General features: G+C 38.2%; 5 protein-coding genes and 1 long non-coding RNA gene across 12 annotated transcripts; 4 read left to right on the plus strand and 2 right to left on the minus strand.

The window, feature by feature from the left end:
- Positions 1 to 30,622: 30,622 nt before the first annotated feature.
- Positions 30,623 to 39,639, plus strand: utp25 (UTP25 small subunit processor component). The gene is made up of 13 exons (XM_079472590.1): positions 30,623 to 30,792; positions 30,903 to 30,942; positions 31,208 to 31,367; positions 31,466 to 31,747; positions 33,791 to 33,879; positions 34,007 to 34,205; positions 34,337 to 34,530; positions 36,116 to 36,332; positions 36,455 to 36,657; positions 36,814 to 36,996; positions 37,198 to 37,307; positions 38,704 to 38,949; positions 39,077 to 39,639. Exons 1-13 carry the CDS (start codon positions 30,692 to 30,694, stop codon positions 39,333 to 39,335), a joined length of 2,283 nt encoding a protein of 760 aa, XP_079328716.1. The 5' UTR covers positions 30,623 to 30,691; the 3' UTR covers positions 39,336 to 39,639.
- Positions 39,640 to 42,414: 2,775 nt separating this feature from the next.
- On the plus strand, positions 42,415 to 67,762 carry syt14a (synaptotagmin XIVa; the record flags this gene model as incomplete). The annotated part of the gene is made up of 10 exons (XM_079473431.1): positions 42,415 to 42,429; positions 43,115 to 43,250; positions 51,727 to 51,774; positions 56,466 to 56,618; positions 59,402 to 59,626; positions 62,672 to 62,943; positions 64,117 to 64,566; positions 64,711 to 64,900; positions 65,736 to 65,816; positions 67,449 to 67,762. The coding sequence occupies 10 exons, from the start codon at positions 42,415 to 42,417 to the stop codon at positions 67,760 to 67,762; spliced, it is 1,884 nt and encodes a 627-aa protein (XP_079329557.1).
- Positions 67,763 to 72,815: 5,053 nt separating this feature from the next.
- sertad4 (SERTA domain containing 4) lies at positions 72,816 to 81,215 on the plus strand. 6 transcript variants are annotated; one of them, XM_079472570.1, is made up of 5 exons: positions 73,012 to 73,336; positions 75,679 to 75,792; positions 78,625 to 78,795; positions 78,905 to 79,032; positions 79,303 to 80,828. In XM_079472570.1, exons 3-5 carry the CDS (start codon positions 78,642 to 78,644, stop codon positions 80,038 to 80,040), a joined length of 1,020 nt encoding a protein of 339 aa, XP_079328696.1. In that variant the 5' UTR covers positions 73,012 to 73,336; positions 75,679 to 75,792; positions 78,625 to 78,641; the 3' UTR covers positions 80,041 to 80,828. The 6 variants fall into 6 exon arrangements, with proteins under 6 accessions (XP_079328695.1, XP_079328694.1, XP_079328697.1 ...); XM_079472573.1 differs by having other exon boundaries at positions 73,159 to 73,336; positions 79,306 to 80,828; XM_079472569.1 differs by lacking the exon at positions 75,679 to 75,792 and having other exon boundaries at positions 72,816 to 73,017; positions 79,303 to 81,215.
- A 1,344-nt stretch (positions 81,216 to 82,559) lies between these two features.
- LOC306903331 lies at positions 82,560 to 84,463 on the plus strand. The gene is made up of 3 exons (XR_013787544.1): positions 82,560 to 82,718; positions 83,040 to 83,099; positions 83,201 to 84,463. It is a non-coding gene; the product is annotated as an uncharacterized lncRNA (long non-coding RNA).
- Positions 84,464 to 87,892: 3,429 nt separating this feature from the next.
- On the minus strand, positions 87,893 to 99,937 carry hif1aa (hypoxia inducible factor 1 subunit alpha a). Of its 2 annotated transcripts, XM_079472537.1 has the most exons (14): positions 99,704 to 99,937; positions 93,360 to 93,550; positions 93,063 to 93,208; positions 92,431 to 92,515; positions 92,249 to 92,361; positions 91,932 to 92,128; positions 91,472 to 91,578; positions 91,214 to 91,361; positions 90,871 to 91,121; positions 90,496 to 90,758; positions 89,545 to 89,768; positions 89,321 to 89,420; positions 89,000 to 89,187; positions 87,900 to 88,748 (listed from the first exon to the last, which is right to left on the minus strand). In XM_079472537.1, exons 1-13 carry the CDS (start codon positions 99,730 to 99,732, stop codon positions 89,029 to 89,031), a joined length of 2,013 nt encoding a protein of 670 aa, XP_079328663.1. In that variant the 5' UTR covers positions 99,733 to 99,937; the 3' UTR covers positions 87,900 to 88,748; positions 89,000 to 89,028. The 2 variants fall into 2 exon arrangements, with proteins under 2 accessions (XP_079328662.1, XP_079328663.1); XM_079472536.1 differs by having other exon boundaries at positions 87,893 to 89,187; positions 99,704 to 99,923.
- A 2,835-nt stretch (positions 99,938 to 102,772) lies between these two features.
- On the minus strand, positions 102,773 to 121,101 carry prkcha (protein kinase C, eta, a). The gene is made up of 15 exons (XM_079473247.1): positions 120,942 to 121,101; positions 120,013 to 120,389; positions 113,567 to 113,630; positions 112,763 to 112,916; positions 112,220 to 112,254; positions 112,029 to 112,111; positions 110,902 to 111,031; positions 110,678 to 110,811; positions 110,262 to 110,396; positions 109,771 to 109,944; positions 107,515 to 107,669; positions 105,898 to 106,036; positions 105,444 to 105,632; positions 104,061 to 104,207; positions 102,773 to 103,974 (listed from the first exon to the last, which is right to left on the minus strand). Exons 2-15 carry the CDS (start codon positions 120,358 to 120,360, stop codon positions 103,726 to 103,728), a joined length of 2,136 nt encoding a protein of 711 aa, XP_079329373.1. The 5' UTR covers positions 120,361 to 120,389; positions 120,942 to 121,101; the 3' UTR covers positions 102,773 to 103,725.
- Positions 121,102 to 121,896: the final 795 nt, after the last annotated feature.

Genomic DNA, 121,896 nt, shown 5'->3' on the forward strand with positions numbered 1-121,896 from the left:
CAGCCCGACGGTTAACCATCCACCTGATTTGTACAGCAGCCAAGTGTTGCCCTAAAATGCTACACAGGGGTCAACTCGGGGTGCGTGTTTTACTGTAGATCATGCAAAACAGAAAATACATGTCAAATCTTATCACAAAAACAAACTCTATATATTGTAGCTTCAACACAATGACGTTGTTTCTTTTTGATATTGTGCCTTTTGTGCACGTAGCTCTTTTAACTTCCATTATTCACTATAGCTGGATCCCAATACGGTATTGCTTTTCTCCTGTGGGGAAATCGTTCATAATGGCTCATTACAACTTTTCAGGGTCCGAGAAAAATAGTAAATCTCAAGGAAAACACATTTAATGTGACTGTTTTTCATTTTTCATGTTATCTGATAAGCTAGCGTTAGTAATTCATCAGCCATGACTGGCAGAGGGAAGGTGTTGAAATGTGTATTAATGTAGTTCAGTTATGAGGAAATGAGCTGGAGTTATAGCCAGCTCTGTGGTGGCGCACCGTGGCCTGCCAAGGGTGGAACGGACCTCTCACACGAGCTCCCCACGCTCGGCCTGTCCGCTCCAAACCTACACCGCTGACTTCAGGTCGCTTGATGACTCACTTTGACCAACAAATGATGCTGATACTTCGCGGTAAAAGCGTCGTTATTTTGGATTCAGGCCTAGTGAAAAAATAGTTTGCTCTTAACCTGCTGTTCGGAGACAAAACTGACACGCAGATAGATGCTCATCAGAGAGAAAAAATGACAGATGAGATCTCTTGATATCTGCATTACTTCTCCAAGTAGAACAAACAGGAACTTTTGCTTATGTGTCCTGCATGTTTTGCATCATCCCTGTAGTTTCAGAAAAGTAAAACAAAATCACAATCTGAGCTCACTTATGCCAACCTCAAACAAAACAAAATTTTTATCCTAGAGCAGATTAATTTAGCTATAAAATGTATGCTTCATTCTCTTGTATTGTCTATATACAGTGTATTTTAATATTTGTCAATTTTTTTGCTGTTTGTATTGCCAAACATGACAGCCTGAGGCGATGGCTACCAGCAAGTGTCAATATCTGTAGATGGAAAGATTTGTTACATGCATTGACACGAACCATCTATGTTTTGATCTCTTTTACCGTGTCTACACCGGACGTGATCGGCGCGACAAAGGACATTAGAAACCCATCAGAACCCATTATTATTAAAAATGTTGTCTACACTGGATGGGCCGCGACAATGTTGGTAACCATATGTGGGCCTAACCGAACAACACTTGCCACAAGTCTCATTATGAACAAGGGACACAATTTGATGAACTTGTGGCCTCATTTTGTCGTGCATAGCAAGAGTTAATCGAAGACATTTGTCTCCTGGCTGACCCAATCCACCCATGGTGGCTGTTTCTGCACAAATCACAAGCCAATCATACTGGTAATACCACTGCTGTTGGATAATTATTCCCCGGGGGAACGGGAGAAACGTATGCTATGTACTTTCCTTTCCCCAGCTCCTCTCTCAGGCCGGGCCGTGCGTACGGAATGGAGTTTGCTTTCTGAGGGCAAACAAACATCTTGAGTCTGCGCCCAAATGCCCTAGAAGGCTTATTTTGATAAGTGCCATTTAGATAAGTTTTCCCCGTTTCTATCTGGAAAGAAGAACATGTCAAGCGGAACTTTACAAGTAAAGTAATGACACATCGGGGATATCCCGAAAGACAAATAGACGAATAAAAGTTTATACTTTCGACGTAGAGCTAATCTAGGCTGGAAAGCTGTGTCCGTGCATTTGAATGCAGTCTGTTGCTCTGCTGCCAAGCCAGATGTCAAGGCCCGCGTGAAGGATGTTGGACGTACAGATTACGGAGAATTATTTGGATTGCCCGTCAGGCCACGGAGCAGAGGCACATCTGTTTTTATTCAGGGATCTTGAACAATCTGTGCACCGCGCTGGCTCTGCAGGCGTGGAGCTGCATCCCTCTGAGGGATTCACCTACCATGAGAACAATACTCTGGCTCTTTCATTTAATTCATTAGATTCTATTGTATCCTGTGTTTCATTTAAGTACCAACTGAAGGTGTTTTGGTGAGGTGATTTTCAAAATATTTTTCAGGTAAGAATCTTTCAAATGTATGTAGTTTGTATAGCAAAGATCTTTCCTAAAGTTCTGGATCAATTTGACAATCCATTTCTCCAGAGAGAAAATTTCCCCCAAAAAAGCTGAGTTTTCATTTATTCAATAGAGCTGTGTTCTCAAACCGGGGGCCAAGATGGACGCAGAGGGGGCCACAGATTTTGTGGCATTTTATGAAATATAGCCATTTTTCATAGATTTTATGCTATCAAAGATCAGAAGAATAAGACCACTGACCAAAGGAATTGATGGTCCAGCATTTTATAAATGTATGTGAGAATCTAAGTTTCACAAAAAGGTTTGAGAGTTTTTTTTTGTTGAGAAACAATGTAATGACCTTTATAATGAAAATAAATAATCTAAAATAAATATTGTCAATTTCTTGTTCTTGTTCTAGAATTTTAAGCATTAGTAGTCGGTGCAGATTCAAAAAATCTGATGTAACTGGTCACTACAAATTAATTTCAGCTAAACAACAGCAATGCTTTAAAAATGGCCATTGCATAGCCAAACCAACCTGTGTGACATTTGTTTACTTTTACAATACATTTACATGCTCAGGAGATGCTTTCTCACCAAAGCAACTCCTAATACACCGCAAAATCGCTCTCAGCCTGCGGAAACATGATTAAAGTCCCAATCAAACTTTTGTTACACCACAATCACTCTGCAGTGAACCAGAGCTGAGCAACGCAACCCAAATCTCCTGATAACATCCTGCACAATGTTTTGACCAAACAGAGTTCCCCACGCCTTTCACTACATCTGTAGGGCAAAGTGTGGAGTCGTTCGAAACTAATCTGCATTCAAGGAAAGCCGAAAGCAGGAAGTGGAGTGAGGGGATGTGATTAATTCATTAGATATGAATGCTATTAAAATGGCTTGATTATTTCTGACTGAAGTGGTGTGGGGCCTGAGACTACCGCTCCAACTGCACTAAAGATCCACATGTGCTGGCAAAGACAACGTTTAGGGTCTAGGACTTACCGCCAAGTCGTGCTGACAGAGAAACTGTGCCTGAAACTAACCGGGTTCTTAAAAGCACAACGAATCATAACGGTTTTGCAAACAATTGAGTAGATTATGATGCAACAATTTGTATTCGGCCAATCTTACTCTTTGCCATATCTTTGATCACAGTGATGAAAGTGGTTGTGAAGTTAGATGTTTTGCACGATTGTTTGATAGACCAATGAAGTATTTAATTGTAAATGGAAGTGATACATTCTTCCGTCATAACTCTACAACACTTGTTGGTATGGTTCACTTCGTTGGTATGCGTATTTACATATTCCACCTGTATTCCTGTAGCGTTTCACTCTGAATGACCAAATAATCCTTTCTGAGTATAAAGACACTGCTTGTGTGTATGCATCAGTGGCATGCTGTGTATGTGTGTGTTTTTCTGTGGATGATTGTATTGCATTACACAGGATCCATTCTTATCACCACTGTAACACTCTGGTTTCATCTGATCTGATATCAGTGCCAGATGCCTGGTTGTGGTTAAAACCTCATAACAGCACTCTGGAGGGTCGTCCTTCTGAGTGTGTGTGTAACCATGGTGATGAACTCTGATCCTCTGCTGGGAATTTTGAGTGAAGAAACCTTGAGCTGTTATTCCTTAGTGCTCACACACAGAAGGTGTGTGCGTCTGTGTGTATGTGTGTGTGTGTGTGAGGTGTTATTCTTTCACCCTTTGGGGGAGTTCCTAAAGTTTGGTTTTGAACCCTGGTTTAAATCTCTGTAATGTTCAGTAATCACACAAGTATGTACACACTGTCTTAGCCAGAGATGAGTGTTACTAATCTGCCTTAACTGAACTTGCAGTCACCATGGGGACAGATATAGTAGGGTGGAGTGTGATGACAAGATGTATTTAAACCCATCACATGATGTCATTTTGGAGTGTCACCGCAGTGATACACATCAGAAGTGCAGAACACATGGGCCACTGGTCTGTATGTGCACATGGTAAAACGTCTGCGTGGACATAAGGCATCAATGACATCTGCTGATGGATGAACTCTGTTATCACAAAATAGATTTGTGACTTCATCTGGTTGAGAACAGTACAGATCAACATTTTGAAGTTTGAGTGGCGTTCTGTGTAATTTATTGGAGAATTAAAATGTCATTGGGTATACCCCACAGGACGTGGAACTGTAATGACAAGATGAGCAATTATCTGAATTTATATGTTTTATTTTTGGCGTTATTGCCTCTATTTGTACAGAACAGTGAGAGAAAGCAATGTGGGAGGGATCAGGAAAGGACCCTGAGACGAGAATTGAACCCTGTTCCCCCGAAGTGAAACCGCGCCACATGACGGAGCACTGCCCAGGAGGCTATCAGTTCCGACAATTATCTGAATTTATTAAGACAATTATCAAGACATTTGTCACACAAGAGTTTCTTTTTTAATTATTTATTTTTATTGTACATTTTTGTCAACTGACTAAACACATTTCAAGTTCAATCAACACAGTCATTAAATCATTTATGTTTTATTTTTATTTGATAAAATAATATTTTATCGAATCAATTTAAGGCTGTAATTTGATTGAAAATCTTATGAAAAATTATGATCACCAGATGTCCATTACAGGTATAGTAAATAACTATTAAAAATCAGCCTCATTCATTACAACTCAAGTATTTTGCCAGATTTTTTTATTTTACATTTTATTTCACAGTCTGGTACTTAACACAGACCCAACTGCGGAATTCTCTCTTCTTGATTTTTTTTCTCCTCTTTTCTTCTGCCTTTATTAATATCATCACAGCAGCTCTGATGCACATAACTTTTACATTCTGCTCTTTTAATAGCTGCCATCTCTTTCATGTTTTTGTTTTGCCGTTATTTTCCAGAAACTGCAAAAACATGTAATAAAAAATTCTGCTGGGACACCAGGCAATTGTTTTCATGTGACACAACAGAGGGCCCTGGGTGAGCCATAAGCTACTCTTAAGTGTTTTCATTTCGAATTAGAAATCCTGCAAGGAGACATCAGGGCAAAGTGAACTGTGAATGGGCGGAGAACTGCGAGCGCTCCAGCTCTGACCTGAGGGGAAAAACGCAGCCCTGCCAAGAGCACAAAAGTATGAAATGACAGCGGCTAAGCTGAGCATTCCCACATTAAAAGCGTCAGCTCGTTTGCATGGAGGCGAAATGGATTGCCTCTGTGAGATCAAAACTGCAATGTGCGATTGTACTCTGTGATGTATTTGCTTGCTGTGAGCGTTTAGGGCCTCGTAAGACCCCAGGCAGATGCGTAGAAGTGAAACGTGGGGGTTGATGCTTAAATGTGCATCACTCATGCCTATAAAATGCGGCGCAATGTTTTAGAACTGATGCACTTGACTCGGGCTTAGCGACACCCTTCATAACGTTTCCTTTCCTCTTGTTTAAATCCGTCTCACTCCTCCACCTGGTATAATGATTGTGGTATTAAGTGTCTAAATTGCAGTGTAATGAGAAGGCTTGAGGTGCAGTAGATTTCTGCATTCATTTTGGTGGAATTATTCGGGCAGAGCCTCAAAGAAGCGTTCACTTTTACGAGAGTTTCTGGCACGGGCCTCTGGGGTCTAACATAAGAACACTGTTGTTGTTTTGTATCAGTGTGAATGTGACTTCTCAGAGCAATTTAACTTGGAGAGAGAGAGAGAGAGAGAGAGAGAGAGAGAGAGAGAGAGAGAGAGAGATTAAAAATGTTAAGAAAGTAATGTAAACCATGTAGAATAATGATTATTAGTGCGATTCAAGCTTAGACAAATTAGCCTAATCATTCATTTTAAGAAGGCAGGAAATCTTTAACATGACATCATTACGCGCTGTTGTCATAAACCCTTAGGCTCAATGGTCATCTGTTTTTACTGTGCATTAGAATAGTGAGACATCTTTAAAGTTTACAACTGCTGTGTTGTGGGGGGGGGGGGGGGGGGGTTGTGTGTGAGTTAAAGTGTTTGTGTGTCTATGATTACTGTGTTTTGGAAGAATTTGTAGCCTTTAAACAACAACTAATGGTCAAAACAAGAGGCATCATACAAGCGAGTGTCATTCACAAACTCTCTATCACACACGGTACCGACTGACAGTAGGTGTTGGTGATTTATGATTTATTTATTTCACAAATATTTAATGTCTCTGACATTTTTCAGCAGAAAACAAATAGTTCCCAGAAAGCCACAATCCTATAAGGTCATGCAAGATTCTAACCTTCTGTTAAACTTCTCATGTAAAACGATAACATCATATACGTTATATATCATTTGAACGCTTTGCCGTTCAAAATATTTAAAAGATCAATTCGCCAAATCCACAAGCAGTAGATCCAGGCCGTTTACTTCACTTCCCGAAACCGCAGGAACAAGCAGGTCCCTGGACTGCTCTGCATCTCCTGTCCTGACATCTCTATCCCATCCAGGCCTCTTACCAGAACCCAAATGGTTATGGCCGCCCTGTGTTCTCCGCTGTTTGTGGAGTGAGTGAAATAACAGTTTGGAATCGCCCACAAATCTCCAAGGAGCGACCGAATTTGCAGATACCCGGATCCTGAACCAGGAATCTGGGTAAATAGGCTGTGAAATGCCTCAGTAGGGTTGTTCTAAGTTGTAGGAAAATTCTGATAATCTTTTTCCTCACCTTGTAAAACCAGGCTTGGCTCTTCAGTGCTAATAAGGACTGACGTTTGTGTTGTGTCAGGTTGCGTATAGGAGAGAAAAGAGTTTATACCAAGATTAGAGCTGATCCTTTAAGTGCAGCTGTCTGAACGAACTGGGTCCATTGGTGCTTCATCAGTACTGAAGCTGTCTTAAAAGTGTATCGGTACAAAGACTATAGGTATATCTGACATTAACCTGACCAGGTTTCCTAACACACATGAGCATTTTTCTCTAGAGCTATACCGGATGGACTTTTTAAAACCATTCTAATCTTCAGATTTAGTATTCTGAGAAAAGTGAAAGAAAAATATATAATGAAAAGAAAAAGATGGCATGAATGAAATTTAGGGGCATCTAGTGGTGAGGTTGCAAACTGCAGCCAACGGCTCACTCCATCCCCTCCCTTTCAATGCACTACGAAGGCTGACACAGGACTAAGATGTCATCACGTTTACACTTCTTTCCCGAAGGAGATAACGTATTTACCAAACGCGCTATGTAGAGCAGTTTGTCCTTTTAGGACTACTGTAGAAACAACATGTCGTAACCCTTATAAAAACGTAACCCTTCATTACGTAATGTCTTCACCTCTAAAGACAGTTATTTATATTTTATTGCATTTCTGTCAATAGATCGTCTAAAAAGCCCCAGCGCTGGCAGAGTAGCTACAAACTCTGAGAACTGAGATACCATACAGGTAACATTTAACTTCTTTACCCGATGTTTTGACAGAGTATCACACATTCAAACATGCAGTAAACATGTAAGCAAAACGTAGTAAAACTCAAAGCCCCAAACAACGACTGCATGCGTGCAGCTGAAGAATCTGTTGTGCATTAGAGATTCAAAGCTTTTGGTCGGCGTATAAACTCTAACAATAGTTTCCACAAGACACATGTAGCAGGGACTAGAAAGCGTATTTTTGAGACGAGTCGTAATCACACACATACACATACACACACAAAGACTGTTGGAGTACTTTCACACATGCTGACAGGTGTAAATAAACAGTTTGTCATGTTACTGTATGGAGAAGACTGAGCTCATGAAAATATATTTTGTTGTGCTGATGTTTCTAGATATTATTTTATCGAATTAATTAAATAAATCTTCTTCAGGCCACCTCTTCATGTTTATACTCTTTTTAAATTGCTTACTCTCATGTGTGAAATGTCTGTGATTTTCCTGTGAAATACGATTATGCATGACGTAATTTCAAGCCCTTGTAATCTATTTGAAATAATGTAAATTGTATGAGAAATATGGATTTGATAAGTGCCAGCAAAGGTACATATTTTAATATGAACCCACTGAGTTGGTTTTGTCATACCAACCGGATACTTTAAAAAGGTTTTTATAGCCTGCTGTATTACACAGACACACACTGTGACACCTTTATAAAACAAACATGATCTCATTCTCCTCTGTAGTCAAGTGGATAGCAGCACAGTGCTGTCACGGAGACAGAAATCACTGCAGGGGAACTGCAGGGGACATCGATGAGTCAGTGTGTTATCACCCACAACAGAGACCCTGAACCGCACGCTGCCATGATCTCACCTCCAGTTAAAGACCGATATCAGAAGAGGTGAAGCTCGTGTTATTGGGTTTTATGGTAGGCAAATAACCATGTACTTGAAGGAATGGTTAACCCAAAATGAAAATTCTTCCATTATGCATAAACCCCTTTCGGAACTTTTTTTGCCGTTCTAGCCATAGGATGTTCAGTACAGTTCACAGTAACCAAGGGTTGACAGAAAGTACAACAGCATAAAAAGTCCAAACTACTTATCGTGTATATTTAGTCCTATAGAGCGATATGGTTACTTTATGCGAAGAATAGGCATTACAATACAATAGGTGTGAGCTTCAGTAGAGGTTTATCTTGTTTGGAAGTTTTTTAATAAACAGTAGAATAACACAAACTGTAAGGACTTTTATTATTCTATATTGTATTATGTGGAACAGCCCTTCACTATAGTCATTTTCTATCGCAGTAAAGTTCTGCGTCCATGATAATAGAGTAAACAATGAAATAATAGTTATTTTTGAGTAAATTATTCTTTCAAAAGAACAACATTTTATTTATTATTTAAAACGAGTCTCTGTGAGCGCTGCATAATGGCTGCAGATGCAAATAGACATAAAAACGTTTGGTGTCACACACACGTCCTTACACAGATCAAATGCCATCGTATGTGCTTAGCATGTGTGAACGATCATTTTACAAACATACGAAAATCAAAAGCAAGCTAGATGTTTTGCTCGACAATGTCGGCCGTCATGTGTCCACTTTCTTTAAAATCCTTTTGGGAAGTCGCTCACCCGAGACAGCACTGCAGAACGAGCGGATCGCCGAACGAGTGTGGTACTTCCCCATCTCTCCTTTTTTCTCACTCTCTAGAACTGTAAATATGTGCAGCTGTGCTTGGATGGGAAACAGCAGTATTCCGAGGAATGGAGAGATGAAGGAAAGACACATGTTAGAATAATCTCGTCGTCTCTCTCTGTGAGTTATGAGCTTTCTCTCTTTCTTGCATTGAAGTCACTAACAATGGGAGGGTTTCTTGAGGTGAGACAGAAGAAATATGAATTCAACATCCTTCAGAACCTTTTGGACGGGATCAAATTTATTTATGCTTGTTACTTCCAAATAGCATGTGATTATTATTACTATCCTTCAGCTGGAGCAGGTTTGAGAGCTACTTTTAAACAATTCTGGCATGTAACTCCCATCCCATGGGAAACGGATTACAGTATAAACTGAAAGAAAGAGGGAGAGTGATGCTCATTCATGACATCACAAAAGACATATAAATAACCTGCTCGCTGCAAAAGTATTTCTGCCGGTTTAATGTTTTTGGACACCCCTCATTGCTGCTCTTGTATAAAGAGAGAGAGGTTTGGGGGGGATTCGCTCGCCCTCTTATATCTAACAGTTAGCTCATAGTGCTCTGCCATGTTTGATCACATCCTGGCAGTTCACAGCGCTAAGCATGTTGCTCGCAGGTGTTTTGCATTTTTGCGCGCAGCGTTGCGTTTATGGCTTTCTGAGACATCTTGCTCACTCCCTCAGTCTGCTGCGCTCACTCAGTCTACAGCAGTTTTGTGAAAATGGATGTGTTGTATGTAGTGATGGGCATACAGATGTTCTGAGGCCTCTGTAATATAATAGCGCCCCCCAGTGGCTTGAATAAATCTTTTAATCCAGTAGGATTAAATCAGGATTACATTTTGAGCTGTGACATGTATGTGTGTTGAAGCACCTACTTGGATTGAGGACACGCGTTAACACGGTTTGGAGTGTTTTTTGAAAGTCCTGAATGTTCACAGGTGAAAAACATCTCTGGCACATCTCCTTTTTTGCCTCGCCATCTCATCTCAAACTGGCAGTACCTACACACTATAATTTCATATAATATTGAATCAGGAGAGAGGAGCAGGCTAGGTGCTCTTGCTCAAGTTGCCCGGAGATCGATATTAGTTTTGGTGTTAAATGACTTGATTCAAAACACGTGTCCAAATCAGATAAAGATCCTGTGGTAAATCACTCATGCCAGCTAGTCAGTTAGTATCTGCTCGGAGTTAGTCAAATGACAGTCTATAATTTATCTCATATTGTGTGGCAGAATTTCATATTTTCCAAAACATACTTGGAACATCCGAATGGCTCGGATTTAATGACAGCTGATTTGTGGTCTTGCCAGAGCTCTGCTTTTTACTGTTATGTTTTGGACTGTTCTGTAAATGATCCAGTGTTGTAAATGAAAGATCTTGAACCATTTAAAAAAGGTCTCAGTGTTTGGTCTCAGATTTAGAGGACTTTTATTTCAAGACTGGTTGCAACTGATGTCACTGACGGGAATATCACTTTTTGGTGCCGTTGAATTATTTGATTTATTTGCTAACAACTTTTGTGTAAAACTTTCTGCTTAAAAGCAATTAATAATGTATTCCTTATTTGATTTCAAAATCAAAACAGATGCACACAAAACGTATTTGTATAAGATCTTGTTAACATCTGTTTTAATTAAATAATATCACAACAGCAAGAGAGCTGTTTTCATGAATGTAACCCCCCTTAATTTTATACAAACTTTAGATTAAACATTTATTAATATTAAGTAATTTAGCAATCATCATTAGTTCATAGAATCATGATCATATAAGCCAATGGAAAAATAAATTTATAGAATTGACTTCTGCAATGCCTTTTAATTATTATTACTTTTTAGGGTTATGTGGACAACAACACACTACACTACAACACTGCAGCATGTTGCAAAATGTACATGGTATACAATTATGTTCTTGTCTTTGTGTACCGATAATAAAAATGCTTTGAATTAAGTTTTTCAAAATTAGTTTTTTATATTTAATAATAATTCGCATTTGGAAGAAATCTATTTATTTTTAGATGTTTTCCCCTGTCCCTGCACAATTTTCTGCTTTCACATTTTCCAGTCTCTAAAAGTCAGTCAATCTCCAGAATTTAAGAAAGGCATGAAGAAATCCATACACCCAGGGGGTGCAGCCAATGTTCAACATGTCCAAGAGATTTCATCCAACAGTAGCAACAAGAGGGAAAATGCCCTATTATTTCCAAATGCAGCAATGAGCATGACGAATGGTCCATTTTCCACAAGCAGAGCTGCAGGGAGAGAGAGAGAGAGAGAGAGAGAGAGAGTCGGGTTGAGGGTCCTCCTGGCTTCCTCGGCTCTCAGCGGGTGGTGACACAGGTAAACCCCTTGTCATCGTTTCACAGAAAATGGCTTCACTTCTTATTGTATTTTCAGCAAAGGCATTTTCCTGCTGCTTCTGCAGAACCATCTGTTGGGGTTATTGAGATTTCACATTCGTAACAGATCTTTTTTGTAAAAATCAATTGTAAACGGAGATTGAATTCTTTAAGGACAGGATTTAGAATTATTGTTGATTGACTAGTGAGGATAGTTTTACATGTTGAAATATTTGTTAAGACCATGTGTTTGAGTTGAAGTGTATGACCCTGTAAAAAACACCTTCAGCTTCTCTGAGGACTTTTACAGTGCAATGGAAAGCAAACGCATTCAACATTTAATTCATAAACATTTTTATTATATTCGTGAATAGACTACAGAAGAAGAAAGTGACAGATGAGGCCTAAAACATCCACAACTTTAAAATGGTACAACACTGACCATGTGGAATAAAAGCATATTGTCTATATCACATACCGGTATGTTTACTGTTTTATGCAGACAATTTCATACATCGATTTATATGTAATGTAGTCAAACATCACACTCCATACTATTAGAAAAAGTAAGAAAAAGTTCATTTTTAAAAGTTAAAGTTTACTACTGATTGGAATGGACTTGTTATAAACATACTGTAAAAAAGAAATCCTAAAGTAGGCCCTAGGTTTCATTTCACGTGTTTGAATTGAGTATAAATGTAGAATTAGTTTTACATTTGAAGTCATGCGTGAACTAATGTAGGAAGTCCAAAACGTGTTGCTCTATTTATTAACCCCGAAATATTTATTTTTCCCCTGTGTATCTGAAGCTGGGACATATTCAGCAGATGATCAACTATAAAAATCATTTTACAAGGGCAACAGCACATTTCACTTTAACTTTCACGTGCACCTGTTCATTAAAGTTGTTGTCTTTCTTTCCTTAACAAATAACTCTTCCACTCGACTCTTTTTTTTCTTGAGACAGAGACTCCCGTGGCTTTAACACCTTCTGTAGGTCTTCAAGAAAACCAGGTGCATCTGTACGTATGTTGATCTGTTCTCTTAGCGGGAGGTGAGTTGGCACCAGGGCCGATGGGGCCCGTACTGGGCGTGCGATTGGGAGCCAGGCAGCACTAAACAGCTTGTGAGTCACATCATGTTGTGTGGAATTTAATATGATTTGCATCTGCGATTGATTAAAGGCGGATTCCATTAGGTAGAGGTGTGTGTGATAGTGTGCGTGTCCAATAAGGAGAGATTTGCAGTAAATAACAGTCAGTTACGATGGAAACTTAAGTCTCACTGCCGTTGTTTAACAGGAGGGATTTTGTACTCCTGCACCTGCTGGCTGAAAGGTAAACATAACATTTTCCATAGTGTATTTTTTATGTAGGGATCTAAATCACTGCCTGCTAAGCCAGCAGCCGGTCTACACAGGGTACCAGTCTATAAGCGAATGACTTGATTTTCCAATCATTTACAAGGACGACAGAGATCCAGATGGCTTACAGCTGAGATGGAGATTTTGAATGTTTTAAGTTGTTTTATTCGTACGTTTGCTTTAACATCTAACAAATAAAAATATTTGTAGCTGTTTAACATGACACTTTAAAACACACCTACTTTTCTAAGAATGGATCTCATCCAGAATTTTTTGAAAAGAAAACAATCCTTCTGTGTGGTGATTCATAGTGAGTCATCTTCTAAGATGTCTCTGTTTGTTTACGGTGAGTATCAAGGAAATCATTTGTTTCGGACCCCATTTTAGTGTCCAGAGAATCCAGTATGGGGTAAACACCTGCAGTTAAAAACAATCTGGTGAATTGTTAAGGCGGATTCTCTTTAGCTCTGCATAATCCCAAATGTAAATGCATTTTGCTTTTCAAGTTACTCTCTTGAATTCAAAACACGTTATCAAGTTTGGTTGTCAACTATTTAAATGCCTAAACTTTTTTAAATTAAAGGCTCATGAAAGCCCCCCTTTTCGGCTACAGTCTACCTCACTGTCATTTTGAAAAAAGCAACTAAAACGGGCACAGTTTGCTACTCTTCCGGCCTTACTCGCATCCATGACGAGTTTGCTTCAAACCAGCAATCGGTCCGGCATGGAAGACGGACTTTAACGAGGCGACTAACATTCCGCTGGTCGGGAAACCCCCTTTCGTCAGTGTCGGAAGTCCCCTTGCTCCGTCTGTTTGAGTTCCGAACTTGACACATTGAGCTGTACTGGTCCACATGAGCTACGGCCCACCAAGAGCTCCATACCGACGCGTCATCAATGTAATATAGTTCATCACAATCCTTTTACGTTGGCCAGAAGAGGATTTTAAACCTGGAAGGCAAAAATAGCCCAAAAAAGCTAAAAGTTAACTAGTTTTCTCTACTGTAATAACTTACAGTTGCTAACATTGTTTTCTATGATGTGCAACACAACCAACTCAGTTAACATAAAAATTGTTTTTAGGTTTGCTTAATGCTTTAACAGCAATGCAAAAACAGCATAAAGCATAAAATGCATTTGGATATGATAGTTCAGATCAATGATTTTGGATAAATGGAGAAATGTTCATTATGTTTCAATAGTGTTCATTATCATAATGTTCATATAAAATCATCTGTCTTGGCAAATTTGAGCACAGTTTGAGATTTCAGTAGAAACAGGTGACTCAAGCAAACGTCCAGTTGCTCCCGATTTAATCTCATTGCTGTCTAGGAGACACAAACAAGACGGTAAAGATATATAATTCGTCAACTTTATACCCTATTGGATGCCCTTTTATAAATCCTTAGTTTTGTTTATCTATAAAAAAACAACATCTGGGGAATGCAAACAAAAAGTGGTATACGACAGTTGGTTGATGTCAAAAGAAATTAATTAAGGCAAGGCTGTTACATTCACTCTGATGCAGAACACACATGCCACATTTTAAAAGGAGGAGATTATGTGTTTGGAGAAGTGCTGACCCATTTTCTGACCAACAGAAAGTACATCGTGTTTGATTGTTCGGCTTTGTTTGCGTTCCTTTATGTGAGAGAGAAACTTACAAACATCTGTCGGCCAAATGAGCTGGTGTTTCATCAGTAGAGTATGCTCTGTTCTGTGCTCACTTTAAATGAGATACTACACAACAACTGCTTGGGTACACATGTACATTTGCCTAAAACACAGTTTATTATCAGTGTGAATAAGATTTACTGCCCATATGTAGATAGAGCAATGCAGTTTGCCGGTTTTAAGCTACAAGCACTGTTGGGGAATGTGACTTGAAAGTTGTGCATAATGATTTTGTGCTACGCAGCATCTGAATTTTCTTTCAGCAGTCGTAGATTTGCTTAATCTATAGCAAATGCAGAAATGCTCGAAGAAAATAACCAGATTAGGCTATGTGTCCAGAGTGAGAATATTTAGAATGAGCTATTTCTATCTACATACACCAGGGTTTCCCTTGCATGGAATTAACCATGTTGTTTCTACAGTAGCCCTAAATGGACAAACCTGTCTACAGAATGCACTTCCTTTGGCAAAGTTGCAATAATGTGACGACATCTTAGTTTTGTGTCAGCCACCAAAGTGCTTCGAAAGGGAGGGGTGATGTGAGCCGTTGGTCGAAATTTGCAACCTCACTGCTAGCTGTCGCTAAATTTCGCACTGAACCTTTAAATAAAGCAGGAAATTATACATTGTCCGAAAAAAACGTTTTACCATGCTGGGGCGGCACATACAATTTGGGTACATAAGTGTACCCTAAGAACTATTGTGTGCCTTTAAAAGTTTAGATAAATGTTTTGTACTCCTAACATAGATACAATAATGTATGCAAAAGGTACAACATTTTATGTTTTGTATACTTGAAGAGGTACAAAAAGGCAACAGGAAAATGTTACATTTTCCAACTAAAAAGCTATAAAACATGTAACATAACGCAGAGACATCAATCTGTTTACATAATGTAAATTTCGCAACCTCTAACACTGAATAGAGGTCTTGGAAACAGAGATATCAGTGATGTTCCTCAAAAACCGTGGGGTTCACCTGTAGTTCGAACCATGTAAAGTTTTTATGTCAAACCAAAGTACCTCCAAATAGCTCTTAGCAGCCCTTGGCCTACCTGTGCAGCCCAAATATTATCCCACCTGGCCAATACTCCCCACTATTCTGTTTCTCCTTAGCTTATCTTATTGTGCCAGGCCTCTTCTGTGGTTAGGCTCTGGGCAGCAGTGTGTTCCCCAGCAGGGCCCAGTCTAATTTATTAGCCCATAAAAGCCTGAGCAGCCTCCAGTAGGGCTTTGATATATTCATCACAATGTGCTGGCTCGTAAAAATACTCAACCCCCCGAGAGATTTCAGCACTTTGTTTACAAGGACCTGTTGCAGGAGGAGGGAGAAAAGAGCAAAATATTTAAGAGAAGGACTGGAGAACAGGTGTTCCGGGAACAGGTAATTAATTTTCACCTTGTGGCTTTGAAAGATATGTTTTGGTAATTATTATTATTTTACATCTTCGAGGCTTTAAGAGATGTGTTCCCAGAGTTTTGATGCTTCCCGTGTAATTTTTATGGTCAGGTGTTGAGAATCACATGCTGGTTTCTCAAGGAACGCTTATTCTGGACCCAGGCTTAGACAAGTGTTGACGCTGATATGAGCAGCTCGACTGTGTAAAGTCCACTCTCTGTAGACCGCATTAATAAATTCCAACATTATTGACCCAGTCAGAAGACATAAAATTCCCTGCCTCAAGACAAGAAAGCTGATGTTGGGCAGTAAATGTTCTTTCTGTCCGTTACTTTTTTACTTAGGCGAGTGTGCCAAACAGATGTACTAAATCTCCATGTTTGGATCTGCAGTGCGGTCCGTAGCATATAAGTAGAGTAGCTCAACACCACCGCAAATGATTGCAGATGAAAGTAGCCTACAGTGCTTGTACTGCCTGATTCTTAGACGCTTGACTTGAGGTTAGAGGAGGTGACGCTATAGCTGAAAACACTACAAATGTACCACCACAAATTAGACTTGACATCACCAAGTCACCTTCAGCCTTTAGGATAAAGGTTGCCCTGTGACTCTGACTGTACTTAGATGATGAGTTTGGCTTAACGTAAGTTAAATTGTTTCCCCGTCCCTCCCGTTGGCTTTTTAGGATTAGAGGCTATGCAGATGTTAAGTGCCTTTACAGAACTCTACTTGCACTGTACGTACGAGACCTAAATTTGGCCCGACATAACACAGGCGCTGGTGTGTATGTGGAATCATAGGCAATGTACTGAACCTCATGTGATTTTGATGTACTTTACCTTCCACCCACGCCGTCCTGACGAAGTCTCGCCTTTGCCGACGGTAGCTGAGCGTAATGGCAGCTTTTGGCAGGGAAAGGCTCTTGATTTCGCCAGACAGCATTTCTGCTGTGGTTTGGCTTATGGCATCTGGGGGATTTGAGACATTGGAAAGGCATTTCCCTGTGTGACCACATGGATCTGCCCTCCCGTGTAAGTCTGAGGCAGGTTTTGGCACCCAGGCACCACTAATGAAAGATTTCATTTCAGTTAAAGGCTAGCTATAGGAGGGTCGTTCGCTTTTCGTATGACATAATGCTGATCCCCAATGTCGTGTTGTTTTATTTGGTTACCTAGCTGTGTTGTCCAGGCCACACGGGGACGGATGACAAAGCCAGAATCTTCCTACGCTTGTAATTTCCTTTGTGGATAATCATCTCCACATCCAACATAAGGCCTGAATTATCAAAGCTCCGAACCAGCTGCTTTCTGCCACTTGTGATTTTTTCTTTTTAGCTGTTTGTTGCTATCGTTTTGAATTCTCACAAATGGTAATATTTGCAGTTTTGTACCCGTGAGTGAATTTCCCCAACACTCCCATTTCAGTCATATTTGAGATAGACACGTAATATTTGATGCTCTCACAAATATTTTTAGGTTACATTTAAATAAAATGTATATGCTTAAAAGGTTCTTCACAGCGATGCCATATAAGAACCATTCTTGTTTCCACTAAAGGACATTCAATCAAAGGTACCTTAAAAAGACCTTTTCTCAAAAAACATTGAGTAGAGTGCATTGCTTTGTGACCCCCAAATAAAGAGTTATAATCTTTGTATAACATTTCGTGATGGTCTTCATCGTGGTCTTATTTTTCTGATGTTTGATTGCATAAATTCTATAATAAAGTTATATATTTCATATAATGCCACAAAACCCTTGCATATTTTGAAGGCAATCTATTGAGTAAGAAGAAATTAAGGTACTATGAAGTTTGTCAAACATAATTTGGATAATTGATTAAAAATGACAAATGTCAAAACCTGACGCCGTCAGGCTAAATCGGCTAAAAAGCTGTGGTCTTTTATGTGTGTGTGACATGTTCTAAAGCAGTTTGTTCCTGAGCTTTAATAGATTTAGTCTGTGGGTATAGGGTCACTGGTTCCCCTGAGGGAGGTTATTGCCTTGTAAACTGTGTTAACATGTATGTTAATGTTACTGTATTTCACTTCAGGATATGAGGTCCCAAATGTCCTTTAGCAACTATGTAAGATTTACAAAGAATACATGTCAAATTTACAGGCCTTTGTGATTTGTTTGGCAGCACAAAGAAACACAGTTGACTTAACTAGCAAACATTTTAAAAGAGTGACATCACAATTTGTTGCAATAAGATATGTGCCTTTTAAATTGAATGTAAAATTACGTCCCAATCTTGGTTTAATTCATTGACTATAGCTATGGAACAAACACACAACGTATCAAATTACTGTATGCCTTGATAATTGACTGGCTGTTTAGACATGAGATAAGAAACATGCTAGCCAATAACGTGCAATTAGCAAATGGGCACATGAGGTCAGTTGGGGGAGGAGCCACAAGCACCAAGACTGGCGTAAACTTTAAACTTTGTGTAAGGGTGCACCTCAGAGCTCCAGACGGCCTGATCATTCTGGCTGATAAAAGACCACAGATTGCAGCTGCTAGCAGTAGCTCTGGATTGATTTGCTGCTTGGTTAAGGGGCAAAGAAAAACACCAGCCCCGGTCTCAAGTATGCTGGCGGTCAAATCTGGAGCATGTTTGCTTTACTGGTGCGAGCTCGGACACTGGTCCGCATTCCACTGACCCCCACTTCGCTCTGTTTTTACAGGAAATAAACAGAGGCTTGTTGCGACGGTGTTATCACTCCTCGCCTCTTTGGAGCGCAACCAAGAGCTACAAGCTGCCCAGTGACGGGTGAGGGAGGAATTCTCATCAGGTAAACGCACAGGGTCCTTGTTCAAGAGGACGGGTGACTGAGTTTAGGTGGCCGTGTTAAGTATAAAACAAATCAGTACCAAACGCTCCAATTACTCTCTGATTGGACTAATCAGATTTTTTCCTTCACACATGGGGGGGGGGCATTCTGCATTTCTAAAGCAACATGTAATTTACCAAAACAGGAAAACTGCCTTTAATATTGCTAAATCTAACACGTATGACAGAATGGTGTATACTTTACACAGTAAGGTAATAGCTACCGTGATGATCCGTTGTTTTTGATCTTTTAATAATACACCTTATACATTATTTCATCATTTACTCACTCTCTTGCTTTTTCAAAACTGTATGATTTACTTCTGCAAAAGCTCAAAGACGGCATTGTGAAGAATGTTGGTAACCGAACAACGGTGGTACCCATTCACTTCTATTGTATGGACACAAAACCTATGCAAGTCAACGGGAACAACACTGTTTTTCTGTTACCAACGTGCTTCAAAATATCGAACATATAGTTTTTTACCTTATTTTTATGATCTTCTGTATGCACACATCAGTATTGGGAAAGCTGAGGATCAAACCCATGTCCTCTGCACTGATAATACTCTTGCTACAGGATCACTCCTTTAAAGAAAGATCCCTACAAGTCATCTCTTACCTTACTGTCAAGTTTTCATGTGGTTTTTCGTAGCATTTCTGCGGTCAATCAAGTCAAGGAGAATTTTGCAGTTGTTTGTTTGGAAGAGTTTTCGAGGTGTATACCGAGTTGCTCGCCAAGCCTCAGTCAAATCAGTGTCGGTGGCCACATCACACACGCACACACTCGGTGGATCATTACAGTCCACAGCTCGCAGGAACGGGCCTGCTGATCTGTGTGTACACAAAGTTAATGGGTCAGATTAGAGGAGAGCTGTACAGTAATAGCTGCCGCCTCGGTTGTAACACTGTGGTTAACCCAGCGAAGCTCATTAGCTCTGTCCCTGAAAGGCAAACCATTTGCATTTCTGTCTCAATGTGGGAACAATTTAGCCGTCTAATTGGACAGATCAACGAGAGTGCCGTCACCACATTTCTATCTTTCTTACATTTTGCCTTTCGTTAGACTGCCTTAGACTATGCTCTCTCTCACGCGCTGGATCGTTTTAGCTGCCGCTTTGAAATATGTTAACTTAAGCAGCACGAGTGTCTAAACATTTTCTTGATTACCGTACAATGGACAAAGAGATACGTGCACGCCAACTGCTATCAGTGCAGCGACGTTTCAGAAAGATAAGTTCTTGTATCTTGTTACCTTTCTAAATCATAAAGTAAACTATTTTCTGTTTGTATTTATGTAGACGGGCTAGAGATATCTTCTCAGCGGGGTGGTTTGGCAACGCAGACGATCCCTTGTGAGACAGAAAGAAAAATGACAGGCAACATAGAGAGGAATGAGGTCTCGTTTGGCCAGAGACTCACACCCACCCACCCACAAACACAGAAGAGCGAAGACCCAGTTGGCTGAGGTTTGGGATAATGCGCTGCAGTGTGGGAAACCTCATCACTTATCTTCATATGGTTATCAGTAGAAAATTAAACAGTGCACACTGAAAAAGTTTAGTAGACACAGAGAAATGTATACTCATACACGCATGCCTTATATAGATAAGAGCGCTTTATCATGTCTAGGTGTAATAACCCTTTTTTAATAGACTGTTAGTTTATGGACTGCTGTATAGACCGTTTCAACTTCCGGTTTGTTTTTTCGATAGTGCCTCATGATGTAACTATTTATATTTTATTTTATTGATTGTTATATTAATTAATATTAATTTGTATTCTTATTTTACTGTCTAATAACAGTATTAAATAAATGATTTGTTGAATTTTGTTGTATTTTCCTTTAAATAATTTGTTTTTGAATGGGTCCTGCATTTTTTACGCATTTAAAGAACCCGTATGGTACGCTTGGTATCACAGTCTAAATTCAAAATATTGGAGAGACAAGATTAGCCAAGAAACGGTTCTTCTCGGTTTCTTTTGATTGTTATAAGAAATAATCTACAGGCACTCTATTGTTGGGGAATGTGTCCCGGAAGTTCAGTTGGGGTCACAAAAGTACGCATGCGCAGTAACAATTGTTTATGTTGTTAAGATGAAACCGTATATAAGAACAAACAGTAAAATAGTTACTGTAACTAAGCTGTCTAGATACTGTTTACCAAGATTTCTTTCACCAAGGGAGTTTTTCCTTGCTGTTGTATTTGGACTGATCTTTGGGTTTTTAGGCTTCGAACCTTGCGAAACTGTCTAAGACAATGATTTTGATCAAAAAGCTGACTTGAATTTAAACAGATTGGCATTCACAGATGAACCGGAGACCTCCATCTACTTGGCGTCCTTTCGTGAAAGCTAATGAGAAGAAACCGAACATGTTACCGATCCCGCTTTCAGTTTCGCAGCTGAACCTTTAATGACGCTGTAATCTTGTTAAAATTTTCCTCTTCTCATTATCATGATCTCCGCTGACTATTCTGTGCCTCAAGAGAAAGTTCAGTCATGGCTTGTTTTCCTGAGAGGCTGGGAAATATGATTTTCAGAGGATTTAAACATTCAGATTGCCATATTAATCAGACTCATTTGAGAGATTAGCAGAATCCCTCGGAGAAACAAATGACTGACTTCAGCCGAATCCAAACTCTCTCATTGTTTTCTCTCAGACAACAGGGAGGAAGCTTGCGACCTCTGCTCCTCTTTCTCCATCTTTTCTCTATCTATCTCTCTATCGCTGACATCACAGTGGAAGCCTTTGACTTCCTGTTCCCTGGGCGCCCTCAACTTCTGGAAATCTTGCGCTGAACTTTTGATGTCTTCCGCAGTTTTGGCATAGCTGAAGGGTGTAGGTGATTGAGCAATCTCATCTCTGGTCACAAGAGACGCAGACATCATGAGGCATAAGTTGTTTTTGTTGATAGGATCATGGAAAATGTGAACATGAAGTTTCAGATGGAGCTCTAATCAGAAGCCTCGGAGTCATCTCAAGCTTAGCCTGCTGTGCAATACTAATTTCATTGAGATTTGTTTTGATTTGTTTTGATTTTTGTTTTGAGATTTTATCCGCAAAAAAATGCGATATGTTCTTTGCGCGTACGTGGGAGGGAAAGCCAGAGAGAGAGAAAGATCCATATGGATGCTATTTTTGATTTATGAGAAAACATTTCTGTTTTATACCTTCCTACAAAGAACCAGATTACAACTGAACAGGCCCCAAGTACTCAGATAAAATCGCGAAGTAATCCCAATCTGGCAGGAGAAGCAAACAAAGGAAAGATGGAAAGACAGACATAAAGAAAGAACGAGCCGAGAGGGCGAGTGGCATGGCAGAAAATAGAAAACAAGGCTAAAGGGAGAGATAGGGAAAGAGAAGTTTAAAAGGAAAAAGATGACCTACTGAAAAGATGTAATGTTGTAGGTATGCCTGTCATCACGGTCACTCTTCTAAAGTTAGTATGGATACGAGGACATCTGGTGGAATGAGCAAGTAATTTACAATACATTTGTCTTGTTATATGACCACTACCACTAGTGACAAAGGTTGCATTTTCTTAAATAAAACAATATCAATATTCCACATTTCACACCAGAATGTTGTTTATTCTATCATATTCCCAGGTCTATAATAAATTCGATTTTGAATCCCATATTTTCAATGTTATCTTTTTGGACTGTAAATTTGGATTGGTTGCTTAACAAAATAATCAATAATTATTTAAAGCTGTTGATATTTTTGCCATTATTCAGGCCAGAGAAACGGTGAGTGTTGTCAGATCAGCTCAGGATTTGATGGACAGCGTGGCAGAGGAGCAGGTTTCACTCCGGTACAGTAGAGCCTTTGTTTCAGATCTTATTATTGTTTTTACTGAAGCTCTACCACAGGGAGCTGAAACGCACCCAGTGATCACACACACACAGTGCAGTGGCGATGAGTGTAAACGTGAGAACTTTCAATATTGCTTTTGCAAAGCAGACATTGATTTGTCAAGAGTTTGACAAAAACGTAATGGTGGATTCCAACTTATTCTGCGTTTGTACATGCACATATCAGAGTTCACAGCTAAGAGTTCACATGCAATGCCAAAGGGAATAACACGCACATTGTTTTTCTGTGTCAATTCCAATTAATGTAGATCCTGGATTAGAAAGCCTTTCAACAATTACTCTGTTTGTGTGTGGTTGGAGGGTATTAGAAACTTTACAGTGATTTGATCAAAAACAATGACAAGGCGTTATAATAATAATGCATCAGTGTTCCTCATAAGAAATTATACAGTATATTAGGAACTCCACAAACTTATAAACTGGCTCAGACCTGAAACTGTCTGCATGTCACTCATTCACTGAGCTTTATGCAAGATAACCAAATTTAATCTAAACCTTTTTACAGAGAAGTCCTATGAGTTTAAATACATTTAGAATGATTACATTTATTTTTTAAAGGGATAGTTCACCCAAAAAAAAATTGTTATCATTTACTCACGTTTAAGTTGATCCAAATCTGTATACAGTTCTTTGTTCTGATGAACACAGAGAGAGAAATTTGGAAGATTGCTTGTAACCAAACAGTTCTTGGACCTCATTGACTACCATAGTAGGAAAAATTGCTTTATAACTTTTTTTGTTCTGTTGAACACAAAAGAAGATATTTTGAAATATGTAGGACAGCAAACAGTTCTGTGGCACTTTTGACCACCATTGAAATTTTTCCTACTATAGTCAATGGCGTCCACGAACTGTTTGGTTACAAGCATTCGTCCATATATCATTCTCTTTGTTCAACCAAATAAAAACATTTATACAGGTTTGGAACAACTAGAGAGTGAGTAATTCATGACAGAATTTTCATTTTTGGGTGAACTGTCCCATTAACTCTTTCCAGTCTTACATAAAAGTGTCATTTAGTTTTTTTCCTTTAAGTGTCAAATCAAACACACAAGATTGTGCGACATCATATGCAGTAAAGGATTCATCTACACAGCCATGAAAAATCAACCAATCATCTTAGTAAAAAGAATGTTGGATTAAGATGTAGCTTTACGCTATATACATCTTGCAAACATTTTAAAGCTTTTGGGGAAGGAGTGGACTGCGGTTAGCCTGTCTTGAGCTTCATAATCAGAGATCATCACCGTCGATGATGTGCACTGAAACTTGCCCATGCACCCATGTTCAGGGTTAAAAGGCCAAAATTAAGGTCGGCCTTCTGGGTATTAATTTACCAAATGGCTGTCCTGCCTCTTTTCCCTATATACTGTGAGGATAGTTTGATGCTGCTCTCACTGATTACACCAGTGACAATAAGTGGAGATGACAGCCCATGCAAGGCAGGAGCTTCCTGCTGACCTCTCCTTACCCCCTGGGCCCTGACGGAGTGTGTCTCTCTGCTTCTAGAGACCCTACTTATCTCCCCTGTAAAGAAAAGTGCTGGCCCTTCTTTCTCAGCTCTAATCAGTTGTTTCAGTCCTGTGGCTGAGATCCTCTGGTAACGAACCAAAACTAATTGGACAGATCCAATCGCCGTGACAATCGGGTGGTCATGGATACCAGGTTACCAGGGTCTGATATTTGATAAATAGGTGGGAATGAAACACAGACAGCAGCAGAGATATGTCAGACACATAATCATGTATGTGCGATTGGAAACATATGAACGCTTTGGACATGCATGTGGACATTTGCACACTCGTGCCTGAATGCAACAAGAATAGCAGTCAAACTTTCCAGAATGTGGTATGATGTTACAGAGAAAATTAACATAAGACTATACCGGTCTTTTTTGTAGCGTGTAGTAAACACTTTAAACAACATATTCGTTTAAACACAGATTTGATGTCTGTTTTTTTTTCATTTTGAGTTCTACTTCAGGGGTTGTGCCAAATGCTGCTATGAATTTAGCTGGGAATGAAAATTGATTATGTTGGTTTTTTCAGAGCGTGTTCTGCATTTAATGAAGAAGAAATGAAATAATTATGTGCAGTGAATATATTCTTCATGCTACATCCTCCATTTTGGCATTTGACTTATTAATCCACATTTTCTTTGACCTACAGCAAGCAATCACAATAATTATCTTTCAGTCTTTAGAATCTGATGCAGACTTTGTTTTCTAAATACCTGCTTAAAGGTGTTGTTTTAAAAATATATTATTCCTACACTCAATGGAGACATCAGATGTGCTTTGGTACTTTGCATCCTCAAAAAGAATGAACGATTTTACATTAGCATGTCCTTCCATCTGTTCCCTCAGGCCAGCTTTCCCAGAGAAAAACGATCAAGGGATAAAGGGAATGAAAATATATATAGAAGTAAAAAAAACATATGAATAAAAGAACTACAGCCGAAGGGCTCAATGCAAACTGTTCCTACTGTGCTGCTACACAGTCTACTGTTCTACCACCTCGGAGACACAGCGAGAGCGAGAAAAGGGAATGGAAGAGACCCCAACGAGGACACGCGGGGTCCACCCAAAAGAAAAAATGGCCACAGAAAGAAAAGCGAGTGAGAGATTGGATGACTGAGCTCCTGCAGGGAAAATAAATGAAGAATTTAGGTAGAGTGTAGACTTTTTACTCAACAAGAGAGAAACATTGATATAGAAATAAAGAGGCGATGAAGAAAGAAAAGGAGGGAGAGACCAGAAGCAGAGCTCATATTGATGTAGTGAAATGATACTGTGTGTATGTGTACAGGTTAGGTTGTAGGCCTACTTGTGAGGGCTGAAATTCTTCATAATAGTAAAACATGTCAAAAAACAACTTGTGACTGCTGAAGTGGCTCCTACTAAAATATGGGTTAACTCTTTAAAGGCCAGTGTGTAATGCAATATAATATACTACTCAATAAAACAGTTGGGTTAAAATTGACCCAACGGATAACCCCTTCTGGGTTACTACAGCACTTACCCATTGTTGGGTTATTTTAACCAAATATATTGTTTAACCCAACTGTTGAGTTATGAAATAACTAATTTGTTGGGTTATTTTTGCAAACATGTTATTTATTATTTTATTATTATTGTTATATTTGAAGAGTTTGTTTCCAGAATGAGATAACTTGGAATTGGAATGCACAATAAAAAAACATATATTTTTTAAAACATCTTGTTTCATTACATATTTGTTTAAATGTAAAAAATGAAACAAGTAAGGTCCTTTTTCACATGACTGTACTGACAGGAAGTTTTCAGACATTAACCTCTTCCCTGCAAATTTGTCAGTTAAGGCTTCGGGCTCAAAATTTTCTGAAGATTTCCTTCTCATATAATATCTCTAAAAGATAGATACATTACCTTATATTGAAAGCTTGTCACTGAGGGTAATTTCTACAATCCTGTAATTACTAGAAAACGAAACTGCGTTTGAAGCAAGCCCCCACTTCTTTGGTAAATAAAAGCCCAAAAGATTATTTGCTGCTATCTGCTTTAAAATACGATAAAAGTTGTAAATGTAACGAAATAAAATGAACACACTTGTCATTTGATTGACGGAACTTTTGACCGAGTGGCGCTGCAGCGGTCGGGAGCCCTGACGCTTCGATGCGCTGGGTCCTAAATCCCGAACTAAAATGTCTACAAATAGCTAATGTTTTACGTTCACTTACCTATACGTTTCGGACAAAGAAAATCCATGCGAGGGCGCATCTCAAACAATAATTTTTACCTTCGTTTGAAATAGGTTGCTTATAAGTCGAGAGTCAGCCGTGCAGTTTATAAAAACAGTCGACAGAAATGTAAAGTTACGCTTGTGTCTATATGAAAAAACACGGCATACAGACATGCACATTTAATAAGTATTAGTAATAATATAATACCTCTCGTCTGTCAGCATTGAAGTCGTCCGTTTAAATTTAAAATATAGCTATACCCAACTGGCTGGGTTGTTACAGAAAGGACCCAATGAACATCAGAAATATCCCAAGAGAACGAACCAATATATCTAACCAAACTATTGGTTTACAAAATAACCCAACGATTTTAGAGTGATACAAAACTTTGTTTTCAAAGCTGTATGAAGACCTAACATAATGAAGTGTTATGTTACCTTAGAATGAGCTATTTCTATCTACATACACCACTGGTCTCCTTACGTGGAATTAACCATGTTGATTCCATGGTAACCATAAACGGACAAACTGCTCTAGAGCGCATTTCGTAAATACGTTACTTCCTTTGGCAAAGAAGTGAAAACGTGATGACATCTTAGTTCTGTGTCAGCCACCATAGTGCTTCTTAAGGGAGGGGGAGCAGTGGAGTGAGCCGTTGGTTGCACTTTTCAACCTCACCGCTAGATGCCGCTAAATTTCATACACTTGACCTTAGTCAATGACAGTTTTCTTCACATCGACTGTGTTAATTAATGTAAGTTCAGTCTAAAGAGAGTTTCTAACATTAAGAAATACCTGTTCTGTATTAACCTTTCACCTCAACTTTTATTTGCTTGTCTTTTAAACAGGTGTATTCAGGTGACATTACAGATAAGCATTTGTGTAATTAGGTGTGGTGTATCAGGAAGCTACAAGCAAAATTGCAAAGAGTGCTGGAAACAAACACCATCAGACACCACTATGTTCCAAAAACCAGACAATACTCTTTTCATCAACAAACAATGTGTGTATGTTATATGTGCACATATTTGCTGACAGGCGGGCACGCCTCTGCAGGTATTTTTTCAATCCCATTGGCACCTTCTCTCATTCAGTTACCTGTCTGTTATTGCAACACTTGGCACTGTTCAAATGAAACATTATACCAAGGATTATTTTCTGTTGGAAAGCTATATCTGTTTATGTTCTTAATACCTGCTTTCTTGTATGAGATTTTGTTCAGACAATGTAACGACATGGTTTTAATTCTCATTATGCCTCACTAAAGCAAGCATTAGTTCAGTTTATCTTTTTGGACTCCAGAGACAGTTTACATTTACTCAGATTAACTCTCTAAAGACCATTCTCATGCCTTTGAGAATCATTTCATTAAAGTCTTAGCACATTTCTATGAAGTCACAACACAAAGGAGTGAATTAGTTCTAATCATAAAGTTGTCATCGGCAGCGCTGGAATGTTCCGAGTTGCTGTGGGCAATGAGTGTGAACCTTCACTCTTTTAGACAGATTACATTCCATCCGTGGTTTAACAGCCTATCTAAACAAATACTACCAGGTGAAGTGTTTTAATCAAATACACACACTCTCTCTCACACTTCAGGAAGGGACGTACTGTATAAAGGGTTTTAAGGATTCATAGATCTTGATTGACTGAAGTCGTGGATTAGTTTTGGCCCAGGGTTCAGGGATTCAGTCACTGTTTACTGAAACCCCAGGTGTGAGAACTCAATCTACCGGACATATAGGCACAGTCCCAAACAAGGCTTTCTTGAGCACATGTAGGCCTATAGGCCCACTTTTGCACAAGCACCAACGTCCAACAAAAACACTTTATATTTTGTATATCACTCTGTGCATATGTTTCAATCTAGTGCCTCTTTGTGGCTGCCTGGCCCAAATCTACCTAAAATCATACTTATGAGTTACTATCTGCCCCTTTGCTTTATACATACCCCACTATCAGCCTCAGGCTAAATGTTTCTGTAAGACTAACTCTGCTGCCAATTATTGGAGAGGCTGTTTCATTTTGATGTGGGTAATTTAACAAGAGTCCCATAAACGTCTGCATTTTTCTTTCAGAGTGCTGTAGTTTTGTCTCTCATTTCTTTAACAAGCTGGAAAACACTTCAAGAGGCATCTGACTCCGACACATGCAAACCAGCTGCAACAGGTCAACACAAATGATCAACAACAGGAATGGAGCATGTTGGATCTCTTACTAAACAGAATAAAGATTTTTCTGTTTCAAACATGGGTGCCCCAGTAAAGCAACGCCATTGAGTTGAAAATTGGATAAATATTTGGTCAATTAAATGCAATTTGGTTCAGTAAATGCAATTGATAGGTGCATAATTATCGTCATCTGAGAAGGTTCCAACAATTGCTCACTTTATTTGATGCCAATTTTGACACAGGCAGAGAATATTCAGAACACTGCTCTAGCACCTCAAATGAAAATTAATGCTGGTTTATTATCCTGTCCCGCCATCAAAACCATTAAGCTGATGTGTGTTTTTTTTATTAAGAGGTTAAACAGATGCACATCTGATTGACATGTAAGAGAAACAGTGTGCCCTCTAGTGTTACGGAGAGTTACTCTTTAAACAGTATCACATACATGGTAAAAAATGACTTGCACATTAAGTTAACACATTTTCCATTACATTTAACCATTTTAACCAACTTCAACATTACTTTATAAGCTGCAGAATACGAAATGCAACTTGTTTTTTTAAGGCAGCATAGTATTAAAAAACACTATTCAAAATAATAGTGAGGCTGCATTTAAACTAAAGTTTTCAAGTTGAAATAGGTGGATTTTTCACTAATAGACACTGCAATGGTGAAACAAACCACTTTTCAACCTGTTTTAAATACGGAACATGAGATGCATTTACGGCAACAATGGCATATAAAATATGTTTCTCTCCAGCAGAGGTGGGAAGATCAAACCGTACAGCTTAGGATAAAATGCCAGCGCAACACAACAGAGGGAAATGAGAAAAGGACATAAACTCTGTCAAGTGGATGAATTTGCCTCTTATTTACACACACACACAGAGAGAGAATGCTTTATCACAATAAGTGGGCAACAGACCACAGGCGGCGTTCAATCCATCATTTCCACTTCGGCTCCTTGGGATGGCGTTCAGTGGCGTTCAGGGACACTTACCTTGTCTTCACGCTGGCACCCAACCGTGTTTTTCTAACCTTTGGTGTGTTTATGACTCACCCCTGAGCTGAGATGTGTGTGGTTCATTTGTTTCAGCTTCCCTTGTTTTCTCTGGCCTCCAGCCCTGCTGTTATTCATAGGCACCCTAATCACCAGTGGGGAATATGCTTTATAATCATAGACCACATGTTCTCAGAGGCTGGGGTGGTGGGGGGTGCTCTCTGGGAGAATTAAATGAATAAATATATAAATAACTTTTAAAAAATGCCGTATTTGGTAACCACACATCTGTTTTCATTGAACGTTATGGAACAATTTTCAATGATCAAATCAATTACATACATTCTTACACTGCGCTCCAGCCAAGATATTTTCGACTACAGTCGAGTAAGTGCACATCAAACACCGGTTCTTCTGTGATTTTGATGAACATCCGATACATCCGCTGCACCTGAAGGGCCAGTGAGATCCATTCCTACACGCCTGCGGTGTATGTAATCACTTAAAGCTGACTCTTTGACTCACAGGGGAATGATAGTGCATGTCAAAGTCCCTGCTCATTTACTATGGCAGGGAATCTACTAATGGAACACTATGAACACCTCTAAATGAGGTCCATTGAAAGATAAACTGATGACATGACTCTTTTTGCTTTGACAGGTGCTGAAACATCATATCCCAGGTGCACTCGGTGTATATATTTGCCAGTATTTTCCCAACACACCGTAATAATTTATAGAATAGCTCAAAACTAAGAAAAAAGATGTGACTACGGGAACATGCTTTTTTAGGAGAATTAAAGGAGCTATTCTGGGCTAATTCCTCTATAATTCCTCTATTCATGCTGGCTTTTTCTTTTATATTTGGTCCAAGTCATCTACATAACATTTTTAATATATGCAAAAATCAGATTATTTTGAACTACAGCCGTGTATATGTCTTAAAAAGTTGCATCTTTTTTACATAACCAATTCTGACAGTTTTTACGAATAAAATTGCTGTTTCCCTGTGCCTCCACTACAGTTACCCCCAGGCCGATAGGTGGCGCAAGAGTGTTAGCCGGCGTGGATTATTATCCGCAAAGAAAAGTTTAACGGAGTACACACGTGTGTACAAACATGGGCAGAAGAAAGAGAGGAAACCAAGAGGTTAGCAATTTAAATAAAAAACAGAAGAAACATTTAAAGGAGTATGGAGAACAGCATCCTTTTCATGATAAGTAAGTATTACGAACCGTTGTTTAGAACAGCAGAGAGTAGCAGTTAGCATAACGTGTGAGCTTCTAACATAACAGCTAACGTTTAATGAATATTCTTCTGTCGTTTATAGTGTTGTGGACAGGCCCGAGGAAACTCAGATTTTGCGCTTGGTAAGTAGTAACAGTAGAAGTGATGTGCAGATCACATAGCGGTTCAAGCAACCTCCTGCACGATTTTTACTTCTAGGCACTAGTCCAGTGTGAATGAGCTTCATTTGACAGCTGATGTATGTAGAGCTGTTAAATTTGTGGAGTCTACAGCACAGATGCCCCTGCATCCATTTGAATAGCTTGTTTTTAAATTGCTGTTTTTAGTTTTGCCATCTTGGCACATGGAAGCCTCCATGTGTTCAATAATTTTCTTTACTGTGACCAGCCCAACAGTCATCCACAACGCCGGCAACCCGAGTATGAGGAAGGCAGTGATGAAGAACAGCAGTCTGCATATCAGAAACTGCTGTCCACGATGATCCAGGGTGCTGATGTCAACAGTGAAGAAAGTGAAGTGGATGAGGAAGTTCTAGAAGTTGTTGAACGTAGGACTACAGTCTAATTACTAACACAATAATTATTCTCCCAAAAAAGTGAAGTTACAAAACTGATTTTAAATGCCCCTGTTTGGTTCTACCTGAAGGAGAGGGGCAAGAAGACGAGATCGATGATGATGATGATGATGATGATGGTGGTGATGATGAAGAAGATGTAGAGGAAGAGGATGATGACGGAGAAGATTTGGGAGAAGAGGATAAAGACTTGCCCGATGACTCAGAAAATAAAGCACAACCTGAAAAAAAGGAAGAAGAAGACACAGAGGAAATTATAGAGGGAGAGTTTACAGATAAGAAGAACGAAGCTGCATTCTGTTTAGAGAAAAACTTGCCTGCAGAGGGAGAGAACTCTGAAGAGCTGAAAGAGGGTGAGACATTATTTATGTCACAGTGTGAGAAATAATTTACCAGTAAGCTTTAATACTTACCTGAAATTATTCATGAATGTGTACTGTCTATTTAAATGGTGTTCTCTATCTTATTACAAACCCCTTTTCATTAATACACATTTTATACATCAGCAAATCAGACTCATTATTTATATAAGCGATGTGTTGTGTTAGCACTGTCTCAAATTCTAGCACCCTCAACACTATTCTGAGTTGACTCTGTCGCATGAACTGTTAGGTAATAGTCCATTGCAGAGTGAGCTTGGCACTAGGGCACATAAAGAGGACGTAACAGCCACAAAGGGGAGCAACCTTCCCAAACCAAAAGCTGATGTGACTAGGGATGCACCGATACCAGTTTTTCTCTGCCGATCCGATTCCGATACTGAACTTACAAATATCGGCCGATACCGATCCAAATCCGATATCAGTTATTGTTGACCTTTTAAGGTTTAGAATGTCTGTAACTCACAAAGTTATTAAATTTATCTGCTTAAAGTCAAGCTTTGCATATTCATGAAATACATCAAAACTTAGATAAATAATATACACAGTATGACGGACATCTTTATTAAGAACACGGTGCTAAACTTATAATTGAAATAAATTACATTTAATCAAGCTATGGAGTCATCCAAATGACAATCTGTATTTTCCAACCATCCAGCATTTCTTTGATTGAAGCTGAAATCACGCTGCTTCTGTGTGATCCTCGCAACTCTATAGCATGTAGCACAGCACTCTGCAATGCGTAACCAGAATCCATCCCATGCGCGGTTAAACTCAAAAGGGAATGGGACACACGTCGGAGCTCCAAATATTAGCAGTGAAGCTCAAAGATTTTACATCTTTTAACTGATCCGCAACATGCGACGACACTATAAAATAACTTGGGCAAAGCTGTTTCAGAAATGTATTTACGCGATGGTAAACTAACGCGGTTCAGGCGACGGAAGCCTACATTTTCCACAACAGAGAGAGGCTGATTATCTAGTACAATAAATTTCACAACTTTTTCTGTGATTTTTACAGATTTTTTTTGTTGTCTTTGTGAAGTTTTTCTTGCCTTTGAAATAATTCCTGCACGGTTTGGTGCTTTAATTCGTCCTTTTTGCGTTTCGCTTGTACAAACTCTTCGTGATCTTTTCCGTGATGCTTCTGAAGATGTTTGATTAAATGTGTCGTGTTGTAACGCGCAACAGTACTTACACACTGGCAGCTGTGCTGCTTTCTGTTGTTTCAAGCGTGAAATATTTCCACATCTGCGACATCTTCAACGCGCTGAAATTTCCATATAGGCATAAAGTTGGGTCCTGAAAGGTCTCCCCACTAAACTCGCCTGTCGGGCCATTACGCAAAATAAATTTCAAAATTATTATTTTTAAGTAAATGCATTTTTCTCAAAATAAACGAACGTTTTCTATTTACTTAAATACAGCTCCCCGTTCAACAATTGCTGGTAATTTGGTATCGGATTTGGATCGGTTGTGCTGACTCGCGCATGATCGATACCCGATCCATTCAAAAAGGTATGGATCGGAGCCAAATCCGATCCTGAGTATCGGATCGGTACATCCCTAGATGTGACACACTGTGGACCGCATAGACATGCTTGAGGGGATACTTTACCCAGATCATTTACACACCTTCGAGTTGTTCCAAATCGGTATACATTTATTTGTTTTGATGAACACAGAGAAAAATATCTGAAAGAATGCTTATAACCAAACAGATTTTGCCCCCCATTGACTACCATAGTAGGAAAAAATACAATGGTAGTCAAAAGTGCCCCAGAACTGTTTGCTGTCCTACATTCTTCAAAATGTCTTCAATTGTGTTCAACAGAACAAAAAAAATTGTATATATTTTTTTCCTACAACAGGAAAACTCGAAGGTGAGTAAATGATGATGGTGAAGTATCCCTTAAATTGTTCCATTTGGGAGAAAGTCTGAGACTGTTAATTGACTCAACTGATGTATAATAAATGTTTCTTCTCCTTTCGGACTCATTGGTTCTTGCAGACATGTTTGTGGAGCACCAGGAGAAAGAACTCAGTGAAGAAGAAGTGAGTCAAATCTCAGGGGGGTCAAAGTTCAAGACTCAAGTTAAGGTATGTTGTCAAATTTAAGACGCATTGTTTTCTTTTGATTTTGCCAGTTATGACATATACTTGTTAAAATCTTATATAATAGTTCAAATTTAACAAGAGACAAACTCTAACTTCCTGTTTTCTAAAGTGGCCAAAACTGGGCACTCTGCAGTGTGTACGTCAGCTGGAACGTTTCCCTGCTTTGGGACAGCCGTCATCTGCTCCTGTCCCACCTATTCACAAAACCATCCAGGCCAATTGGCACCAGCTAAACCAGTCCTCCCAGTCTGGAAGTGGGGCTGTGCCGGATGTCACAGAGTTACAGAAGGAACTGCTTGGGCTCATGGGTATGTCAACCACTTTCATTGTCATGTGAGCCTACATTTTATTAACTTATTTTAAAAGGACATTTAGCTGTAGTTTTTGTGTTTTGTCTGTGATAGTGTCTTTCATGATTTTGCATAATTTGTTTTTGCAGGTACTTACAAGGATGTGTATTTTGCAAATAGCTCCCCTTTGAGGGAGACTAAGGAAGTGCGGAGTGCCTACTGTTTTCATGTCCTGAACCATGTGTTAAAGGCCAACTCTCGTGTGCTCAGAAATAATGCCAAGTTGAAGGAAAATAAAGATGCTGAAGAAGATTTTCGTGACCAGGGCATTACCAGACCAAAGGTACAAGTGGCTTTAATTATGATTCTTTTTTTTGTTGATAGAAAGTAATCATAAATGAAACCTGACTTTGACACCCAGTGTATAATGTTGAATGTATTGATTTTAAATGCTGAATGGGTTAATCCTTGTTTGTCTTGGCCTTGATGACTGTAACGTGAAGATGTTATCCAATCAAACTATATGTAAATCGCAATTATGTATAGTTTGGAAATGGACAACAATTCACTTTTTTGTTAGGAATAGCCACATACACCTGGGATTACAGTTACATTTTAGTCATTTAGCAGATGCTTTTATCCAAAGTGATTTACAGGGTTCCTGCGCGTTTTGGAAAAGTGTGGATTTTTATTTCAATGTTTTCTTGGTCTGGATTAGTATGGAGAAAGTAACATTTTGTATGGAGAAAATTATGAATTTCCAGACTATTGCCCTATTCGGTTTTCTAATATATTAAATAAGAATTTCTAATAATAAATGTATTTTTATGAAGTTTGGACAATATCTTGACCAAATCTGCTGGAGGACTGTTTGGTGGGATTGGATGTTGGCAGCAGTAACCTTGACAGTCGGGCTCCCCCGACTAAACATGTTAAACGCACGCCCGTACCCCGCAATTTAGCTCCCAGACGTCCGGTCAGTTTTTACATGGTATGCAATAAAAGTCGTCCAATAGTACGAAACTGTGTTTTATTCTGCCAATATTATTTTAACTTTTTATGCTTGTATTTTTATACAAGTGACTGCATGTTTTGTAATTTGAGTTTATGGCTGTAGCTACACAAAATCTCCAGGGAATAGCACTTACATTTGTCATTCCAAACCCAAATGCTCTTGAAAGGTTGATTGTTTTTAAATCCGGTAATTTGTATAAAAATATAAATTGACCATGTGTTTACTCATCACTGATAAACATAAAAAGACAGACATTGTTTTAGCTAATGTTATCTAATTGTGCATTTTAGAACAATTGCAATGTAGATCAATAAAATCTTTTGTTTGGGACAAATTCGGTTTTTGGATCCTGCATACCCTGTATTGGAACTTGGTCAAATTTGGAAAGAAGCCAAGTTATTGGACTTTAGTTATCATTATAGAATTATATTTCGCCAATCCTTCTATTGCTGTAGGTTGAAGGTATACATTTATTTAATTTGACAAATTATTAACATTGCACAAAATTTCAATAAGATGTTGTGCATTGAACATCTTGTATGAGTTCTAGCTTTAACAGTCCGCTGATTATTTGGCAAAATATAATAATAATATACATGTGAACAGTAAACTTCAGGGAAGTCTTTATGTTTGAGTCTGGAAAAGTATAGAATTTTGAAATGGAAAATGTGTAGGAACCCTGGACTTACAAGACGATATGTCATATAGGAGCAATAAAACAATTAGTTAGTATCCACAAAATGCAGAACAATACCTGTTGAGAGAAAGAGAGAGGGTTAGTTTTTTTATTCACAGTAGAGATAGTTTATTTTTATTGTTGTGAGGGATGTGGTTGACTGGACTGGGAAGAACGTTCCACCGGGATGGAGGATTGAATTGTCTGCAAAAGTTAAATTTGTCCATCCTCCTCAAGGTGTTGATTCTAGTGCCAATCAGAGATGGAGCATTGCGTGTGGTCCAGACCTTCATTACTCTAATGGAACCCAAAGGGAAGAAAATTGACGTCAGTAACAAGAAGAGATTCAAGGAAGAGTTTGGGGAAGAGTCAGACAACACACCATCCAACCTGCAGAGACCTGATGATTATCATGCTATCTTCTCTGGAAATGTGGACGACCACTTTAGGATAGGTACGATGAAACCAGAGCACTCCTTTCTGCTGGAGTTGTTGGCCAAACTTTGGTCAAATAGTACTATCAAATCCTTTGGTTTGACAATAACATTGGATTTCTTTCTCTCTTTGTGTCGTCAGGTGTGTCTGTTATGAAACACAGCATGTGTCTCTATTCTCCATTCTACTCCTCTGACATCATTATTGCATCTCCACTGGGTCTTCGAACCGTTCTGGGTGCCGATGGTGAGAGCAAGAGAGATTTCGACTTTCTCTCCTCCATCGAGCTGCTTATTGTGGATCAGGCGGATGTGTTCCTTATGCAGAACTGGGAACATGTGCTGGTGAGTCTCTCTCAGACCAGTTTCTATTAGTCATTGAAACAAATGGCCAGAGTTAAAGCCATGGTAATAATTTGATATTTTAAATTGACATTTTATAATGAAAGAATACCAATGCTCAGTTTCCCATTATCTTTTTCTATATTATGTTTGTGGCAGCATGTGTTGAACCATGTGAATCTGCAGCCGTTGGACTCGCATGGAGTTGATTTCTCCCGTGTGCGCATGTGGAACCTAAACAACTGGGCAGCACACTACAGACAGACACTGGTGTTCAGTGCCATACAAGAACCCCAGATCACCAACATCCTTACCAAACACTGCCACAACTACAGGGGTCAGGTACACAGCAGATTGACTTAACCCCAGTGTTGCCCATTTTATTTCGATCGAGCATTATTTTGGAATTTTTCTGGAAATTCAGTGTAGGATTGATAAGGTTTCTCTGTTTTACATTGTATAATGACTCTTCATAAACAGATGGACATCATATTTACATATATATACATCTAGTATGTGTTCTAATATTCTCTTTTTTTTCAGGTGCATTGTAAGACCACTCCAAAGGTGGGCTCAATCTGTCAGGTACTGGTGCAGTTACCACATGTGTTCCAGATGTTTCACACGGACAGCTTCAGGGATCAGGATGCCAGGTCAGACTTCTGCTGTTTTCATGATTTGACACTAGAGGGCAACATTCATCAGTCACAGTAAATTTCAGCCAGTGGATGTTGGAGTTCCAGTTCATGTAGAGAATTCGAAAAAGAAATTATCAGACATTACATAGCCACCAAATGACATGTAAAGTACATTTTATAGTTAAATGTGGTGTGATTTAAAGGAGTCATATGACATGGCTAAAACAAATATTATCGTTTGTTTTAGATGTATTGCAATCTGTATACACAATTTAAGGTTAAAAAAACCGAAGTATTTTCCACATACCGTGAATGTTTGTATCTACTCTTTGCCCCGCCTCTCTGAAACACGCAGATTTTTAACAAAGCTCATCGCTCTGAAAAGCAAGGTGTGCTATTATTGGCCACCTAACCAGAGCCTAGTGTTGGTCGAATACTGCAAGCGTGTGACAGAAATGTAACGCCTCTTATAGGGTTGGGCCGATAAGTAATTCCAACAAATGTTTCACTTTCGTCACGTGACTCTCACTGCTCTGTGCTGGAAATCACTTCGTGAACATATGAACAAGGCTAAGAGGCATTAAGCTTGCGCTGTACAGACTGGCCTGACTTTTTAACTGTGGAGCTCCCGCTGTATAAAGAGGGCGCACATTTTGCGCAGACCTTACTGACTTTATAACTGTAAGACGCCTGTCTGCGCATCCCGAAATGTATAAAGAAGACAGGTGTCTGACTCGTGTCTGCGCATCCCGTGTTGTATAAAGAAGACGCGAGTCTGCGCATCCCGAATTGTATAAAGAAGATATACGTGGGTCTGCGCAGCTCGCATTGTGTAATGACGGGCCTCACTTTATAACGCCGATAATCACTTTATAATGGCAATGTCATCGTCCAACCCAATTTTGAACAAACCTTATTTTCATTGTTTCTGGGTAAAAAACAACATGCAGGTTTGATCGTGTGTTAGGGTAATACATAGGCTTTATTATTATTTAGGTTCATATATAGCATTTTTTATATATATATATATATATATATATATATATATATATAGCATAATAATAATTCAATACTTGAGTTTACATTTGGGCGGTCTTCGTCAAGTCATACCACAAACTGATGCAGATTTGTGGGGGTGAGGTTACACGAGGCGTTTCAGGCAGGTCTGGATGAGCATTCGATTTTAGATAGAATGCATCTTTTGTTCCGATACTTAAAGTTTTGCAATTTTACTTGTCTCATACATGCATGGGCAACTTGTAACACACCAAAGACAGAAAAACAGGATTTGCGCCATATGACCCCTTTAAAAATTCTAAATATGTCCCAACAGGGACCCTTTCCACTACTGCATTTTGTAAAACCTATCCCAAATATTGAAGATGCATTTCAACTATCCATGATCCTTTAGGTTCCAGTTCTTTGTGGATAAGATTCTGCCACAGTACAAAGACTCTGTAATGTCCCACACTCTCATCTATGTGCCTTCATACTTCGATTTTGTTCGTCTGCGGAACTATCTGAAGAAGAGGGACGTCAGTTTTGCGAGTATCAGCGAGTACTCACAGAGATCAGAGGTTTCTCGTGCACGCCATTACTTTCAGAAAGGAGAAAAACAGTTTCTGCTTTTCTCAGAAAGATTCCACTTTTACAAAAGGTATGCATTTGTGTTCTTAAAATGGCACAGTCATAATTATTAATAATTATTAGATGATTGTTTATGTGTGTGCTTTAAAATGGGTTTAATTTACATTTGTGCATTTGTTTTTTACTTATTTCCTCAGGTACACTATTAAGGGAATCTTTAACTTGATCTTCTATGGGTTGCCTACATATCCTAATTTCTACAGTGAGGTGTGTAATATGCTTCAGGCTGATGTTAGAGAGAGTGGCAGTTCGCCCAGCTTCACCTGCACGGCCCTGTACTCTCGATACGACACACATCGGCTGGCTGCCATCACAGGAGCTGATCGTGCTGCTCAGATGCTGCACTCCAAGAAGCCAGTCCACCTTTTCATCACAGGCGAGGAGAACAACACCTAAAAATGCCTAAAATCTGATCAAATGTGACACTTTACCTCTATGAATTCAATCTTTTATTGGACAGGAATTATTGGAACGTGAAATCTTTTGACATTCAATTAAAATGCCGTTTGGCTGAATGTAAGACCAAATAGTTATTTACAAATTTTTTTTATATTGTATATCCTGTGTGTTGTTCCAAACTCATATGCTGTTAACACAAAAGATTTATGTACATTGATAAAACATCATATAAATATTAAAGGCATATTACTTGTTTTCTGAAGCCACACTGGAGCTTTATGTAATAAACAGCTCAAAGATTAAGTCAGTGTCCAGTGATAATATTTCTCTATACAATCTTAACCACCTTTTTGGGTGAACTTCCCCTTTAACATTTCTCTCAAATTTGGTTTTGATGGTGGGTTTTTTTTTGGTTAATGTATGATAAATGCCAGTTTACAGAAGACAATTTAAATCCTGCTGCCTAATGTTTACAGTATTTATTTTCAAAGCTAGACATGGAATCAATTTGTGTGTTCCCTGGAAATAGAACCCACATCCTTTGCACTGCTAATCCAGTGTTGTAAAGGAATTGGATTCATTTGATTTAATACTTCAACAATCACTTGTTTAATTACAAGTGCGTATTAGATCCCTTCTAATAATACCACTGCTTCCTTGTAAATAGGAAAACACAGGCTGTAATTGACCTAATCTGTATGAAAATTCAGTTTACAGCATTTAAAGAATGTATCTTTTATGTCCCAAGTGATGAGTCGTAATCTTGTTCTTTGCTTTCCCGCTCCGTTTTTCCGTCAGCTGGAAAATGGAGCACACACACACAGATGTGCACTCTCTCTGTCTCTTATCACACACTGCATTCAGAAGGAAATGAAGCTGTATGTGTGTATGGTTAGACCAAGATCGTCTGACTTGATCAAAACCCTTAATCTAATAGATCTCTTCTGCGTATTCCCAAATCTGTAAATCTGGGCCATGCAAGAGAAGTCTGCATATCCTTGTGTTAGTTTGATTTATATGTACACACCTCCCTCTCCGCATCCGAGCCCCATAGGACCATCTGGTTTGGTCTGGATTTTAGTGCCTTTAGGTTTTTGTTTGTTTTATGACCCTTATTGCAGATATTTCATGAAATGCAACAATGCCACTATGTTGTGGCAGAAAAAGTCGGTTGTACGTTTTTTTGTCCCTTGTCACATTTGACATCAGTCATGATTTCTAATCCATTCCGTTGTGATCAATTTTAATATTTTTGCATTTTATTTCAATTAAAGACTTTTAATGAGTAAATTTATGATCCGTTACTAAAGGCCACATATGCAAATACAGTGATCGGACAAGTAAGGTGACCTCTCTTGCTCGCGTTCTCTCACATCCTACTCTGTGTCCAACACTTGTGTTTATTGGAGTGTGGGTAGTCTGTTGCCTTGGAAACCCCTCTGTGCTCTCATCCTGACTCCATTGTGTGTGTGTGTGTGTCTGGAGAGGAATAGAGAGTGTGAGAGCTCTGACTGATTTTATAACTCTGCCCGTCAGGTTGTATGTCTAGAGTACCTTTTTGTTTTTATCTTTACTTTGACTGAAGTGTTTTTTGGCAAGCATGTCTACATTTTTAGGCCAAACAGTAGATACAGTGAAAAGGAAAATATATTTGTCATGTCTTGGTATTTCGACGTGTCAGATCAGATGTGCTCTATTTCACACATTCATCCAACAAGCCTTATGTTTTTTGCCCAGAAAGTAAAAACTAGATTTTTCCTTTATTCTAATGTACATGCAGTATATGGTTGTGCACACGCATTCAAATTTATTTTAGTATGTGATGTTTCAATTTTTACATTATCTCATCATCTGTATATCTTGAAAAACAGTGTCTGAAATCCAAACCTTTTTCCTCTTCCTCCAGACACTGTAGAATGGAAAGGGTTAATTGATGTCTGAGTGTTTCTATGACAACACGGATAAGACTGATGAGCACAACAGTTAGGAAGAGCTTCTCAAATCAGAATCCCAAAATAACCACACACAAACTAAACCCAAAGAGATGGTGGGGGGAAAAGAAAAGGTCAATTATTGATAGAGTGAAATCTAAGATGGCACAGTCAGATAACCTCTCACTGAAGTGCTAGATTCTGACTAAAATAGATCTAAACAGTAATCTTTTCTAAAGGAGCAAAGAAAAAAGCATTAAATATTTTTACATTAGAAATTTTATTTTTTGGCGGAAGCAATTCCTGTTTCAGGGTTTTTAACACTACACGTTACATTACAACATTATGAAATACAACCAACATCCCATTTAGTACTCAATCACAATGTGAAGGAACCATTCAACACTTTATGTGTGAAAGAAAAAGTGAAACAGGAAGTGCTTCTGGATCAGTGTTGTTTATATAATAATAATTTTAGACTGTTGTTAAATGCCATAGAAAGGATAAAGGGCTCCATTTAGCAGATGCAGAACAGGAAATTACATATCCATAGAGGAAGCTTGATATAGGAACCGTTATTTGTAGTATAATGCCATGTGTTTCTATCCAGCTCAATTGATGCATGGCAACAGCTGTAACCATAGCTCTTCAAGATAATGGTAACATTGCTAATAACAGTCAGATAATAGCTTCCATAATGTCTGATAATATACTTGTTTTTTGTTTCAAACATGCTGTTTAAATTTGACACTGCAAGGTCACATGATTTCCCAAATGTTTCACACTCTCTCTCGCCTGTGCACTATATGGCTTCCGGTACTTACTCGTGAACTAATGACAAATCCCAATTGACAGGAAGAACACAGGCAATCCACGCAGAATAGTGGGAGGCTGAGTGTTGCACATTGTGCAATTATCAGTTTTGAAATTGCATCGGGTGGTAATATGATAATATTTTAAAACTAAGCTCAATATTGTATCTGAAGTGTATGTGGTGAAATAAAATCTACAATTTGCAGAACTCCATAAAACTTGCTCAGTGTATGTGGGTAAGCCACTATTGAATTCCTTTTGAATGTGGGCTCACTAAAGGTTACTCTCATTAGCTGTGATACCTGCCGTTTAGTTATTAATTTTTTATAGCCATGGTAGATCTGTTAGTAAAATGATTTGAACTATTGATATTAATATGATATTTGTTGCAAATTCTAGCTATTTGATCCATGCCCAACGCAAAATTGTATTGTAGTTCTAAATTTAGAGTATGTTCTGTCCAAATGAAACCCACTTTTAAGACTGTTCAAAAATTATTGTCTATAAGGTTTGTGACATGTACTTAGACTTCCCAGTTGTTATTCTTTTCATATTGAAAATAAGAAATGTAATGTTGTTAATAAGATGATCGAAATCTTTTAATTTGATCAAAACTATTTACATAGATGTAGAAATTGTAAATTAACTAAGGAGAACTAACAATAAGCAATAGCTTTGAGCATTTATTAATCCTTTTTAATGTCAATAGTTCTTCAAGTTAGTTCATGGTCGATTATAGTGTAAACGTTACTTTAATATTCATGTAATAGTAAATTATTATATTTATATGAAATTGATCAATCATGTGGAAGTTTTCTTCGCTTTTAGTTCATGTTAGCAAATGCATTAGCTAATTGTTAACAATTACAACATTATTGTGCAGCATTACCCTGATTAATTATATTGACTTGTTCATTTGCACAAGTTATAATGCTCCTTTGACAGCTGTCTTATATTTTGCCCATAGCCCTCGTTATTATTGATAAAAGTTCATCAGCATCCTGCTAAGCAAACAGCAGGAATCCGCCATAGAGGTTTCTTGAATGCTGGATCGTACCATCTGATGGCCGGCCCCTCTCATCCCCCTGCGCGGCGGAGCGGTCGAGCCCACCCCGTCTTAAGCGCTCGGCATGGTTCAGTCCAGACCAGAACATCATGGCGATAGATGGTGAGTAGGCCAATAACGCTCTCCTGCTTTCGCAAACTCACTTCACTTTTCAGAACCTCGTCGCTTAGATGTACGTGCTTAAATGTGTGTGTTATTTCGCTGTCTGTGGCGTGGAGTGTTGTTGTGATGATGACACACAGTGGAGGTAAAGTTTGTGTGGTGTGTAGTGTAGTGTATGGAGAGAAGTGATTGTGGTGCTGAAAGAACAGCTCCCGTACTGACGTTTGCCTAAGAACTGATTTCAGAATGACTTCAACTTGCGTGTCAATCACAGTAACTGAATGCGAAGCACATCCAGGAAAAAATGAATTTCTTCTCCCAGTGAATCACTGCATCTGTTGCAAGTGTTATGTTAAGTGAACTGGGCTGTGGCATGGTGAGGTGGTTTGAGGTGTATATGTTGGGTTCACGGAGTATTTTACGCGAGTGAGCGGGTTCCCGTCGCTTCATTGAGAAAATCCGGTAGCTTGACTTTTCCATTAGACTGTTCCACCGGCTACTCTATTGAAGAAAAATATGTTTTTTGCTGGTGTGTTATTTTGGGATACCCTACTCATACAGGTGCTTGAAGTACCACTGGCGTTGTATTTAGCATAATCGCCTCTTCTTGGAAGACAATTTCTCTCTAATTCTTGCTATAAGCAGTAGCTTATTGTGCTTTTTTTGTCGGTATTTATATTTGTTGTTCTTCCTTTCCATTGGTTAATTTGCCTTTTTCTCCTTCTGAAATAAAATACTATTATTTTCCTTTCGAATATGTGAATGAGTGAGTTTGTCTATGTGTGATATAGTTGGTAAATGTATTTTTTTGGACTTTGTTTTGTAAGACTTTGTTTTTTGTTGTGTTTATATTATCACTGATCTGGAGAACAGTTCTGTTTTTTAAACCATCACTGTAGGCCAGCTCCAACACAGCCACCCACACACACCCTCCACGCATAAAGAACTAGAACTAAAAACTGACAGTATCTTAGTTTAGTTATTTTGCAATGTACAGCTTAGGAGAGAGGATATTTGTTTTTATAACATAATGAGGTTCGTTTGTATGTTTGTAAACCTGTCACAAATCTAGCTATTTAAACGGTGAAAACAACCAACAAGGCAAAGCAAGCATCTTTAATATAAAATATAAAACAATTATATTTGATAATTGGGATGTGAATTGCAGATAAGATGGAATGATGAAAAAGAACTGTTTGTGTTTGTTTATCTGCTGTCACTTCAGTGTAGTCTATTTGTCCTAAAATGTCTCACCCTTTCTGTTTGGTTCCTGTGAAACTCTTTAAAGAACAACCGAGCTGTATGTTTTTTTACTCTTGTACGGTCGAGATATATGTGTTTAGTGTTTGGCAGTCTGTGAGGCTGTGTGTGCTGAGTAAGTGCTTGTCAAATTATTTACTGAATAAATGTTGTATAAGGAAAAGAACTTGGTGGACAGGGTGATGGATTTTGAATGCATGGTGGATTATGTTAAAACACCACCTTGGGCCATGAAATAAAGAATGAGTTTAAAATAATCACTGAAGAATAAATCGGCCATACAAACCCATGTAAGATGCTTTATCAGTGCTGTCAGGGAAATGACAAATCTGGATTTTGCTAATGGATTTTTAACGTCACATGGAACTTATTTGTTGTCTTTTTGTATCTAGAAAAGGACAGCGTAGAAAAGAATGGGAGGAGTGGTTATCTGTTGTTTCCAAGTATTTGGCTCGACATTTTGTGTTTTGCCTTATTTTACCTGTAAATGAAAAAACAAGGATGTTTACAAGAGATGTTATTTTAGAGCACTGGCAACAGCCTGAGACTCTTTAGCTCAATGGATAATCACATTAAACGGCTGCCATTTCCTTCCCTAACACCAGAGTAAGTACGCCAACCCAAACGCAATTTATTTATTAAAAGATGCTTACATAAATATCCTCAATATTTTCTAGTATCTTCTCTTCTGCAGGGGCTTTCTCCTATGTTGCTGTTGTATCTGCTTTCGAATGTTCAGTGATGCTGTAAGTGATGCTGGGCAGATTTGTTTCAGGTCCCATAAGTAACTGAATCATCAATAATAGAGTTACTTCCATTCACTTGTTTCCATTTTCTTTCGGGGTTACTGGCTTCTCACAGGGGAGCGGATTCACTGGATGGTTGATCTCTGAACTTTAAAGTCAGTAGATCCAGTCAGGAGAAGGAATGATGTCTTTAGATCAAAGGTCTGTTAAATTAGTCATTGCAAGGATTTCTGATCTAAGATCACCAGGTGTCAATACCCTGTGACTAAAAGTAATGAGGATGGATTGGTAGATCAGCGTTGCATGTGATGGAAATAGCATAAGCATTAACAGCACTTTACCGGATACAACATACTTTACCAGATACAACATACTTTTCAGCTTTCACAGGATATGATGTCACAAGGAATTATAGATTTATAGTCAAATTAGAGGAATCTCAAAGAAATGACAACTAAGAAACTGTTATTACAAAAAAGACTCGCCATGGCCTACTGGGTTGTTCATCTTCAACTTTTGACTGTTGACAAACATTTGTCTTCAACCCACATGCAGTTATGCAGAATATATTCATGACTCGAACGGTTTAGTTTTCATGACTCAGTTTAGACTGCAAAAAAAACAGCAACAGCCACCCCAATCGCCTGGATACAAGGTAGAAGAAGTCCCAACAGAGTTCAGTCACCAAAACACACCCACAGAGCCCACTCTCTCCCAGAGGCTGTGGACGACACCAGAGAGTAGAGGTACAGGGTCGTAAATGCTGTGCATAGCACAAAAACAAACAAAAAAGGTATTTTAAAAGTATTACAGCTTTATTCTTCTGCTCTATCCAGATTGGCTAGTGCTGGGGCCACAGCAAAATATATTTTTTAAATCTTTTAAACGGTGAGAGACATGAGAAGAAAAAATCCTAGATTTAATCTTTTTGCTCCTATAATGTTTGTCCTGACTGTGAACAAATGCAGGAAATCTCGCAAAAACTCTCGTGACTTCAGAATGAGTTATTTATCATTGCACTTTGTTTATTATATATGTGTACATATAACCTTTTATGTAATTTTCCAAATGTTATTTGCTCAAGCAATGTCGTCTAAAGCATTTAAGGAGGCACAGCACTAGATATAATTTGATTGCAACTAAAATATTGTGGTATTTATGTCTTCACAGTAATTAAAAAATTATATTAATACAGTGTTGTAAAAAAATAGCTCCTGACATTATCACCTGAAGTGTCTACTGGCTCTACTAGAGCTCCACTGGACCTATTAAGTCTCTTCCATCTTAAAGCATCCACACACTCGGACTCCAACCACTACCGGCACTTGCAAAAAGCCCGGTTTTTATTTAAATCTTTCTTAATTGCGATGATAGCGTTTGTAATGCTTTTGACCGAAAACTGACAGAATAAAGACAAGGGTTTGTTGAAGTGATAACTACGGTTGTTATACTTCTGTCAGCTGGCTTTCTGATTGGGTATTGTTTTGTTCCACGTGAGTTCTTGTGCGTTTGTCCTCTGGGTTTCCCCCACACATCAGGATTTCTGATTGTAAATATTCAACATGTTGAATATTTAAGATTCGCAATCATGGCGGCTCCGATGTTCATTCGATCAGGTTCATTCACTCTTAACACACATCACACCACAGCGAAATCTGATAAGATTATGTTTAGAGCCGTTTAAGATCATCGGGACTTTATCTAGGACTGTCGGAAGGGAGAAATCAGCCCGATTATCTTTTGGTGTGACCCCAGCATAAGTATACTGTTTACAGATTACAAAATTAGTTGTTATTCAAGCTAGCTGTGCATGATTTTAAAAGCTCCTTAAGAACCTAGCAGCCTAGGGGAGCCGTTGAAAGGAAGCATATGCCAGCAATCAGAATCTTCTCTGTAACTGCCTTGGGACTTGTGATCTAGTGCAGATTTTGAAACTTGTTTGCAAATGCCCATTAGCTTTTATGTGCCTTGACTTAAATTGCTTTCTTCACTCTCCCCCCACCCCGTCCCTACAGTAAGTGAGTGAGTTGGCAGAGTAAAAGAGAGAAATGTAGTGTGAACAGGATCCCCCTTAGAGGACCAGACTGTTAATTGCAGCATTGTGTGTCAGACCGGTAATGTGTGTGCGGGAGAGAGAGAACAAATCTCTCTTGGGTAAAGTTGTCCCCTCTCTGTCTGGTATCAGTCTGGGTCACAGTTAGTTAAGACAGTTAACATTTAACTGATACAAATCAGACTGGTCGCAGAACCTACTCTAGAACCCTAAGCTCAACACCCAGAGATGTGTCTGGGCAAATGTGTTCAATGTATGGATTTACATGGCTGCTTTTGTTTTAAGTGTGCTGAAAGATGTTCTGAAAAAGCCTACTTGTTCAATTTATTCCATCAAGAAATGAATAATAATCAAACTTCCCCTTTAGATGTTATTAAGGCTGCTGGACAACAAGACTTGACCCATGTACATCTTTGGTTCCTCATTCTCTGAATGCTGTGATCACTCTGAAAAATGGGATCTGGAAGAATGGTAATTGTCCTTATGAATCAGCCCTAATGATTATTTAATGGAGTTGGCTGAGATTTTAACTGTTGGCTGATGAAGTTCATATTAAAATACACTATGCCAAACCCTCAGCCTTAGTCTTTTCCAATGTGTGTGTATGTTTAGTATTTTACAAAAATGGCTTGTTTAGTAATGATTAATAGCATTTTAATGCCCTAAAATGAATCTTTAATGACTGCAAAATAAATTGTTGCATGTTCTTTTCTGTCTCGAGGTGTTACAGTTATGTCACACAGTTTTCTGTGGGTAATAATGGCTCGGCTTGTTCACCACACATGCAACACTTTGTAAACCCTATACATAATGTGTGGATTGAAGTCTAGCATTGAACTCTGCATCACATTCCCTGAGATCATAGATTTTGTCTTTTTCTATGACACGTACACACGCACACACTTCTATATTTACATGTGATAATCAGCTCAGACCTTTAAATGAGGTCAGCACGTGTTTGTGAAGATTTGCAAAGGCTGGAATACTTGTGCTCAGATTTTGCCCCGGATTTTCAGTCTGGACTTATTGCAGAAAGTTTACGCTAGTCTGCAGATTTTGTCGCGAAGTGTGTGATGCCCTATTTTTTACTGCGATTTAAAAAAATGTCTGTAAGTGTGTGGTGTCTCTTCAGATTTTAAAAGGCATGTAGTTTATTCAATCCTTAAATGTTATTTACGATTTAGAGATTCAGTTTGTCCTGTTTTTCTTACATTTGACTTTTTTTGCCTTTACATTTTGCCATCTTTGACCTTTTTCTTCTCCTTGTTTCTTTTGATATTAAATCATTTTGGTGGTAGACATTTCCAGAAACAATTGCCAGTTTTGGTTTCACATTTCTGCAGTTGCTCAGGTATTGCATAATCCATCTCGGCCTAACCCTGTCAGGATAACAGTGATATACAGTACACTACAGTATGTGGATGTCCCATACTAATTGACCGGCTTGCCTATTTTAGTTATATCTGTTAATAACCTGAAATCATATTCTAAATATGAAATTAGCTTTATAAATTCCTGAGAATATTTTGTGGAGAGAGGGAAAATGTATAAAAACTAGGACAGCTTAATAAATACAATCCAGCCTGAGAGGTGGTGCTGAGTGAACGAAAGACAGGGAAGGGAGGAAAAACCAAAGGCTTTGGCCCTGAATCCTCACCTTGACTTAGTTTCCTTACTTTATTTACAGACTCCCCATCAGTCACACGGGTCCCTCATGACTGAATCAGAACGATCCGCTGGAGCAAAACTTATATAAACAGATACAGACATCAACAAATGCACATTAGAAGGTTATTAATTATGGCATTAATATGTAAAAACTGCATATAAATTAATCAGGTCAGATTGAAGTTTACAATTTTTAAGCCTCTCTTGCTATACTTTGTGCTAAACGGAGTATAAACATATTTTATTTATGATATCTTAAATTGTGTGTGGGAGAGACTTGAGAGCTGTTAGATCCTAGAAATGTCATTTAATTCTACTTCATACACAATGCTGCTTCAACTTTTACTCTCTGACTCATTCTCTGTAGGCTGCCTTTTACAAGACTTTTTTAAATATCAACAGGCTGGTAATTGTATCATTCTTGTGTCTAGAATATTAAATTACTTTATATTTAAGGTACAGGTGAATGTTTACTGTAACTTACTGTGATTGAAATCAGTTATCGGCACTCTGTCTGACCTCAGAAGTTCTCAGCTATGCAGTGAGCAGTCATCTAGATGCTGATTACTGTTAGAATCCTTTTAATGGATTACTTTACACTTTTTCATTACCATAAAGAGATCCACATCCTGAAATTTGGTTTTAGATATAATTTCGTCATGATAAGTCTCCACATCACCGATGGCTAGGGTTTCTCTGGGGTTGCAGGTTGACAGCACACATTAAGAATGCAAAAATGTGACATTCTTTGGTTGCTCAAGTCTCTCTCCTTCAGAATGACCTTTATTCACCATCTTCCCAAACAACCTCAGCAGGACATATAAACCCCCACATGGGCTAAAGGTCAAAGGTTTTTGATTAATCAAAGATTCACATTTTCCACCCTAATCAGATTTAATGCACCTTTATTCATTATTATTACTTTATATTTACCACGGGATGCATGATACATGCCCACCATACACATTGAATGCTTTGTTTTACATTGTTTGCATTGAAAAAACATGTTAGCTGATAAGTGCCATGATGTTCAGTCAAGACTCTTGAACTGAAGGACCCCGTAATCTGCTGTATGTTTGTTTGTTTGTTTGTTTGTTTGTTTGTTTGTTGGAGAAGCACCGACTTGAGTTATACTGGGGTCGAAGGGGACAATTTAGTTTGAGGAGGTCAAAAACTCCTAACCGGTCACAGACAATATCTTCCAACAGTATTCATAATATGAACCTCTTACAAAGCACCACTATTTTGAGCATTTTATTGATTGCAAGAAACAAGTTCATAACATAAATGTTAAGTGTTTTCGTTTTCAAATGGTGCGTAGCTTATGATAGTTGATAAACAATTAATAATAATGTAAAACAAAGGTAATAACAACGCAGAAACAATAAAAAACGTATTTTCCATGGGCCTGCTTTATTAAATATTAGCAATAGAAAAATAACACGATCAAACATAATGTTTTGATGTTGTTATATTGTATGTATATTATTTATGTAAATATATGTAATTTTATTAAATATTTAGGGATGTAACCAGGAAGCCTTAAGGCGGTTATGGTTAGGACAGTTAGGGCACATGCGCTTTTAAGGGGGACCCCACAATCGACGTTTGACTGACCAACGGGCCCTGCTGCTCAAAACGTGTTGCGATTCATTTAACATCTCAACCGACTTAAATCTTCACATATTGAAATAGATTTTCAACCAGCTCACATTGAATCATTACATCCCTATAAATATTGTATAACATGTTTAAGCTTAATGCACTTGTTTAATTTGAGTCAGTCCAAGGTTCGAATCTAACCAATGAAATCTTCTACATCGAACAATATGGAAACTTCTTTTTACTGCTTTCTAATGCAGTGTGTGTTTCAGCTTTGACAATATTTCTAACCTGAATGACACTAGCACACACCTGAGCACTTCACATCAGCTATGACGTGTAAAGTGAGCCTTTGCATTGAGGCGATCTCTGAGTTTCGACTGTTGAGTTCAGATTAACCTTTGAAATGTGATTTAGCAGAGCACAGGAGAAGTAAGATGGTAGGTTTCCAGTGGGGTTATGTAAATTGGATACTGGAGTAGACATTGAAGGTTTGATTACGGAAAGACGATGCCAGAGTCTGAAACAATTACAGGTGCACGGCCCGCAATGTAGCACATCATTAAACAGAATTTTCAGCGTAACTAATTCTTACAATAATGTACCTCAACAGTACATATTTGTAGGTAAAGGGGAACAATATGCAAAGTTTGGAGAAAAAAGTATTTACACTGTAAGTGCAGGGTGCTACATTAAAACCTTAACATTATACCGTAAATTTCAATGTATTTTAATTATGTATATTTTAGTTTCAAGTTGTGGCACAGCTCTGCAGGAGGCATTGGTGAATAGAAACATATTTTAGCATTCATATCTGTTTTTTGTATATATTATTTGGATAGCCAAGTGTATTTTTTGTTTTTTGTGCAAGGTATGTTTATATAAAGCACTGTGGCCGAAATATCCTAATCGCACATCACAGAATAATACAACATCTCTTATACTTCTCTACAATGCTGTTTCAATGTTACATCATTCATCTTTTAAATCATTTGCTTGATTTATAAAATCCTGCTGCTGTCTTGATAAAGTCTCCATCTGGTGTGTCCATGTCAGGTGCATCAGCGCATTTGCGTCTCTGTGTTTAATGTCTTGTTTTGTGTGACTACTGTATTGTTTGTCATTAAAGGTTGCTTTGTTTCTGCAGGTGGAGAGCGGAATTGTGGAGTACATGAGCTTATCTGCATCAGAAAAGGTAAGCGGCCAGTTTAAAGTAAAATGGCTGCCACCTGTCTGATACTGATGCTTTGACATTCTGGCTTTTTTTGCCTTCCCTTCTGAAAGATATTATTTTGATAGTCGTTCGGCATGTTCGTGATTGTTCAGGTCTATTAGTCTTCTGTTAAGTGTGTTTGTGTGTTGTCTTGTTTGTACTCATCTGTTAGTTTAACTTTCACTCATCATTTTGCCATATGTTGGCAACACGTTTTTTGTCTAAATGTATTTGTTATGTTTGTATCACAGTGGAACTCTCACAGTCTCCTTTTGGCTGAAATTGTGTGTTGGATATGTGATTTCAAAAAGACAAAAGGTATTTGTTTAACTAGACGTTTCAAAGGCCTGAAAGAGTGCAATTCCTTACTGCACTGTGAAAAGCCCTGTGAACAGTATAGGATATAGCTTGTGAGTTTGTTGAGTAAGCAAATATTTGAGTGAAGTGATTCAGGTAAGATTGAGTAAGTGAAGCTCATAAGTCTCTCTGAGCTAGCCACTGCCTATGTGCTTGCGTGTGTGTGCACTTTATTTCACTTTCTTCAGGCGCCATCTGTCAGTCAAACACATACACATTTGCTGACAGAACGTTTCTTGCTATAGCTCAATGTCTGTGACAGAATACCGCTGCACTGTCTCAAAACAGAACAGAGATAAAGGCGTGAAATGAAATCACATTTCAGATTCACATTGTTTAACATTATTTAAAGGTTCAGTGTGTGCTTATTTGAAGGATCTGTTGACAGAAATGCAAAATAATATACATAGACTAACTACGTCTTTTGAGGAGTATAAAGTCTTATTATAAAGACACATTTGAAGCATTATATTTTTCTTACCTTAGAATGAGCTACTTCTATCTACATACGTTGTGGGTCCCCTTGCATGGAATTCACCATGTCATTTCTACAGTAGCCCTAAACGGACAAACTGCTCTACAGAGCGCGTTTTGTACATACGTTACTTCCTTTGGCAAAGAAGCCAAACGTGACAACATCTTAGTTCTGCATCAGCCACCGTAGTGCTTCGAAAGGGAGGGTGGAGTGAACCGTTGGTTGCAGTTTGCAACCTCAACCCTAGATGTCGCTAAATTTCATACACTCGACCTTTCAAAGTGTAGTCTTTCATAGATTGATTAGCATTTTATCATAGTTTTACAACAGATATCATAGTTAACCTATGTTGTTGTAAAACAACGGCTACTGTGGTTTTACTACAAATAGAAATACTGGAGTTACTATAAATAAACCATGTTCAAGTAATACAACAAGTCATGTTTTTCATTTTATATAGAAGTACATGACACCATAAGTTGCTGTGTGTCCGAGAGTTTTGTTTAGAGAGGCTGCCAATGCTGCCCTTTCAAAACTGTTCCCTATGCCAGGACCCATGAGCATGTCGAAATTGATCCCCCTTTAAATCTTTATACTGTATATTTGCTTGGAATACTTGTATTGGTTTTATCAGCTAGCCTGGTAGTTGCCAGCCCACCTGGAAAAGTCTCTGTGCTATACTGTATGTTTGTGTTTTAAGATGATATTTAAGCATTTATGTGTGAGAGCATTATGACTGTGGGCATGTGCATTGGCCCACGAAAGGACTTCTGATCTGTTGTTAAGTAGGAGTTTACAACGGCGTGCAGTGTGTTTTGTGAGAGTGTTTGTGTCTGTAGTATTTTGTAATTCAGAGGTGGCTGAGCATTCCGACATGCTTTTTACCTGTTTCTATGACAACAGAACCAACCAACAGTTTCCAAGGAGCCAAAAGGCAATTTCAGTGATTAATAGCGCGATAACGGTTTACCATAAAAGAGATGATTATTTTTATCACCTCAGAAGCTACCACAGGGACTTCACATTAAAGTTGAAATTATGCAATTATGCCTTTTTGTATGCATAACCTTTTATGGTTGGGAGATTTTTGACTGCTCCTCGTTGGCCCATATTTATGAGACGATTTCTGTTTCATCTCAGAACCTGGAGTTACATCAGAGATGCAGTTCTATCTTATCAAAGACATCATGGACTGCAAAAAAACTCCCATTTGTTTCCATTCATCCTTGCAGTCTGTTCTTTTTCTTTCCTAAAAGTTTTATAGGCTGTTTCATTGAGTTCCACTTTCATCTCTCTGGTTTAACAGAGAATGGGATTATAGATGATGGCATGATTGCATAATCATCTTTAAGAATCTAAAGAATCTTAAATTGAGCTATTCTCAATAAAAAAATGCAGTTTGGAAAGTCTGATGAAAGCTGTTTTTGCAGTAACAATTGTCAATTGTACATTACTTTGTCTAGTTACTGACAGCTAGAACACCGGGTCTGTTTGACTAAATTGGCATCTGGCTGTTGAATTAGAGAATGTCTTGTCAGCGATAGATTTTTGTTTTCTTCTCCTGTATGGCTAATGTACAGCTAACAATGGCTAAATAGATTTCAAATAGAACATGACAGAGGATGATCAGGAAATACACAGGACGTAAATCAATTAGTGACACTAAAAATAGCAGATGGTGGGAGGGCCGTTTCATAAGTGTGTGTGACGGTGGTCATAACACAAAACTGGCAACATTAAAGGGACAGTTACCGCAGGAATAGTTCAATGACATTGACTTCCATTGTATGGACACAGCACCAGTGAGACATTTCTCAATATATCTTCTTTTGTGTTTGTTAATAAACTTTGCATAATAGTGTTAGATTCAACAATAGTTTAGATGCTGTCAAAGCTACAATTTGTGTAAAATTAAAAAATAGAATGAGAATGACCTGTCATGCTAAATAAAAGTTGTAAAATGATACGTACATAATTTATCATATTTATGGAATACATATATAATCTATTTAACTGATGGCAAAAATAATCGTTTACTCATAGTTCCATGAGGGGTTTTCAGCAAAGCCCCATCAGTGATATGTTCTCAATGAGTGAACATCATTTTGTGCTCTATGTCATCAATTATTTTCTTATTAGTCTGTTGTAGCTTGGCAACAGTAGGGATGTAAATGTCTTTATAATCATTGTATCATTAGTGGTATTTTTTATCAGTCACACAAGCACTTCAGCAAACATTGAGGAATTACAATCCTATCATTTTATTTGTTTTAAACTGTTTGGTTAAAGGTTTTTTTATAGAGCTAAATAAAAGTAAATCATATCTTGCTTAACTCAACCACAATTGAAGAATCCTCAGGAAAAACCTCTTAGGGTCATCATTTGATTGGCCGATTGCTTTGTTTGCCCTGTGTTGTGACGCCCTCCCATGTGCTCGTAGCCTGTTATAGTCTGAGTGCTAAAAACAGCAATAGCAAGCTGGTGTCAGAGCGAGATCACACAGTTAGCAGCTAACAGGATCACTGACGGTCATGTACAGGAGCATTGGTTATGTAATACAATCATTATATGGAACATTCTTTTTTTCCACACTCTGTAATGGAACGTTATGGATTCTGTGAACTCTGGCATAACAGTGTCATTAAATGACTTTTGACCCCTTCTTACTACTGTTTACAAATGTAAATAAGGAAATCATGACCCCTGTTGATATTTCAATAATAAAATGTATTGGATTGTTGATATTCCAGCATGGTTAATATTACAATGGAAAGATCAATAATTTATTCATCATTCTATGTAAATGCATTTTTACCTGCCTTGTGTGGTTAGAGTAAGACAGAGGATGTGCATGGGCACAATTTGAAGGTTCTTGTCTGTCTCTGTTTAATTGCTGTGAAAGGTGGACCTTTGACTGTTTTATTCCTGTGCTCTCAGACAGTCATTTCTATTTTATATAGAGCAGCTGTGACGGTGTCTCAGATATATTCACAGTCCTTTTTAGACTTAATCAGGCATTTTCTCACTGTGGGATCATGCGAGAACTCTGAGGAGTTTGCACAGTTCAAATCACTTATACAGTAGTTACATTAAGCTGGGATGGGGGAGGTATTTTACATTAAATGATTAAACGTGTCACCTTGAACCCAAAACTTTGAACGTATTGCAATAAATATGAGATAACTAATAAAACAGCACAAGTGTAGTTGAATTGTTGAGTGGTTTATGAGAGTTAAAAACAAATGAAAATGGCCAAAAGGGGTGATGTTTCCTTTTTTATATTTATCCCTGTGCATCCTTGGCAGCAGCACCTAAACGGCCATCCGGGAGCAGAGGGGCTGGTCAGATGATCAGGATCACAGTGCATACATTCTTACAGTATTCATGGAAAATGGCTATATAGAAGCATCGAGCCATATCCACATTCACACTCACATGGGGCTTGTCTGTAAAGAAGCAGTTTAATGTCCTGCAGAAATCACTAATGGAGGATTTTTCTCTTGTATGAGAGACCAGCCATTTGGATTCAAGTAATGTTACTCTGTCATTGTGATCATTTTGGCCACACAGAGGAAAACATGAGCAGATGTACAATAGTATTGCAGTTGCATTATTTTTCCTTCTTGAGTAGTGTTTTTGACCACCCAAAGTAAATAACTAAAGAGGACTATTTCAAATGCTTGATATTTGCTCTTCCTCTCTTTTTCTCTCTTTCTCAGTGCTGTCTGATGAAAAATGCATTCCTCTCCATTTTTGACTGCAAGTTGTAGACTGTTATTTTGTAAGGATTCTTTTTTCTTTCAATTGTTTAATAGATAAACCTCTCTCTTCTCTTCCACAGTGTCTCCTGAGGCTCTGGGGTTCTTGTCTGGAATTGGTGTCTTCATCCTTCTTGTGATTGTACTCTTTCTTTACCTCAATAACAAATTATCTCTTGAGAGTGCCAACCAACTGCCCAGCCTTGACCAGTTCAGAAAGAGCACAGAGCCAACAGGTTTGTGTTTGTTTACATTGGTCACAAAAGTTTTAGCTTTTTTTATTGTCTTTTTTATATTGTGTTTTGTATCAACATGATGCTTATTTCTATAGGTAAAGAGTTATTACATTTTTGCTGCCGGGGGGGGGGTGTGTGGGGTTATAATTTCATTTAGAAAAATAACTTGACAATAAAGCACTAAAGCTTGACACTAATAAGGTTCCGTAATGAATTAGAGCAAATTGCAGTGTTTTTTACGGAGCTGAGGAGCTCAACATCACTAAACACTGACTAACACCCTAATTATCTGCTAAGCTTCTGATCAGAGTCTCTGAGAATTAGGGTTTAATTCGTAGCGCTTAGGCCTTAAAGTGATATTCAGTGATATAAAGTGATCACTCAGCCTCATGTTATTTCATACCTGTATTAATTACTTTGTTCTCATGAACACAGAGAAATATATTTGGATGAATGTTAGCAATTTTCAATTCTTTCTTTTCAATCATTGACTGCCATTGTAGGAACAATTTTATGGTAAAGGTGCCCCAGAATTGTTTGCTTTCCTAAATCCTTCAAATATCTCACTTTGTGTTCACCATAACAAAAAGGATATAATAATTTTTTCCTACTATGGTAGTGGATGATGTAACTGAACTGAAAACATTCTTACAAATATATTTATTTGAGTTTAACAGAACAAAGAAATGCATGTAGGTTTGAAACAACCTGAGGGTGAGTAAATGAGGAGAGAATTTTAAATAAGCTATAAAAACATGACCCTGTAAAGATTAAGAAGTCGTCATTTTCAAGGGACAAAAAGATTGGGCCACGCCCCTTTCTTATGTGTCGTTTAGCTTATGTGATTGGCTTCTGATGCTCACAACGCGTTATGGGACAGATGCTATTGGTCAATCAGTTCCGATCGATGGTTTATTTGGGGTAGGGGTGCGTCCAAAAAAATAAAGGGGATCACGTTAGAGTCATGGATCAATCAGACTCAAACAACCAATAAACACAGAGACTACTATAAAACTGGCTTGAATGGACTTATTGAACCGTACACATTTGTACACACAGCTAACTTTTGTCTAAACCATGAAGCACTCAATCACACCTACACAGTGCTGTTGACAGGGGCACTTTGTGCCCACACACACATCCTACAGACAGGTTCTGGATCCAGGCATCAGTGGGTTGCCCACACACAGTGCTTTACATAATTCTGCAGATTATCAAAATCAGTGCAATAATTGAAATGACATTTACTGGACGAGTTTGCACTGTTATGAACTGATGTGGTGATGTGACTGCGTAGTAAATGTGACTTTGTAATAAACAAGAAATTATATTAACTACTTACTTGGTAATATTTTATATGTTATATTGTGTAGTGCATTGGTTCAATGTAACCTTAAAATCTTATTTTCTTGCAAAAATGACCAATACGCTGATCTGTTAAGTATGCTTGATACATACAATTCTCATCCTGGTGTTTGACCCCTAGTTTGATGAACTAGAATAATCATTTCACTTCAATAAAATGAATCATGGTTACACAAATCTGATTGTGGCCTAAAGTAAATTCCTCATTCTGTTCATTCTTGGTTTAGATGCTTTATGGGTCATGGATCTACAGGAATAGAAGCTGTATATTTGTAAGGTTATTTGTTTCCTTTTTTTAGGTGATCCAATAATCTTATATTATAATTTCGTTCATTTGAATAATTCCAAGGCAGCGTATCAGATTTTTTGAAGAAAACATAATTTAATACATTTTCCATAGACTGAACACTGGAAAATTTTGGAGAATAAATTGACCGATCAAATCTCCTTCTCATTGTTTCTGGCATTTTTAAAGAGCTTGCAACAAAGTCTCCCCTCCATGTCTGCCTTATTGGATTCAGTGACAGAGAAAGTTGATGATTTGGCTTATGCAGTGAGCGACGTCACTTACGTGGTAAATCGAGCAGGTCAACATCGTCTTTCAGAAAGTCCAGGCAGAGGAGCTAAAGAGGATTTGTAAGAAAGAGGCAGCAAAGATGGAGGAAGCTGCACTGCAGACCCAGGAGAGAGATACTATTCTGAGTGAAAACACTGAAATCCAGACCAAGGCTGTGTCTGGACTAGAGAGAGCCCTGAGCATCAAACTACAGGCAATAATACTGGTTCATTGCTGTCCACTGAGACCTTTTCTACTGAAAGTGACCTCTCACAAATCTCTGACAAGGAGAGAAAACAAGTACAAGGGGCAACAAGATGCTGATTCACTCTCAGGCGATGGCAAATCTGTACTAAAACTAAACCACATTGGTTAAGAAAGAATTAGGCTAAAAATGTTGAATAAGGATCCAGAAAGTGGAGGTGAGAGGAAAAAATCTTCCAGCAGGAGAGAGAAACAAACTGAAGGTGAGAAGATGAGGTTGATGGCTCCATCTTTACCCACTTTTTCTGAACCTCAGTGGATGAGCAAGTTTCATTGTCTCCCTATCTTCTCTATTATTTAAATGCACAGGGACTGTATGAAACCGATCTGATCTGTCTAATATCCGTGAAATGCCGTGAAAATTATACATATTGGGTCTCAATGTTTCTATATTTTCACTCTGTGTACACGATTGTGGTGATTCTTCTGCAGCATGAAATAATAATGCACGTCACAGTCTTTGTGGTTTCTGCAGGTGTTAAATCATATTGATTAAAATCTCCTCTCTGTGTGTGAATGTTTTGTTGTTATACTACATCGCCCTCTGTTGGTTATGCTACGGATGTTCTTTAATTTTCACTTTCTCTCTGTCTCTCAGATAAAAATTGCGTTAATTCAGACTATCACCACTCGTCGTCAGACAGTGAGGATGAGGTGATCGGACAGTACCAGGAGGCAGTGTCTCGATCACATGGACTCCGGGGGGGCTCAGCGGGGACTATCTCGCCCCACCAGAAGGCCTATGGCTGGGACACAAGACAGAAATACTGCCCCCTGGCAGCTGAGTATGATGGCTACAGTAGTGAGGCCTCAGCAGATGATGGTAAGTCATGCCAGACCGTTTATATCTGATTAACAGGGTTTGTCAAATTTGGTGCACATTAAATAAAAAAGTGCTTCCAACCTCAGAACATCATTTTTTATTTGACATGATGCTTTTCATTCCAACCACCTGGCCGGTTCCTAATTGATCAAATCTATTATTGAGTATCTTTTTTATATAAAAGTCAAATCTTCTCCTCTCTGTGCTTTTTTATGCCACAATAACTAACAGTGTGTCTTTTGTCTCCTATTTCCCAAATTACTTAAAGCAGTGCAAAGCAACAATGTTCTTGTAATGTAACACTAGATGGCGAAATACAACTAAGGATTTATTTCAGCTAGGAGATGTTTGTATGTTTTCATTGGAATTTTGGCAAGACTCTGACCTGAAAGTTTTTTATTATTATTAAAGAACAGCCAGTAACAGACACAGCAGAGAAATCTGAATGAAACCTTTTTTCAATCAAACTGGCTGGGAATCGCTGATTCACTGGCGAGAGAGAATCGCTTTTTACTTGTGTACAAACGAGACTTCTGACAAATGTCACAAATTTGCTTAGTGACTTAAAAAAAGTAATATGTTATGCATTGTACATGTTTCTTTCTTTAAAAAAATTATTCTGGTTTTCTAGATACTTTTTTATGTTGTTTATATTAGATGTTATATTCAAATTTTTCAACATACTCTCAAATTTTCGGACGCCACTTGGATCAGATAAATCAGGATGACCCATTTTTGCATAAAAACCTAGAACAGGCTTTTTCATTCTCACACAAAAAAAAACACTTGGAATGTTCTCACTCACAACACTAACACACACACACAGCTGTAAAGGAAGGTGAGAGAGTTCTTGGCTTTGCTCCTACATGGTGTAGAAGTTTTCGCTGCTCCTTACGGAAAAGCAGATGGTTTTGTTGTCTGTTTTACACAGAGGAGCGCATGACTGCATGATCATCAATAATCATCAGTATTTGACGAAGTCTCCTGTACAGAAGTAGTAAGGAGGATTAGGGTGTTCTTTTCCGTTTGTTTTTCCATTTCTGGGAAAAAACATGCAATATGTGTTGGAATCACTGCAGGAGTCATTGCAGATGCTCAGAGAACATATCAGGAAGAAAACAGACCACAGAGAGACAAAAAAGAAGGAAGCTTTTAGACATATCGCTCTGATTTTCCACCCTCAGAATTGCTGCCATGAGAAAGAAACAGAGTGAGATGCTTTTCTCATGAGCTGTTTTCCTAGAGGTATTAGAGACTGTAGCCTCAGGCCATTTTTATAATACATGTAGAGCAAAAACACACACAGGCACACACATTTACATATACACACATTATATTGCTTGGGTACTCACAAACACACTAAAACACAAACATATCAGTTATTGACAGGTTTGTCTGAAAGATGCTCTCAGCGTGTGTGTGAGAGAGCTGTAGGTATGGCACAAATGCATGAATGTTTTATAACGCACTTCAATACTTCATGAAGACACAATGAGACCGGCTGTTTTACGCAGCAGGATTTAGCTTCATGTTTTTGGACATGAAATACTCATTTCGCTGTCTTATTATTCTCCATTGTAGAATCATTACTGCAGTCACATAAAATCTGCTCACACACACACATATATATTATCTTCAGCTTGTGTTTATAGCCTGGGGTAAAAATGGTGTGTTTATGATCGAAGACATCATTCAGCATTGACCAGAGAGAAGTGCTTTTTCTTCATCACAACAGCGTATATTTCCTTCACCCTCACTGACAATGAATTTTGATGCTTGAAGTAAATGTTCTGTATTGCCATTCCTTTCTCCGTCGTTTTAAATTATTCTACATTTTAATGGTTACAACATGGATTAGAATAAAATATCATCTGTTTCTGATGACCTCAAATGATAGAGAAATTACTGCCTGTGAGGAACAAACACCATTAAAAATCTGATTTTTTTTGTGTGTTAAATTAAGGATTTGGAATAATGATGTGTTGATTTGATACATTGGTAGTAAAATGTCTTGTAGAAAAAATAATTTAACAATTATGTTGTTAAGGAGTTTATTAACAACATTTACAACATCAGCACACGTTAGTTGCTTGCTATCTTTCCCTGGCCAAAAGCAGATGCGTGTGTGTGTGTGTGTTTGTTTACGAACAAGTAAATGTTGTATTTATGAGTTCACTAAATCTTCCTGTCCTGACCAGCACTATGTTTCCATGGCAACAGCCACTAGGTAAATTATCTTTACATCGCCGTTTACTGTCATATACAGGTTGAAATCCTGTAAATATGGCCATTTTCTTGCCATTCATGACGTTATCCTTTCCCTCATGATACTTTGATTTATTCAGTTCCTCAGAGCAGCTATCAGTCATTGTTTCCTCAGACCTCCACATCTAATATATTCTGATTTAATTTGTCATCCGACACACACTCTCTCCTGATCTTTAATTGATTTTTAGCCCCAGAAGATGTTGAAGGACAACTGAATGATTTATGAAGATGTTGGTGTAAGGGATATGCCTTAGTAAAAGCTCAGATAGTGTCTTGATGATTTATGTAAGCGGCGTAAGCAGACTAGATGTAGCAGCTTCTGGAAGTCAAAGCGCAAACATAAAAATGCGTTTTGGAGGACTTCTCAAATTTTTCTCTTGATCTAATCTGAGCTATAACTTGTCTCTGTATTTACTGTCTTGGCTATCAGTTCCAAGATGATAGATTTGATTCCATGGAACAGCAAACTTATATAATGTAGTTTACGTATCTTGCATTGCAATGCACTCTATGTATGCTAAATGCATAAAAAATAAACGTAACATGTAAAGTTTCATGTGAGGATGATACTCAAATTAAAGTCACTGAGCTCACAATCCTGCTCTCTTTTGCTCTTGACTGAGATGCTTAACTCCTATTAACGGACCCTCAAAGCCACAGTCATCTAAATAGCAGGCTATTAAATTTGACATGATTTTTCCTGAAATATTCCACAGTTGCTTCAGAACTATGAGATAAAAAGAACTAAATGCTAAATTCCATTTTGCCCCACTTCAGTGAACTGTATTCAGCGGATGAGGCGAACGCCGCCATTGGATGAGCTGCAGCCTCCACCCTATCAGGATGAGGATGGGTCGCCACGTATGTCCTTCACGCCCTCCGACATGGGTGATGCCAAATGTGACCTTTCCCATGGGAGCGAGAGCCCCAGACACAGTTATGGGAAATGTCCGAGTGAGCTCAGCGGAACGCAGGAAACAGAAATCTTTCTCAATAAAGGCTATGAAGAAGATGTACCCAGCGATAGCACTGCTGTACTCAGCCCAGAGGTGTGTTGCATGCATCAGAAATGCATGCAATGAAGAAATTGACTAGATAGATAAAGATCTTTGATTTGATAGGTTTCCGTTTTAAGAGCACTGCTATCACATGCAAGCAAATGGGAATGCAGGCACAAAGGCCTTCGTTATTCATCATGCATGTGCTGAAGTGTAATACAACAGTAATGTGGGTCATACTGTACCTAAACCGTAATTTATTGAAGTATCTTCATTAATCTTAAAGAAGCTGTAAAGAATTTCTGTTTGTCACTTACTCTTATGACAATAAAGTTGCATCTAATCTAATCTACTCAACCCTTGAGTTAATATGTATAAATGTCTTTGTTCTGCTGAACACAGAGACCGATATTTTGAGGAATGCTTTTAACCAAACAGTTCTTGCCCACCTTTGACTACCGTAGGAAAATAAAATTTGTTCTGTTGAACAGAAGAACATAATTTGATGAATGTAGGAAAGCAAACAGTTCTGTGGCACTTTTGTCTACCATTGTATTTTTTTCTACTATTCATCTTAACAGCCTTTGTGACCCCTCCTTAACTTCCGGTACTTCCGGTAATGACAATCAAAAGAAACCGAGAAGAACCGTTACTTGGCTAAACTTGTCTCTCAAATATTTTGAATTTAGACTGTAATACCATGCTGAACCACTAGATGTCAATGTGCCATACGGTTTGTTTAAATGTGACCAAACTGCAGGTACCACTCAACAACTTAATTTAATAAAATGAACATACAACAAAAAAATGATTTTATGTAATACAATTATTATACAATAAAATAATTAAATAACTGAATATTAACATTAATTAAATGATATATAAATAGTTAAATTATAAGACACTAGCCAAACACAAACCGGAAGTTAACTGGGTGAACTCTGATGAAACGGTCGTATTGTCAATGATAACCAAGAAGTGTTTGGTTAAAGCATTCTTCCAAATATCTTTCTCTGTGCTCACCAGAACTGAAGGGTGAGAAAATGATGACAGAATTATTAAGTTTGGCTGAACTGTTCCTTTATGTTATAAAACAGTTCTATGAATCGTTTAAAATTCGATATAAAATACTATTTTCTGCACAGGTACAGAGTTAGTTAAAAGTTATAACTGATACTCTATGACCTTCTCTAAATCTCTTGCCATCTCTATCGCTCTCTGTAGGATCTTTCTGCTCGTGGTTCGGCGGCTCAGCTTCCTAAAGGTTATGACCCCGAGCCTCTTGCTCAGTATGGAACTCTCGATGTCATCCTTGACTACGATTCATCTGACCAGCGGCTGTCTGTCACGATTACAGCACTGACGGACATTCCCCCTCTCAAACGCACGGGTAACATCTCCTGGCAGGTGCATCTGGTGCTGCTGCCCACCAAGAAACAAAGGGCCAAAACCATTATTCAGCGAGGCCCCTGCCCCATATTTACAGAGACTTTTCACTTTAGCCATATCGAGTCGGAGATGATCGGGAACTTTGCCGTCCGGTTCCGTTTGTACAGCGTGCGCAGGATGAAGAAGGAGAAGGCTCTTGGAGAGAAGGTGTTCTACCTCACCAAACTCAACCTGCAGGGCAAGATGTCTGTCCCCATCATTCTGGACCCCTGCTGCAATATACCTGTGAGGTTTAAATTCATGAATGTATCTTGAATGTAAATTTAGAATTTACTATAATTGTATTTTCGCAAAACGATTATCAGGGCCTAAAGAAATTATGGTAACAATATTATTGCAGTTACTAATATCACTGTTGTTATGTCTCAGGGCAGTGACTCACAAGCCAGCTTATCAGACGTGTCGTGCAGTGAGACGGCCTCATCGTTCCCATCTGCAGTTCAGGGGTCACCTCCGGAGATCCTGCTTGGGCTTGTGTACAATGCCACTACAGGACGCCTCTCTGTAGAGGTCATCAAAGGCAGTCACTTTAAAAACCTGTCTGCGAATAAACCTCCAAGTGAGTGATTATTTTACATACTTAAGAAGACCACAACATGAGCCCACACAACCACTCTCAGAGTTTTTTCAGAGCATTTCGTCATATCAGTCCTGTATCATCTTATTTTTCTAAATCATATCTTAACAAATGTGACCTCTCACCTTTGACCCCAAAGGTGCTGTCAACATTGTGCTTCTCTCTCTCTCTCTCTCTCTCTCTTTCTCTCTCTATTTCTGTCTCTCTATCTCTTTCTGCCTCACCCTTCTAACACATAGCCTTTACTCCTTTACGTTCCCAGAGCTTTTGTCACACTTAAGTCAAAGAGCACAATGTAAGATCCGTATAAGCCTTCAGAAAACACTCACAGCTTCCAGTATCACTAAAAATGTATTAATGTTAAAATGTGCTTGTACAAAACTGCACAAGTACAGTTTTTTTAATCTTTCGATATATCAAGGTCATCATAGAAAGTTGCAAGTGGTATGAAGTGCAAGGGGCATTATCAGTCTAGACATTATTTGATTGGACATAACATCAATATTGTTGGTCGATTTTCCCAGAAATTAACGTGTCAGTTTTAATACAAGGAATACAAATGTTAATTTGTCAAATAATTAAAATCAATTTGTGAAGCCTTTAAACAATTTTTAGCCTGTTTTCAACTTCAGATAATGTTTTGAAATGGTGATGAAGGCTGTATGTCACTCTTAATCATTGGCCCTTAAACTGAAGTGCTGCATTGCGCTTTAACATGATGTCTCTGAACCTTCAACCTGTTGACCTGCTCTTTTTTCTCCCGCTGTTGTTTGTATATCTATTTCTCCCCGATGCCCGATGATCCCCTCTGCTCTTGCTGTCAATCCTCTCCCGTTGTCAGACGGTTTGTTCTGTTGTCTAAAGCACTTGATAGGTGGGCAGGTGTACATTATTCGAGGTGAGTTTTCTGTGGATGCCTTTATCAGCGCTGGATGCTGTTCATCCAGTTTTCCGTTTTTACACATCCGTCTTCGTAGTTCCATCGCTGAATGTTGGTGATTAGACTGGAGAACATTTCTACATGGATGCTGAATGTTTGATCAATCAATAGAGAAAGAATATGAAGAAAGCCTACAGCCTACTTATTTGTTGTTCATCCATGGAGAAGGTTCAAATTTTGTTGCATTGTGCTTTTTCATGTTTTCCAACCTTTGTAGTGATGTTTGCATGCCCCTTATAACCCTGTATTTTTATACTATGGGTTTTCTTTGATACACATACATTAGATCATTTGCTTGGATCGTGTGACTCCTTCCTGTTATGTTATAGACCAAGTTGGCTGTCTTGTGCAAAGAATGTCTCATGATACGTTGAGGTCTGTAGATTAGTAGCCATGTGAGTGTTTCAATGCAGAAGTGTTTGTGGAAAACGTATTTACTCAGCTGGAAGGTAAAGCATTATACAATGAACCTACTCAAGACTCATGTGTTGCGCATTGGGTCCAAAATGAACACTCAGAAAGTGTCTTTGGCAAGTCAGTAAAAGCTGTCTGGGAACCACAACATGGTTTAAACGTAAAATAGTCACACACTAAACAACTGCAAAAATAAAAACCGGGTGGACCGACACAGCAATGCATCTGACCAAAAATCAGATACAAGAGGTTGATTTCTGTAGCTCCAGCAGGGTGTGTTTGATTTCCTGTATCACAAACAGCCAATCAGCACTCGTGACTGCTATTGAAATAATTTCACATTCAGCTTGAGTAGCTGGAGATGATTTCCGCAGCGGCAGGTACGCCACTGTATTTCCATATCTGAAATCAGCACTCCTTTAGCTTGGGCCTGTACTATTACTCTATAGAGAAATGAGAAACATTTTCTATGAAACGCAGCGGGAAGACTCTGCAGGAAGCCCGCACTCAATGGCTCGAGGAACACAAGAGTGGCGCTGGCACGAAGACACAGAGAGAATACTAACGTCTGTTGTATTCTAGCGTAAGCTGGCGGGCAGGGCAGTAGAAAGCACGCTTGAAGGTCTACAACTGCGCTCTGAATTAAATCTGTTGAAAGAGCGCTGCTTAGTCTGTTCGTAATGCATCTGTAGAATCGCAGCTCAAAAGATCCAGAAAGGAAGAAACAGAGGAGTAATGCGAAACTGGGTTATTAATCAGTGTGCATTGACTCGTGCTGAGCAGTAGTACTGAATGGCCCATTTTCAGCCACTGAATTTCATCTTAATGAATGAAATGATCAATTGCTTTTCAGTGAAATGGAGAGATTTGACGTGTTACAAGGCGGGAGACGTAGTGTTGAAAACCTCTGTGATGGCAGAGGAACTGCTCAAGAACAATATTCTGTCATTTAATTTAACAACTTCCGCAGCACAATTCGCTTTTGATGCTGCATTGATGTTTGCCTCTCTGTCGCCATCTTTGTTTGAAACATGAAATTGCAAGTTACTTTACCTACTTTTTTTATGCTGGATGAAAAATAACAGCTCACATATTGCATATTTATAAATGTAGATTTAGTCTTTAGTTAATATGCATGATTAGTATGCTCTAACTAAATGCTTCGTTCTGTTTCAGACACATATGTAAAGCTCACTCTGCTAAACTCAATGGGTCATGAGATGTCCAAATGTAAGACGTCCATTAGACGCGGCCAACCCAACCCCACCTACAAGGAGACATTTGTGTTCCAGGTAGCCTTGTTCCAGCTATCTGACGTCACGCTCATCCTGTCGGTCTACAACAAACGCAGCATGAAACGGAAGGAGATGATTGGCTGGATCTCTCTAGGGCTGAACAGCTCTGGGGAGGAGGAGCTAACGCACTGGACTCAGATGAAGGAATCAAAGGGACAACAGGTGTGTCGATGGCACAGTCTTTTGGAGTCCTAGAACGTTATTAGGCAACAGGGATGATGTGTGTAATATGAAGATGGGGTGGGGACGGAGAGCATGTCAAGCTCTCAAAGGGCCCCAAAACGACAGAGCTGGCCCCCACTGCAGTGAAATGTGACTAGTTCTTGGAATTTAATGTCCCTCCATGTACATTCTGGGGAATAGGTCATATAGCGAGAACCGTGTTACAAATATTAAACTGTTAATGGAAGAAACATTAATGAGATTTTAGTTGTATATTTTCTTTCTTAAACTTTTGGTTTTCTTTGAGATGGTTTATAATGGGTAATGGAATTTTTTGAATGAGAGAGAAAGAGAGAGAGATAATGTTCTGTATGTGTGGATCAGTAAGCAGGCCAGAAGTTAAGGCATAAATGATCTCCAGGGACAAGATAATACAAGTTAAAATGTCTTGGCTCAGATTATAACTCATGTTCAAAGATTACATTTTACTCTGGGACAGGACAGGGATTAACTGTCATTAAAATGTCTAAGAATAACTTGTGAAGGCTAAAGTAAAGTTTGACAGATGCATCTACAGTATATGGCCTTAATAAGTGGCCTCAACATGTGAACAGATTATATGTAATCTTTCTAGGGTTTATTCAGTAATATTTTGGAAAGAATGCAAATAGATTTTTTTTTATTTCTATTGCCGATATTGACCAATGAGGATAGACCTTTTCATATTTTAACTATACTTACTATAGAAACTAACAATAGAAGAAACCCCTAATAAAAAACGACATACAGTATACAGTAATATAAAATGTACTGTAATGTGTCGATGGATATTTCGTGACGTTGATGCATTTATTATATCCAATGTATATCTTTGTATAATAAAATAATAATAATATAATACTTGTAATGTATATACTGTAGAGGACATCTACCAGACAGAACAGGACATTGCCGTTAATTCCATATACTGTGAAAAGCACTAACATGATGATTTTATGAGTTAAACAGAATTATAAAATAGAACTATACAGTAGAACATGAACACATTGACTGTTGTCACCTTGGTCTCGCTTCAAATAGCTTACTATACCATGGTATCTCTTCAAATATTATTTAAAAAACCCCACTTTGGTGTGTCTAGAACAATGTTACCATTCCAGTCCCGACAATGAGGTATGACTTTCGCCTCAAGTAAAAATGTGTCATCAGCTCATCCTTGAACTCGTGGAATCATGGGACTGTTCTAAATAATGACCTTTATATAAACCCTTCTTTGAAATTTCTGATAATCGGTGAAGTCACTATTTTTTAAGATGTGTATTAGCCATAATTATATAACAGCTGACTGTTTGCATAAGGCTTTTCTTGCATATTGCATTCTTTGATCCTGAATGCTCAAGTTTAGTGGCTGGGACTCACAACTCATTGCTGTGACACTGGAGATTCATGCCAGTGTTCTGTCTGAATGTCCGGTGGAGGGCTAGCGATGTAGATTCTGTAAAACTGTGAGGATGTTTTGAGTATGTGATGGCAACGAGGCTTCTCAATGCTTTTGCTCTGTGTTCAAAGTGTCTTTGATCTCTGTGCGGTCAACCTGTAAAATCTGCCCGATAGTTTCTTTTCTTTCTTGAGTGATGGTCGATCTCACTCAGTGATTGTTATGTACTGTAAACAGCACATAGATTTTGCTGATCTATTTTTGTATCTATATCTGAGAATCTGGACTCAAAAACACTTTCTTGGTAAATGTATGAAGCTCTGTGAGCAGTATGGAGTTGTAGACTTTGTTCTACTTTCAGTTCTGTTTAATTTTTTTTGTGAATATGTCTCAGTCAGTGTGCGGTTTCAAAGTATAAATGTTAAAACCCCCATGTTCGCTTTCCTGAGGTAAAAAAGATTGTAAGTGAAGGGGGTATATTGTTACATAATGATATCTGTATTCTTGGCTCTGCTGATGTCATAATTTCAGGTGATGTGTGTTGTTTTGTTTACTCTGTTAGTTAAAAAGAAAAAAAATCGCAGGTGCTCATATGTTTAAGGTGGTTTGTTTTGTAAGAACGAAATTAAGCACATTTAAGGGAACATAATAGAATTATGAAACACATCTTGTGAAAGAGTCTCAGGCTTTGATTGTATTACGAAAGTTGCCACTGGACAATATCTCCCCGAAAAAGACTGAATCACAATCACTCTTCTCCAACAAAACTTCTCGCTGTGTTGAGTTATGTTGGAAGATGTTCTCGGTTTCATCTTGGCAAACACCGTTAAACAGTATAGAAATCTTATTCTACCATCCTGTCAGCATTCAGGCATTAAATAAGGCCACAGCTGTCATAATAACAGTGACAAAATACAGCACAATGTTGAAATCTAGGATGTTTTATGTTTGTATTATGACCAGAAAACAGCTGTGTCACAAAATTACATCGAAGTGCTGTTATGTCTCACATCTGACAGATTTATGAGAGGCTTGGTGTACTGTTGACCGATATTGCTTCCAAATATTTTCCCACTATAAAAGAGAATCTGACTCTAGCTAATTCGGTTATATATGCTGGTTATATAACCCCGCTAGTCTATAATCCCCAAAGTCTAGCACATTTTACCATCCATCTGTATGTGATGAGGATTTTGAGGCTCTGAAAGTTCACCCAAAAAATGAAAATCATCTATATTCACCAGCATGTATTTCTGACTCGAGATGAAAGCAAGATGAAATTGGCAGGAGAACTGTGGTGAATAACAGCTTCAGGAATGACATGAAGTTGAGACTTCATTTTGATGGAACTATTCTTTAAACCCACTGAAAGTTCTTGAGCTCTTAGCAAATAGGCACAAATCACATATGTTTGTTCCCAGTATGCCATGCAAATAAATGTAGATTAACAAATGAAAATGCATTTTGTGTTTGAATGATCCCTACAGAACCAGTGCCTGAAAAGAACCCCTCAGAGCTCTCAAAGATCTTCTCACGTAAGGTTTTTCTACTGCTTTGTGTCAGTGAAGATGTGAATATTTTGACAGTGGACCAGTGATGGTCAACTGGTCATATTCTGAACTGATGGGTGATAGAGATTCTGTTCAGTGTACAAATGAACACCAGCATTTAGGATTCATTGCAGAAGAGGCATAGCACACCCTACCTGTGCTCTCTCTGTGTCCCATCATGATTCAGGTCTAGCATGCCATTGAACCCTCAACTTTCACAAGGTGTGTTCCAACTTTAACCAATTTTAAACCTTTTATACATGTTCTGAACAATGCGTGTGCATATATTTTCAGTCATTTCTGCTCTTTAATTTGATTCTGAAAATGCTTAAAATGTCTTGCCTATACCCACCGATTCAGTCGGTGTTTTTATGGCGTTTTTAAAATGTTGTGTCACCTTGTGTATTCATATTTCTGTACATCGCTGTCATTTGATTTGTAAATGAAGTCTTACACAAAGATGCATTTGTATGTGATTCTGTTTTGAAAAGAAACATTTCTGCTATTCTAAAATTGCCTTTGTCTTTCTTGACATTTGATGAACGTGTACTTTGGCTCTTGAATTAGAGTGTCTTATGAATTATGATGGTAGTGTACATTCATCATAATTCAACATCCAAACATTTGATTTTGAAGTGAAAGTCTCGAGAACAAACTTAATAATCAGCTAGTGCGTTGAAGGAAAAAGGGGACAAACGACACCAACATACATGAGTAAAACATGCAATACTGTAACTGTTCACTAGAAATTGACTATTTAGTACACCTGTGTGTGAGCTTTTGAAATGTGAGTTTTGAGCAGAGAAGTTTTCATAGGGAAACTTGTATAGCTCTATCTCACAGATCTTGACGCATACTTAAGCATAGCACTCTATTGCGCACATCTCTCATACAATTTGGTTTCTTATCAATACCTAAATTCTACTTTCCTTCATCCCACCTAAGTGTGTGTCTGTATTTGATTGAGAGAAGTATAAACGGTTTGTACCAGAAGGCTCATTAAACGTTCAACTTCCAGAGGGAATAAGCTTTCTTTAAAGTGCTAGACGCAGCACCACCCAAGTCTTTTTTCCTGATTTCTGGAAGAAATTAAGTTAGGTATAGGATTGTACTCTGCAACCCTGCTACCATAGTAGAGAATGCAGTCAGATCAAACGTAAAAATGACATGGCAGTCAAAATTAGGTTGTCTATGCAAAGATCTTTGCACAATGTTTCCTCCATACAAGGTCCATAGATGGCGCAATTGTTAATGGTCAATATAAACTGTAGTGTAATGTTTGATTTGTCGAATGCACAACACATTTTACAGCAGCAATAAATGACCACATGCAAAATGGTTCACGGTATTAATATTGAACAAACAAATAACAACAAATGTGGGTGTTTAGTATTCTCTAAAAACTGTACAAACATTTGATAAGATGCCAACGTGATTTTTCGTTCGAAATTCTTCTCTCCAAGGGTTCAAGGCGAGAGTTTCACCATGCAACCACAGTGGTTCCCATTTATTTAAGTCATTCTTTGGCTTTTAAGTCCAAGTCACCTGGAAAAGTACTTCGGCACAGGGTTGCTTTTCACACAGGAAAATAAATTACGGACTCTGGCACAGAAGTGAGTGTCTGCTTTTAACTAGAGGCAGGGTGTGTTTTTTGGAACCTGCAGGCAGTTAGAGAAGGAAAAAAAGAATGTGTGTGCGTGCTTCGTTATAGGGACACATTTATTAAAACCTTTTCAATACTTGTCTTGTGGTGATTGTCCTTAAGCGTAAGTAGGTCAACTAAATACAGATGATAAAAAATCGTTAATCAAAATAAAATCATGTCAAAATAGTCATGCATGCCCTTGTACTCTGTACGGTTGAAATTATGCATTGGTTTAAGGCTTTTCAAGTATAGTAAGCGTGCGTGGAAGGAAACGATGTCCCGATCGCAGGCTAATGTAAAAATCACCAGGCTCGGCGATAACGCCGAAGAAAAGCGCTCAGGAGCGCGGCTGGCAAACGCAACCCGCCGCTCCTGAAAAGGGAAATGTCTAACAGATGATTGGCATCGTCCCCGCCCCGCTCCACTTCTGCCGCTCGCTCCCGGGCGCAAGTTAAATGCAGCTCCTCTGACCAAAACCAGACACACTCACTCCCACACACAAACCACAGGGGAAACACTGCTGCTGGGACGGGACGAGACCGACCCTGAGCTGAAAGCTGTTGCTGTTCGTTCCGAGGAATGGGGCGATTCTGGTGGTGTCTGCAGACGTTGACACCAGTTCAAAGCAAACGCCGCAACGTCGCACCGTCTGCCGGTGAGGTCACTGTGGCACAAAGCGAAGGGACCTGCGCGGACCTACAGCGGCTTTGTTCGCGCGGTGATTGATGTGAAGGCGCGCTGCCCTGAGTTGGATGATTGTATTATCGTTAAACCCGATCGATTATATCAAGTCGATACGCGCAGGTGCTAGCAACGTTTATCGGGGGACTTGCGCTGATGGATCGAGGATAAGTTGTTATTGACGAACCCAACGGGGTCAAAGCAGAGATAACGAGAGCAGGTTCACGACGACAGATCCGAGTACGCATTATATTTAAAACAATACGTCAAGTCCAGTCATCATTAAGTGTAAGGTAAGACTGCACGGTTATCAGAGGCAGACAGACCAGTGGGGCATGGCACAGTGCCCAGACAGGGAAACTACTCAAAATCTTTGAAGTTTGTTACAACTAATGTGGTTTAAACACACACAGACTACTGTGTGATTAGTAACCAGTTATTTATTTACAAAGCGAATATTTATCCACTTATACCTGTCGAATCGTGATGTAGTTCTGCAATGTTATATAATACTTGTATTTATCTGATTTATATAATTGGTATTTTTCTGTCATATTAGTGAGAGATAAAACAACTAAATAAACTCTGATCAAATGTAGTCTTATATTTGTTTTTATTATGTTATATTTTGGATAATTAAATGCATGCATATGGTTTTCAGATATGTCAAACAAAAGGGGGTTTTGTTGTGGTTGGTAAAATATTTATTGTGCTTTGAATCTTAAAAAAAGCTTATGACACAGTGAGGTCACACAAACACAAACACAAACACAATGTTCCTTTCACACATTAAAAGACTTCAGCTCTGTGTGTGTTTTAAGGGCAGGGCTCCAGAATTCTGTTACTGCTTGATTTCCTTACAAGGAAAAGATGTGTTATGAAAGCATGATAACTTTAGAGATGAATGCAGTTTGTGTGTGTGTGTTTGTGTTCATGAATGTGCAATGTCTGTTCACAGGAAAAGATGTATGCAATCTCACACACCAGGATTTTTTATTTGGGTGAGACTGTAGTTATTGTTGTGTTAGAGAGAGACGCTATTGTGCATAGCTGAGATGATGTGCATGTGAGGGAGAGAGAGTGAGAGATTATTTCTTGCTTCATTATCAGCAAGGGGTTCACTGCTGTGGCATCTGTTCCTGGTGCCGCTGGGCAAAAGTGTGTGTGTGAGTTTGTGGGTATTCCCCTGAGATCACTGTGCCAGTTCAAGAGTGTCTGGCATTCCGCCACACATTGATCCCTCGATCTACAGCGGGCACAAAGGAAAGCCCACATCATTTACTGGCTATGGTTCTCATCAGTCTGTTCCAATGAGTTACGCCTGGGCACTGTGAATGTCTTCAATAGATTAGAGAGTCTGCGAGCAGTGAGGGAGTGCTCATAATTGTTCTGAAATCTGGAAATGTTACCCACTCTGATCTACAGTCAGGGCTGTTTTCTATAAAACTGCGGTTTGGCAGTGATGGACATGTTTCTGAATCTTTTTCTTGTTAGGGACCCCCTGAAATTCATTTGTAAGTCTCAAACAAGAATCAAGAGCTTGTTTGACAGTTCTAGCGACAAATAGACATCATTTTTTTAGATCAGTAAAACATGAATGTAGAGAAATCTGTCTTCCACTGTGGGTGTCTTTCACAAACATTTCCAAACCCAAACATTTTTAAATCTTATGTTTTAATAAATGCAAGTGGATATACAACAAATCACAAGATTTGTCTCTAAACAAATAGGTAATTTATTAATTATAATAGGTTTGTTATAGAAATATATTTATGAGGATGTAGGTTTATGAAGTCAGAATTTCATCAACTCCTTTCAATCACATTTAGGACGGATTCATTTTAAACTCTCCATCTCGCTTCATGCAATCGGCCATAACATAAACCGTAGTCCTCATAAGCTATACTGTGTATGTTGTCTTGTAATCAAACTTTGTGCAAATACACACTACGCAATCTGTACATCATCGAAAACATTTTGAGTCAACGTTCACTTGCCATCTGAACGTGGGTAATTCATCACAGCTGTATTGCTTGGGAGACCGTGGTGTAAAAATCACAGTCATCTGAACAATAGCACGAATGATGTGATTACACTTCTCCTTTGAGTATACACAGAGCACGTGCTGCACTCCCTCTGTCTCAAACACACGCACACACAGCGCCTCGGGCGCTGACTCCTAACAGCAGGGATGCATGGGTAGCCAGAACATTCCTTCAGCACTGATGTGGCGTTGTGTCAACACGATCGCATTACGGCTCGAACCTCTCTCGCACACACATTGTGTATTTTCCGATCTGTGTGTGATTTCTTCGTAGACACTGTGCAACTTCTTATTTTCCTGTATTTTATTTCTCCCCTCCACCGAGCAGCCGCAAAGTCTTTGGCAGGCGGAAAAGGGTGTTCCTTTTATTTTTCCTTTAGTTTTTATACCTTTGTGTGTGTGTTGGACATGTTTGGATAAATGTTTTACCTCCTTGACTGGGTGTTGCCTACATGTGTGTATGTGTGTTAGAGAAAGAGAGAGAGAAAATAAAAGACTACTAAATGACCTAGATTACTGTCTGCAGGATGTGTTGAGATCCCCAGTGCAACATTTCGATTCTTAAATAAACCTCCTCTGTCTCGCTGATAGATTCAGGTCATGGAAGCGGTTGTATGGACGTCCCGAACCTTGAGGACACACATGGTTTAAATGCTTCCAGCACCCAGGCAGAAACAGCTCTTTAGCAGATGGATGATATGTGAGGTGTGTAAGCGTGTGTGTAATAGCCTCACGCTTTCTACAAAGGCTCTTTTTACCTTATGTTTCACACATGTTGCTGTGTTAGCACTCTTTGTAGTCTTTGTGGGTTCTGTCTGTATGTGTGTGTTTTGAATTCTGTTATTATTTACTCTCCCTTGTGTACTTCAAAACCCATATGACTTACTTTCTTCCATGAATAAAAAAATACTACTAATATATATATATATATGTGTGTGTGTAAAAGGTTTTTTAAGACGCCTCACATCATATGTGATTATACATATTGCATTTTTTTGTTGGTCATCAGAAGGTTGTCATCTGGTATTGTTGCCCCACTGTAAACAGTGTACACGTCACATACCTATTTCCATTAAACAATAACATTGTCGTTTATATCAGTTTCCAATGTTACTCAAAAATCATGGAGCTGTTTCTGGGTCAGGGCGTGCGGGCAGACTGTGGCACTAATGATGATTCTTATGCTCTGTGCATGTGCCAGTGTGCTTCTGCCACTCAAGCTAAGAACAAATCTGTGGTTTTACAAAACGTATGCTGAAATTTTGGAATGGTGTTTCATTTGGAGCTGATGCCCGAAGCTCTTCTTGTAACCATAACCACAACGTAATTGTGCAGTCTGTCTGCATTTTTGTATTTTCTGACTCTTTTTTTTCTGCCTTAAAGGAACACTTCACCCAAAAAGGAAAATTCTCTTAACTCACCCTAAAGTTGTTTTGTTCTGATTAACACAGAGAAAGATATTTGAACATTTAGAACAACCAAATGAAGACATTCCATAAAAGGGAGGGTTACCAATGAACGCATCCCCAAGTCATCAGCAGTTGTCCCCATTCACTTTTATTGTATGGAAGAGAGCAGCTTTTTTAAACAACTTCTTTAAGGAACAAAGTTGTATGGGTTTCAACAGAAATGACGGGAAGTAAATAAATTTTTTTATACTTGGACTGTACTTGGATGGACTATTGTTTCATTTTTTATTCTTAGAGCAAATCATTTTGGAGGTTGTTCAAAAAAACGATTTCCTGGCCATCTAAGCGATAATATCATTTTAATAAGACACAAATGAAATGTGTGTGAGCTTGTTTTACCATCTTTTATGATCCAGTGAGGAGCACCAGGAGCTTTGGATGTTTTGATTACAGTAAGCTAAGCCAAAACCTACATTACCCCAATGGAAACCTGCAATTGGGGTTTTCGCATAGGAAAAACCACAACTGCACAAATGAAACCTTATCCCTAACATGATTCCATGGTACGTGTCTTTCCCTCGCTCTGGTTTTAGCATCATCTGTGTTTTATAATTTGTAGTTTTAGCATCTACGGGGCTGCCCTATGATATTTGTGTATGTGCGTGTGACTGATGAGTTGCAAATCCAACAGATCCAGCACCTTTTTATGTTTTCTTCTCACGAAGAGTAGAGAGATGCAGAGAGAGAGAGTGCATAAAAGCACGAAATGTGCAAAGAGACAAAGACAGACAGCTTGTGTGTGTCTGTGGGTGTGTAAGCTCTGTCTTCTAAAGCATAAATTCAAAGCAGAGTTGTGGGCGGAATAATAAACAGGTAATGACAGTACGAGGAAAAGGAGGAGAGCGGAATCAGCTCTGATTAAATATGTCTCGCTCAGTGTGATCCAAACCCTGCGGACACAGACTGTACTGAGGGCAGATTATTACGCTCGCGTTATTTGTGTCTCCGTGTGCGAATGTGCATCTGGGATGTTTTTACAGTTCTATGTGATTATTTTCGTTGCCTTATTTATAGTTCCTAATAAACATTACAATGTGAGACTTGATTCAGGACAGGCAGGCACAACAACGGTTCAATATGTGCTTGGCGAACACGACATCAGAGCGATGGTGTGCACAATTGTCAGTGAAGATTAATGACCTTTGTAGAGGCAATCATCCAGAACTTCTTTCTCTCCTGTCACCGTGTGTGTGGCAGAACAGAGAACGAAATGATTAAAGAGCGATCACACAAACAGATATGCTCCCTTTCTTGGTAGCTTCTGTTGGATTGTATGATGCGTGTATCTTTGTATCTGACTACTGTATGTGTGCTCTATTAGCTGTTTTAAATGGGTTTGATATAAATGTCTTGTTAGTGTACACTTCACGGCAATAAGGAATAATTATACGACAGAATACGCCACTCAAGTCCAGTGTCTGATGAATATCAACAAAATCAAACCTCAGGAGTGACATAAAATCATCCAACAGCAATGTGAAAGACTAACAGCATGACAACAGTGTCAAACAGTGGTGTGTTATCACATCAAACAATATTCCAAAATTCTTGTAAGGATATTACTGTTGCATTGCAGTATTTGAGGTCTGAAAAAATACAGAGCATCTTTTCTGTTATTTTGACCTGTTTCTCCAGTTTCCATTTTCTGCTATTAAATGCGAATATAAAAAATATGTTACATTGAAATTTGCAAGAAATGTTGTAAGTAGTTCGCAGAATGAAACAAAATATTAAAAACACATACAAATAAATGTATTTTAGAGGCTGTGTTTTGATCTTTTATCACACAAAAGTTTGTTCTAAAACATTATGTAAATAAGAGTGCAATAAGAGTGGTTATGGTGTTCAAAGCACTAAATTATAAAAATATAAGATATGAACCTGCGTTTTTATTCCTTCTTCGTTGCTCTAAACAGTGGTTGCTTGTGACGACGCTGTTTAAGAAAATGGTATCGGATCGGTACATGGATTCAAGTACTCCCCAATACCAATGCCAGTACTAGCATCAGTACAACCCTGATGTTATGTACATTGTTTTTTATTTTAAATATGTGTTTTTTTTCTTTAGAACTGTGAGGTAAAACAATGGCTTTGGTCCTCTCTATGAGCCCTTTTTGTGAACCTGACGCCGAAGCCCCACCAACGATCTACCAGCCGATCTGGGAGTCTGAGCGATGCAGCAAAAGCTGCATCTCCACCCCCTCACCACCAGGAACCGACACCCAAGGGCTTATAGAAGGTTTGACTATAATCTCAGTGTTGGCTAATGTTGAAAATATGCTCAGAATCTATTTTTGAAAGTCTTTGTTCTAAAAGATGCTGCCTAATAAATAAATTTGTTTTCCCAGAGCACCTTTGTAGACGAAGCCCCGATCATGTAAAAGATCATGTGGCCATGTCACGGATCTCTTATTTTAAAAGGAAGTTTGTGGAAGATGAAGAACCTATAGTTAACTTCAGAGGTTACTGTCACACTGTGAGTCTACTTACACATCTTTGGTATTTCCGGTGCATCATAATAAATGATTATTATTATTCACACTGTATGTTTGTCACTGGGTTTTGCAAATATACATTTCTTGAAAAAAAGCTAATTTGGACTCGTGAGGTTTCAAAAGAACAGCGACTATATAGAAAATATATGTTGAATGCACTGTAATTTACTCTGGATAAAAGCTTGTGTATGCCATTTCACCCACAACATTTTAGAGTATTTAATGACTTGTGATATTTTTCTCTGGTCCAGCAGGTGTCACCAGTGCTAGAGGAACGTGCTCACGTTCTCCGTCTCTCTCTTGAGAAGCTGCGTTACATGGATGACCCCGAGTCCTTCTTGCGGCGTTCCGTGCTCATCAACAACCTACTCCGACGTCTCCGAACTGAAATTCTCCTTCAAAGCGACTGGTGTTTCCCATCAGGCCCTGCGGCCACAGCCTGCCCCCTGCAAACCCCAGCCCCCAACACACCTCTTCCCACCCTACAGCCCTGCGTGGCACCGGCCGGGCCGTACCGCAAACGGCTGCGACTGTTGAGGAGGGACAGTCCTGAATGCGTCCCCGCATGCTGCTGCTTGTATGCAGCCGGGCGTTACCTCCAGCTCCCCTTGCCTGTGTATGAACGGAATGTATACTCCAACTCTCATTTGTCTTCAACTTCATCCACATCATCATCATCATCAGTAGTTCGATTTCCACAGCTGTTAGAGGAGGAAGAGGACAGCGATGAGGAAGAGGAGCTGGACTCTGTCTGTCCCGTGTTGGGTCTGTGTCAAGATGAAACCAGGGAGCAGAACAGATTGTGTGAGGGTCTCAGGGAACAAAGCCACAGGAATCTGGAGAAAGAGCGAGAGAAAGGAAAAGAAAGAGGTAGAGAGAGGGTTAGAGGAGGGGAGCTTAGAGTAGGCGTATCACAGAGATGGCTTTCAGACACAGTGGGTACCGGACATCAGGAGGCCCTGACGAGAGCTCACTTGAGAGGGAAATAACCACAGAACTTCTGCTGTGGAAAAACTGCTTTCCAACAGCTTTTTAGATCTGTTTTTAAAAGCTGAACATCAGTGTAATATGATGTTTTCAATGTTTAGTTACTTTTGTATTTCTGGATTACTCAACAAATAACAAGGGACAGCAAGTTTATAAATTGCCTCTTGAGAAAACCACCATATTGTGCCTTAAATGTTTTCTTGTTCAATATGTTTGCTGTGTTTGTGGATATTCGTACATAAAGCTGGTTTTATCCACAGAGATGGTACCAAGTCGAAACACTTTCAGACAAAAAATGGTTTGAAAGTGAATTGCTAACACACACAAAAAAAGCATGACATGGCTTCCTGTCCTTGACAATTGTCATACATTGTCCGAAAATGCACAAAGGAAATAATGTTTAAAACAATAACTGAACTTTCACTAGACTGAACCTCGGAGCATTTAAACATTCAGACAGCAAAACATCTAAACATCAACTCCATACAAATAATTCAAACTACAGACAGGCATAAGTCCAGTTTAGTTGGTTGTATAGAGGTCCTTTCTAATGCAAGTGATTTTTGGCATGATATGAATCTGAGGTTTCATGCACTTTTATGGTGTTTATGTATTTTCTCTATTTCTTTCAAGACAAGATATGAGGCCCTCAGACATGAGTGGAACATACAAACAACAGTGTTGGAATAGAAATTAAACAAAGACGGGTTGCTTCACAATCTTAACTGTTCTGTTTGTGTGTGTGTGTTCGTGAAATGTGTTGAGAATAAAATAATGATCCTGAGCTCACAATGTTCCTCCTTGTGATGTGATTATAGCTGGCACACAGATTATTTCTTTTTCGACACCCCCACCTCCATCACACATATTCTCTTTCTCTTATTACTCCTGCTGTCACCTTTTCGCTTCCTTCCTCTCCTTTATTGTCACTATGGAAACAATGTTTACTGGAAGAACCGTCTGGAATCCCCTGAGGCAAAAAGAGGTTCATGACAAACACACATGCCACACGATTAAACACACATATATCCTTTGGTTATTTTGAAGGCACGCTCTGAGAGGAGATGCTTTTAGATGAAGAACACGGTTCCATTTATAGTTGTATTAAATGTGGAGATGGAAATCTGTGATGCCATGTCACTGTTTATTGGAGTTGTCATAAAATATAAGTAATTTGTGTCTTTGTTGTCTTAATCTTTCTGTAGACAATAACAACTAATACGACATTAAACATTTATGTTGATGGCATATTCCAGATCATTTGGTGATGGGCAAAATTAGGTGAAAAATGTGTGCGTTCACACTGAAATCAGTTTGAGACCTTCACAATCTTTTTTCATATCTCTCTCACGACAGGTTTTAAGATGAATAATTCGAGAGAAAATGTTCCCTGAATTGGTGAGCAATATGGCATGTGGTTATTTTTGGAAATCTTTAGCATTGTCTGACTGCAGCATTCACGCAATTAAATAAACTAGAAGACAAAATTCTTTATTCAGCCTAATGCACTAATGTCACATGGGTTGAATTTGAACCATAACAGTCTGTCTCGTTGTTCATCTCACCTTTCCTGCAGGGCATCAGCATTTGGGGGAATTGTGTGTGGGGGTTTTGTGATGTACTGTATGACAAGCATCATGTCATTGTCAGCTCTAATTGACATGCAGAGAAGCATGATGCCTCTCTCTCTCTGTTCTTCCAGCCATGGAATCTGTCTAGTGCTACTGGCTCACTGTCATCCATCAACCTATAACTTTGGCAACTCGTCGTTACCATGGCAACTGCCCTTCACCACTCAGAGGTTTTAGATCAAAAGGCATTCAACACTACCTTTCATTTCTTTTTTTTCCATTTCTTCTGTTTCTTTCATGTCATCTACCTTTTATCAATTACACTGAGCCTGAGGTAATTTATCAATTACCACTGAGAACCAATTTGAAGAATTCAGTCAGTTCAGTAGGAAACACCCAAATTTTCTTCAAAAATGGAGATATGTTGAACCAAATAAAAAAATTAGCATTTCAACCACAATGATGCCCAGAACAACATTTACCTATAATTGTGTGTTTGTGTATCTTACAACATGTATAATCACACCGTTGATCCTATTCTGCTGTTGATGTCACATGTCTTAAGTCCTAATGCTTGGATATCAAAAGCAAACAATAAACAATACTAATATTCACTCATGGTATGCTGTAAAACAATCAAACAATCATAATCTAACAAAATTACTATCTTTATAAAAATAATCCAGGTGATTAATCTTTTGTGAGGCCTTAAAAATGTTTTCTTTTACTAATGGTGTTGGGGACACAGTGAGTCTGAGAATTGAAATAAAAATCCAAATTAAAAACTGAATAAAGAAGTAAAATTAACAATATTACTCATGTCACACATATTGTACCAAACGAAAACAGGCGCCCTACTCTTTTACAGACGCACAGAAGTCCTTGTGCCTCCTTCTGTTTCCTGGAAAATGAAACTTAAGTTTGTAAGTGAAATTGAAACTTAACTGGACAGATCTACTGCATTCATCCATACAGAACAGCCTCAGAACTGAAGCATCAACGAAACATGCAGTGTAGCATTTTTGTATAACCATATTGACTTATCACTATACCATAGTCATCAGACTATTCTACTACGTCTACTACCTTACCACTGAACAAGGATCAAGGTATGACTTTTCCTTCTTGTAAACAAAATGCATGAGCTAAAATGAAATTGACAGAATTTATATATGATTTGTAATGTCAAATTATAGCTTTTTCTTTCATAACAACAAGATCCAAATTAAATACTGAATTTTTATTTTATAATTTTCTTTATTCACTTTACATGTGTTAAACTTGAATTATTTTACGATACTACAATATAACATTTAGAATTGAAATGATATAAATGATAATATATTCTTAATAACTTTCTCACATCAAAATAAATCTTCTTTTCAGTTATTTTTAAAGATGACAAACTAATGACAATGTCGCTCATACAGGTGGAAATATATGAAATCCGTGAACAACTTCTCAATGGACACCTCAATCAAGACCTCAATGTAAGTACATGCTAAAAATTACAATGAAGTTTCCTTGAATAACAAATGCATTGTTTTCTTTTAGCTGAAACTTTCTTCTTATAACTAAAACCTATTTCTAGATGTTACAAAGATTTAGTTCCTGACACAGAAAAAAAATATGTACGTGATGCATGAGCTAAATGAGAAGAAAAGTACGGACAGCACCCTTCTTTCCAACCTGGAATTTGCTGAATGTTTCCTGAGAGAACATCCTCTACAAAGAACTTCAAAGTTATTGGCTTAGGGCAATGGTTTATGTCTTGAAATTGGCAACAGCCAATTCAACGTTTTCACAGTGGGATCAGACAGTGAATACAACACCTATGTCATCCTCTGTATCTACACCGATCAAAGAGTAAAAAAGGAGAGCATTTTGGAAAGTCACTTTTTTGGCCACTCTTGCCAGGATGAGATCCAATCCTGCTTTATGCAAGCTAGAGAAGCAGTTCCTCACGATGGTTTGGAAAGACTAACAATCAAATGTAACAGGTTTACAATCATTTATACCAATAACTCCATAATTCTACTTAAGACTGTCGAAACTAAGTGTCAGTTTAAGCTTGAGACCATCACTGTTGAAGGTTTGCTGGAGAAGAAAATCTGGCTGCAGAAAGAGAAGGCCTCTAGTCGTTTTTTGATCAGATGTGTAGATCATCTCATTAAGCTATACCTCACTACATCTGATGCTCCAAAGAACAACTGTAGATTCATCATGCATACAGACAATGAAATAGTCCGAATTGTGTCTTCAGGTGAACATGAGAAAGAGTATGTGTTGCTAAGTGAATTAAACAAGGTCTCAATGTTTCCTCCAGCATGGCAGTAGATCAAGAATGCTGTATACTATAATTCTGTTGTTAGACTGTATAAGCCAATGATGGTTTAGATTTTACATAATTTAGTATAGTGCTGAAGTTTTATAATGTCTAATAAAGAGGAAAACACGATTAAGAGATGTCAAAATATATTCTATTCTATTTTAGGCATGGCTGATTTGAATTAATATTTCATACCAAACAATTGTTTTGTTATGTTCTGCCTAACAATAAAGTTGAGATGTTAACCAGACATTATTGTGTACTGTAAACTATCAAACTATATAGACGGTTTCATCCGACGCACTTGTTTGTGGCTATAATATGACCTTTATGTTAATAAATTTATATGAATGTTATTTTATATTAACATTTTATATTAATATGTTTCTCCAACACATAATGAACACTGCACATTGTACAGTTACATGAAGCATGCAGTGAGGTCTGCTTAAACTCTCCAGTGATAGCAGTATACCTGTAAAAACATAGACTGTAAAAAAGATAAACGCTTACTCTTCTGTTCCCAACTTCCCGCCTCTTTTTTCTTCTTTAATCCTGATACAAGATAACACAGTGACATGGCGCTCCCTGCAGTTCTGGGGGAATACTGCAAAAGCCATAATAAAATGAATTACAGGAAAACCAACACTTAACAGGTACTTAACAGGATAATTCTTATAAAATAAAAATAATGTATTCTCCGTCATGTTGTTCAAAACATATATATATGTACATTGTCTTGTGTGGAATACAAAAGTAGATATTTTGATAATTGTTTTAGCTGCTTTGTGTCTATACGATAGTTGTAATTTGGGGCTAATGTTGTTCCAAAGTTCTTCTAAAAGATTGTTACTCTTTGTGTGTTTTCTTTGTAGGACAAATAGCAATGAAAAATCAGTAAGGAAATCAGTTTTCATATTTCTGTTTCATCTCCTACAGTAGGAAGACAAACTGAAGAGTTGTGTGTCCAGTGTATGTAGCCTACAGACAACTGTGACGTTTTTACATGCCAAGTGAACTTAACAGGTCCTCTGAGGACAAATAGTTGTGTGCATGAGTGAATACAAACGAGTGTGTGAATTTGTGCGTGCATGTGCTCATGGAGAAAGAATGATGTGTTGGTAAATGTGTTTAACAGGCATAAGTGAAAACAGGCCTGCTGGCTATGTGTTGGGAGTTCTGAGAAAGCTGTGGAGTATATATATGGCCATATTCAGTCCATAACACATGCTTTCGCTTAGCGTTTGATCGATATACCATGTGCACTCTGATCAACTGCAGGAAACGCATTTGTGTGGGTGCGTATGTGTGTTTATCATCTGAGTGCTTTTGCTTTGGTGTTCCAAAGTAATAACGGAATACAAATAAATATATACACTACAGCTTACTAAAGACAATATCTACACTAAACCATTACAACTCTGAAACTGATACAACATAAAAGATTTCAAAAGCATCACCAGCGCATATGCAGGGTCACCTGAACAACCACCTGCAAACTGATGCTCCCGATTACAGAGGTAAACTACAGAAGTTTGCTATTGAATGATGAGAACAAACAATTCAACGGTTAAAACAAAACCTTCCAGTTCCTAAAGTGTCTGCCTTCAGAAAACGTGTCTGTGTTTGATTGAGGTGCAGTGGTGCATGGAGACTGAGAACAGCCCTCACCATAGCAACAAAACCAAGAATCATGGGATTTTCCCACTAATTCAATGAGGGCCATTCACTCAATGGATGACAAAGATACAAAATAGTGTGTATAAAGTTACCAATGAATAAAGCCATTTGCCATGAGTAAGTATTTTCCCACAGAAATGAGAAGAGGACCTCCTGAGGTTTTCTGTGATTGTGTGTGCGTGTGTGTGTGTGTGTGTGTGTCTCACACGGCACATAAAGAGCTCAGGGTCCTCAGCGATGAAGTAACTGTTTTGGCAAAGCCACCAGTAATTGAATACAGGGCTTGTTCTGTGGTGTGGCTGATGAACACACACACTTATACAGTATGAACATGAGTTTTGACTCTGTCTGTAGATGAACGTTACTATATTTATCATCAAAATATTGAAGTTATATATAGAGAATTAGATCAATTTAAATGTTAAATTAAGTGTAAGACTAAACATAAGATGCAAGACTTTAGGGAGTAAGATTGAAGCGATGGTTCACCCAAAAAGGGAAATTCTCAATGGTAGTCAAAAGTGCCCCAGTTTGCTGTACTACATTCTTCCAAAAAATATCTATAAAGTAATTTTTCGTACTATGGTAGTTTGGAACAACTCGAAGGTGAGTACTAGGGGTGAGTATAGTCTGGTATTCCCAATCCTCGTGCCGTCTGTATGATGTTATTTTCGTTATCAGGAGGGTCCACAGTCGCAGGGGCGCAGATGGGATTTCTTAACTGGGGGGACCGAGCTGTCAGCAAATGATTTATTCTCAGTTAGTTAATTAGCATAATTTGGACATTAACTAGTGCTCAAGTTGTCATTTTTGCGTAATATGGGCTAATGATTTGCACTAAAATGAACTGTATTAATTCGCTATATGCCTCTTTCCACTCACCTAATAGTCAACAGGCATATAGGATACTTAAATTGTTTGGTTTTGTAAAAAAATAGACGATGGCATTAGATCACTATGGTTACTGCTACTACAGGTACAACTGAGGCAGCTAACAGCTTGCCATAAGACCCGGGGCAGGGTCAGGAGTCGTAGCAGGCTAGCAGCAGAGTGATGGCAAGGCTCTTTTTGCTCTTTTTTAGTATAACCTTCTATTTTAGCCCATTTTAGTAATTGTGAATGCTTTGTGCATTTTCAAGCATTTTTTATAATGTTTTATAAAATACTTATTTTTTGTCGTTTTTTGTTACAAAAAACACACAATTCCTAATATTTAACATTTTTGATAAAACTTTAAATGAACAATTGAACACAGAACCACAGCAAACAAATCAAATAAAGGCAAAAGTCTAAACAATAAAGTGACATTTCACCCAAAAATGAGGTTTCTGTCATCATTTGCTTACCCTCATGTTATTTCCATGAACACATGTTAGCAATTTTCAATTCTGTGACATCTTTGACCACCATAGTAGGAAAAATGTATAATAGTGTGCACCAGAACCCTTTGTGACTCTAAATTCTTCGAAATATCGTCTCTGGTTACTTTCGTAACCTCGGTTAACTGAGAAGCGGGAAGGAGATATTGCGGAGACCGCATATGAAACTCCTCCTCTTTTTCACTTTTCCTGAAGTCCTATAGGATAACGCCAGTAAAAAAACTGGCCAATTGTCGCAAGACATGCACAGTATGCAATACTGACGAATCTAGACAGTATAAATACAGTGCCTGTGACGACAATCCTCAGAATCTACGAGAGAAACGCCCGCCCGGTGATAAGCGGCGAACACGGCGATCTACGCAATGTCTCGGAGAAACGTGTACAACAGCGCATGCGTGAAACATGTTTTTTTTTACAATTAACAAAAATAATTATTTACAAACATTCGTGTATATAATGAAATACAACACATATATGATTTGCACATTAGGGGGCTATTGCTAATTTAAATGAAGATATTAAAGCATTTACAAATTTTCAATGTTTTAATGGCTGTTTGCTTCATAGAAAATCGGAGTGAATCAATATAAAGCTCAGTGTCTTACCTGAATGAAGTAAAAGCATGCGTGAAAAATGTTGAATCTCCCGAGTCCACTCGATGACGTACTTCACAAGTGACGAACCCGTCTATCCGCGCTCATCTGCAATTGGGTATGCAATAGAAGTTGTGCGGACGCGTTTGTGCGCGAGACAGACACTCTCAAGTGTACAGGTTTGCTTTAAAACTGTTGAAACGGTGATAGAGTACTACAGCACTACCAAAATGCTACACAATTTTACAGATGTAACACACAAGTAAGAAACTTTCTTACAAGTAGGAAAGACCCAATTTGCACTTTAATTTAGAATTTCCGTTTATTTTCCACAGACATGACAAATTCCTGAAGACAATGTGACACTGCACTGAAAAAAAGTGAGAAATCGAGAAAAGTAACAAAGCTCATACACTAACAGGCTGCACTATATCTTGTTTCTCTGAAGCACTATAAACACAGAAAACCGATAGTATAAGGAAAAATAACATTTTACATATAATGCCCTAGATATTTTTATAGATTTAACTTCATAGATCCTCTTGTAACAATAATAATAATGAGTAATAGTTTCAACATCAAGGTAGTTGTCATATGATTGTGTACTATAAATTACTCTATTTAAATGCAGATTACTGTCACACACATTTTTAAAACTCTGTATATTTAATACAACAAATTTGACTAAATGCCACTTTAGACAACGCACAACACTTACACACAAATACATGTGTTTTATAAGGGACACATAGAGCTCTGGACAAAGAAACAAGACACATTTAGACATTCCTGAAATGAATTATCCAAACAGCAGCGCTAATAAAATAACATTTTCTGAAGAAGCTGCTGGTAATCCATGTCATTTGTGCGCAAAGATGTGTGACAACACAACATACCTTATACAGCATAAAATACATTCTCTTTGTGTGTTTAGCTCTAACCTATAAGAGCACAGCTCATATTTGCTTTAGAAATGTTTCCTTATTCCTCAATTATTAATATGCATCAATATGTCTCTTATTGAAGTCCAGCATGTTTTTTGATCTACCCAGCAGCAAAATCATCCCAGTGCATTAGATTGCTCATCACTGTCTTGATAACGGATACAATCCTCAATGCCACTGATTTCCCCCGCATCATAGGAAAGCACTTGGTCTATGAGAAACATAAACTTGCTTTAAAATATATCATGTATAGAAGTATGGCTATTTATATAACTAGGTCAAAGGCACACAATAGCTCCTCCCCCTGTAAGCAGGTGTTGCCGTCACAGGTACATTAACCTCACAGTCATAACAGGTACACTGTGGGAGGGGCATAGATATGGCCCTACCCTCTGATGATCTGCTCATTATCCTACAAGTAACATCTGAGGAAAAAAGCAATTACTCTGTGTAGCAACAAACCCTGCTTTGACAACATTCACAAGGATTCTTCACAGTGACAAAAAGCCGAAGTTGAAGTGTGGTATCCATGGTGACACACCAGATGGCAGCAGCAGTATTGTGGTGTGATGGAGTCCTTCTGATGGTGGAACGTCTGATAGTTTAATCTTTTTCTCAGGTATTTCAGCCATAACCTGCATCACAGACCCCTGAGAGAAAACACACACACACAGCACTCATAAACTCTTCTAACTGTACAGACCTTCTTATCTGTACTGTCAGAATATCTTGATTCCAAAAACGGGAAAAAAGGACTAAAACACAAACCTACGCAATACATACCAGTCTTATTGCTTCAGAGAGAGTTATTGCCTCAAGATTCCTCTTGAGCTTTGGGCTGGTTTGACATTTAGAAGAAATATCACTGTCTTGAATAATCACTCTAGGGAGATAGAGAAAGCGATGGGAAGGAAGAGAGAACAGGGAAGGGAAAAGACAAATTATTTTTCTTCAACAGCCTTTTAATTGTAGAAGGATTGATTGGCAGCACAGATCGAGTCCCTCGCCTGCTGCTGTCCTGCTTGGTGGTTTCAGTGTTCTGCTGAGATGTGTCTGAGCACACTGGCTCTGCATGGGCTTCTGGAACAGAAGGGCCAGTTTGTGTGCTGCTGGAGGTGGGCAGTTCGAACCCTAAACTTTGGCTGGAACACAGTGACTTTGGAGTCCGCAGCTGGAAGTCATCATCCATGGGAATGTATGGTGCCAACATGTCCAGATCCAAACCCACTGGCTGTAAAATCATCATTAGTTCTAATGTATCATCAGGTCATTGCTTTGACAAAAAAAACGTACGTAAGCACAGCACACAATTAGTTAACAAACTAAACCGTCATGATTTTTTCTTATGTTTGGGGTTCCCAATGATAAACATAGAAACTGATGGCCAAGTTTCTTGACCCTAATATAAACACATTAGAAAGATCTTACTGAAACATTAACCCAATAATGTAATTATTTTAATGTAAATTAAAATAATGTTAAGCAACCGTGCACATTTCAGAAATATGACTGGTATCCATTCTGTTAACAATGTTTTGGTCTGAGGTGTGACCTAATCAAAACATTGTTAAAAGCTGTGTACATGTGCAAAAATGTATTATTGTCTCATTTTTTAAATCTGATTTCTACAGCAAACATAATACTTCAATATGAAGTATACATTTAATTCTACATGTAAAAAGACCAAAAGAAAAACAGAACATGAGAGGAGTGCATGGTTTTCATAGGCACAAATGTTCATCTTAACCTTGTTAATACTAAATGTGACCCAGTCTCTGAAAACCCAGCTCAAGTCATTTTTTGTGACTTAATATTTTCGACATAAACATTATCCCACAGAATTGATTTTGAGACCTTAGCCTGGTTTTCACAGAGAGGGTCACAAGTGTTTAGGCCAATCTCTGAACCCCTCAAGCAGATCAATAGCAATGGCTGCTCTTTGAATGTCACTGCTCTACCTGTATATTAAAGGTTGTCTTGGGATCCAAATCCATGGAAAAGAGTCTCTCCACTTGATCCGGTTTGAACTGGTCACTTAATTCTGAATCAAAGAGGAGATCAGATGACTGTGGGACAAGGAAACAGTCAGGCTGTAGATGGGCTGTTGAGGAGTCTGAATCATCAAGGGTGGAACACAGTGCCTCAGTGGACGGAGACAGAGGTGAGAGGGGCAGCAGGACACTGGATGAGGGTAACATGACATCATTGTAGAGTGAAATGTCTGAAAGAAACATAATCTTTCAAAATGACATCAATATTTAAGTATAAGTATACACGTGCGTAACAGGCTTGAAAGATCTGGTGGTTTGGATGTGCTTATGTAGTGTACAGACCTGTGCTATTGATATCTAGCGTGAGCACACCGCATGCTGTCAGTCTCTCTTGCTCCCCCTTCAGGTTCTCATGTAGAAATGCAGGCTGCAGATCAATATTGTCCAAACACTTTTTTTCCTCATCTCCCTTTTTACTCTCCATTTTCTGTACCACCAGGGTCACTTCTGCATTGACTTCCTCATCTTCCTGTTTTACTTTTGTGGTGTTGATCTGTTGGAGGGACAGAATTTCTTTGGGCTGTTCAATGCCACTGCAAAATAAGAAAGGATGAACAGATGAACACAAGCTATTTGGGGCACAAAAGCTTATATAATATATAAACACACCCGTATGAGGTCTTACCTGAGGATGTAGTTGACACAGACCACACACTGTGGCTGGTTGTTTTTATTGTTATAAATCACAGTGGCCTGAGTTTCTGCCCAGGCGAAGCCTCCCGCTTTAGCCAACAGACGGTATTGCCCAGTACATACCTGTCCCTTCACAAACACTGCAAAGAGACATAAACTATTAAATAATGCATACCTTTATTTACATTTTGTATTTAAAATCCTTTAAGAGGAGCCAGATGCGTCTGTGTGGGTGTTTATACAATCTTACGGTTATGGTGCGTTTTGGTCATGTGATCGGAATCCAGGGCGTGATAGTATTCGTACACAGAATGCTCCAACAGATCCCCTGGATCAAAACCCAACAAATCTGTGATCCTGAAATCACAAACACACAGATCTGTGACCCTGAAGCCCTCAGATGTCACCCCTAGATGGCGAAATAACCCAAGGCATTAAACTAGACCTGGACTCAGTTTACCGTTTTGTCCCAGTGATTTAGATATTTTGGATCTGTATAAAGGTTGCATGAATGTCCTCAAAAATGTCCTGCCAAAACAAACCAATGTCCTTTGCACTGCTACATAAACATTCTTACAATTTCACAACTGCAGTGGCCTCAGGCATTATACGCCTTGGTGTAGATTAAGTATTAAGAGTCAAATTATGCAGCAGCCAGCACAATATCATTGAATCTGTGCTTAGCAGGTGAAATCGTGCAGGCCCTTTACCTATCATCGCAGTAGGTGAAGCGCATATCCAAAGTGTGACGGCTGAGGAACGTTCTAGAATCCAGTGGTGCCTCAATGTTGCCTGGGTGAGGAATAGCCTCACAGATCACCACCAGGTACGTCGAACACAGACTTATTTCCTCACACACAGGGTCGAGTGTGTCAGCTATGTGCACGAGGCCCGAGCAGCACAGAACCTAGAGAGAAGAGAGGCTAAAGGGGATAAATATTGATCCAGATTCACAATAGTTGGTATTAGAGTGATATGCTCTGGGTGTCTTTTTTGACACAGTGACTGCATGAATGAGGGGTGGTACCTTCCAGGAGGCAGATTTGACATTGACGGTATGCCCTCTGTTAGTCAGTGTACATTTCATCCTCAGTAGAAAATTTCGATCTGTTTGATGCTCTTTCCCTTTCTTAGATAAACCTGAAAAGAGAGAGTGATTAGTGTGTTTTGTGTGAGCGAGTGATTGAGAGAGAAAGAGAGAGACATTACCTATCCTGTGAGCTAGCATTTCTCTGAGCTCCTCATGATCACATGGATGAGTAAACTCAAACACACTGTGTCCAGTTAGGTCAACCTACACGAGAAACAAGTGGTTTCATTTCAACACTCACAAAATTCATGTTATTGTTTATATACAGCAGCTAAACATTCAGGAACACTGAATCTGAAAATAAATACCCAATGCATAGACTTTATTGATACCCAGTGTATAACAAGTTTGTTTCTTACTGGATGCTTGAGTAAACTTGACGATTATTTTATATATTTCACTACACTGTAAATTGCAATCGTAAGTATGTAATAAAGAACGCCATTGTGATGTCACAATAAACATTATGATTCATAAAAATAATCACATCACAATGCTCTTTAAGATGACATAATGGATGCCATTTTTATGTCATGGAGAGAAGTTATGATGTCCAAAAGATGACCGTTTTGATGTCATATTGGATTGCCATTGTGATGTCATACAGAGCATTATGATGTAATAATTACATATTCTTCATGTTCATAAATATAATTATTTGGATATTTGAGCATGTTTAGCATCTTTAAGCATTCCATTTATTTTTGACTCTTTTGCATTATTCATTCAAGTTTTTGTAAGCTTGCCTCACCTGAGGAAGGCCAAGACACTTGGTCACATTCTCTGACATGTAGACCATGTCACCATCAACAGACAGAACCATGAGAAACCCATCCAGAGCTTTTAGAACCGAACTGTTCCATTGAGAGTCCAATTCAGTTTCAACACCTAATACACCTACAGAGAGAAACAGAGAAATGACTGCAAAAAACCACATACAGCTCTGAATGAAACTTACACACACAGCTCAAATACACTGTACATTTCGCAAATGCATTAATTCATAATTTCTCTTCACACGTCGGCTATTTGTGCTAGATTTGCCTACCTGTGCCCAGTAGTTTACGCAGGCGCAGGTAACTGAGCGCGAGTCTCATGACTGAAGCTTTGTCCAGGTTGGAGGTCACACTATGGGGGAGGGGCAGTTCTTTGGCCAGCTCGTAAAACACCTCAGACTCCTTTCCTCTCCGACAACGTGCCGCATCCCGAGATTTCTCTTTTCTTCGCTCTGAACTCACCCTGCGACCAACACACACATCAGAGGCCTATGCTGTCAATGGCTTAAAAAACACACACCCGTGTGCTGCATCTGAAATTTCTGAAACACTATATACTGTATGCAACACGTTTGACCAATAATGCAGCACATCCTGATCAGTATTCAGGTTAGTTGTGTGAATACATTCCAGACACGCTACATCCCCCATTTTCCATTCTGTGAATTCCTGCGTGCCAATCCTGTGGCCTCATGGGATACTAACGTATCAAATGGATGTGTCCTTCAGAATCTCAGCGGACACAGTAGGTCATCTGCTTATTTTCTGCCCACTGTTCTATGAATTTTGTGTATTCAAACACAGGTTTTGTGTGTTACACACACAGGTGCATGAATGCAAACATTAATTTTAAGACAAAAGAATAGTTAGGAATTTCATCTGTGACATAATCTGAACATTAGAAAGTCCATACTTCATCTCCACACATCTGTTTGAATTAACATTCTGTTGAGTTTAGACGGTTTGACAGTTTCACTTAGGCCAAAAATGTTATATTTTTTAAACAACACAGAAAATCAGTGCCATATGAGAAGTTATGTAACAGTGATGAAAGTAACACAGACAGACTGTTATGAATCAAACATAATGACAGATGAATGGAGTTTTAATTATCACCTTTTTCCCACCAGCACTGGTTCATTTCATAGCAGCGTGTTTGCCTATATGAGCAGATGGGGTGTAATATTGCACTCAGTAACGCTGATCACAGATCAGCCCACGATAAAGTGTGATGTATAGGGGTGTATAATTTAGTGTTTTTTGGAGCTGTATTGTGTGGGGTTGTATAATGGTCTGTTGTCTGGGGTCATAGAGAGCATTTTGGCTCCAGCTGAATCACTAAGCTCATCCTGACAGTCATCTTATTAACACAGAGTCACTGGAGACACACAAGGTAAAGCCACTTTCACACACAAAGATCCCACTGTACAGTTCCTGACATCATTATGTTTGCTGTGATCTGTCCACGGGCAAAGATGGAAAACCATGTACTCATAAAACATCCGTAGACACGACTAAGTAAAGCTCTGCCAGAGACGTCAACAGAATTGAATGAACTCTTGTTGATTTATATTCCCTCTCACTCTGCCTCAGCATGCATGATGTGAATTAAGGTTAACCTGCATTTACTGTACATTGCATAATGCATGAAGTATCACTTTAATAGTTAAGTTAATATATTTTCTGTATTGAATAATGTAAATACATATGTGCAGGTATGACTGTACTTGGGGGTAGTTGACAAATAAATGTGTAATTGTGTCCTATTGCAGGGGTTCTCAACCTACCACTGTATTCAACAATATTCAAAGGCTCCCCTCTCAACTCACAAAACCCAAAATGTCTGCCCAATAAAATATTTTCAGAGCCTGACATTAACTGGAAAAGTACTTATTAAATATGGACAAATAATAATAAATATTTCGTTTTTTAGTATTTTGAAAATGTATTTCAATACTCATTTTGTCTCATTTGTCATACTGAGGCCCCTTTCGAATTCAGCTGGGGTCCCCATTGGCCCACAGCCCCCCCTGCCGAGAACCACTGTCCTATGGTGCGACAGCAAATAATTTTTGGGGAAAAAATTACTTATATTATAAATATAATATAACAAATGTATACTATAATATACAATAATACTATAATATACAAATTTAAAATGTCACACCAAAGGACACGGTATATTTGTGAACAACCCACTTGCTGGTAATGCGTTACATCTAATTATCTTTCTTGGTTGGATTAGTCAGGCTCTATACGTGATGCAGCAGATTTGGTTTTAGAAAATAACCTGTTCTGTATGCATGTGCGCCTGTGATTTTTCTGTCTCCCTCATTAGATATGATATGGTAACGCTAGAGAGGATAAAACGCTATACAGACAAAACTGCCGCACACACCTGAACACTTAGGAGGTGCATTGAGAGGTCTCCACAATTTACTGATATGTGCATTTGGAGTGTTTGGATCCAGGCCAGCCAATCACACTAATAGCAAAGTGCTACACAAATCACCAGCCGCCAAAACCCTACCTGTCTGAACTTGATCTGAATACTTCTTGACACTCAATACAACAGTGCTCCTAGTAATGGAAGTAAAGGACATTGTTATATATCATCAGAACTCCCATACATACACATGCTTCCTGCCACATCCATCTGACATATTCATCAAAATGAAGACAAATTTTAATTCATAGACCCCATCTTCATTTAAAACAAGGTATGACTTGATTAAAGGCATTCATTACAAAACGTTTACTGTCTGACAGTTTCAAAACAATAAAAAAGTCATTTTCAAAAAAGGCCTTAAAAATTCGAATTACCGTAACCATTTAAAACAATGTGTCAATCTCATAGCATGTTTTGCTAAAAACAAGCGAAGTCATGATGCCTAAGCAAGTTTTTATTAATCATACATAATAAGAAATTAATTAAATTCTATTCGAATATTATACATGTAAAATTTCTTAAAATGTGGAAAATGATCTGTGTAGGTAATGAGAATGGGAAAAGTTGTGTACACAGCGTGATGATAATATGAAGAAAAATATAAAGTAATTTGTTAACTTGTTAGCAAAGTGTGAGTGTGAGGAAATAAGCTTTTTAAAAGATACTAGTAGACGGGTTTCTTCAAATCAAATCAAACTTAATGTTAATATATTTGTGTGTGTTTAAACACTAACACTATATCTTCATTTTGATTATACATTCATATTCTGTCAATCATTTTTTGTCATTTGAGAACATCTAGTAGAACATGTAATTGTTTTTAACAATATTTTTATTTTACTCTGTATAAATTACAACATAACGCACTCAAGACAAACCCGGACATGTTTCAGTTATGAGAATTTGAGCAGAAAAACAATAAAATACATACCCATGTCAAAATCATGTTTTGTCCAAGAATTATCTTTTTCATGATACTTTTTTTGTGTTACCCAATTGTATGTTTTTATGATTAAAATCTTTACTGCCACGGTGGTTCAGTGGTTTCGTGAGAATCACCCCTAAACTGAAAATAAACGTGAAATATGTCAGGGCCATTGTTTTGTCTCAACATGCACACCAGATATTTTTATGGGATATTTATTAAAGGGACGTAAATTTACTAATTTACTAATGCAATATACATGTAACTATGTCTTCAGAGGTGTATAAAGACCTTACATATTGAAACATTATGTGTTTATTACCTTAGAATGAGCTATATCTATCTTCATAAACCACTGGTCCTCTTGCATTTAATTCGCCAGGTTGTTTCTACAGTAGCTCTAAACAGACAAACTGTACAAGGCAAGTTTCGTGAATACCGTGATCATCTTTTGTGAAAAAGCCTTCGGCAAAGAAGCGAAAACGTGACAACAACTTAGTTCTATGTCAGCCTCCGTAGTGCTACGAAAGGTAGGGGTGGAGAGAACCGCTGGTTGTGTTAACAACCGTAACACTAGATGCTGCAAAATTTCAGACCAGTTAAGCCTTGTCTGTGAAACTTCATTTTTTTTTGTATCATGCAGTGTAAAGTTAAGTCTAAGTAACAAACCACGTGCATTCACAGACAAAGTGTTAATTCATATTTATATGCCCAAACATTCAGTAAGTGACAGATGTTTGGAAACGGTGTTCAAATTCATTTGTGAGTCATCTGTGGGTGCATGCGGAACATGGTGCTTCTGACAGCATAGTACCCATCCAGAAAAATGTCCCTTTTCTTACATCATAAATAATATTTAGATTATAACCAAATAATAACCAATAACCAAAAAGCCATGATCCCCATTGCATAACACCATAACGCCTGGCTCCTCCTATCGAAGCATTGAATCTTCAACTAGTCGGGGTCTCCCCTAGTAATTTCAAATGCTGTTTTGTGATAATACTCATTAATGTCATCATGCAGCGTCATCAACAACACAGAGCTCCCAAGGGCAACAACAATTCCAAGGTTTAAGTCTGGCTAAAGAGCTGTTTTGAACTAAAACCGTTCCTAAGACACACATTTACATCTCAGATGTGCTGGGCCAGTGTAGAGAACACAGACGGAGCCTTTAGCATGACCACAACCCCCTCTGTGAGACAAGCTGTACCTCAGCATGTAGTGATAATAATAATAATAATAAGCCAATAAGCTCTCTGTCACCTGCTCCGTTTCCCCCTTTTGACCATGAACAGCTCCCAGCAGGGGAATATATGATTAATTATTCATAACACACACATAAGACACTTACTATGGTCTAAATATTTCAACAAGGACTCCCTTGCAGGAGCAACAGGAAAGAAATCTCTAATGCGTCTCCAATGCCTTTACAAGCACGACCATTAGTATGAACAGTACCAGTGGGTTTAAAATGGATCTAATGCACCTGCGTAACATGATGTTTTGATATTCTCTCTCTCTGAACCACTTTACATCATCAAGAGAGGCCTGCTCTGTGTGTGTGTGTTTACCAGGACGTGATATTAGATCACACCGGCTTTTCAATGGAATATAGGTTAATGCAATTATTGCAGCCTTTAAAGCGTTCACACCGCTTCAGGAACTTCTCAGCGCCTTGTAATAATATCGCATTTCTAACACATTGGCCAAGTGTCTGCCATATTATTCGTCCTAAGGCAGTCCGGTCAACCACATCTCTCACAACCTTCAAAAAACTACTTAAAACTAACCTCTTCTGTGAGACCAATGAAAATGAAAAAAAATGAAAAAATGTACACTTACCCTCTTCTCTCAACAGGTAGTGGTCTAGCTTTTGTTGAAACTAGCAACTTTGTTTTAGCACCTAATGTATTATTGCTCTTTTATGACATATCGCTTTTTGCTCCCCGAAAGTTGTGTAAGACGCTGTGGATAAAAGCGTCTGCTAAATGACTAAATGTAAATGTGTCCAATAAACAGCTAACAATGCCCTGCAGCAACCATTTGTTAATGGTTTCTATGCCAAAAAATCACCTGTTTGAGGGGTCCTAATTGGGTCCCATGACAGGAGGCTTTAATTAACAAAAGGTCAATATCCTTCTTCAGCTATATGAAAATAAAGTCCTCTCGGTTTAAGAATTCCATTTATACAAGGACAAATGTCTGGTTTGATAAGAGCAGAAACATTCTAACCTTTCTCAGCTTCATTTTACACCCCCAAGAATGGCAGTATAGACAGGCCACAATCTGATAGCACACAGGGGACCTTTACCATAGAGCCAATAGGAGAGGTGTTAACTGATCCAGTGCAAAACACCACTGACAAGAGAGGACAGCAGTGTTTCCACATTTTGACGCTTTACAAAATAGTACATGTTGAATAACAAATGTACAGATTTTTGGAATTGATCATTTACTTGATATTAAACAATATAATAATTATGAATATTTTTTTAATTATTTAATATATTATTTCATTTCATTGTTGACAAAATGCTATATGCTCTTCTACTTGTAAGTCGCTTTGGATAAAAGCGTCTGCCAAATGAATAAATGTAAATGTACAAGAAATCAATGTTTTTTTTAATCTTTTTTAATAGATCATCTTTAATACCCAAGGCTCTTGAATAGATAGAATTGTTTTTATAGTTTCTCTTTACGACACTAATTTACGAGGATCCCGAGACATCAATCAACCCCCTGCCATGGTTAGCTGGGTTAATCAGAAATCCTAAGCATCGCGCATGCGCAATAAAATCTCGTGACTAGAGATCGGTACGGAGCAAATTGTAAAGCTAATGAGAAAGAGCCCATTTCGTTTTAGCATTTACACTTGTTTACACATTGATAACTCTCTTTGGACCATTATAGTTTCAACAGGTTGTCAGTTTTCTATTTCGCAATGTTTCGTTTACAAAAACAGATTATGATATATATTTTAGGTTGTATTTAGAGTGTTCATATACAACATGAAACAGCATGTTGCGTTATTATTCTCAAATCATAGTGTCATGAATTATCAGGCTGGCTGAAGTTATTGCGAGCTGATAGGTCGCGAGCAACGACGAGACGACAGCAAAGGGCAAAAACAACAAAAAAACATTTGTTTGACGAAACGAGCTAATATCCAAACGTTGGGAACTGTTCAAGTAATGTCACCGCTTTTTAAAATATAAGCACAAAAAAAAAGACGCGTTTACCTCTTTTTCCCAGGTGCGACCGCATCCATGGTCGAATCCTTTAAAAATGCACGCGTGTTTATTCGCGTCAATTAACGCGCTGAAAATCCTAAATAATCCTAAATCTGCAACGGAGTACGTCAGGCAAAGTTCCCGTGTTCGGCTGCTAAAGTTACATTAAGTTCCAATGATGCTTCGTCATTTCATCTCTCGCTTTCTCCGCATCTGCCTGACGGTTCTCGAGGGCGCGCAGTCACATGCCTCAGAGTCGTCGTGAACGCGCTACGCTCCAGCTCGGATATTTTTGGCACCTGAACCTTCATAGCCATTACAGGAATAATGCTCCCGTAGAGGCTGCCCTTTACATTGAAAGTTTTTAACAAATAGCCTGCAAGACAACCTAGCCTTTTGTACAACTGCCTGTTCTGGTTGGGAATACTCTTATACTACCGTGGTAACCCATAGTTTACCCTGTCACGACACATACATACGTTACAGTTTATGTTGCTGCTGTATCATAAGTTTCATTCAAACAATGTAGGAAGCTTTCATCTTTGTCATTTCTCATTCATATTTTAGCAGACCCCATGCTTACCACGTTGTGGCAGCTAGCTCTTGTAAGCTGTCGGTTACAAAACTTTTTCCAAATTCAAGAAACGTTTTCCAGCCCCTTGAAATCTGGGTTTTTTTCTTTCCACAAATTCCAGCTTTCCAACCATGAAACGTGCAAACAAGCATACACCATCCATCTCATCCATTCACACACGAGCAAATGGAAAATCATGAGGATCTTTCCCCGAAACCATGTTGCTCATGCAAGCACTTGGGGTGAATTTAACTTTAATTTCTCCCCCAAAATAAATGCATCCCTTTATAAAGGCTCATCTATAATGTTCTGAGAGACAACTACAATTTCTGTTAAATAAAGCATAACACTTCCGGGATCTGTACAGGAAACCTCAGGCTTCGAGTTAGCTCAGTTTGTTTCAGCTTTGAATCAAGGGGGCGAACTTTAACGTGAGAACATTAATATGGTTAAATGACTTTACGGCCATTCTCCATCTTCACTATGACCTTGAGGAATACATTTCATTCCATGCAGTTTCAGACCCGGAGACCGTTTGAGCCAGGCCTATTACGTTTGTTTTGGGTGAAAGGGTCTTTGCAATATTACATTTTCAATTTATTACTAGAGCCGCTGCTGGATTGCGTTAAAGAACTGTAATGCTGGCATATATGAATGAGGAAGGCAGATGGACACGTGCTAAATCTAATCTGCAGTAATCTCATGTATCCTCCTCTAGAGATGATCTCTCCCATCTATCTGCAGATGCTAGATAGACACAAAAGGGACTTTGAAATCAGGGATCAGAGAAAGGTGTAAAGATCTTTCATGCAGCCTTTGAGCGATGTAGCACAAAGCATGGAGCCGAATACACACAGAATTATTGCTCCGTCAAGACTCTTTAGGCAACAAATAGAAAGCTTGGAGAACACTCAAAATTGAGCCTAGAGGTATTTTTTTCAAACACAAGGAGCAAAGTGTGGCTATGATATATGTAACGAGATACAGAGTTCACCAGTCTTAGTCTTCTGATGTCTTTTTACCTACAGGGATTGCTGCTCTAATCGTTACAATCGTACCTTCATTCATCAGGACAAAAATCAATAGAATAAACACAATCGGTCAACGACGAGGGTTTAGACATGAAGTGCTGCTAAGAGTGAAATGGATTTGGGGCATCCAATAAAGTAGATACATATGGGACAGAAATCAATAAAATGTAATTATGGCCCATTGGGCCTGAGAATGGCCGCAAACTGATCTGTCACCAGGGCCTTTAGGAGATGCATTACTGGAGGCTAATTTTATAACAACTGGAATGAGTTTAGACACAAGCCAAGAGGACAGAGTCTGTCGCCAACACACAAACTGACAATTAAATCAGGACCACAGTGCATTTATATTGACATGCATTCTAAACCAACATGTAACATGGATGTTTGCTCCGATTGAATCCACCAGGGATAACCATGCATATTAAAAACCGAATACGTGTTACTGTTGTTTTCCATTATAAAGAAATGCAGTATAATATGAAATGCTAAAATGTTTGTACCTCATATCTGTCATTTAAAAATGTCACTTGCAATGCAACAAACCGGAGCATTATACAAAGGCAATCATAAAAGAGCCTTTGAAAACCCGAGACGCTGTAGTACAGAATAATACAGAATAATATCTCAGCATGAACATTTTAAGATGATGAGTTTAGTCAGCTTTCCAAGATGAAAACCATTACATTATGCTTCCAATGGGCCTATAAGTATCAGAAGATCCCGGAAATATATACAATTGGTAGGGAAGAAAGCAAAGTCTTCTAAGGGCCACAAGAGAACAACCATTACCATATAGGATTTCCTTCTTTGATTACCCTCACCTTTTGCTAAGGACTCTTAAAATATAAGAGGTCTCAGCATACGTTGGTCTTCAGGGTTGCAGTCTCCAACAGAAAGGTGGTTGCTGAAGCAAATTTTCAGGGAAACTCTTGTCTAGTGTAATTGGGGTTGGGCAAGACATGTATGGGCAAGTTGCATAATTTGATCTCCCATGACATCACGTGTTTTTCTCATTCAGGACCAGAAATCTGTTACTAATATTTCCATTGACTCAACCACTAGCAAAGGGAAGCATGTTACATACCAAAAATACAGAGCAAAGTTGAAAATAAAAAAGACTACACATACTATAACTTGCTGCCGATTGCTGCAGATACTGCAATTCTCATTGGTATAATTTCACCTTTCTATAGATATGATTTTTTATTTTATTTTAGGATGGCAATGCAAAAATGTAGAATGGCAACAGTTTGTGGCTAAATTTCCCCAGAATATTTGATTAAACATTTATATGTGCAGACACAGAAACATTAACAGATATTTTGCTCTTGTAAGCCTGAGACTGTTGAAATAGGCAACATTAAAAGAATGATGTGGACGAGGAAGAAGGGTCGCTGATCCCAATTTAAACCGGTCGCATGTCAGCTGAAAGTGTTAGCCTTCTAACCTTTCAGAACCAAGAGACACCAAAGAGGAGATGGAGTCAAGACCACCGAAGTTCTTAATGCAGAAAATTCAATACTGTAACCTTTATCTACAAACAACAATTAAAACACCAACAGATATTTTCTGCTACATTACGGTGAACTTTTGAAGAAAACAATATCTCAAATACACAGACACAACAAATTGCACATAAGAACACAAAAATGAATTTATATAAGACAAAACTAGAGCTTTCGTGGAAAATACTTTCAAATAAAACTTCCATTGGCAGCAGAACAGTGCTTACAGAAGAAATGATGGTGCTGCTTTCTGATTGGCTGTAAGACATCTTGTTAGACAGAGGAAGTCCAGAGTGATCAAATCAATCATAACATATTGAAATTAATACTTAAGCAATCTAACAAGATCTGTGAGATCTTGGAACAGATCAACTCTCACATGTTGCAGTGACATGCACTTCTGTGTAAGTGGGGAAATGTGAGTTTGAAGGCATAGTTCTTCCAAAAATGAAAATTCTGTCATAATTTACTTACCCTCTTGCCATTTAAAACCTGTATGGTTTTCCATCTTCCTTAGAACACGAAAGAAGATATTTTGAAAAAAGTTGGTAACCAAACAGCGCCGGGAACCATTCATTTCTATTTTATGGCCACAAAACCAATGCAAGTGAATAGGTGCCGGTTGACAACATACTTCAAAATATCTTCTTTTGTTTTCTGAGAAAGAAAAAAGTCACACAGGTTTGAAATGACAAGAGGGGAGTGAATGATGACAGAATTTTCATTTTTTTAGGGTAAACTTTCACTTTAAGAGGTATCCTGCAGAAAATGTCTCTCGTGGATATTTCTCTGTTTCACATTTGATGAAAATGACACAAAGTCGTCTTAAAGCAGTAGTAAAGGCACTTAGCTAGGGAGCAAAGCAAAAAGCGGAGCAAAATATCTTGAGTTCTTTTAGACACGACCGTCAATGTGACATCACCAATTGTTTGGTTCAATGACATCACAAAATTCTCCTGCACTCAGTTCTTTTTTTATGACATCACACATTTCATCACCTCTACCCTGCATTTCAGAAACCATTGATAAGATTTCAGAAGAGGTGAAAGAGAAGTTCCGGAACTCATCCTGACTTGAGGAGGTGATGAGGGATTCGTCAATGGGTGTGAGAGTGGGATCCTCCTGGGTAAAGTCTGGATCAAAGTTATTCACATCTTCTGCGGTTTTCTGTGAGACAAACAACCATATCCTTTAGATGCATGTAAATGTATATTTAAGCTCAACCGAAGAGTACATTTAAACATTGTACTCACAATTCTGGGCTTGAAAGGTGGTTCAAGCTCACGGCGGTTAAGTCTGTCCCAGTCAATACAAGTAAAAAATGGGTGACTTGTTACTGCGGTGTCTCCACCCTCCGCGGGCACACAACCCAGACGACGAGATGGATTTTTAATCAAAAACTGAGCAAAAAAAAGCAACACAAATAGGTCAGATGTTGATCCCAACATAAATGTGATTTTTTTATCTTATTGTTTGAAAATACACAAGTTTCACATGTTTCCGAAAGTGAATTTCAAGCAAATCAAATATGAATACTGCATGTAATCCTCCTCTCATACAATTCATCATAACCTCCACGGTAATATTAAACCTATATCAAATCTGTAATCATATTCTGACTATAAGGATGTGCACAATATAGCATGCAAAATGTATTAAAGTGTGGTTTCAAGTGTGGTTTTAAATCTAATCAAATTCTGCCCTCTTTCTACAGCTGTCCAATAACACAAGCACACACATGTACCCACACTCATTGTAACCGGACATTCATTAGAAAGCGCAGCAAGGTACAATACCTCATCATCTCTACACAATAACAAACAGTTTAAAGGTATAATCCGGTTTTAACCAAATCTACAGCGTGATTTAATATATCTAATTCAAAGCAATAAATTGTATTATTTAACAAACATATGTTATCTACAGCTGCATTTCACAGTATCATATGTTTTCTAAACTAAAGGTCTACTGAAGGTCACTAATGGAAAATTAAGTGGCCCTCACATGTCACTCATTTCAGTTTCTGAACAGATCTGAAAAGTGCCTTGTCTATTCAAAACAGTTTATGTCTACTTCTGCTATGTATACATCGGAGGACACCACAGTGTCATTCATTCTAAAAATAAAAGCCTGTTTGAGCAACTCTATTGATCTGCTGGATTGCCGTGTTCGGTCTCTGTGGTCAATGTCATGTTGGATGACACAAAGTATTTTTCATCACAGGCAGATCATGACATTCTGTTATAGCATTTTCGGATTCAACTGGGAATTTATTGGTCTTTCAATAATTGCGAGTCACTCTGTGAGGAAAATAGCTCCAGCCCTATTAAAGGTTCCCTTACAGTGCTTCACAGTCAGGACAATAACAAGCTAAAAAGATCAAGTGTTTTCTGCGAGTGTACAGCTGATGTGATGGGTTCTATTTTTAGCTCCAGTCATGTGAGAGCAGTGCATTGTGGACCGAGGCTAAATATACTTATGTAATAGAAAAACACACAGAATGAGATCAGATGGTTTCTACAGTTTGTTGTTTTTTGTTGCATGCATTTAATTGCACCATATGTCTCCCACTTATCAGTAGTTGTGAACATCTATGGCCCTTCAAGACCCTCTTAAACATTCACTGGGCAGCTCACCCCTTTAAGTATGTCCACGGCGCTGGAGCTGAGCCAGGAAGCATAGATGATCTCTTCGTTCAGTATGGCCTCAAAGAGGTCATCCTCATTCTCTGCCTCAAATGGGGCGTGGCCAGATAGCATCTCATACAGAAGCACACCGAGTGCCCACCAATCAACCGATGGCCCATAAAGCATCTCCTGGAGAATCTATAAACACAGACAAATGTATAAAATTACACACGCTTCAAAAAAATAATATTTTTTTTCACTTCCAGTGTTCTAAAATAAAAATTGATTCCTGTTACAATGGAAATGAATGTAACAAGTGTGCATTCTAGATTGTCAAATTGTACCATGTGATTTAGAATTATTTTTGTGTCCAAAAAGTTAAAGAATGACTGTTCTAAAATTCTTTGATGTACGTTTTGTGTGTTTAGGAATATCAAGGGAATAAGTTTAATGTTTGAATCACCTCTGGAGCAATGTAATCTGGGGTTCCACAAAAAGTTCCTGTGACTAGCCCCTCAAACATCCCCTCCTTACACATGCCAAAGTCAGCAAGTTTGCAATGACCTTCCTTATCCAGAAGAACATTATCTAGCTTCAGATCCCTGAAAAATACAGACATATAATCTACATCATCATGCCATTTTAGTGGCGATTCACATTTTGCATCTAAAACGCTTTTTGCATCCGACGCTTTCTCAAACCGTATTCGCATTGCTCCCTTTTTCTGCGTGCCTGCCGCAGTCTATATTTAAAATAACAAACTTGTGCGAGCAAAAGATGCAAAATGTGAATCGCTCCAACAAAGGTTGAAAAGCTTAGTAAAGTTACATGAAATGGTTTAATTAATAAAGCACATCCAAGTTGAACTAAAGTGCTAAGGCATTATTGATATAGGAAAGGCCATAATTAAGGATCATTTTAGAAATATCATAACACATTTGAAGAAAACATGTGTTTAAGACTCTAATTTAATTAAAATGTGAGTTTCTATATATTTAAATACATATTATAAGTAAGGAAAGAAGTAAGCATTTGGACTAGATAAAAGCAGCAGTGGAAAGGATGAATATTTTCAGAAGAAAAAGAGACTATTTCAGAGCCTAAGGCCAGCAACAGAGAGACTTATGACTAAAACTGTGAGTGGAGCAGAGAAGAAAGCAGTTGATTTGATGACCTAAGTGACCTGGAGGCAGACTATGGGTAGTAGAGAGCACAAATACACTGCCAATACGTGCAGTGCCTTACAAATCTCATTTTGGAAGCTTGCTAGTCAATAAAGGATATTACTTTAATTTAGTTTATTATAAGTGTGCTTTAATATTGCATATTGGCTATAATGCATATTAACAGGAATATGGGGGTTGGGTACTGTAGATATGGCACCAAAATAGCACTACATGTCAAAAGGGTGGCTGACCCTTGGAATGCACTACACAACAACATTTTTTGTCCTTGTAAGGTCAGATAAACAGGAATCTGAAGGAAATGTATAAAACATTATGATACAGCGTTATACTGTGAACATTACCTTAATGAAAATAAATCTTAATTTATGTGCATCTTTTCACAGTAACTCTATGTGCAGAATAAATAAATGGCAACTGTAACAAATACTGTCCCAGAAAAGCATGACTGAGACACACAATGTCCCTGTAGAACCGAGATTATTGTTGGACTAAGTATTTATTTACGTTACCTTGTGTGTAACACATTAACACATAAGGTATTATTTGTGTGAAATGCATATCAGATCTGCTCGAGTAAAAATCCCAGACAAATTATTAAGGTCAATGCTAGTTAAGGTTTGTAATAATGAAGTGGCAAAGTAGAACCTGAGTCAGGTAGCGTTAATAAACCACAGAAATGTTTGTCAAATTCTGTCACAATTTTCACAGTTTATTTTTAAACCTTTACACTCTCTCTTTCATGGAACGCAAAAAGAGATATTCAGCATTTAGTTTAATCTGCTCTTTTTAAAACTAGGATAACGAACAGGGTCTTTTGCAGTCACGTTCATGTTTGTATCTTCATTTTATTTCTTTGCTTTGCCAGTGTATGCGTATGCGAGTGTGTGTCTAACCTATATATAATCCCCTTGCTGTGGAGGAATTTAAGAGCGCATGTGATTTCCGCTGTGTAAAACCTCGCTCTGTTCTCATCAAACTTTCTGGATTTCTGGATATGAAACATCAAATCCCCTCCGTTGACAAACTCCATCACAAAAAACAGACGCTCCTGTGAAAGAAAAAAAGAGAGAGATTTTCAATAATAGTAAAAGACAATAAAAACTAAAGACATTAAAAGGTGTTAAGACAATAATAAAGATTATCACCTTCAACATAAGGAAATTCAGTTCCATATATACGGTAACTAACGAAATATGTATAGTGATGGAAATAATTATTTGATCCCCAGCTGATTTTGTAAATTTGCCTACGTACAAAGTTATTAAAGGTCTATAATTTTTATATTAGGTTTATTTCAACTGACAGAAACTGAATATCAGCTAAAACAATGGGGGAAAATGTTTATAAAAGGTTATAAATGGATTTGCATTTCATTCTGTGAAATAAGTATTTGAACCCCTACCAACCAGCAGGAATTCTGGCTCCAAAGATTATGTGCCCATATGGACCACAGATTATATATAGTCCTATCACTTTAAGAAAGTACTCCTAAATCAGCTTGTTATGTATATAAAAGATGCTTGCGGCCAGAATCTGTATCTTTCATTTCAATCTCTCCACCACCATGGTCAAGACCAAATAGGTTTCAAAGGATGTCAGGGACAAGATTGTAGACCTGCACAAACCTTGAAAAGGCTACAGACAGAAGCTTGGTGAGAAGGAGACAACTGTTGGTGTGATTATTTGGAAATAGAAGAATTACAAAGATAACTAAATTGCCCTTGGTCTGCAGCTCCCTGTTAGATTTCCCCAATGGAGTAAAGAGGATCATGAGAAAGGTTAAAGATCAGCCCAGAACTACACGGAAGAAGCTTGTTAATGATTTCAAGTTAGCAAGCAAACCATTGGTAAAACGCAATGCCACAATAGATTGAAATCCTGAAGCACCCGCACTTGTGCAAACCTGGTGACCAACTATCAGAAATATCTTACCTCTGTGCTTCTCGGGGTTTCTCAAGTAAGTACAAAGTTATGTTTTTCTCGGAGATCAAATATTTAGTTCATTGACTGAAATGCAAATGCAATTTATAACCTTTATACTGTATACATTTTTTCCCCCCAGATTTTTTATATTCCGTCTCTATCCGTTAAAATAAACCTACTATAAAAATGATAGACCCTTCATTTCTTCGTAAGCAGGCAAACTTACAAAATCAGCAGGGAATCAAATCATTATTTCAATCACTGTATGTGAAAGCCATTAAGATTAATGAGGGGGAGTAGAAACAAACTACAATTATAAACAAAAATTATTGTTTTTGTGGCACTAGGTAGTAAACTGTAAGTCCACATTTTCTGTCAATGAAATAATCAATACTTGTAACTTGCTACAGGATATCTGGTAATAAAGTCTATATATATTTTCAGTAATCTTGTGTTTTTAGAGACGTTGTACCACACATTTTCTTCTATCTATTACTGTGGTCTACTGTGTCTAATTCTGATTGGCCCACACTAGACATCTCACTGATACGAAACAAACTCTGGTTGGTTCCTTTTCACATCCATCAGATGGTTTCATTCTGCGTATAGGGGTTGGTGCTTGGTCAGAACAAGTGGACCAGACTTCATGCCGCAAGTCAAACAGAAAGGCCTCAGCACCAAATCATATATTTATTCAAATTAAAACCAACTGCACATCCACTAATGACCAATCCCATTAAACATGAACACACACAAACACTACAACAATCCCACATACCACAAGACCTCTAAGATCATTGATCTTCAAGGGCAGGGCACAATGTGATCTTATCTGATTTAACCTGGACCCAGAGGGTCATGGAGGTGCTTTGTATCTCGCTCACGTGTGGATGATTTAAGAGATGTATTGCGTGTGTCAGAGCCGTGAAGGACCAGAGACAAACTGGTTAATGAATTCTTTTTCTCATTACACACACATGCGCATGTGACAGCGAGACCTTGAGGACGTTCCTGCACATATGTGATAGCATGGCCTCTGCAGTAATAAATCCAGATGTCATCATCCCAGATCAGTCTTTTTGAAATGACTGTACACTACAGTGTTAAGGGGCTTGTTTGCTGCTTTACATAATTCATTGTAAATCTGTGCTGTGGTCACGGTACATCCTGTTAACAAATGTGAAATTTGAAGTCTGAACTAGCAAAAATGTAAATGTGCATCTCACCGGTGTCTGGAAACAGCAGTAGAGCTGAGTGAGGTATGGATGAGAGGAAGCAAGAGATAACACTCGTTTTTCTGTCATGGTGCACTCCACATCATCATCTTGGAGAATGATGTCTTTTTTCAGGACCTTTACTGCAAACACACGATCGGAACCATTCAACCGGACTAACATTACCTACAAACAGACAATGCATCCAGTGAGAAGGACTGTCAACGATCAATGCTGCAATATTTTTTAGACATTACTGTCCTGGTAACACCAAGTCCAAATTCATGCAAGTAGGTAATTTTTGTGACCAAAAAAAGTTTTATAGTGGTTTTTAATCATAGTAAATTTGGCATTAAAGCAAGTCGTTTTCCCTTCCTGTTACTTTCTAAAAAAATTTTTTTTTTAAATATTTAGTGATATTTTTGTGCACGAATATTTAGCAAATGTTCATTCAAACAGGACCAGGTGTGCACAGGAACAATTGTAAGCGCTCTCATGCAGACCTTGCCGAAGCTTCCTTTCCCCAGCACCTGCAGAAGTGAGAAGTCTGAGACTCCCAACTTTCGACTCGCCTCTGTCTTGGATTCCCTTCGATCTCCTTTCATACTCAATACCCGAGTGTCCATACCTGAAATACCCTGAGAAGAAAGCTTTTTCCATTAAAAGTTTTCCTAAATATTTTTCATTCATCATTACTATTGTTACTTATTATGAGTACCATTATTATTTACATTTACTTATTTTTCATTTTGATGGTGCCTATATTATCTTTACATACTTTATTTGTTTCACATGTTTCAGTGCATGCAGCCAAGCTGCAAAGGCACAGAATTGTGAACATTTATTGATAAAACCACACCCATAAAGCACATTAAATAGACACAAAAAGAGTTAAACGTGTATACTACTGTCAATGTACCATTGAGTTGCGTTTAGTCAGTCCTCCTGGCTGAAGGCCCATCTCTGCCAATTTATTGGCCAGTTCTACATTGTTGACTCCACAGTTCGGTGCAACGTTTCCCTTACATCGGATATGGACATTCATCTTACAAACTGCAAGCATACAAACATAAGGGATGAGCAACACAAGACAGTAGAAATATAAATGGATAACTCATTATCAAAAGAAAGGCAGAATAGTACTTTTGCAGTGTAGTCCTTGTCGTACGAGACCCCACAGCAAAGAGCCACAGTGATCACAGAAAGTAGGAACTTTATAATTGTGAATGTTGAATTTATGTGGAACGTTTATACTGAACCCCTGATTTGTAGTCTGCAAAGAAATTAAAAAGGAATGAACATTTAAATATTAGTTCTTTTTTCTGACCAGCAGGTGGCATTTGTGTTTATTTCATGCATTCTGATTTCTTTACTCTGTTAAACGTGCTGGCATCTCATGCTAGACTCAGGCATAAGTTACACAACACAAACTTAGAGTGAATCAACAGTTATTCAGGGTATGTTTTCATGCGACAATGTATTGTGTGCTCGTGCTGTAGTCCCGCCCCCCGAACGCGTTCAGGGCTCGCTTGTTTTCGTAAATAATTGTTTAGCTGTGTCTGTCTTTTATAAATGTGATCAAACTGAAGACTCTTCAAAGATACAAAGTCTATAGGTACTGCAGATTTAAGGGATATATCAGATATTTCGAGAAACAAAATTTCCCCATGTTTTACTCACCCTCAAGGCATCCTGACAGAATATGCCTTTCTTCTTGAAGAATAATGCAGTCAAAGCCATAGTGTTGTCAATATGGATATTTCTCGTAAACAAATACAACGATACGCTTCAGAAGGCCTTTGTCAAGTCCACAGAGCCGTGTCGAGCAGTTCTTTGATCAATGGATGCACTTTTTGGAGCTTCAAAAAGTCGACGCCTATTCAATCCAATTCTACTGCTTGGAAGTAAAATGATACGTGGTATTGTAACTTCGACTGCATTATTTTTCAAGAAGAAAGTAATATTCAGTCAGGATGCCTTGAGGGTGAGGGTGATTTGCCGGTGAAATATCTCTTTTATATTAGATGCAGAAACTGTGTGTTACGTCCACTTTAATACAAAGTAATAAGTCATTTCACACCATTTCTGTGACAGGTTTAAGAGAAAATTATTCTGTGCCCACGTTTGAATGAAATTGCGGGGGCAAAATTTCAAAAAATGTCTCTAAACGGCCAAACCCGGTCAAACCACCTTGTGGAAATCCCCAGAATTAGGAATAAATTACTGTACACAAATTGCATTTTGGGGTTATTGACATTTGTGTGTGTTACCTGCTCCTTGGCAGGTTTCTTCATGCGCGGACAGACAGTAACCACAAACTGATGACATCGCTTGTGTACTACACAGGTGCAAACTAAAACGGACACACAAAGGAATATATTAACTTAATCTCAAAATGTTGTAATCTTATCAATAAGTATAAATACAATTAAAATTACAGATAAAGAGAGAGTCTTCTTACCTTGACATTGGTAGCCCTGCTTACCAAACACACCCCTAAAAAACACACAAGCACAGAGAAACATCACATAGACTTTTACACGCAATATGCAATGAAAATCTTTGAGATCTTCACACAACTGCATGTTCAAAGAATGTGTTTGTTCAATTAAAAAAAGAACACAAATTTAAGGGGTAGTCCAACTTAAAAGGAAAATTCGGTCATCCTCTACTCACCGTTTTGTCTTTGCAAACCTGTACGACTTTCTTTCTTCTGAAGAACAAAAAAAGAAGATACTTTGAAGAATGTTGATAACCGAACAGCGATGACAGCCATTGACTTCTATTGTATGGACACAAAACCTATGCAAGTGAATGGCTGCTATCGCTGTTCAGTCAACAGCATTTTTCAAAATATCTACTTTTGTGTTCTGCGGACGAAAGGAACTCATACAGGTTTGACATGACAAGAAGGTAAGTAAACGATGACAGAATTTTCATTTTGGGGTGACCTATCACTTTAAGCTGGAGTGTAAAAGACGTGTATGTGTTAAACATGCACTACCATATAAACTCTTTGCAGTGGAAACAGAATGTTGGCTGCTTTAGGAAAGTTGACATGAACTTGTGTCCATTAACTTGATGAATTTTCCGCCGAACTGCTTGTTGTCGTTTTCGATTAAATTCCTTATAGGTGCGCGTGTTCACTTCAGCATCATCTGAGCATAAAGATACATACCAATGTTTGGTCAATACAAAAACTGGTAAACATTTTTAGTCGACCTACTAACCTACAAACTTTTTTGTCCGTGTGTGAGAAAATGTGAACGAGTGAGCCCCTGTTTGCTGGCTTAATAAAGTCTGGTCTTTTCTCTGCAGGTCTAACCACAGGCCTTTGAAGGAAGCAAGCTGAAAACAACCCCCACAATGAAGGTGTCATCTGCAAACAGCTCATCATTCGCACATAAATACTGCGACAGGTGCACACCAAACATTTGTGACTAAAGTTCACCTTGTGTGTGTTAGTCTGCCACTACATGCAATGTATATATTTAACACAGAAAAGTCTTCTCAATAGCAAGGGGAAATAAATAACAATAACTTATAATTTATAATAAATAATAATTTAATGCAGTGTGGTTTTCTACGACGTTGGCGCAGACAAACCCAGAGAGTGTTTTTTTGTCATTTTGCAGAACTTGTGTTTTATATACTGTGTGTCTATCTTCACATCTGACCACAGCCAAACAGATGGTTTGATGGTGCTTTAAACCACACAGTGTGTTAGATTTCAATTTTGCTCAGACTAGGTACTTTAAAGATGATATACAGAGAGAAAGGGAGGTAATGAGAAAATAAGAGTGCTTACCACTTGTGAATGTGCCCGTGAGAGTCACCAGGATATAAACTTTGCCCTCAGGTTCAAGGTCAACCTGAAAAATACATGAAAAACTTTAAGTGATGAATGCAACAATGAGTCGTTACTTATTCTTTAAAATCCTTGCTGTTTTCCACCTTAGAATAATATTTGGTATCTGACAAATCGATTTCGATTTCTGATCAAGGGCTGCAGGTGGCCAGAACTTGTGTTTTTAAAATAATAATGATATTAAGAATAATACAGATTATAAAGTAACACTTCATTTAACGCTTCACTAACATGTTTTTTAAACAGTATCGAATTAGAAATTAAAACATGGTCAGGCAGAAGTGAAAAATAATAGCTAGACTTATTAGAGGTTTGATATAGAGGAAAAAAGTCAGAAATGGAAAGCAAGGGGTAAAGGTAAAGCTTTCATTTGAACTGGTCAGTTTTTTGTAATGTCTAAACACACTACACATCCAAACTGCCTTTCATTTGGTCACTCGCGCAAACTTGATGTTACCTTCACTGACAGCAGATAGAACAACAGAAACTGCTGGATTCCTAAAGGCAGTTCCCAGTTTCACTACATTCCATCAATCCCAAAAGCCACAGGCTTTACACATGAGAGAAACTAGGCACAAATCCCAGGAGCACAGACAAAACGTGGGCGGCGTATCAATAATTAGCACTTATGTGACCTGCAATTGCAAAAGCAATGAAAATGAGTATTTTTAAAGTCCATACAACTTCAACGACCTCAAAATGTATTTAAGAAGCAGATGGGTAGTTTACAGTAAATGACATTCTAAGAGATGAGAGCATTTCCCTCCACACAATTTTGAATGTCTGCATGAACCGGAAGTGAAACTAAATATTAGACAAAAAATAGAGGATGTGGCTTGTTTAACATAATTGATTGGATCGTGTTTCATTCAGAATTGGACATTTCACACAAAACTAGTATGCTAACAAAATAAATATTGTCTATTATGATGTCGACTGCAACTATATTAAAAATGTTCTACTTTTGTATAATTATTTATAATGCATAAATGTGTAATTGTATAAATATAATGTTGTTTTCATCAAGATACATGTATAAATATAACTAATCCAAGTGAATCCAAGCGCTCCAGGCAAGTAGACGTGTCTGCCAACTTGGAACGATTCACTGAAGTCACTCACAGTTGACTAGAATGCCCCAACACTGCGCACCCATGGCTGTGAAAACCACAGGCATTTAAATTCCAGAAAAATTGTATAACCTTTCATTGTTGTCATGTGTAAGTGTAGCAGATATAATGTTTGAGTTTACAGAACAATAAATATGTTTTCATAATCATAGACAGTCAGCCTGATTTTGAGAGTTAACAGACCAGCTTGCACCGTTCCAATATGGCGGACGACCTACGTATAGCGGCCCAAAGAAACAGATGCTATGCAGCATCTAGTTATTTATATCTATGGTTTTTATTACCTCATGTAGACTGTTTCATCGGACACGCCTGACTGACCCCCAGTTAACTTCAAATTTGGGCAAGTATTTTATTTAATTTATGTTAACATTGATTTGTATTATTATTTTAATAGTTGTATTAAATAAACAATTTGTTTAATTTAGTTGCATTATTTGTCAAAAATCCACAAATGTTTCCATTTGTTGGTGAAGAGAAACAGACAACTGGTTACCCTGCACATGAAGTTCTGAGACTTTTTGGAAAAGGGAACTAATAAAATGGGCTGAATAGGTTATGGGAAGACGTTCACTACTGCTTCTGAGTCAGAGCAGGAAAGTGTGTCAGACAGAGGCCTTGTCACGAAGACGACCAGACAAGTTTTACTGTTCTGCACAGCCATCTAGATTAATGCAGTAATGAGTTTTTATTTGTACCCAAGAATTTGTAAAGCCTGACAAATCTGAAAAAAAAAACTTTTGGGAACATCCTTAATAATAAGAAGAGTGTTTATGACCTGCTGTGTAGAAAAACAATAGAAGTTATGGAATGTCCCCATTTAGATAGAAATCTCAGCAAAAGAGAACAAAACATATACCTTACATTAAAAATAAAGAAAAATGACCCCTCATTCTTTTCCTATGATGATGATTCAACACTTCCAATTGATTTCTAAGCCTAGAATTATATATATACATAAAGAAAAACTGCTGGATTTTGATACATCTTAAGGTTAAGATAAATAAATTCTTAATTAAGATAGAACACATTTTTGACAAACAGATGAGACACTTCTTACATTCGCCTCCATAAAGTGAAAACAAAATGTCAATTATTTCCTGTTCACTGATAAGTTTATTTCTAACACCCAGGGTGTAGGCAGAGAAATTTGTGTTCTGCAGACCACAGAGTATAGTAAAGCCAGATGCTGGTCCAAGAGAGAAATTAAAATGAAAATGATTTCATCCTTGATATTTCAAACCTGTTTGATTTACTTTCTTTCACAGATACAAAATATATAGAAGTTGGTAACCGAACCGAGCCAGTCCCAACCACTTGCATCGGTTTGTGTCCATACAATAGAAGTGAAAACATCTTCTTTTGTGTTCTGTGGAAGAAAGTCATACAGGTTTAATATGACAAGAGGTTGAGTAAATGCAGACAGATTTGGGTGAACTATTGCTTTAATAACTGACATTGCACTAAGGCCCCAACTTCCTTTGCCTAACCACTTACTCCGTGCATCAGCTTCAGTATATCTAGTGTTTAGTGTGTGTCTAGAGTCAAGACCTGATTCTCGACCAGTGAGCAATGCACTGCTGGACTTGTGGGTGTAAGTGTGAAGCCACATAGTTGAAATGATAACACATTAGTTTACTGCAGTTCTTCTGGTCATACTGGGAGGAAATGCTCAACCCCTAAAAACAAAATGCAAAACAACAGAACACAATGCTATGCAACCGAAATTAACAAGACATTTCAAGTTTTTGGTATGCAGCTGAATGTAACAACACTAAAGTGTTTGTCTTAAAGGGGTCATTTAGGGTGGCTAAAACAAACATTATTTTGTGTATTTGGTGTAATACAGTGTGTTTACGCGGTTAACTACAGATGCCGCTAGGTATAACCCCACTGCAACAGAAGAAAAAACATGCAAATAGAAAAAACAAGCACATTCAGAAAGCATCTTCATTAGTTTGGTGACACATGCCCTGGAAATACTCGCAACACAAACAAACACAGAAACGAACAAAACATTTTCACAACAAACAAATACAGAAACGCGCTGCATGTGCCACAGACGATAATTGAAGTGTTTGCATGGGACTCCAAAACTGATGCACCATGGCTGGGACGCACGTCATTTCAGTGAGATTCAAATCCGAAGTAAGAAAACATATTCAGTTCGAAGGGCACTGTGAATCGTGTAACTGTTAGGGAGTAAGGGAACCATTACATCACTTCGCTAGAAGTGGAGATGGAAAACCAACCAACCGTGACGAAGCACAAGATTATTTTACTATATTAAGTGATTTTTAATACTTTTATTTATTTCACATGAATCTGTTAATTTACTTTTTGTAGCATTGTTATTGTATTGCATTCGAGATGATGAATGAATGCCTTCACTGTTTATATTTGTATTTATATTTTGTTATGGAATTAAAAGATGTTACATATGCGTGTGATTATTCATTTATTTAGCTATTATCGTACAAACTAATGTTAAAGTTGTAAGAGGCCGACATTCTTTTTTATTATTCTAGGGTTACCTCAGAAATTAATGCTGCATATATGTGATAAAAAGTGCACGAGATGAAGCCTACATGACACAATTTCACATGTTTGACCTAATAAAAATGTATTTTCATATTTCTAGAGAGTTACAGTAGAGCTTCACATTTACTAATAGTCAAAGCCGCAGCAGTCCAATAAATACAAGCGAAAACAAAAGTTATGATTATAGATTATGTGTGTTCCCTGCATGAGTTTAATTGCTTCATCTTGAATTACTTTATAATACACATACATTTATAATTTGTAGCTATGTACCCATATTCGTTCACTCATATATCAAGTTAATTAACATAATACATTACGTATAAAAACAGCAAAGTAATATTAAATAATGAACATGATTTTGTTTATTACCATAACTTAAAAACGGTTGTTCTTTAAAGTCATGTTCGTATGTTAGATTAACTTAATGCTAATTTTAGCTTAAAACATGACAATGTATACATTTCACAGCAAGGAATTTGGCATAAGATTGGTAACTTTTTCCATAGCCTTCCTAAAAACCTGTATTTTCCTCCTTAGAACTTCGATGGGGTCGACGCCTTCAGGTTATAGCCTGTAAATGAATTTGTACTTTGACATTTGCACGGATGTTTATTCGTTTTAAAATGCGCTGTTGTTCCTGTTACCTTAGTTGATTTTATTTATTTATAAAATGCAAACCTAAATAAGACAGATAAAACAACAAAGAGAACAACATTTATATGCGGCGGTGATCAGTAGAATTTGTAAATATCTTCCTCAGATGGCAGTCACTAATAAACGGGAAAACAGGCAAATGGCTTTTTTAGGGATTAAACAATAAAAAATAGTTTACAGGTTCCCAATCTAAATATTCATGTGTTTGGCGGATGGGAATGCTTCTTGATAATGTGTATCTGAAAGTGTTTTAAAAGTATGTATTTTAAGTTATTTAGAAACAACTACAGAAATGTACAGTTCAGTGTTGTTGGTATGTGAATTTTGGCCCATAACGATGATTCTTTAACATTAGCAGCCGATAACCGATATATTGGCAGATATACAGTATCAAGATATTACTATTACATTTCCTACGGCAAAAAGAGGACAACTGCTTTTATATGTAAACATTCACTGCAGAAACAAGGTAACCATTAGTTATCTTTATTTCCTTGAAAATCATGTACCAAGTCTAATTTACAGTAGTCAAAGATTATTTAACCTTCAAACTTTTCCGGTATATTTTTTATTCAACCAACAAATTATAGATGTTCTTCCCGAGCAACCCAGAAAAATGTTCTTAATAGCCACAAGTCTAACAGGTCTCAAGTCTGATTCAAACAATATTCTTTTGTTCCTATAACTTTCACATTCATAAATACTGTCTCTACATACTGTACCGAACATCTACAATGTTTTGCTAATATCAGTAAGTGAATGATCACGACAGAACGACAGTCCTGTACAGTATTTGAACTGTTAGCAGCGTGCAGCTGAAGAAGTTTAACCGGAGGAATTGATTTATCGGCCATAATATATTGGCCTAAATTGTATTATCGGCTGATACCGATAACATAATAAATGACCCTATATCAACCGTTAACAATATGGCCGATAATTTATTGTGCAACCCTAAGGTTTTTTTTTTATTAAGTTTATATGTTAAAAACAGATATTCTTGTCCAGCTATTGTTACCAGGCAAACAATAACCATGAACCACAGACTGTCAATAAACATTCTGTTTTGTACGTTTTTTTGTACGTTACGCGTCAGTTTAAACACAGTTTGTATGCACTTTTCTATTCTAGCCGGACGATTTGAACAATTTAACAAAAGAAACCTCTGCCTGACATGCTTTCATAAGTGTCACTAACGTGGAAGGATGAAAACGTTTCATATTGTTTAATTAATTATTAAGTAAATTTAACACGATTAAGACCCCAAGATACATTATTTGTTGATAACCCCACCTCGAATATGGCCACAGTGAAGGGCGTCAACGCCATGGTGCATCAGTTTTAAAGTTTTAAATGAAGTCAATAAAACATTATTATAACAAAGCATTGGTTGCATCCAGCGGGGACATAATTCATTGTATTCAGAAACTATATATAACATTTTCGTGGAGCATCATGCTGCAGAGGAGAACAGCCAGAGGATACAGGCTAAATCCAGCTACCGATGGATTCAGCCTCATTAATATTAAACAATTTCTGCATTTGTGATCATTGGACTGACAAAAAGCTTACGCTTGAATGGTCAGTTGCATATTCGAATTTTGTCCTTTTTTGGAAGACCCAACTAAGTAGTTTTTCATTTGTAACAACGAGAATAGACACGCCTTCTTTCTTTGCATACATTTTGGGGGTGTTCATCAATGCTTCTCACTAACGCACGTAGAAATGTGGGGGCGTGTTTAAACAAAGCGTTTTTAGGCAGGTTTGGATGAGCCTCCGCTTTTAAATAAAGCATCTCTTTTGGTTTCAACGTCTTGTAACACAACAAAGGTGCAGGAAAACGATATACCGCATCATGTGACTCATTTCTTCACTATTAGACCCTTTCTATTCTGTGTCTGATCTCAACATGCAATTCTGCGAACACACATGCAACCACCAACTGAGAGTATACTTCCCACAAACTTGGGTAAAGATGCAGTTTTGTAATAAACCCAATGTATGAGAGTGGGAAGAAAGATGGGAAAAACATGTACAGGACAAACAAACTTTTCTCACCCATCCTTCAAAAGACTCCTCTGTGTTTGTGTTCTTCATCAGATCATCAAACTGGATGGTGCAGTTGGCAACGAAGTCATCATACCCGATCGGTGCGTCATGAAAAACGGCCAACTCTACGTGCTTTCCGTTGTTCACGTTAACGGAGAACTCCTCGTTATAAGTGGGCATGTTGGTTTTCTGCTTGGTGTGCGTCTGTCCGATCTTAAACTCGTCCACTTTCACCACGATGTACGGGTCCAGAGTCTGGTTCGCCTTGTTGAACATCACGGCAAGGCGCATTGAGGTGGTCGTGGGTTTTAGGTCCACCGCCTCGCCGATGCGCAACTTCAGATACCCGTTAAACATTGTGTCTTCTGAAGTCGAGCGTTATGAATCTAACATCGTATCAATGGAGAAAGGTTAAAAGCGTACATGCATGATATATCCGCGTCTTTAAAACGAACGCGCAGTATAAATAACCTGTATTATTATTGTTATTATTAAACGCCGAGAGTCGCTTTCGTTCTGCGCTCCACCGCAGGTGTTGTAGGGCAGGTACCGATGACACGCAGATGCTCCCGTAAAACACCGGCCCTTCTGCAAACTAAAACTAACCAAATAGAGGCGATTGGCGGACGTGGTGGACAGGCCCTTGTAGCGCAGAAATAAACAAGGCGCTGTTTTTAAACACCTGCTTTGCGGAAGAAGTGAAGCGAGTGTGCAGAATGGGGAAGTGAAGGAGTTTTCGCCTCATTGCGCTTTTACCCCGAGGGGCATGATCTTAAAGCATAAAGATAGTCTGTAGTTCTCTGAAAACTACACCTGTTTAGATGTAACAGTAAAGGAATGGTAGAGATCGGCTTTGAGTGTTTCTCGCGGATGCCGTCTCATACTGTTTTCACAATCCATTCAAAAGTATTGGAGTTGAATATAATGTAAGATCATACCGGTCTCTGTATTGAAACATATGATAGTTCAATCTCACAAACGGATTTCCAGAGTGTTACAGACGCCGCAGTTCGTCAACCAAACAAACACATGAACGTGGACCACGTTGAATTGAACCTGTGGCTTGAATTGTGAATATGTGAGCAACAGCGCCACCCTTTGGCAGAAGGTTTGTATGACCATTTTGTACAAGATTATAATGTCGTAAATTATTATTAAAGTTAACAATTACTTTATTATTTATTAGGGGGTTTAGTAAATAGATTTAAAATACATGGGATTCATTTCCCATTATCTTTATTCATAAAATCTTGAAATAAATAGAATTCATTAGTAAACACAAAGAAATTGTGCCTATCCATGCATTTATATACTGTGTGTACTATTTCCAAACTAAACTGGAGAGCATATCTCTAGGCTTGGTCCTCTGTTTCACACATTTATTTGGTGTGTGTGTGTGTGTGGGCTCTGACTGAGTCAGACCATTTGATCCATAAAGCCAAGGGATGAAAGGCTCACTGGTGTCAGAAGTGACCTTTGACCTCTCTATTGCTTTCCCAGCTGGTGTGAATTCAAAATGGATCCTCCAAACACTCATGAGACAACTGCAAGTGTCCTGACGGGACAGAGGTGAGTGATGGAACAAAGATAAGAGTTTATGGTAGTGTTGTAATGAAGATTTGGTAGATCCTCTCCAGTGGTTGACTTTTTTGGGTAACACCACGAAATTCCAGCAGGGGGCAGTCATGCTTCACTATACTAAAGTTTTAACTTATAAGGCCTTCCTGTATTTTACAAATGCAGTTTTTTTAGGTTTTGTTGTTATATCTCATCACATATGTACCTCTCTAGAGTTTAAAACAGCATTTAGACTGCATATTCAGAAAAACATCACCTTTATTAGTGTTTACGATTTAACCCCCTATTAAGAACTGCCCTTTCCACTAGAGGGCA

The sequence above is a fragment of the Barbatula barbatula genome (assembly GCF_947034865.1).
Source record: "Barbatula barbatula genome assembly, chromosome: 14".
NCBI classification, from domain to species: domain Eukaryota; kingdom Metazoa; phylum Chordata; class Actinopteri; order Cypriniformes; family Nemacheilidae; genus Barbatula; species Barbatula barbatula.

Excerpts from the sequence above, each read along its gene's own strand:
- utp25 (XM_079472590.1), top strand. The coding sequence starts at position 30,692 with ATGGGCAGAAGAAAGAGAGGAAACCAAGAGGTTAGCAATTTAAATAAA. Across the intron at positions 34,206-34,336 it reads GGAACTGCTTGGGCTCATGG|GTACTTACAAGGATGTGTAT; the intron begins GTATGTCAACCA and ends TTGTTTTTGCAG. Across the intron at positions 36,333-36,454 it reads GGACGACCACTTTAGGATAG|GTGTGTCTGTTATGAAACAC; the intron begins GTACGATGAAAC and ends TTGTGTCGTCAG.
- sertad4 (XM_079472569.1), top strand. The coding sequence starts at position 78,642 with ATGGCTTTGGTCCTCTCTATGAGCCCTTTTTGTGAACCTGACGCCGAA. Across the intron at positions 78,796-78,904 it reads CACCCAAGGGCTTATAGAAG|AGCACCTTTGTAGACGAAGC; the intron begins GTTTGACTATAA and ends TTGTTTTCCCAG. Across the intron at positions 79,033-79,302 it reads TCAGAGGTTACTGTCACACT|CAGGTGTCACCAGTGCTAGA; the intron begins GTGAGTCTACTT and ends TCTCTGGTCCAG.
- hif1aa (XM_079472536.1), bottom strand. The coding sequence starts at position 99,732 with ATGGATGCGGTCGCACCTGGGAAAAAGAG. Across the intron at positions 89,769-90,495 it reads AGACAACCTTTAATATACAG|CCAGTGGGTTTGGATCTGGA; the intron begins GTAGAGCAGTGA and ends ATGATTTTACAG. Across the intron at positions 89,188-89,320 it reads TCTCTGAAGCAATAAGACTG|GGGTCTGTGATGCAGGTTAT; the intron begins GTATGTATTGCG and ends GTTTTCTCTCAG.
- prkcha (XM_079473247.1), bottom strand. The coding sequence starts at position 120,360 with ATGTTTAACGGGTATCTGAAGTTGCGCATCGGCGAGGCGGTGGACCTA. Across the intron at positions 110,812-110,901 it reads ACAAGGACTACACTGCAAAA|TTTGTAAGATGAATGTCCAT; the intron begins GTACTATTCTGC and ends GTATGCTTGCAG. Across the intron at positions 109,945-110,261 it reads GGAAAGGAAGCTTCGGCAAG|GTAATGTTAGTCCGGTTGAA; the intron begins GTCTGCATGAGA and ends GTCTGTTTGTAG.